General features: G+C 39.5%; 1 protein-coding gene across 1 annotated transcript; it reads right to left on the reverse strand.

The window, feature by feature from the left end:
- Window positions 1-13,402: 13,402 nt before the first annotated feature.
- Window positions 13,403-81,271, reverse strand: TRPA1 (transient receptor potential cation channel subfamily A member 1). Its single transcript, XM_043483603.1, has 29 exons — window positions 81,233-81,271; window positions 78,082-78,184; window positions 68,161-68,321; window positions 62,622-62,781; window positions 59,754-59,929; window positions 50,958-51,065; window positions 47,131-47,239; window positions 46,804-46,949; window positions 46,206-46,342; window positions 43,493-43,541; window positions 40,557-40,656; window positions 39,815-39,915; window positions 38,395-38,564; window positions 38,143-38,307; window positions 35,568-35,682; window positions 34,200-34,366; window positions 31,231-31,324; window positions 29,290-29,349; window positions 28,668-28,766; window positions 26,922-26,992; window positions 26,159-26,321; window positions 24,916-25,005; window positions 20,884-21,053; window positions 20,195-20,324; window positions 19,345-19,527; window positions 17,403-17,471; window positions 16,951-17,064; window positions 15,176-15,276; window positions 13,403-14,340 (listed from the first exon to the last, which is right to left on the reverse strand). The coding sequence occupies exons 2-29, from the start codon at window positions 78,134-78,136 to the stop codon at window positions 14,136-14,138; spliced, it is 3,468 nt and encodes a 1,155-aa protein (XP_043339538.1). The 5' UTR covers window positions 78,137-78,184; window positions 81,233-81,271; the 3' UTR covers window positions 13,403-14,135.
- Between the last annotated feature and the right edge of the window lie 62,908 nt (window positions 81,272-144,179).

A 144,179-nucleotide genomic window follows, 5' to 3' on the forward strand; every position in this document is an offset into this window, starting at 1 on the left:
GGCTGGAGAGTCAGGCTATATACCAGTTTGCATCAAAGGTAGCAGGTAGTCTGGACATCAGAGAGAAGGTATCAAGGAATTTAGCTTTCTGTGTATGGGAAGATGCAAGCCTCTGGGCTCACTGAATCCATTCCTTTCATATGCACCTCCGCTATCTGGGGCCAGTCCTGTTTCCTTGATCGCCTTAAGAGTGGTAGATTTGGCAGCCTCAGGCATCTCCCCGTTCCCCGCCCCCTCACCCCCTCAGTTCCTCAGTAATCACCGTGGGGATTGGTGGCATCTTCTGGATTGTAAATTTGGGAGTCCTCATTCACATTTGGAAGCCAGAAATGTCTGATGGCTGTGACATTTCTTATTTATTGATATGGAGGAGATATTTTCATTTCACAATTTGTTCAAATTCCCCCATTTTATTTCAATCTATCTCCAATTGCTCAGTAAAATTCCTATTACAGTTGTTTTAGTGAAATCATTTAAACAACCAAATTGACAAAATATAAAAATTTGATTACTTAGAAATAGAGTAAAAAGAGAATAATTCACTCACAACATTCAAATTTAAATCATCTGTATTCATAAAACAGTATCTTAAGAATCAGAATTCTATCAACCTTCCTTTTGAGTAATTTCTATAATCCCTATATAGAAATAAAACTGTAGTAGATTCAAAATCACATTTTGTAAGAGATAAAAATGACTGTTGTGTTCCTGAGTCTTCAGAAGTAAGCTTATCTGAAGGTTGAATTAATTTCTGTGCTGAGGATGTAGGGCTAGGAAAAGAAACAGTGTTAGTGGAAACATTTTATTAATATATTGTGAACAGAAGATGTGTTAGAACAGGAAAATCCCTTGTTCTAGTCACTTAGTTCATTCACTCTCTCCTTCCCCCTTTCCTTTTAGTAAAGCAGATTTATTATTTCTGAAGACAGAGATTTTCATCAGAAGCCTCTCTTTATTGTTGTTCAGTCTCTTAAGTCGTGTCTGACTTTTTGCAACCCCATGGACTGCAGCATGCCAGGCTTCCCTGTCCTTCACTATCTCCTGGAGTTTGCTCAGACTCATGTCCATTGAGTCAGTGATGTTAACTAATCATCTCATCCTCTGTCGCCCCCTTCTCCTCCTGCCCTCAGTCTTTCCCAGCATCAGAGTTATTTCCAGTGAATTGGCTCTTCACATCAGGTGGCCAAAGTATTAAAGCTTCAGCTTCAGCCTCTGTCCTTCCAGTGAATATTCAGGGTTGGTTTCCTTTAGGATTGACTGGTTTGATCTTCTTGCTGTTGAAGGGACTCTCAAGATTCTTCTCCAGCACCACAGTTGGAAAGCATCAATTCTTTTGACACTAAGCCTTCTTTGTCCAACTCTCACATCTGTACATGACTACTGGAAAGCCTCTTTTATGGCTCTGTTAAGCTACTCTTCATTTTTCTGACATATTCAAAAGGCTGTTTTGGCTGTAGCCACTTGAGACTAACTGATGTTGATATAGCTTCTCCAATCTGGAGTAACTCTTTCTGTAATGTCCATCCATTAGTTCAAGAGTCAGTCATTTACTGGGCTCAATGTGCTCAGGCACTAGTTGTGATTGGACCTTTCTAAACCAGCTTGAGAGCCCGGGGTCAAATTTTCAGGAAGTTTGCAAATATCTTTCTCTCTCTTTTTTTCCCTTGCTGTTGATTCCTGAGGTTATGAGAGCAGGAAGACAGATTACAAGCTAGTTCTTTTTTGCTTCATCATATTGGTGGCCATGGACCAGCAGGTCCTGAACTTGGGAGATGAGCAGAGAATCGGTGGTCTAAGTCCCCTCACATTAGCTTAGAGGAGAAAAGGAGAGAGAGAACTCTGGGAGTGGATGCACTAGGCTGTATGAAGATCTTAACTCGGAGATAAAGTAGCCTTTATTTGTGTTTTTCATTTTTTGGCCACAAAGCATGTGGGATCTTAGTTCCACAACCAGGGATTGAACCCATCCCCTCTGCACTGGAAGTGTAGAGTCTTAACCACTGGATTACCAGGGAAGTCCCAAGCCTTCTTTATTAACTTTATAAACTTCCAAAGTTCTTTCTAAAGAACGTTCTACTGGTAGGGAAGGACGTGGTGATGGGCTACACCATATCACAGCTGCAGTCAGAAAAATTGCTGCTACCTTTACCATAGAAGAAGCCTAGGTAGGTTTCTCTCCATCATTTAGACAGTCTGACCTAAGTGTGAGTAAGATCCCTTGACTCAATAACTGGCTTACAGTTGAAACGGGAATGGAATGATTGAAAATAAACCATAGTAAATTCTCGAGTAAAAAGAGAAATAAATATGTAGAGTGTCATAAAGCTAAATAAATTTGGTTTCCAGAAAATTGTGCTGCTCACCATGGGCTTTCAGCTATTATCCCATGCCCCATCGATGTCCAAGAAGAAAAAGAAGGCCTTTCCTGGGATATGATATTAACTAGTTTCTAATATACTGTCTCAAGACTGGTTTTCTGTTTAACACCTAATCTCTTGCACAGCGTTGTACCATTTTAAAAACCTGATTAAGCCAAGTTGTCTCTGCCTTTTACTAAGACAGCCTCCCAGTGGCTCAGTGGTAAAGAATCCACCTGTAATGCAGGAGACAAGGATTTGATCTCTGGGTTGTGAAGATCCTCTGGAGAAGGAAATGGCAACCCACTCCAGTATTCTTGCCTGGGGAATCCCATGTACATAGTCCATGGGGTCACAAAAGAGCTAGTGACTAAACAACAATAGCCTCCTGGGGAATGTTTCTAAGTTTCATGTCTTCCCCAGGTGATGTACCTGGCATTAGAAATGGCGCAACACTTTAAGGAGCTGCCTTCTTCAAACAGGTGTTAAAATTTTGTGATTTTTCTCTTCTAATTTGTGGTAGAAATTGCTGATTGACTGCCGACATCCATTAATCCATTCTTTCAAAGAATAGCACACAGCTGCATGGAGTAAGAACTGTATTTCTCAACTTCTCTCAAAGCAAAATGTAGTCATTTTGCTAAATCCAAATATAATAGAATATATGTGGTATAATACATACAGATCTTAGGAATCTTCTTTAAGAGACCATTGCTGCAGTCCTTTATCCTGTTCCTTCCTGCAATCCACAGTCTAGAACCTTGGATGCCAACATTTTGGACCTTGAAGACAAGGGTTGGATGATGTGCAAAGGATTCTATGGAGCAAGGTGGCTATATTAGCCCTGTACTCCTTACCTCTAGCCTTTATGATGACACAGAGAAATCAACCATTGGTTTATATCATTTTAACTTTAAACTTTACATTTATAGGTGTTATTTTGAGTTTTACTCTTATAAGCAGATCTGTTACGAGGTGAATTGTATCCCCTGTGAAATTCGTATGTTGAAGTTCTAACCCCCCGTGCCTCGGAATGTGACCTTATTTGGAAACAGAGTCATTCAGATGTAATTACAGTGAGGTCATAAGGTGGGCTTTAATCCAAAATGACTGATGTTCTTACAAAAAGGAGAAATTTGGACACAGACATGTACAGAGGGAGAATCCCATGTGAAAATGAAGACACAGATCTGGATGATGCTTTTACAAGCCAAAGAAGGCCAGTCATCAGAAACTAGGTGAAAAGCATGGAGAAGATCCTCTCTCATAGCCCTGAGAGAACTAACTCTGCTGATACCTTGATCTTGGACTTCTAGTCTCCAGAATTGTTACAGAATAATTTTCTTTTGTTGAACCACCAGTTTGTGGTACTTTGTTACAGCAGCCCTAGCAAACTAATACACTATCCTAACCAAAGTCTGTATAAAATAACCAGGACAATAGCCTTACCATTCAGATAATAGGAACAACGTGATCTGCATGCCCACTGGAATGTCTATCATAATCTCTTAGCAGTTACCAAAGAACAGTTTTGGCCAAATCTCAGTTTATCTGGCATGCCAAACCAAAGGAATCTGGTGACTGTCCCCTGAAAGTACAAGTACTCTATCACCAGGAATGTGTTAGCCACACCCAAATGTTAGTTTATTTTAGTTCCCACATAGAATACTCTCATTTCAGCGGAGCAGTTATCAGCATTTCAGTCAAAGTGTTATATTTCCCATCATTGACTCCTCCTTGTAGAATGAATGCATGAATGAATGAGATGGAGTTGACTGACACTAACTGAAGGAATTATTATATATCAGAACTTTCCACTAAGCACTGGCTATATTGTTTTAAGGTAGGACTTCTAGAGTTGTATGTCCCTGGATTCAAATCCTAACTCTCGTTTACTTGTCACATGATCTTGGAAAACATTTTGTAATCATTCCATACCTCAATTTCCCCATCTGTAAAATGGGGGAAACATAATAGTCATTTTCTTCCCAAGTGGTTATGATTTATTTTACATGAACTACCTAGAATGGTTCATGCCATGGTGTGCTGTTTGTACTGGCTCACAAGGACTGAGAGGTTACATCTTTTCTGTATCTACAAATCTTCCCATCCCCATATTCGGTGATGTCATATTAGTAGCTTGCAGTAATTGGCCTTGAGGAGAATATTTACACCATGGAAACTGGCAAATATTATACATCAGAGGCTGGCTGGCCAGCATGACTTTGATTAAAAACTACCTATTAGTAAGTTCTATATAAATGCTCACATTATTATTATTACTAGCCAGTAGGTACTCCTATTCCCTGTGGGTTTGAGAAGGCATTCTGCTAAGTAAATAAATAATTTTGAGTTAAACTAACACTTATAGGATTCCTTTAGAAGTTGATTACCTCAGGGGAATCACTACATACATTTGTGGTCTTTAGATCTTAATCCTTAATTCACTGGGAATTGATTTTTGGCTCCATGGAAGTAGGAACTGCCTCTGCTTCTCTCATTGCTGTAGCCCCCACACCTACCAACAGAGAAAGCACTCATAAATATTTTCTAAGTGAATAAATAAATGAATTAAATTTTCAAAGGGCTTTCACATCTATTTCATCTTTTTCTTAGCTGTCAATAAGTCAAGATTTACCCCCAATGCATGTGTAAGGAAACTGAAATCCAAAGAAGTGCCTGATTGTTGTTTTGCTTACTTTCATCACATTATGTCCATTAGCTCAGCATTTCCCAAAATAGGTCCCATAGATTGTGAATTCTGAAGGATATTAATAGCTACCATGTGACAGGGGATCCGTGGGTAGTAAATATCAAACTTGTTATGTTATAAAAACAAAATATATTGGTTTGTTCACTACAGGTTTTATCAGAGCCTTTATTAAGTCAGTATGCATTATGAAACTGGAGTGGGGGTGGTTAAATATGAGCATTTCCTGTATTTGATTGTAGGTTTTTAAAATCATGTATGCAATAATAGTAGTGTGAAACAGTCACTAGAGCAGTGCTTCTCTAGGCCAGAATACTAGAGTGGGTAGCCTTTCCCGTCTCCAAGGGATCTTCCCAACCCAGGGATTGAACCCAGGTCTCCCACATTGCAGGCAGATTCTTTACCAGCTGAACCACAAGAGAAGCCCAAGAATACTGGAGTGGGTAGCGTATCCCTTCTCCAGCAGATCTTCCTGACCCAGGAATCAAACTGGGGTCTCCTGCATTGCAGGCAGCTTCTTTACCAAGCTATCAGAGAAGCCCTGAATCACCAGGGACCTTGTTAAAATGCAGATTCTGACTCAGTGGGTCTAGATTGGGGCCTGAGACTCTGCATTTCTAAGAAGCTCCCGGAGGATGCCCATGCTGTTGGTCCAAAAGGCCATGCTTTTAACAGCAAGGCACTAGAACACTCCAGAATCAAGAGTAATCTAGCGTCTCAGTGAAAGAGTAGATGACACCCCTGGAACATATGCTATTCACCATGAGAACCAACTGTTGAAACAAGTATCCTGTTTGGGATGGGCACATGAGGGAATATGGGGGGTTCCCTGGTGGCTCGATAAATAATCCACCTACAATGCAGGAGATGTGGGTTCGATCCCTGAGTTGGAGAAAGGCATGGCAATCCATTCCAGTGTCCTTGCCTGGAAAATCCCATGGACTGAAGAGCCTGACGGGCTATAGTCCATAGGTTTGCAAGGAGTTGGATATGACTGAAATGACTAAGCATGCATGCACCAGGGAATATGGGACAAACCCATATGAAGAGCAAGATTTGGAGGGAGCAGAGGGCAAGACTAAATTTTAGTAGCATGAATAGGGCAGGTCTCATTCAGCTAAAGTTTATAGATAGTAGATTAACTGGGGAAGGGACACAGGGAGGAATCAGTATCCTCTCAATTGGCATATGGATTAAAATAGCTTCATTTTTGTCAATAAAAATCAGATAAAAGAGGAAGAAAGCCAGACCCAGTAATGGTTCAGATTTAGTTATTATTTTCTCTCTCTACTCACAAACTCAAATTCCAAGGGTTATAAACTCTTTACTATTTTAAACTTTTAAAACTCTGATTTATTAGGCAAAATGGGATTTTAATGTCAGAAATTGGAAGGGGGAAAAAGTGGGCTGGGATCAAAAGAGGTTAACCTTGGGTCAGATGAGGAAGTAATACTAAAAATTATAATCAAGAGCCTAAAGGTTTCTTAAACCCTCCTGTCTCCAAAGACCCATCGTTCTGACCAGGTCCTCTTCTAGTCTGGGAACCTAATTTTGGCACCTGCGTTACCCCAGCAGCTGCTACTCTCTGCCACAACCTAGCAGACTCTTCTCTGCTGGTTCCTCGGCAACTATGTTTTAATAACCTTTGTGGGTCACACAATTCATAAACGTAGAGCTGGGATTAGGCTAATGGAGGTGTGATAAGATTCTCCCGCAGTATTTCTATCAATGATTCATGACTACCAGGTATGGCTTGACACATTTTGATAACTTACTTGAAACAAAAAGGTTAATAACTCATGACTTCCTAATAGATCAAAACTTTTATCAGTGTAAAGCAATGTATTTTTCTAATTTTAAATTTTTCCCTTGAATTCTTTGTGCTAAGTTCATTTTGTCACTCCTGTTGCTTACATTTTCACTTTTACCTTTGCTCATCTTTCTATAATGCTGTTTTAGATTATTCTCTAGTTAATTAAATTTCTTAACCCAAATGGAGAGTATTTTTGCTTTTACTAATGTTTATATCTGTTGTCAGAATTGATAGATTTTATTATTTTTCTATTGTTTATGACTTTGGATTTTTGTGGGTCTCAATGTTTTCCTTTTTTAATGCTTTGATTATATTGTTGGTTTTTGCTTATTTTCTTCTCTATTTTAGTGCATTGATATGTATTCTGTTTAAATTATGTTTGTAGTTACTTAAAAATTTTTCAAAAATAATCTAACCTATATTTCTTTAGTTTCAAATGTCACACTTTAGTCACAAATGGCACACTATCTTTAACTTTGATTTGAGTAGAATCAACTCTTTGCTAAAATAATGTGTGAGGCAGTATTTATCCCCTGATCATCATGCATAGCTGTGAAATGCAAATGATTTGACCTTTTTTACAGTTACCAGAGCTGTCAGTGATCAATACAGAAGATATTGATATAATCTACAGTTATATTGCACTGGCTTGATCTTTGAAACCTATACAATGGACATTTACAAAGAGGTTCGTCACTTTCCCGTAAACATCTATGTCCTGTGTTGTATATATACATGTTATGTACATGTTATGCTGTTCTTGATCTCTTGAAACATTTGTTGATAAGTAAGGTTTCATAAATGTCCCTTTTTCCAAAGTATGGAACATGCTTAGGCATGATCAGTTATTTTGAGTTTTAAAACATCATAAAACAACTATGTGTGCCCAGTAGGACCTCAGAAAGCATTCTTTTCTTTGTGTTTCGACCCTGTGTTTTATTGTTCCTGTCTTATCTAGTGAAATTGTCGTACACGTCAAATGTACTCCTCATTATGGTGAAAAATGAAACAAAAGGTGCTTTTCCTCCATTACCTTATATCCTGAAATAGCCAAAATATATACACACGGCACCAGAAGAACAGAAAGTTTGCCTTTTTCTGACTTGTTTTTAAAGTGCAGTGCAGACAGGCTAATTCCAGCTGGGATTTCTGTGGGTCACAAGTGTCATTAGCTGTGCAGGGTTGAAGCCCCTGTCTGGGGCTGACTCTAGAATATTTACATGGTCAGGTTAAGCTGGAAGTGTATTTTTGTTTGTGTTGCCTTAAATCATCTTCTTTGAAGGGTATGATAGCTGCTAAATGACTAAGTAGTTGTGTTTTTCTTTTTGTCAGTGACACTTTCTTTGTTTAATTCAAAAGCATCTGATTCACATCTCAATAAAAAGTTTCAGGTTACACACACAGAATTCTGTATATGAGCACACGAGCCCCAATGTGTAGTTATAGTTTGCCATGTACTCATTTGATCTGTATCATTTGAAATGTATTGTTTAAATCTGATTTTACATTTCAGAAATTATCTTCAGGAGTAACTCAGTATATTCACTTGTGAATAGTTCATAGAATGTCACTTTTCAAAATACGAAGATATGTATATATATATCCATGTGAGCTTAAATTCTGCAGCCAATTACTTTTTCTGATTCTGTGTATGTATGCATGCTGTCACAATTCAGCTGTGTCTGATTCTTTGAGACCGTATGGACTATAGCCCACCAGGCTCCTCTGTCCATGGGATTCTCCAAGCAAGAATACTGGAGTGGGTTGCCATGCTCTACTCCAGGGGATCTTCTCAACCTAGGGATCAAACCCACATTTCCTGCATTGCAGGTGGATTCTTTACTGCCTGAGCCACCAGGGAAGCCCTACTCTGTGTATGTAATATTTTTCCATGATAATAGTTTCCTTAGATATTTTTAAAAGAAAATATTAAGAATAACCAAAAACATTTAAAACTGTACTTATTTTTGTGAATGCCATTTTTTAAATGAATGATTTAATCAAAACACCCATATTGACTTTCCTCATTCATCCTTTCCCAGCAGGTAAGGAACTGAATCTTAGGAAATATTCTACCCAAGCGGTAGAGCTTCACCCAACCACAGAGGCCTTCCCCGCATTGTTTGCTTTAGTTACTTGCTTTTCAAATTATAAACAACCTTAGAAGCTAAAAAATAATTTTTCAAACAACTTAACACTTTTTTGGCCCTATTTTATTCTGTTTCAAATTGGGTTTCAATTGTTGTGTACTAGTCTTGGGAAAAACCAGAAGCACCAATTCAGCTTTTCACAGATAACTTCTCTTGCTGAATATCCATGTGCAAAGAATAGCAATGAAGCCCTGGGTAGTATATTGATAGCAAGGAACTTGCCACATTTTGATGTTTCTTATCATAAACCTCTCTCTCTCTCTCTCTCTCTCTCTCTCTCTCGTGTGCCTCAGTCCTGTCCGACTCTTTGTGACCCCATGGACTGTAGCCTGCCAGGCTCCTCTGTCCATGGAATTTTCCAGGCAAGACTACTGAAGTGAGTTGCCATTTCCTCCTCCAGGGGATCTTCCCAACCCAGGGATCGAACCCTTGTCACTTTCATTTACTGCTTTGGCAGGCAGATTCTTTACCACTGCACCACCTGGGAAACCCTAGGATTTAAAATGTCAGTAACAAACATACATCAAAATATTTTCACAGAATTTAGCTTTTTCTCTCACTGACTTTTCTTCAGAGTTTAAAAAAAAAATACTGCCTTAAAAACTACTTAAATGGAAACTACTCTAAAAAAGTAGCATTTTAAAAAATTAGACCAGTCACATAGGGTATACTTCATATTATGAAATTAACATAGCCCATGTTTCAAAGTTCTGTGCATTGTCATTCATCAGTTTATGGAAACTTCCCAAATCCCTGATTTTCTCCCATTTTTTGGCAGTGTCACTTATCAGCTTGGGTCAAATCCATTTCAAGGCAGCACAGCAATTGTAGGAAGGTAGAGTGTGCAAACAGGGCTCGTGTGCTGAGTGGTGAGACTACAGTGATTTGAATGAAAACGGGCCCCTTCATTCCTCAAGAACTAAGAAGGAAGGACAGTATTGACCATTAGACTCCAGGCAGCACTGTACCTGCTGCAGAACTGGGGTTCCACTCCTCTGAGTAGAGGGACAATTTGGATTAATGCATTTCTCATCTTATTTAAATTTGGAAGATTACATATATTTTGCAGATTTTTATTTGGTAAGGTTTTCAAAGTGACACTGCATGGTGGGAATTGCAGATGTTTTTACAGGCAGTTCAGTGTTGTAGTTCTGGGGACTTCCCTGGTTTCTGTGACATACTCAGCGTTTGAGGCAAAACCCTCGAGGCCATCAGGCTGTCTGATGATCGACTGTCTCTGCTGGGGTGGAAGAGACTTTGAGTCCCTAGCTGAAGACTGCAGTTGGGCTTACTGGTTTCCTTCCTTCAGAGGACCTGATCTGTATCTCAATGGCTGAGGATACCACCCTGTGTCACAGTAAACTTGCAACTTGCTGGTTTATCTGGTTGTGAACATAAGAGATGTGGTTTCAATCCCTGGGTTGGGAAGATCCCCTGGAGGAGAACATGGCAACCCACTGCAGTATTCTTGCCTGAAGAATCCCATGGACAGAAGAGCCTGGTGGGCTGTGGTCCATAGGGTCGCAAAGGAGTTGGACACGACTGAGGTGACTTAGCACACAGCACAAAAGCTCTTGTGTCTGCCTGAGGTGTTCTGAAAGCAAAGATGTCTGCACTCCTCAACCCCGCTTTGGGTTTGTCTCTACCATGGTTTCCTCAGACAACTTTGGCTTCTTCAGAATCAAAGCTTTGTGTCTGTACAGAAGGTGGTTCTTGAGTGAGTTGGATGGTGTTTGCCTTTACTGAGTCAATTTGTAGCTCCTTGATTTGTCTCCCATATGTTCCTCTTTTTGTCGAAGTCCTTAAGTGGGGATTAAACTGAGGATCCTGCTTTGTCCCTGGGCCGCGCCCACAGAAGGTCCTGATGAAGAATTCGAGTTCTGAGAACAATTGTCTGAGGGGCTATAGCAGAGTTGGTTGTTATTCTCACAGATTCCTGAGCCTCAGTATTGCTTCACAATTAGATTCTTGCAGCTTGTGTAGAAAGTGCTTGTGAGACCCTTCCTTCAGGTTTTGCTAGTACTGACATACTGTCCTTTCTTTCAGGAGCCATAATCATCCCTCTCTTCCTTCCCTTCTCTACCAGTTTTAAAAACAGCTGAACAACAGCTGAAGTTGTAATTTTCTCTTCCTAGAGTTTTCTTCCTCAATGTGTGTGCTTAGTCACTCACGTCTGTCTCTTTGCGGCCCCATGAACTGTAGCTCACCAGGCTCCTCTGTCCATGGGGATTCTTCAGGCCAGAATACTGGAGTGGGTTGCCATGCCTTCCTCCAGGGGATCTTCCCAACCTGGGGATCAAACCCAGGTCTCCCACATTGCAGGTGGATTCTTTACCATCTGAGCCACTAGGGAAGCCCAAGAATACTGGAGTGGGTAGCATATCCCTTCTTAGGGGATCTTCCTGACCCAGGAATTGAACTGGGGTCTCCTGCATTGCAGGCGGATTCTTTACCAGCTGAGCTACCAGAGTATTAATACAAGATTAATGCAGATTAACACAGTGAAAAAAAGGCGGAAAAGTGGTGTTTCAGTGTTTCTTCCACCAGTTAAAGGAAAATGATTCAACTTCTCTAGGACAAGAATCAACAGAATAGGGGCACTACACTGCTTTTCAGAGGCAGGCTGGACCAGTTTTCTTACAGTATCTCTCAGGCTTATAGTGTTTATTATTTTCCCTGATTTTTATTATTTATGTATTTATGTTCATCGAGCATCTGTTATTATCTATTACTCAAGGCCCTGGGCCAGAAACTACATAGGATAAAAAGAAAAATGAAAAAAGAAACAGGATGGAATTCTTTAGATTGCTTGAAGCTATTCATGATAGTCAATCACTGACCTCAAGAGTCTACCCCCTAGCGGTCAGTGCAACAGACAGAAGTGGCAAAGGAGAAATACAGTCCCTAGTTCAAAGGAGGTAGGGAGCACCATCTCGGGGCATTAGGAGACTTCTAAGTGGAGATGCCATTTAAATTGAAGTGGAAAAAAGTTGGAGAGAGGAGACAGAGGCCATTCTGGGTGGAAGAGAGACAGTAATAGGTAGGAGATGGGAAACCATGAAGCGTTGTTTTTTTTTTTTTTTCATTTATTTTTATTTATTTATTTATTTTCCATTTATTTTTATTCGTTGGAGGGTAATTACTTTACAATATTGTAGTGGTTTTTGCCATACATTGTCATTTCTTTTTAAATTGAAGAATAATTGCTTTACAATGTTATGTTGGTTTCTGTCACACAACAATGTGAATCAGTCATAAATATACATATGTCCCCTCCCCCTTGAACCTCCCTCTCACCCCCAACCCCGTCCCACCCCTCTAGGTTGTCACAGAGCACCAGCTTGAGCTCCCTGTATTATACAGCTTCTTCCCATTGTTGTTGTTCAGTCGTGTCTAACTCTTTGCGACCCCATGGACTGCAGCACACCAGGCTTCCCTGTCCTTCACTATCTCCCTGAGTTTGCTCAAACTCATGTCCATTGTGTCGGTGATGCCATCCAACAATCTTATTCTCTGTTGCCCCCTTATCTTCCCTCAATCTTCCCCATCATCAGGGTCTTTTCCAATGAGTTGGCTCATTGCATCAGGTAGACAAAGTATTGAAGCTTCAGTATCAGTCCTTCCAATGAATATTCAGGGTGGATTTCCTTCAGGATTGACTAGTTTGATCTCCTTGCTGTCCAAGGGACTCTCAAGAGTCTTTTCCAGCACCACAGTTTGAAAGAATCAGTTCTCTGATGCTCTTTCCATTAGCTATCTGTTTTACATATGATAATGTATATGTTTCAATTCTACTCTCTCAATTCGTCTCAACCTCTCCTTCCCCTGCTGTGTTCACAAGTCTGTTCTCTATGTTGTTTTTTTTCATAATATATATTGTCACTCAGCACTTGACCTGTTTGTATGACAGTGTCTGGGAATGTGTTTGATGGAGGAAGGGGGAGGACACCACTGTGTCCATCTCTGGAGCAGAAATGAGTCCTCTGTGGGGGTGTACACCATGACAGTGAGCGGCTGTCAGGAGTTCTTACTAACTGGACAGGGGGCAACTCAGTTATGTCCTGCAGACATAATGTCCAATGGAAAGAAGTAAGCAAGAGAACAAGAAGTAAGTAAGAACAAGAAGTAAGAAAGAGAGCATAGCAAATTACCTAGGTAAGTAAAAACACACCCCAAACTTAACACTGTTCAGCAAAACACAAAAATGCATACCCGGTCAAAGACGTTCATTAAAGAGGGTGTTTCCTGGGGGGGAGTACCATGAGACTTAAGGCTAAGAGGAAAATGAAACAAGAGAGGGACTTTGAAAGATCAATGATGAGGTATTGATCACACTTTGTACTGGACATCAAAAGAAAAAGGACATATATGATGGAGGTGTTTTTGCAAATCTCAAAAACAAATGTATTAATAATAGAAAGGCTTACACAATAATCCCTGGGGTGACTATATAGATATTACATTTATTATCATCAGCGGCAAGCAAAATATACAGAAATCACAGATGCTACATATAGTGAAATTCATGTATAACAGAAGGTCTATTAATTGGGGCCTCATCTCAAAGTGACTTCAGGTGTGTTAGGAGCAGCCTGAAGGTAGGGAATTTATTTGGTGGGAATAGAGCATACAGAGTTCCATGCACAGAGTCTTTCAACAGAGAGTTTTAACACCAAGTGGTAGGATCTCATACAATACTTCATTGTCTAATGCATGGCCCTACTGTAAATTATTAAGCAGGGATCCAGTATTGACATTTGTATTCTAGCTTAATAGTTATTACACATATTACTCCTTATCATTACAATGTGTGTTCTAGTAAATGAGCTTTCTACCCACTCAAATAATTCGAGGTAAAGTCCAACCTGAACTTATTAGCAAGGATAATCCCTGTACATAGTGACTGGCAGAAAATATGAAGAGAAACAGAGAGTCTACCTTTTATATAGAATACAGGAACCATGATTTCACATATAGTGAAATCAGAATTACATTTCTGCTTTTTTCTTCACTCTTGCCAAATTGGAATGTAGACCCAGTAAGTCACAAACCCCCCCCACACACCCGACCATCAGGAACCCGGTGCACAGTTGGACAACTGATACTCAAGGGCTGTGTGATTTTGCCTTTACTGCCCTCAATACACAATTCCATTTGCTATTCCTTTGTTCTAACTGCTGTTTCTTAAACCTGTCTTGAAAAGAACTGTGGTAATCTTCATCCTCTGTCTCAGAGATGATTTCCATCTTCTGAATGATGAGTTTAATAAGCTCATGCTGTTTTTCCAGAAGAGAACCGAGATCCTTCAGCCTGAAAGGAAACACATTTTATGGGTTAATTTTCAATTATCCTTTCAGTCCTTGAGTACAGGAAGGCTACATACTGGGTTCTAGATCAGATCAACTGTACCAAGGGCTTCCCTGGTGGCTCAGATGGTTAAGAATCTGCCTGCAATGCAGGAGACCCGGGTTCAATCCCTGGGTTGGGAAGATCCCCTGGAGAAGGAAAATGCACTCCACTCCAGTATTCTTGCCTGGAAAGAATACGGACAGAAATCCCATGGACAGAGAAGCCTAGTAGGCTACAGTCCATAAGGTCTCAAAGAGTCCGACTTGACTGAGTGACTATCACTTTGACTTTCAGTAGTCATGATCCTCTTAATGAATACATATTTTAAAAGTTTAAGTGGTTCTCCCAAGTTAAATTTTCATCCCCATTTTAAAGATTAAAACACAGTTAGTTGCACAGGAATGTTAAACGCCTTGCCTAGGGTCGTGCAGTTAGAAAACAGTTGAGTAGGTCTTTGAAAGCAGGTAAATTAGCCCTGAAGCCCTCAGGCTTCATCACTGTACACTGCATAGTTTCTCCAGGGATCCTCAAAACTTCTAGAGTTTTGATGTAAGAATTGAGACAGCTGATAAAGAATGCAGTTTAGGATACTGTTGGGCAAAATGATTTGTCAGTAGCACCAAATCAGTTGTTGGGTCTAAAAAGAAGCAGTCTCAAAATTCTCAGTATGCTAGCCACATCATCAATTAAAGCATGACAATATAAATAAACACAATTAGACAATAGAGACTTTTACTGTTCATCATTATTTAGAGTGTTAAATTTTTCAAATACAGATAAAAGGAAAAATACATACCGGTACTTTTGCTTCATTATTTCTGTTTCTAAAGATGTATCAACATTTGGTATTTCTTGTCTCGTTTCGTGGGGGCAAAAGATATAATGAAATACACCACGCTATGGGATAAGAGATTAATAGTTATTCAGGTAGAACTCCGTTCAGGAACTAGTTCCTGAACAGGTGCCATGAGTCAGCTACAAGGCGGGCATGCCAGCACAAATATTCAGAGACACAATCATGGCCCTCAAGGAGCTCACAGCCTCTTGATAGAAATAGACAAATATAAACAGCCATAAAATGAAGTCACACATGTAACTGAGGAATGTATAAGATGTATAGTTAATATAGAAGATGGAGTAAACTGGAATAGGGGATTGTTTAGGAAAAGGTGTGACTGAACCATAGTATATTTTCTCATTAAAAACGTCCAACACAAATAGTGGTATTCCACACATGATGGGTTGTTATTTTTTTTAAACTATTCTGCACCATTATCCAACACAACTTAATGTCACATGGGGAAATTTCTGAAATACAGTTTTTTTTTTAATTTAGTGTCTTTTTTCTTATTTATTTATTTGTATTGAAATGTAGTTGATTTACAATGTTAATTCTTGCTGTACAGCTAAGTGATTTGATTATACCTATATATACATTCTTTTTTAATATTCTTTTCCATAATAGTTTATCATAGGAATTTTTGCTTTTCTTAAATATTTTTAAAATTTATTTATTTTTAATTGGAGGATAATTGCTTTACAATATTGTGTTAGCTTTTTAATGTCTTTTAAACCATCAGTGCCCTGCAAAGGGTCAAGGGCAGGTGTGAAATGACCAGGGATGAGGTAATTGTAGCCATCCAGGCAAGAGAGGATGGTCACTCGCACAGGCCACATGGGAAGTCAGGTGAACCAAATGTGGGATCGGTTGGGTGTGAGGGTGAGAAAGGGAAAGGAGATGGACAACAGCTCCACGGGCAAATGAATGGTGCTGACATCCTATGAAACATGAAGGTCTGGAAAAAGATGGGATAGTTTCACCCTCTCCCTATAGGGGATGTTGAGAGGAGGTGAAACAAGAGGAGTAGAGATCATTAGTGTGCTTTGCATGAATTTGTTCTGAACAGCAGTATTTGAGGTACCTTGGAGACACACCAGAGAAGATGTCATATAGACAGTTGGCTACAGAGACCTGGAACTCAGTAAGCTCCAGGCCAGAGAATCAGTTGCTGAGCTTTCTGTGTTTCAGTGGTGATGGCAAACACAGTTATGAGAGAAATCAAACAGAAAAACAATGTACTGCAGAAGAAAGCCTAAGCTCTTACTGAGATTGACCTTATTATTTATAACTACATAATGGAAACTCAACCTATGAAGAACTCAGAAAGAATTAGAATCCAGTACTTCTGACTGTTAGTATAAGTTCCTTTTCCATTATAATGCAATAGCCTTGTTCAGTCTTTGACACTTTGTATATTTTCTGTAATGTACACTCTCCCTATGTGTGTAAGTACCTGTGTATATATACACATGTATTCTATGTATGTACACACATATCTCCACACATATGTAAGTCACACGTGACTAGGAAGAACAAATGAAGTATATCTACACTGGTCCATCCACCCTCTACTCTCACTGGGGGGATGTGATACATATTTAACATGGAGGCTATGGATGAGTCACTCGGAAGACGGGAACTTTGTCCATAAACAGGCACCATTACGGATGACACAATGAATGAATGTCAATATCATGTGATTGATGATGGTATTTGTCACATGTACTTACTAATATCCCTCTGCTGTATCTGGGTCTGTTGGGATACACGATGATGGATTTCTGATCAACTTTGTGTAGGAACCAGAGTGGCAGCTTCTTCTCCAAGCTGGTGTGAAGTTCCACCTAAAGTACGTTTGGGATTTATTGACAAGAATCACTGACATTCTTGGTCCAGCCTCTAACTACCTGGCTGGCCAAATGCTAACACAGAAAGAGGCTCAGGCAATTACCCAATTTCTCTGCTGAGATTGTTGGGGGAAATCTTTTTGATGATTACTGACTCTCAGACCAGAGCAGGAACGCTATACTGACACAAAGAGTGAGCAGGGTGGGGTACCTCTCAGGGCTAAGACAATACCTGTATGAAATAACTGTGTTCTCAGAAATCAGCAGTGTTTATACATGAATAATTGGGGAGTCATTAGTAAGTTCAGTAAGTCATAATGAAATATAACACTTACCTGCATGGCAATTCTCTTCAATAGTGCATGTTTCTGGACCTCAGCAATGTCACCAACTGCCAAACCAATCTGAAGGACAACAGGGCAGTGAATCACTATTGGTTTAATGACTCATCTAAAAGTGCTTGTGTAGTCCCTTTGACTACAGTCAGAATGGGCATGAAATTTAGTAGCAGTGGCCTTAAGACATTGTGCTTACACACCGTACAGAAACCTGAAAAGCCTGTAGACCTTTGTAACAGTGGTGGTCACATCAGTGGGTCCAGTAGTCATAAGTGTTCTTATGAAAAGTGAGGGCACACAGATTAACCTGCATTTCATCTTAACTTAAAATGAAAATATGTTACTTTTGGACAAGACAGGGATGAAGTGAAAGTCATTCAGCCGTGTCTGACTCTTTGTGACCCCATGGACTACATGGGATTCTCCAGGCCAGAATACTGGAGTGAGTAGCCTTTCCCTTCTTCAGGGGATCTTCCCAACCCAGGGATAGAAACCCAGGTCTCCCACATTGCAGGTGGGTTCTTTACCAGTTGAGCCACAAGGAAAGCCTGGGATTGGTATAACCATGTAATATGGTTGCAAACTCTAGGCGTTGAGCACTTGAGGAAACAAGAGTGACCTGACAACATGGAAAAGCTAAAACATTAAACTGAGGGAAGGAATTTATATCTTCCATATATTTTGGGAGGAAAAGGTACACTTTAAAGGTGAGTGAGGCACTGATAAAATCTCCCTCTAGAAATCCACGGCTAGGTAGAATTAAGTGAGGTAAGTTGTCAGCTCAGTGAACCTGAATTAAATCAGCTACATTCACTCACTCTCTCATCACTTGTTAGGAACTTCACACCTGTCTATGCCAGATCAGCCTCCTACAGGTGGTAGCCAGAGAGGAAAAACCAGTCCGTGCTCTCAAGAAGCTCAGAGTCAAGTGAACTCCATGAGAGAAGGACTCTGTCTGCCCAGGACACCACCGTATGCCAGTGCTTAGAATAGTCAGTGGGATTGCAAGAGTCGGACACGACTTAGTGACTCAACAACAGCATGAATCAAAACATTAAGTAGTCTGTATTATTTTTTTCTTTCCATCAACACTGCCTAGCACAGTCTCTGCTGTATAGTCAGATTCAGACAAAATGTACTGAATGTGTGCTTGTCCATTTAATTTATTTATCTATAAATATTTATTTCTATGGACAGTCACACATTCAGTAACAATTTTGCCAGCAAAGGCTCCCCATGGACCCAGAATTGGGATGTATTTCTATCTGCATCAACCAAGATGCCTGTGGCCAGAGCAGACTCTCTGTGGAAGAGAACACTTGCGTCTGCTGAGGGCATCCAGGCTCTGACTGGCTCAGAGGTGGCAGCTGAATGCTGCCGATGCCCTCTGCATGAGCGCCTCTTCCCCACTTGAATCTCCAGAGGGTCAATGAGAAATTCTAGGGCAGAGATGAGGTCTTAATCTGCCACTCCATGAAGGTCTCTGCCTAACCTCTGACCCTTAGCCCAGATGCAAAGCAGCACCCACCATTCATCATTACTTTATTACTCTGTCGATACTTCGTACTTCTTCATGGCATTTATCACCCCTGTGATGTCAGGCTACATATTTATTTGTTTACTACTCATCTTCATGACAAGTTTATAATCATGTCAGGGCTGGGTATTGGTCTGTTTTATTCACCACTGTTGGGCCTATATCAGTGTCTGGCATTTTGGTAGGTTCTTGGTAAATATTTGCCAAATAGATGCATTTTAGCATCCTCCAACCTCACACTGCCTGGCTCGCCCCAGGTACTAATGAATGTTGAATAAATGAATTTTATAGCAGTTCTTTTTTCTACCTTCGTGAAAGGAGACAAAAGAGGGTAAAAAGCATTTTCATTCTTAAATATCCCAAGTGATCTACTGACAGCAAACAGGAGGATAAATTACTTACAAGTAAATTCATGAGGACAATTGGGACGAACATGGTGAATGTGATAAGGTGTACAAAGGACAGAAGTGGATACTTCAATTCATTCCTCAAATATGGCTCTAGGAAGGCATCGTGATAATTGATGTCTCCTAGCATCATGCTGAAGGTCTGCATTATGGAAAGGAACGGAGAGCTGAAAGCATCCTGGGGAAAGATAGTAAGGGGAAAATGAAATTCAAAATGCATATAATGAACAAAATGTTTTCTAGGGAGTGAAACGATAGAAATCACATTTAAAGTACTTTTTAAAAAAAAAAAAAAGTCCTAAGAATATAGCTACTGAAACACACTGATAAGAACTATTAATACTAATAAACTGGTGGTAAAGTCATTCAAAGGGCTTCCTTGGTGGCTCAGTGGTAAAGAATCTGCCTGCCAAACAGGAGACATAGCTTCATTCCCTGGGTCGGAAAGATCCCCTGGAGGAGGAAATGGCAACCCACTCCAGTAATCTTGCCTGAGAAATCCCACGGACAGAGGAGCCTGGTGGGCTACAGTCCACATTGTCACAAAAGAGAGCTGGATGGGACTAAGCAACAACAGCAACAACAAAAGTCATCAGAAAGATCTTTTCTGCACATGTAACAAATCCTCATGCACTAGACATAAACCTTCTGACAATGGACAAAGTCATTGAGTAAGACTATACTTTTCCCTGTAATAAATATCATGTGAATGCTATTATAGCAGATAAAAAATATTCAAATATTGTGAGGTTATTATGAATTTTGTACACCATTAAGATTTAAGTATAAATACATATTCCCAGTATTCACAGCAACAAAATCAATGACTCATGCAAATACCTCACCTGTATATTCAGGAGCACGTAAAAGCAGAGTCCAAAAGCCACAAGAAGGAAGACAAACACAATTGTCGATTTCAACAGAGTTTTCATGATCACCTCCAACATCACGATAAAAATTCCACACTTTTCAAATCTAGGGATATTTTGAAAATTACAACATTTACTCACTTTTCTGCTGAAACTAAATTTCACTTAGTTCAATAGTTATGAGGCACCAGGTACTAAGTTTCATAGATGAGATCACTGAGGCCCTCTACTTTCAAAAAGGGACATGAGAATTTGTGACGAGTCAAGCCTTCAATTTTCAAACTGTCAAACTGCTGTTTCTTTTGTTGTACTTCTTCCTAATGTTTATCTTGAACTGTTTTACCACTTGCCCACTGGAAATTATTTCATAGCTTCCCAGTATCAAAGATAATGCTACCAATTGCTTACAGGCTTCCCAGGTGGCAAAGTGGTAAAGAAGTTGCCTGCTAATGCAGGAGACGCAAGAGATGTGGGGTCTATCCCTGAGTCAGGAAGATGCCCTGGAGAAGGAAATGGCAACCCACTCAGTATTCTTGCTTGGGAATTCCCGTGGATAGAGGAGCCTGGCAGACTACAGTTCATGGGGTTGCAAAGAGTCGGACATGACTTAGTGACTACACCACAACAACAACAAAGGATGTAGAAGTCATTCAAGCTGGTTTTACCTCTGAAGATACAATAAGAAGTTCATCCAATAGAGGAATATAGCAATTGCTCCACACTGCCACTGCACATATGCTGGTATCCTGATGAACAAGGGTGACACAAATATGATGCTGGTTGTGTAGATGATCCATTCAGCTGCATTGTCCTTATCCAAAAAGTAATTCCTTTTCTGGGGTTGAAAAGAATAAAGAATTACCACATGTACAACCTGAGACCTGGCAACTTATGGATGGTTATATATATGTAATCAGTAACAACATTTTTCTGGCATTACAGCTGGTGAGAAGTTTATGACCAAGGGGCCATCAGCTCTTGCCACCCTGGACTTAACTCAGAGTCTTGGGTACAGATCAGTATTAGAGGTGCCCCAGCCTCTCCTGCTGACCTGGCATTTTGGGAGCCTAAGCAATTCTATAAGTTTCAAGGCTTTACTCATAAAGTTCACTCCATCTTAAGGAAACTCCTGGGGGGCTGCAAGTTGTTTTAGTAATTCCTTTCTGTCTGTATAAGGACATGCACGTGGATTTCTCAGTAATGAACTAAAGCTGCTTCTAAGGAAGTTTGGGGCCTGTGCTAAGACTTAATTACCATAATGATTTGGTATCATCTCCTATTCTTAAATATTTCATGTTTTGAACATCAGATTTCCTATAGGGTAGACCATTTACATATCAATAAGGAACTGTGGAGACCAAAATTAGTAGAGAAATCATACAACTTTACAGTTCAATATAAACTGTCATTTGTAATTCTCATCTTTAAAAAATAAAAATAAGAAAGATTAAATAATATGCCCTAAATCATTTAAGGAACAGTGGAAGAACACAGTCTTAACTCTCAGAATTTTGACAATTTAATGGAAATGTGTGTGTATGTGTGTACTTGTGATGTATAGTATCAGACAAATGCAAAACACTGTTATTACTACCAACATTCTTTAATGCAAATATCCTTGTGCTTATAAAATGTAACATAGTAAATTCTTTCAGAAAATGAGGTGTTGTATAAAAGCTATATGACTTATAAAAAACACAAAATTATACCAAAAAATGAATAATGAAAGACTTTAAGCTCCACATTGACAGATAAATGATTGATGCCATTTATCAACTACATCAAAGACCTACATATAATTTATATAAACCTTGTGTCTGATCTGAATGTGTGTTCACCTATTTAAAAAGACATTGTTGTTGTTGTTGTCTAGTTGCTAAGTCATGTCCAACTTTGTGAAGCCACAGACTGTAGCTGGTCAGGCTGCCCTATCCATGGGATTTCTCAGGTAAGGATACTGGAGTGGGTTGCCATTTCTTTCTCCAGGGGATCTTCCCATCTCAGGGATTGAACCTGAGTCTCCTGGAATGACAGGTGGATTCTTTACCACTGAGCCACCTGTAAAAATTATGCAATAAAAAGTTCCCTAATTTCATTGTAATTTGAAATTTTATCCAATAAAATAAAGCATTCCTATTAGGAAAGGAATTCAAAGATCCATTTGAAATGGAGTCTTAAGCCAAATAAACAGTCACACCTAAAATTATCTCTGTAAACAGTGACACTTAAAATTATCAAATTGAAAAAAATCTGTGTGTTAGCAAAATATGAAATATATCTCAGAGAAAACACAGAGAAGTCTTTCAAAACTTCATTGGAGCTGGGTAGACACATCAGTTCAGTTCAGCTCAGTCACTCAGTCTTGTCTAACTCTTTGTGACCCCATGAACCGTAGCACACCAGGCCTCCCTGTCCATCACCAACTCTCAGAGTCCACCCAAACCCATGTCCATTGAGTCGGTGATGCCATCCAGCCATCTCATCCTCTGTCATCACCTTCTCTTCCTGCCCTCAATCTTTCCCAGCATCACGGTCTTTTCCCAATGAGTCAGCTCTTTGCATCAGGTGGCCAAAGTATTGGCGTTTCAGCTTCAACATCAGTCCTTCCAATGAACACCCAGGACTGATCTCCTTTAGGATGGACTGGTTGGATCTCCTTGCAGTCCAAGGGACTCTCAAGAGTCTTCTCCAACACCACAGTTCAAAAGCATCAATTCTTCTGTGGTCAGCTTTCTTTATAGTCCAACTCTCACATCCATACATGACCACTGGAAAAACCATAACCTTGACTAGACGGACCTTTGTTGGCAAAGTAATGTCTCTGCTTTTTAATATGCTGTCTAGGTTGGTCATAACTTTCCTTCCAAGGAGTAAGCGTCTTTTAGTTTCATGGCTGCAATCACCATCTGCAGTGACGTTGGAGCCCAGAAAAATAAAGTCAGTCACTGTTTCCACTGTTTCCCCATCTATTTGCCATGAAGTGATGGGACCGGATGCCATGATCTTAGTTTTCTGAATGTTGAGTTTTAAGCCAACTCTTTCACTCTCCTCTTTCACTTTCATCAGAGGCTCTTTAGATCTTCTTCACTTTCTGCCATAAAGGTGGTGTCATCTGCATATCTGAGGTTATTGATATTTCTCCCGGCAATCTTGATTCCAGCTTGTGCTTCCTCTAGCCCAGCATTTTGCATGATGTACTCTGCATATAAGTTAAATAAGCAGGGTGACAATATACATCCTTGACATACACCTTTTCCTATTTGGAACCAGTCTGTTCCATGTCCAGTTCTAACTGTTGCTTCTTGACCTGCATACAGGTTTCTCAAGAGGCAGGTCAGGTGGTCTGGTATTCCCATCTCTATAAGAATTTTCCACAGTTTATTGTGATCCACACAGTCAAAGGCTTTGGCATAGTCAATAAAGCAGAAATAGATGTTTTTCTGGAACTCTCTTGCTTTTTTCATGATCCAACGGATGTTGGCAATTTGATCTCTGGTTCCTCTGCCTTTTCTGAAACCAGCTTGAACATCTGGAAGTTCACGGTTCCTGTATTGCTGAAGCCTGGCTTGGAGAATTTTAAGCTTTACTTTACTAGTGAGTGAGATGAGTACAATTGTGCGGTAGTTTGAGCATTCTTTGGCATTGCCTTTCTTTGGGATTGGAATGAAAACTGACCTTTTCCAGTCCTGTGGCCACTGCTGAGTTTTCCAAATTTGCTAGCATATTGAGTGCAGCACTTTCACAGCATCATCTTTCAGGATTTGAAATAGCTCAACTGGAATTCCATCGCCTCCACTAGCTTTGTTCATAGTGATGCTTCCTAAGGCCCACTTGACTTCACATTCCAGGATGTCTGGCTCTAGGTGAGTGATCACACCATCGTGATTATCTGGGTCATGAAGATCTTTTTTGTACAGTTCTTCTGTGTATTCTTGCCACCTCTTCTTAACATCTTCTGCTTCTGTTAGGTCTCTACCATTTCTGTCCTTTATTGAGCCCATCTTTGCATAAAATATTCCCTTGGTAACTCTAATTTTCTTGAAGAGATCTCTAGTCTTTCCCATTCTATTGTTTTCCTTTATTTCTTTGCATTGATCGCTGAGGAAGGCTTTCTTATCTCTCCTTGCTATTCTTTGGAACTTTGCATTCAAATGGGTATATCTTTCCTTTTCCCCTTTGCTTTTCACTTCCCTTCTTTTCACAGCTATTTGTAAGGCCTCCTCAGACAGCCATTTTGCTTTTTTGCATTTCTTTTTCTTGGGGATGGTCTTGATTCCTGTCTCCTGTACAATGTCACGAACCTCCATCCATAGTTCATCAGGCACTCTGTCTATCAGATCTAGTCCCTTAAATCTAGTATTTGCAACTGTAAAGATATAAAACATATCATGTATCTGTTGGAAAATTTGGGTCACTTCTTTGTGGTATCCTAAGATACTTGATAGACACATACGTACTAATAAAACTGAAACCTCTTGCTTCAGATAAATCAAATAGGCACCATCCAATGCAGGAGCCTTATCTGAAATCATGTGATTTCTGCATTTTAAAGAGTTTGTACTTGTTATTTCTGATTTATACATTCATCCAGCTATGTGATTTTCTTCTGACATAAGTTATATAATAGTTTAGTAATTAATCTATATTTTGCATATTAAAATATTTGCAACTGTAACGATATAAAACATATCATGTACCTGTTGGAAAATTTGGGCCACTTCTTTGCAGTATCCTAATATACTTGATAGCAAAACTAAAATCATACAGAAATTTATAGCATAGGAATTCTGAAACAAAAAGACAAACAGTTATAAAGGGTACCAAAGAAAACAATACTTTTCTTCATCATTTTCACTATTAAACATTTGTTTTTCTTCACTTTTATTTCTAGGTACTGTCCAGTTTTGCTTTAAACAGAAAATTGCTGTGGTGCCAATATAAAAACAACACAGTCATTTCATAATGTCTTTATTAATAGAGGCTGCCAACTGAATTCAAAAGGAATATGAATCTATAGATCTATATAATTTTTTCACTGTGGTAAAATATACATAACATAAAATTTACATTTCAAAAATGTTACATTTTACATATACAGTTACCTTTTGAAACATACAATTCTGTGGCATGAAGTACATTCACAATGTTATACAACTATTACCTAGTGCCATGACTGTTTCATCACCTCCAAATGGAAATCCAGTCCCCGCCAAGCATCACCTCCCCCTCCCCAGGATCCTTGGCAGCTAGAAATCTGCTTCCTTATATATGCTTAGTCGTTCAGTCATGTCCAACTCTTTGCGACCTTGTGGACTGTACCCTGCCAGGCTTCTCTGTCCATGGGGATTCTCCAGGCCAGAATACTGGAGTGGGTTGCCATGCCCTCCTCCAAGGGATCTTCCCAACCCAGGGATCGAACCCAGGTGTCCCACATTGAAGGTAGATTCTTTACCATCTGATCCTCTAGGGAAGCCCATTAATACTGAGGTGGGTAGCCTATCCCTTCTCCAGGGGATCATCCCGACCCAGAAGTCTAGCCGGGGTCTCCTGCATTGCAGGCAAGTTCTTTACCAGCTGAGCTACCAGGGAAGCCTGCTTCCTTGTATATCCTATTTTAAATTTTATACTTCAGCACCCATCTAAGCTAGGTACATGTCAATGTACCTCATACATGTCAGGTGCATTGGCTCTACATGTCAATTCCTTTTGTTAGTTGATGAGCTCATTTATTGACCTATTTATTTACATTCCCTCTCATTCTACAAAGGATTTCAGAAGTTGCTACATATATGAATTCTACAAGCACTTTGTATTAAACAAAGTCTTGATAGTTCAGATTTATTATGAGGTTAAAGTATTTTCTAAAGAAAAAAATGCCCAGCCCACAGTTCTGAAAATCTTGTTTTAAAAAGTTGGAATATAAAAACCAATTGAAGATACCTTGGTGTCTAAAATTTCTGAATGGTCACTAGTTTCATTGATGATTCCAGTTGAGTTGAAAGCCATACCTGGTCTGATATTGACAACAAGAAAGGTCATGGGAAACAGACCAAGACAGTAAGATCCTAGGTTCATAACATGGGCTCTAAACCCATAAGCCAACCTACAAAACATAAGCAAACCACAACTGAATAGTTTCAACCACAAATATTTAGTTAAGATACCTGCAGAAAGAGGAGTTATATATAGTCTCTTCCGGAAATGTATTTGATAAATTCATTGAACTTGAAAGCCAAAGATTTTGGAATTCACCTTTTTGATTTCCAGAAAAGGAATCACAACTTCCTAGGAAATTACTGACTTACTTAAAATCTCTCACCAATTAATGGAAGGAACTTTAGCTCTGACTCCAAGTTTAATGCTCTTCCCAGGAATACTCTTGTTACTTCATTGTCTGCTAGACTGCAGAGCCCAGGAATGCTTCTTTGTGTTTTATATAATGATCCCCCCAAATATTTCATTTAATGCCAAAAATATATTAATACCAACATTTTTAATACCAAAATTTGCCTTTGACATATTTCTTTTTCAAAGTATAAAACATTAGAAGTAATAAAATATAAAGTATTCCAATACCATTAAACAATTATTTAGAAGATTTTTTACAATCAAATATTACTGGGTAAATTTATTTTTTGTTTTGAAAGATTTTTAATAAATTTAATGAAAGCATCATTCAAAAGAAACACTACTTAATACCCACCATTTCATAAGTAAGTATTCTTTACACACAGGGTGGTTGAGAAGCTCTATGCGGTTATGTTGCACCATTGCCTGAGAAATAAGGAAAGATCAATAAAAATGCAATCACATTAAACTCTAGAGTATAAACTCAGCTTTTTGTTTGCTGGCTTTATAACTTTATTTTGAATTTAATCAAAACAACACTTGCTTATTTCAGAAAACTTGAAAAATCAAAATTATATCAAGAATATATTTTTAAAAAAACACACAAGCTAGAGAGAACCATTTTATACAGATGCTAAAATGATTTGCATAGAACTGATGTGAGAATCAGTTGTCATCGCCAGTCTATGGGTATAAGATCCACATGTCTCTTCTTCCTTCACACTCCAAGTACTCAGTAGGTCTTTTAAAGATTTTTTTTTTTAACACGGACAATTTTTGAAATCTTTATTGAATTTGTTACAATATTGTTTATTTTTTTATGTTTTGCTTTTTTTGGCCATGAGGCATGTGGGATCTTAGCTCCCCGACCAGGGATTGAACCGGTGAGCCGGCACCCCCCTGCCTTGGAAGGGGGAGTCTTAACCACTGGACAGCCAGGAATCCCCATCAGTCAATCTTTTAGATTTCACATTAGGTGATGGCTGGCACCATGGTCTGTATCAAAGGCTTCCACATAGGGAAATGAATTCATTTAAGGCAAATGAAAGTTCTTAATTGAACTAGAACAGTTCTGTCCAATGGAACTTTCTGCAGTGATGAAAATTTCTATATCTGTGCTGTTAAACAAAAGAGCTACAAGACACATAGGGTTCTGAGGGCTTGAAACATGGCTACTGCAAATGAAGAAATGAATTTTTAACTTTATTTTCATTTTCACTAATTTTCATTTAAGCAGTCACATGTGGTTCAGATACTATATTAGAGAGAACAGATCTGGATCCTACACCGCCATTTGCCATCCAGCCTTCAAATATGTTTTCTTTCACATGCACACAAGTTTTTGTGTTGCCAATATTTACACCACAAGTCTGCTGCTCCACGTGGCTAAAATCTGTCGAAACTAGTAGCTGCTGTCCTTTTAGACCAGAAACCCACTTATTTGACACCTGTTTTCCTCTGCAGTTGAGTCTGAAACTCCTGGTTTACCCTGAAGCAGATTATCTGCAAGGCTTTCATGATCTCACTTACTAGAAATGTAAAAGCACTCTTTTGAATAAGAACTGGTTTGGAGCCAGTCTCTTGGGAAATTTGGGTCCAAACTGTGTGATTAGGGCCTGCTTTCAGATTGGGTTCACTCTTCCAGAAGGATATAAGAGCTGCTGAGAGGTTCGCATTTACCCTGGAGGCCAGTGGTTAGCTGAATTTGGAATCGATGATTGTAAACTGTCATCCCCTGCATTTTCCTGTGGTTTTACACTGTTGGAAACTTATATATGTATGTCTACATTGAAGTGGATGGAGGTAGGAGCAGATGCTGATGGTCAGCCTGTGTTGTTCATGGTTTATTGGATTCTGGGTTGGGCAGATCTAGCATAACCATTAGGTGATCAACAGTGTGGAATTTTAAGGGCACCAAATTACAGCAATCATACAAAATGATTGCTTTATTTACTAACAAATAAAGAGTTAGGCTGTACGGCATACACAAAGATCAAAGCATAAATCTGGAATTTTCTCCAGACTCCTTCCTGGAACTATCATACCAAACATTACAGAACTCATGTAGAAACTACCTGAATAAGGAAAACAGTGGACTTACATTGAGAGTTAAAAGAGGCTCATATACAATGTCCTGTACAGGTGCTCCTTTTTTGGTGAATTCCAATGGACACTGAAGATATGTGAAATTATACTCAATCTGTAGAAGATAACAATTTTTAAAAGTTGCAGTCTAGCATAGGCCCCCAAAGTCATTCTTAACACATCAAATATGCAACCCTATCATTCTGCTGAAAATTAAGTGATTCAAATAAAGTTGAGCCCTTTAACTTGAAGAAAAGTAAAGTAAGTTATTCTGTATTCATTTCAAAAAATAAAAGTCCTAACAGGGCGTTTGATTCTTTTCTAACTCTCTAGTTGTGGGAAAAAAATGTCTTCTAGAAAGACCACTTAGATGTTTTAGGATTTCATTCTTCAGGCAATATTACCCAAGAAAATATAAAGATATAAATAATAAGGCTAAACAAAACTATTAGAAACAATTAAAATCATGAGAGAAAACTGTAGATCCAAGGGAAAAAATTATCTCATAAGTAGATAATATAATAATATGAGAAATGAAGACAATTACCATTTTTTGAGATTCTGGAGTTCTAGTAACATTATTTTTACTATTCCTTAAAGAGAATACATTTCAAGTTATTATGATGAAATAAACTTACATGGTAGTCTTGGGAGGACTTGTCTTCTGTGGAGGGTGTCACACAGAAATCTAAAAGTACCTTTGAGAGAGAAAGACTGGCTAAGCTATTGGGCAGGAGACTAGATCCAAGATGCAATTTGGCCCCATTTCTAAAATAATACCCAAGATATTACCTTCCCCTTCCTTTGCTTCTTGTATCTCAAAGACTTGTACACTATGATCGAAGTCATTCAGGAACAAAGTCTAAAACATGAAGTGTTAACAAGTACCACTGCATGCCTCAGCAATACCAAGTGATATAGAAAAATACGCACCTGAGAATGAAATTGCATTTACTAAATTTTAGGTAAGAAATATTCCATTTGCTTTGCCTAAAACTTGATGTTTTTCTGGGTTTCTAGAAAATATGTGGATGATTGAGGATTCCTTTGCTTAGCATCTTCTAGTGATAACTTAATTGTCTTAACCGAGACTTTTCAGCTGAGTCCTGAGTTCTTCCCACAGTCTAGGTTGCTTCTTCTGTATCATCTGATCCTGGAATACTGTGTTTGCTTCTGTACCTGCCTTACTGAGCAGCACTGAAAAATTCACATCCAAAGTGGTATGGACAGGATGTTAGGCCATGGATAGTATAATGACAGTTGGAGGCCCTAGAGATGCTCAGTTAAGGGAGAAATCACTTAAGAGTTAAGCATTAGATCCTCCCCTGGGAAGTGTAGGGACAGATATTTTGTGGGGGATCCTGTCTACTATATAAACAATTTGAGTAACCCCAAATCTGTGTGCTGGGACCTTTCTGGTAGCCCCAAATCATGATCCTGAGAAAGAAATTCTGCCCAGTCTACCTTCTTGAAACCAGATATGGACACAAGGCCCCAGGTGACTCCATCAGTGGGTCCCTTGGAGTTCCTGGGACATCTGGTCGACCCCACCTGCAGGACACAAGGGTAGAGGGCTGGACAGCACCCTGAAGGGGAGACACAGGGACTCAGGCCCCACTGGGAGGGCATGCCTGCCCTGGCTGGTCTCAAGCACCAAGGCAACTTAAAAATTTTGAGGCGGTCTCTGTTGATGACCCAGTAGCAGTACTAGGAGTCATAAAAGACATCATGAAAAAGAAAGACAAGTCCAGTCAATTGTGCTGTGCAAGGAAGAACCAGACACAGGCCTGGCTATTACAGTTTGAAAGCTTTGTAATAACCAGCACAGGCAAAGTGAAGGCTGGGCTATCAGAGGAAGGGGAAGGTCATGGGGGAAGGATTGTGTATGTTACTCAAATGTGTGATGTGAGGCTAAACTAAAAGACTTTTAACTTCCCCTAGTTAAAAAAATATTCATAACACTAAAATAATACCAAGTCATTATCGAAAAAGAACTAGAAAATATATAGTAACATGAAGAAGAAAAGAAAAACCAAATCATAATCACAACTGTAATTCTTATTAGCATGTTGGAGTAATTTCTATGTTTTCTATATGTGAATATTTATAACTTTTTATTATTATTCATCATTGCACATAAATCTGTCTATACATCTGATTATTCATTAGGACAGATCCCAACAACTGGAATTACTGAGTGAGAAAATTTGAAATCATGTTCACAACTAATAAATGCAAATATGAAAGAATAACATGCATGCCCCTAAACCCCCATATCTAGAGACTTTATTCAGCTGGCGACCTCCACTAGTGCTCTCTGCTCTAGACTTGGATTGTTGGGATAAAAAAATATGTTTAACATATTTCCCTACATTGCACATAACCACTAACAGAATTTTTTAATCCAAGTATGTCCTTCTCAAATTTGTTGGCTAGATTCCCTTGTAGCCTATATAAAACTAGATGCTTAACTTTAAAGATGGAAATTACTATGTTTAGGTTGTGATTACAACAATAAATCCTCACATTTGATTACATGCCAAGCATATACCCAAATGATTTTTGTTTTTAGAACTTACCTTCATGCATTCAGGGAGGTATTCTACCAGTTCTATGACTGGACATCTATTGGTAGGAGAACAATGACTAAAAACCTTGAAACACTCTTCCCATCTGTAAAAAAACAATAAACACAATTCTTAAACCTTCTGTTGTGTGCAACAACAGAACTTCCAGTTGAAATTCAAGATTATTATCTTTAGGATAAACTGATTGGTTAGTTGAAATTCAAGATTATTATGTTTAGGAGAAACTGATTGGTTCCAATGGAATCAATATGTGAACTGAAATCAATCTAATAAAGTCCTTGTTCATTCATGGAAATTAGAAATGTGGGCAAATTCAAGGATGGCTGTTATAATCACTGTTCTGACTCTTTATCTAAATGTCTTTTCAAGAAGGTAGGTTTTAACCTTGATTTCCCCCTGAAGTCATGAAGGGGTATTACCTTCAAAGCTTGTCATGCTGTATGGAGATACCCACATTCACGAACACACAACAGCAACACAGCACTGGGCACATGACCCTTTACCTTTAACCCAGGTATACATCATGTATTGAATTAAACTACAGAGTAACATGTATCAGGGCTTCCCAGGTGGCTGGCTTTTGGTAAAGAATCTGCCTGCCAAACAGGAGACAATGGGCTCGATCCCTGGGTCGGGAAGATCCCCTGGAGAAGGGAATGGCAATCCATTCCAGTATTGCTGCCTGGGAAATCACATGGACAGAGGAGCCTGGTGGGCTACAGTTCATGGGGTTGCAAAAGAGCAGGACATGACTGCGCAACTAAACAACAACAACAACATGTATCAAGTACATTAATAACCATGGGCTCTGTGAGAACACTGCAGATTTGCATCTTTCTTTACTGCCATCTGGTTGGACAAGAGAAGGAGATGTTTATGACACCAAGAATGAAAGAAATCTACAACAGGAAGTAAAAAGAGCCCATTTATCTCCAAGATCCTATCTTTGTAATAAGAGGCTAGTTCTAAAAGCTACCCAGACAAATTTTCTGTTAACCGTGTCAGTAAAGTCTGTCTAGGCTATCTGTACCATCAATAGAAAACTCCAGGTTGCGCTGATGAGTGCTTCTAAGGAAGAATGGGCCGGGGGACCTGGAGACTTTCCATGCTCCAAAACACAGGCTTGGTCTGCTATGAATATGAGAGTGCTCATCTCTGAGTCCACTACTGGGTGATGCTGGGCCTTGGTGCGAATCTATCTGTGACAACTAATATATAGAATAGATTATGTTTGAGACACGGGACAAACTACCCTCCAACTTCATCACTAAAACTCCTTAGAGTACGGTTTAAAAAAACCCACAGCCACACAAGATCATGGGCTAAAGGAAATTCCATTTCCTGGCACTGGTCACAACAGGGATTTACCTTGGAGAATATTTTCACCAACATCCAGTTTGGGGGTTTCCACTGGGCAGGAGAGCTTCAGGCAAGGTCAGGTGAGTCAGGGCAGAGTCAGCCTGACCACGACCATGGTGCCACAGGCTACAGACACCTGAACCCTGGGAGCCTCACAAGAGTGCTGTGAACTGGGTCTGCGCTCCCGTCACTTAGAAATGGAAGCTGAAGACCAGAGAGGTTAAGCAACTCTTTGGGTGTCTGTGGTCACTCAAAGGGCTCATTAAAAATTTTAGGGAAAACAACTGACATTTCAAAATGTTGACTTTTTGCATCTGTCTCTAAAGCAAGGGAAATAAAAGCAAAAATAAACAAATGGGACCTAATGAAACTCAAAAGTGTTTGCATAGCAAAGGACATCATCGATAAAAAGACAATCTACTGAGTGGAAGAAAATATTTTCAAATGATATGACGCAGCTCATACAATTCAACATCAAAAAACAACCTGATTTTAAAAAATGGACAGAAGACCTCTACAGACATTTTCCGAAAGAAGACAATAGATAGCCAATGGGCACATGGAAAGATGCTGCTAATCATCAGAGAAGTGCAAATTCAAACCACAATGAGATATCACCTCACACCTGTCAGAATGGCTATTGTCAACAAGAACACATATAACAAATGGTGGCGAGGATGTGGAGAAGAGGGAACCCTCATACACTGTTGGTAGGAATGTTAATTGGTTCAGTCACTATGGGGGTTCCTCAGAAAGCTAAAAATAGAACTACCATATGATGAAGTAAGTCCACTCCTGAGTATATAGGTATACAGGATATATAATCCTGGGGAAAAATAAAAACACTAACTCAAAAAGATACATGTACCACAGTGTTCAAAGCAGCATTATTTACAGTTGCCAAGATATGGAAGCAACCTGTGTCCATCAACAGATGAATGGATAAAGAAGATGTGGTGTATATGTGTGTGTGTGTGTGTATATATATATATAGATAGATAGATAGATAGATACAATGGAATATTACTCAGCTGTAAGAAAGAATGAAATTTTGCCATTTGTAACAACACGTATGGACTTGGGAGGGTATTATGGTAAGAGAAATAAGTCAGACAGAAAGACAAATGCTTTATGGTATCGCTTATATGTGGACTAAAAATAAAAAAAAAATAGTGAATATTTAAAAAAAGAAAGAGACTCATGGATATAGAGAATAAACTAGTGGTTACCAGCAGGGAGAAGGAAGAGGGGAAGGGCAAAATAAGAGTAGGGAATTGGAGGTATAAACTACTATGTATCAAACAAATAAGCTACAAGGATATAATGTACAACACAGAATATAGGCAATATTTTAGAAAACTATAAATGGAATATAACCTTTAAAAATTGTGAAGCACTATGTTATATGCCTGGAACTTACACATCAGTTGATATTGCACATCAACTAAAACTCAATTAAAAAAAAGGAAAAATAAATAAAAATGTTGATCGACAGCTGAAACTTTTGTTCTTTTTCTCTTCCTGCTTCCTCTCAGATTATCCCTGACGCCAGAGGACACGCCTGACGCCACGAGACAATTGTGGGCAGGATGGCAGCGCACCTTTTGTTCCTGATGGTCGTGAGGACCACCTCCTTTCTCTTATTGTGAATCGCAACGTGCAGGAAGGAGGCCTGCTGCTTGTTCAGAACCACGTCGGCATCGTAGCTCAGCAGCAGGCAGACGGCTTTGGCGTGGCCCTCCCTCGCCGCAAAGTGAAGCGCGGTGTTCTTTCAGAGAAAACAACACAAACAATCCAGTGACAAAGGCTACTCATCCTTTGGCTATTTTACAGCTTTGTTTCCCTGTTGAATTGCTTAAGATATTATTAACAAAACTATTTAATAGCAAAGAATTAAAATTTGGGGGTCCCCCAGTGGCTCAGCGGTAAAGAATCCGCCTGCCAATGCAGGAGACCTGGGTTTGATGCCTGAGAGGGGAAGATCCCACGTGCCGTGGAGCAACTAAGCTCCCGCATCATAACTACTGAGCCTGTGCTCTAGAGCCTGGGAGCCACCACTGCGGAAACCACGCACCCTGGAGCCTGTGCTCCACGAGAGAAACCACCGCAATGAGAAGAAACCTCTGCACCACAACTGCAGACTAGCCCCCGCTTGCCACAGCTAGAGGAGAAAATCCATGCTCTTTCAAAGATCCAGCACAGCCAAAAATAAAAAAAAATTCAGAAGTTGATAAAAGGTTGCCAGTCTCTAGTTTTGCCACAAAAAAACATTTTAAAAGGCAATGATAGTCCTCTAGCTCTGTCATTGCGTGAAAGAATGTACATTTCAATACTCATTCTCCAAAAAAGAACCAAGGACATCATAGTGGACTGAAGGACAGTCTTTCAAATCAAATACGCTTAGTTTTAGGGAAAACTTACCCCTGCCCTCCTCATTTCCCTTGGTCCACCAGGGAATGGTGAAAATTTTATCATCAATTCACGTGGGCCTGTAACAGGCCTCTGTGAGACTCACCAGCTGTCCTCAACATACACCCACCTCTTGGGGCTGTCTCCTTATTCTGCTCCCCTTTGACTCTTTCCTCACTAGCAGTCTGCATAGTTAGGGAGTCTGGGGATGGTCAGGGAGTCTGGGATGGACATGTACACACTGCTATATTTAAAATGGGTAACTACCAAGGACCTATGGTAGAGCACAGGGAAGTCTGCTCAGTGTGTGTGACAGCCTGGATGGCAGGGGAGTTTGGGAGAGAATGAATACATGTATATGCATGGCTGAGTCCCTTTGCTCTCCACCTGAAACTGTCACAACATTGCTAATCAGCTGTACTCCAATATAAAAAGTTTAAAAAAAAGGAGAACCCAATATATGGTAAGAAGGGAAGAGAGTAGCTAAGAAGGTTTCTTGCAATGCTGGAAGGTTCCTCTATGCCAAGATTTGGGGTAGGTATGAGAAACACAGTACGTACCCCTTCTTCATCTAGCCGATCTGTGCATTTCAAGTTAGTGTCAAGAATGACCTTCATGGTCTGAGTGTACCCGCCCAAGGAAGCGTGATGCAAAGCAGTCCAGCCGTTGTGGTCACTGTTAAAGAAGTAAGAGAAAATGTGTGCATTTACCTTACAGAAGAAAAGGGGAAGGACACCTCCCAATTCAAAGTGGGTCTGATGATCGGAGAAACAAACCATATCTGAGATATTTGAGTGCTAGCAAGTAATTATGTATTGTTGTTGTTGTTGTGTTGCTCAGTTGTGTCAGACTCTTTGCAACCCCATGGACTGTAGCCCACCAGGCTCTTCTGTCCACAGGATTTTTCACGCAAGAATACTGGAGTGGATTGCCATTTCCTTCTCCAGGGGATCTTCCGGGCTCAAGGATCAAACCCATATCTCCTGCATTGGCAGGTGGATTCTTTAGCATCTGAGCCACCTGGGAAGCCCAAATATGTGTTACATGGTTAATTAAACATGAGCTAATTTCAAGCTTAATTGGATGAGGGCTTCCCTGGTGGCTCAGAGAATAAAGAATATGCCTGCAATTCAGGAGACCCAGGTTCAATTCCTGGGTCAGAAAGATAGTTTGGAGAAGGTAATGGTTACACATTTCAGTATTCTTGCCTGGAGACTTCCATGGACAGTGGAGCCTGGTGGGCTACAGTCCACAGATTAAAGGTGCAAACTCTCAGTTATAAGATAAATACTAGGGATGTGGTATATAACATGAATAAATATAATTAAAACTGCTGTATGTTATAAATGAACATCATTAACAGAGTAAATCCTAAGAGTTCTGATCACAAGGAAACATTTTTTTCTTTTTCCTTTTTTTGGTATCTGTATGAAATTAAGGGTGTTCACTGAACTTACTGTGGTAACCCTTTCATGACACATGTGTTATAGCCCTTAAGCTTACACAGTGTCAATTATAATCTCAATAAAATTGTAAAAGAAAATAAATAAAGTCTATAAACACACTATTAAATACTTTGGGTGAGTGAAACTAGAGTTAGCATGTTTGTGTCATACATATTTTCTTCAAGTATAAGCAATGTATAATGTGTATAAGTAGTGTACTTATACACACTATTTTTAATATTGCTTTATTCTTTCATTGAGTATTGTATCAAAAATTTTTCCATGATGGTGTTATTAGTCCTTGTAGCTACCAGTCATGGCTAATAATAATAATGAAGATAATTATAATAATAATATCATTGTACAAAACATGGATAGAAGATGCTTAGCTTAGTGCCACTTATTTTTTTCTGAGTTCAGGTCTAAAGAGATTGTTCCTCTCATGCTCTCAAAGATTCTTACTTGATCCTTTTGGGAAATGTCTGTCTCTTCTGTCAGAAATTGAAGATATGAATACAGTGAACACTTGCCCTTTTTCCAAATTAGACATAGAAAAAAAAAGAGATCCTGACACAATTTAATTTCAGGGCCAGTGAGTAACCATAATAGGTGCAAGAGACACCTCGCTATTTCAGTTATGACATAATTAAGCAAGAGCTCTTGTCTTCTGGGTTCACCTGGGGTCTCCTTTGCAAGTCTGTTGCCTGGTGTTCATTTGGAGGCAGGAAGGAAATAAGCAGAACATTCATTTCACGGCTGCATCATTGCTACTTGGTACCAATCAGATTGGTACTCTGATAAAGAGATATGTTTTTTAACATTAGCCTAATGAACTCTTTGCTACCACATTGGTGCAATTAGAAATTAGCCTATCATACATCTACAAAAAGCTTCTGGGTTTTCCTTTTATTTTTACAAAGGTGTCATTTAATGATGCCACTTTGTATTGTACTTAATTATTTTAACTTGGGCTTCCCTGGTGGCTCCGACGGTAAAGAGTCCACCTGCAATGCAGGAGACCTGGGTTCAATCCCTGGGTTGGGAAGATCCCCTGGAGGGGGGCATGGCAACCCACTCCAGTATTCTGGCCTGGAGAATCCCCATGGACAGAGGAGCCTGGCGGGTTACAGTCCATGGGGTCACAAGGAGTCAGACACGACTGAGCGACTAAGCACAGCACATTTTATTGGTTTTGTTTCATGTGTTAGATTTCCTTTGTAGTGAAATTCAGGAAATTTTTATGTCTCCTGTTGCAGCTTAAAGGGAGCTCTTCATGTCCATCAGTCGTCATATTGAATAAGATGCAGAGTCTTTGATTTGTAGAGCATGTGTGTGTGTGTCTGTAAAAACACACTGCCTTATATCTGCCAAAACAGCTGACAGCAAGATGAAGGAATATATAAGAAGCGATATCTCAAAGATTCTGAAAACTACTCAAAGCCACTTACTCTGTGACTTTGAACAAGGCCTTCAGCTCTATGAACCTCAGTGTTTTCAATCGGAAATAATACTGACTTTCCTTTCAGTATTTGAGAAATCATGTTATGTTTTGAGGATTAAGTAAGATGGGTAAAAGTACTTAGTGAGATTGAAAGTGAGATATCATAATCAAAAATAAAATAGAAAAACAGCCTGACAACGTCTAGCCAGTTACAAAGAAGATGTAAATATTGCAATCTTATATCCTCACCTGAGAAATAATGCGCCCTTCTTCAGAAGCAGCTGAACAACTTTATCGTGCCCGTTCTTTGCAGCCAGGTGGAGAGGAGTCATTCCATGTAGGTCACCTTCATTCAAAAGCCTCGTGTCACTTATGTCTTGCAGGAGCCTCTGACAGGTATTGATACGTCCATAACTTGAAAAAAAAAAAAGTTTGATATTTTCAAAGCAAACATTTAACAGAGAGAGGACATACTCGTATGTCGCTTAAAGTGACCCTTACCTGGCTGCAAAATGCAGGGGTGATTTCTTATCTTTGCTTTTGGAATGAATGGACACATTAAAGTTGAGTAGGTTGTTTACGGAGACAGGGACCCCCTGTCGACATGCATAATGCAGAGGGGTGCACCCATCATTGTCCTCGTCCATCACCAGCTCTTTTATATGTTGCATCTATGGGAAAGATGGATATTCTAAATATAATTCTGTGATGATGCTAACAGAGTGTTTTTCAACCTATTTTGTAGAATAGTATTTTCTAACAAGGACCAATATATACACCTTGAGTGGAAAGTATAAATAACCTTAAGGGTTATATACTAGGGACTTCCCACGTGATGCTAGAGGGAAAGAACCTGCCTGCCAATGCAGGAGATGCAAGATGGGCGAGTTCAATCCCTTGGTCGGGAAGATCCCCTGGAGAAGGAAACGGCAACCCACTCCAGTATTCTTGCCTGGGAAATCCCATGGACAGAGGAGTCTGACAGGCTACAGTCCATGGGGTCGCAGAGAGTCTGACACAACTGAACAACTAAAAACACACACAAGGATGCTAGAGTAAAATAAATGCAGATGAAGATGTGTGCTCTGTCTCCCTATAATGTACATTACCGTATTAAAGGCACTGAGAAATCCTAATAGGAAGTGTATTTAATATTTTTAAACCCAGCATTTTCCAAATGTATTTGACCACAAACCAACCTCTCATCTCTCCCTTCATTCCACGCCTGGCCCAGTAATACTAACAGCTTAATGTTAATGTGCTCTGTTAGTCAAAATTAGCAAAATTGTTAAGTTAGTATCACTTTAAAAAAATGAATTAAATAAAATGAAATTAACATCACTTTATCTTTTAAATAAAAATCAAATGGCAAATAAGCAGCTTAAATCAATCCATAAACATTTTATATTTTAGACATTCAAATATACTTGACTCTTTAAAACACAGACTATATTAAAATCTATTTATTAAAAAAGTATGATGCACTTCAAATGTACCTAATAGTCACTCAGTCAGTATTAGCTGGTGAATATAAATATAGAGATAATGTTTTCAATTTGTCAACAAGCATGTTGAGTAGTTTTTCTTCATTGATTAGGAAGTGCTGCTAATTCACTCATGTACTTGACTTCTCAATTGATACACAATTCTTAATGGTCCAAGAGTGAAGGAAAGGCATTCTATTACAGATAAGGGTATATGGAAACTCTCCATAATTTAGAAAATGATCCTGATGCAATTTATTATTATTATCATAATCATAACTACTATATTATAAATATTCAAATATGACATCTTTACTTAAAAATAAAATTTAAATTCCAGACTCAGCCTTCAAAGGAATAAAAATTATAATAAATGAAATCACTTTACTCTCTATTGAACCCAACTCACTTTATGGAAATCCACACATATATATTACCTGCAAAAACTCAGGATGCAAATTTTTTAATCCATAAGGCTGTTGAACAGTCAAATGCAAAAAATTACGTCCAAGATTATCTTTTATGTCCACACGGGCACCTAAAAAGCACAATAGAAATATAACTCTACTCATTTATTTAAAGCATAGCCTATGGTGGGTTTTCAATGTAAGAAAATAAAAGATTGACTTAAAACTTGGCCAGTGTTTAAGTTAGGGAACTTTATTTAGGTGAGAAAACTAAACATGGTTTAAAATGTGTTTATCTTACAGTGTGCATGTGTGTGTACAACGGGGTAGAGAATGTGTGATTTATGACATTATTTAATATATGAGGTCTCATCTTTTAAAACATAAAAATAGAATTATAGAGAGATTAGAGATCAAGAGAGAAGAGGTGAAGGTATCTCTTTTCTTCATTATCAGACTGGGTTAGTATCTAAAATGGGAACAGTTATAGTACCTACATCAGGTAGGATTGGTTCACTGAGAGAATGAATATAAAGTGTTTAGTAAAATGCCTGGGATGTAATCATTTCCTTATAAAGGTTATCAATTATTGTTCTGAAGTTATCTTTCCAAGTATTACGCCCTACTGGACTGAAAATTATTCTAGATGTGGGAAGTATCCCATTTGTGTTCATAGCAGCTGGCCCATAGCCTGGCACACAGTAAATGGACCCTGAATGTTTAACCAAACCGAGCAGCAGTTCTAAAGGCGTGGCTCAGTCCCTCTTAGTACCTTTAGAGAGGAGCAAATTTACAGTATTCCAGGATGCAGAAGCAGTTGCTAATAGAAGTGGAGACCGTCCTTCAGAATCAGTGATATCAATATCTGCTCCCTAAAATAAAACAAGTCATTCAACAAAGAGCCTATGAACAGACAAAACAGCTCACACTACAATCTGTAACGTAATGTTCATTCATTGGGACAGAATGTCCAAAATATAGCTAGCACTCACACACACGACTGCTTGACATTTCCCTGTAATTCACGTTGTATGAATCATAGAGAAAACCAAGGCATTCTTCTATAACTTCAACAACTGAAGTCCTTCTCACATGTTAATCTTTTGACTGACATCTGGCAGTAGATCTATCTTCCTGCCGAAATCATAAAATGTTGACCTATATCACTAGTTTAGTTCCCACTGTAAGAAAAGATTGTTAAATATCTGTGATAAAAAAAATTCTAAGTTTATTGCATTTGTGATTCTTAAACCATTCGCAAGAAATCATTCACTTCTATCACCAAGAGAGTGGATCCTGGGAGCTCTCATCATAAGGAAAAAATTTTTTGTAACTTTCATGGTGACATGTGATAGCTGGACTTGCTGTGGTGGTCACTTTTCATTGTATACAAATATTGAATCATTATGCTCTACACCTGAAATTCACATAATAGTATGTGTTAATTATAACTCATGAAAAAAAGAACTGTTCTCTTTTTAAAAACTCTACTTCATCTGAAACAGATGAACTGAAATAACTGAATTGAAATCATTCAAATCCTAAAGTAAAATTTTAGTCAAATGTTAAAAAATTTTTGCATTTAAGAAATCACATCTCATATGTATATATTTTAAAGGAATAAGTTGGTATTTACCATTACATATTATGGTTATAATATTTGATATGACAAGGAACAAAACTTAAAAGTTCATGGAAAGAATTCTATCTTTTGCACAGGGTAATAAAAATAGCTTAAACTCTGACTGGAGATAGGATCCTATTCTTTTGGGACCCACTAAATACAGATAACTGGGGCAGCAGTTACCCATGATAGCCTGATAGTGATCAGTGAGGTTGTGCCTCAATGATTTTGCAGGAAACTGCGCATAACAAAACTCTGGGCTATAATGAGTCTTCCAGGGATTCTTCTATGTAAATACCACAATTTCAATAGTTGCTATTGACAACAAGCACATGTTAAATACTCCAGGCCAGACTACATTCATTACTGATATGATAGGGCTTAAATAAATACATCATAGCCACATCTGTAGAGAGGGCTTACTAAATTTGGGTAAAAGGGCTTACCCAAAAGCTGATTGATGGCATTTCTTAGAGTGAAAAAGGTCTTGTGCTTTCACTTGTAACAAACCTTGGACAGTATTTTTAGTTCTTCACATTTTCATTGTCTGAAAGCTGGCACAGAGGCAGCAGGGGCAGAAGATTATAATGGAAGGTGAAGGGCGCACATGCTTTCTGTCCTGCCTCCACCTGCAAGCCACTTGTACTGAAGGGGGGTTGATGAGTCAACAAGCCTGACACCTTCCCAGGGCTGGGTCACAAGAGAGCATTCCTTGCCATGAACCTATCAACTCCCCACAAAAAATGCATTGATATAGGAATCAAAAGTATACTCTGGTACTTCTAGCTTCCTGGCAATGAGGTTTGGCCATTATGCATTCATATACAATATACCCTACTTGTGAATGTATCCATTCATATACAATATACCCTACTTGTGAATGTATCAAGTATCTTTTTTTTTTCTTCTAGTTTTATTGAGATATAATTGACATGTTGTTGTTTAGTTGCTAAGTCATGTCCAACTCTTGGTGACCCCATGGACTGCAGCATGTCAGGCTAGTCTGTTCTCCAATATCTCCTGGAGTTTGCTTAAATTTATGTCCATTGAATCAATGATGCTATCTAACCATTTCATCCTCCCCCACCCCCTTCTCCTTTTGCCTTCAATCTTTCCCAGCATCAAGGTTTTTTTCCCAATAGTTGGCTCTTCAGATCAGGTGGCCAAACTATTGGAGCTTCAGCTTTAGCATCAGTTCTTCCAAGGTGACTCAGACAGTAAAGAATTTGCCTGCAATGCAGGAGGCCCAGGTTTGATCCCTGGGCCTTCCAGGGAAGATCCCCTGGAAAAGAGAATGGCAACCCACTCCAGTATTCTTGCCTGGAAAATTCCATGGACAGAGGAGACTGGTGGGCTCATGGGGTCACAAAGAGTCAGACATGACTGAGCGACTAACACTTTCACTTTCATAACTGACATACAGCACTGTGTAAGTTTAAGGTATGCGGCATAATAATTGGACTTACAGATATCATGTAGTGATTATCACAGTAAGCTTAGTGTACATCCCTCATCTCAGAGATACGAAAGTAAAGACATAGAAAAAATTTTCAAAATGTTTTGCAAATGTATCAATCATCTTTTTGTAAATTTTTTTGCTGATAGGCAAGAAATCAAAGCAAAAAACAACTATTATATATTAATGCATATGTGTGGAATCTAGAGCAATGGTACAGATGAACCTATTTGCAGGGCAGGAATGAAGATGTAGAGAACAGACGTGTGGACACGGGGGTAGGAAAGGGGTGGATGAACTGGGAGAATGGGATGGATATATACACTACCATGTGTAAACCAGACAGCTAGTGGAAGTTGTTGTATAGCATAGGAAGCTCGGCTTGGCGCTCTGTGGTGACCTAGATGGATGGGATGGGGGAGTGGGAGGGAGATCCAAAAGGAGGGGGATGTCTGTATACTCACAGCTGATTCTCTTAACTGTACAGCAGAAACGAACACAAGATTGTGAAGCAAGTATACCCCAATTTGAAAAATTTGGTTGAATTTTGAAGATTCATGGTATGTAATTATATGATTTTTCAACCATAAATAGTAATAAAAAATAAATCTGTCAAAGGAATAGTTACCACTGAAATTAAGTAGTCAGCTAGTTCATGGTGATCAAATAATGAGGCTCTGCAAAAAGAGAATTATAAGCATATTAAGGAACTATTGATATAAATATACAAAATAAAATGACTATTTAATATATTCAGAAAGTGAATTTAAAGGATCATTGAATAACATGATAAAAGGCTTGGGAGTTAATAACCTTTCAAAATCTACAATTGGATTCTGATTAGGGTAACTTTTCAAGTAGGAGTAATAGAGAAAGATCAAATACATCACAAGATTTTCTTCCTCATCTTTCTGCAAACCTATTTTCTCCTTGTAAAAAACCATCATGAACATGTTCTGAAGTGAACAGTAAAATATGTCCTAAGAGTTTTAAAATAAAAGGCCAAAGAACTGGCTATTACCACTGTGACCATGAGAAATAGCAACAATTGCATACAAGGTTCAGCTAAAATTTACCTGCAGGGTTCACAATGCCCCTTTGTTGGCAAAAGTTAACAAGGCAGTGTTAGCTTTCCTAAAGTTTTATGAAGCCAAAAAAAACCGATGGATATAGTTGGAGTCACTTGGTATCATCTCACAAACAGCCATAAGGGTAATGTTAATTAATACAGCAAATACATATTTTTAATCTATATTAAAACATCACCATAACAAATGTTAATACCAATGATTTAAAAGTGTTTCCTAATGCAAATCTTAATTCTTTGTTCCTACTCAAGACTATCTCCTCTATTCTTAACGTTCTGTGTATAAGTCTTAGTATCAGCTTGTCAATTTTCATTCAAAATTCACAAGAGGTTGCATTCTAAATGTTATTAGATGTATTGAGTAATTTTAAGAGTCAAATTTGATTTAAGAGTCCCATTCGATTTGTTCTGTATCTTCTCAGTCTAGAGCTCTGGTATTCCAAGTGTGGCCTGCACACCAATGAGATCTTTGCACTACAGCAGCAAAAGAAACTGTAGACCAAGGAACAAACTTTCCTTTGAGGTTCAAGATAAACTCTAACGTCACTGGCTATTAAAAGGACATTCCAGGATCATAGATTAGCATTAGGTTCATCAGAACTGAACTGAACTAGTCCAAAAAATCTTCAGCCAACTCAAGTTGAAAGTGTCCAGCTAGTCACCAGGCTAAGTATATTTTTTGGTCAGGTAGATGGGTCTGTTATCCTAAAATAACTCCTTCTTGTGCATATTTGTATATTAAAGCTCTAGTGTAAATGTACACATTTTAACTACACTCAGATCACTAGGTTTCTGAATTGGCTAAACATTGGCATCACAAAGAGTTTTTAAAAATTCCTGAGAGTTATCAGCAATTCTAAGTATGAATTAATGTTGGGATTTTATAAATTCCTCACAGGATTTTAACATGTAGTAGTTTTGAAAAATCTCTGGTCTAGAGGTTAATCTGTCTACTGAGTTTTTGTTTTATTTCAATATTTGTTTTGTTTTCCCTTGTCTAGGGTTTCCAACTGCATCTTTTTCATATCACCAATCTTTGATTCACAAATGCCAATTTGTTTTCCATAATGCCTTCTCTTAATACATTTACTTTACATAACTGACCATTCCTTCTTTTAAATTTTTGGAAGTTTTAAATACCTTCATTATGAAATTATTTATAAATTGCCCTGTTATTTCTATTCCTTTGGAAGTAAATTAGCCTTTTGTTGATTTCATTGTCATAATCTTATAAATTTTCCTTTATGCTCTGATATTTTAGTTTGCAAACTCTTCCTGCATGGAAGTTCCTTGGAGTTCCTTCTGTTCATGCATAGCCTATTATGGCTAGCGGTTTTGCTAATGTATACACTAATGCCTCTATCTCCCCAGTTCAGAACCAGATCTTATATTGGTAGCTAGAGTTTCTTTTTCACTGTGGGATAGTGTAGATTTCTTGGTCCAGTTACTTATTGAGGCTTTCTCAGCTCTTCTGCCATTCCAAGCTTCTAGTTCTGCCTGCATGCGTATTGGGTGTGTGTGAGAGAGACAGACAGACAGACAGACAGACAGAGACAGAGAGAGATGGTGAGAGATAGAGACAGAGAGACAGCAAAGCCCCTTCTCAGCCATTTCTTTCACTCATATAGGGAACAGCCAGTTTTTGTCTTCCCAAGGAATTGAACACTCAGTGTACACTGCCTGTTTTCTGTCTTAGCAGCTAATAAGTCTATAATTTCAGATGCTTTTATCTGATATGTATTTCTGTTAAACTCAACAGAAATATTTATCTTCTTTGGAGCTTGGCTATCATTCCTTAAAACTAAGTATATATATGTTTGTGGGACTAAGTGGAAAGGGAAATCAGGTGGGAAAAGTGGACCACTCATATGTATCTGTTCCATTACCCCCACTGAGAATGAAGATAACACACATGTGAGGACCTGAAACAGGTTAGAAAGGTTTTGAAAAGCCATGTATGTTGACCTCCTGAGCATATAGGAAACGAATCTTGAGCCTATATAGCCACTGGACTAAGAACTCATCCAGAATATTCCAGTGGAGAGTTTATCCCATGAAAATCTGTTCAACTTTCTACTTTTGATTCCAGAGGAACACAGAGATTGCAGTCGAACCATAGGATCTCTGTTATCTCTGCTCTTTTCTTTTGAACTATGGAGTCTTTGCTACCATAAGCGGTAACGTTGTCTTGTCTTCTTAATTAAACACATGAAGACAAAAAATCTGTGCTCAGAATGATAGGAGGGAAACTTGCCTGTGAAGCAGTGTCTCGTGGTTTCCATCCACCTCATTAACAATATCGCTGCTGCCAGAATAGGAAGATACCATCAGCTTAACAATCTCAGTGGCTCCCTGGGTGGCAGCAAAATGAAGGGCTGTGCACTTCCCTTTCTGTAAAGAGTTTTGATATCAGCATCAATCAATATTCCATCCCAATTTAAGGATCAAACCTAAATTCAGTTGTGTTTTTTTTCCTTCCCAGTCCAACAAAATCAAGGAGTATGGAAGTTCAGATGGCAATGAGTAATTGGTTTCACCTATTGAGAAGCCTCAATATAAAAGTCATAGCTAGCAACTTTATTTCCTTGCAAGGTGACAGTTCTTGACAGCTCTGACTGTACTTAGCTTCTGTCATCAGTGTCTTTATCTCCACTGTATCTGTATTTGTGTTTGCAATTGTCTTTGGTAGCTCTCAAAATTCTTTAGATAGATTAAAATTTGGGAGAATCTCTTGTTCTGCTTCTGCATGAATAGCAGGAAGTAACATCTATCTAAATTAACTGTGAAAGAACTGTAGGGCACTTTGGCAAACAGAACATGAACAATTCTACAGGAGGAATCTGAATAGTTACCTCTAGCAGGTCCAGCTGTGCACCATTGTCCAGGCACATTTTAATCATGTCCAAGTCCCCACTTTGAACTGCCATGTGGAGAGGGCTGGCTTTCCCACTGTTCACAAAATTAATGTGAGACAGTCTGCTATACCCATGTTCCTCACCTTTAGGAGAAAATAAAATTCAAGAGAATAAATACTATAAATAAATAAAAGGTAAAAAAAAGAAGAAAGGACTTTTAGACTTACATAAAAGCCCAGGTATAAATTATATTAAATATTTCTCAATAGCATCCACCAAAATAGGCTTCTTTATAGTACATAATGGAGGAAAGCTTCTACTCACCAAACTTTAATATTATTTCCATGCATTTTTTGGCACCCGAAAATGCTGCCTGGTGAATAGGGAAGCACCCCCATTTATTTGATTTACATGGTTTAGCTCCTTTATTTAACTGGAACAAAAGAAAGAACAAAAGAAGTCAAATGACAAAAGACAAACCCCAGTCACAAGAATGGACAAGAATTTATATGCCTCTTCCATAACTTTTCACTACTCTGTGCCTACGTAAAATTATTTACATAGAAAAGCTGGACAAAAAGGTAATTTTGGAACTAGGCTAGGATTCTGAACTAGAGACACTTTAGATTTTCTAATGACAAAGTAACAACACGGACACCAAAATTTCAACTTGATCTTCCACCAAAGTCAACACATTTTTTCGTGAAACTAAAGTGATTTTTAAAAACATTATCATGATTGCTCCTATACCCATTCTCATTTCCTTATACAAATAAAGTGATAATATTTCCCAGATAATTTTCCTGTCATTTGTGCAATTAACAAATGATTAGACCAGCACTTGTATTAAATCATGAAAATCAGACATTTTCACTAATGAATGCTCTCTATTAAAAAGTTGTTAAAATGAACAGAATGGTATATATATTACCTTCACCTCTGAAGTGGGGACTCTGAGTCAACCATTCTCAATCATCATTTTCTATAGAACAGTGGATTTCAGTTTTAAGTACCTCTTATCACAAAATAAGAGATTTTGAAAAAGCAAAAAAGTGTGAAGAAGCAAATACATGTATCGTCTTGCTTTCTAGGGATAGCATTGTTTTACATTTTAGAAGACAATATTTTCTGTCTTTGCACAGTAATATTTATGTGTATACTCTGTGATCACACCATTTTAAAAGTATTTTACTTAATATTCTTAAATTATATGATTTTATTAAATACATATTCCATTTGGGGGTACACAAAACTTCATACAATGAATCCCTATTACTGAATTTCAACTTTTTCTCAGTTTTCTCTGCTATATATATTACTGGTGTTAATATCAGTGATATCTTTATCTCCTTGAGATGTATTCCAAGAATTGGGATTGGTGAGTCAAAATACATTTGTGCCAACAGTGAATGAAATTCCCCAACTCATTACATTTTCTAACACTCATTACATTTTCAATCAATAAGGAATTTTTGTCCTTTCAGTTTAAGAGATTGAAAAAACTAATTGTTTTAATATCTTCTTCTTTGATTACTAGAGAAATTAAATAAACTTTATGTGCCTCTTACCAATGTCTTTTTCTTATAAATCTGTGAAAATACAGATAATTTTATATCTATTTAAAGATAAATAGATCGATATAATCATAAGCTTTGTTGGCTCAGGTCAATCAATGGATTATAATCTAATCTAATACTGAACTCTCCATACAGTCCCTGGATAAGGCCAATGTGGTATTACATGTTACTTTTCATTATTTTGATGAATTAATTGCTAGTATTTTTAAGACTGCATCTATGTGAAATTGATCTACATTTTTCTTTGGGGTGAGCTCTCAAGTTTTGGAACTATTATTATGTCTACTTTATAAAACTAATCTGCACAAAGTCACTCTTTTTTTGCGCTACAGGAAGATTACCTGAAATAGAAACTTCTTTGCAAGTTTGAAAGAAACTATAAAATCTATAAAAGCATATAATATTAGCTCGTTCCAGAGCTTTAATGAAGTATTAGCAATGCTTTTTTCCCTAAATATTTTTAATAGTTCCTTACAGATATTCAATTTTGTAGTCAATTTTAACACTTTAATTACTTTCAGTTATTTATCCATTGGGCTTCCCTGGTGGCTCAGATGGTAAAGAAACTGCCTGCAATGCAGGAAACCTAGGTTCAATCCCTGAGTTGGGAAGATCCCCTGGAGTAGAAAGTGGTACTCTTGCCTGGAGAGTCCCATGGACTGGGAAGCCTAGCTGGCTATATATAGTCCATGGGGTCGCAAAGAGTCGGACACAACTGAGTGACTAAGCACAGCTCCTTTATCCATTAAAAATCATTTTCAAATTTTTAGGATAGGATTGCATACTGATCCTTTGCCATTTAAAAATTCTCCTTCATATTCAATTAAATCCTTTTGCCATTTCTAATTTTGTTAATTTTTGCTTGAGGTCCTTCCATTGTGGTTGGCTGGTTGTTGGTTTAGTTGCTAAGTTGTGTCTGACTCTTGTGACCCCATGGACTAGCCTACCAGGTGCCTCTGTCCATGGGATTTCCCAGTATAAGCTGTCATGATTGGATCAAAAAAAGTCAAATCTTTTAAAATTCTTTTTTTGGTCCAATCATGGCAGCTTATAAGAATATATATTTTCATCCAAGTATATTTAGTAAATATGTTAGAAGGTATTTGTAATTTGAAATATCCCACAGATAGTCTGAAATTCTTTTATTTCATTTACTCCCTGGAGGTGGTGGAGAGGGAAAATCAAGTGCTAAAAATAGAAAATCTGGCCTGAATAATGTACAAGTGATTGAGGAATATTTAACAGAAAGCTCTTTGATGAAATTCTAATACCACACTCAGAAGGGGCACTCTGTGGAGCAGGACTTAGCCATGGTGATAGACACCTGAAGAGTCGGACTGGATCATCCTGAGAAATCTCACTGGAGAGAAGGCTGGCTCTTCTTGTCGGGTTATGGCTGAGGAGCTCAGTCATTAAATCATGCAAGGGTCCCTTCCGGAGAACCCATGGCAGCTGTTTCTTCTCATCTTGGAAACAGATGGCTGTGATTCTCCTGGCTTTTATTTCAGGGCCCAACAATATTTTTGTAAATAACAATCTTCATCTTTCCTTTGACTATTCAGAAGCTCAGATTCCCAAGTACAATTCACTTTTATGCACATACAGGCCATTATGCTTTGTCTTTTGTATTCTGGGCTTCCCTGATAGCTCAGCTGGTAGAGAATCTGCCTGCAATGCAGGAGACCCCGGTTCGATTCCTGGGTCAGGAAGTACTCCTGGACAAGGGATAGGCTACTCACTCCAGTATTCTTGGATTTCCCTGGTGACTCAGCTGGTAAAAATCCACCCGAAATGCAGGAGACCTGGGTTCGATCCCTGGGTTGGGAAGATCCCCTGGAGAAGGGAAAGGCTACCCACTCCAGCAGTCCATGGAATCACAAAGAGTTGGACACGACTGAGTGATTTTCACATTCACTTTCATTCTAGGTCTGATCACCAGTTTCACATTAATTTTTCTTGTTGATATTTTCTTTTCACTTCAGTCATCTCACGTTTTCTGTAATGCTTTCCTATTTGTCTTCCGGAAGCAATTTCAGACTCATTTAAGATTTAAGGGGTATGGTCAGTTGCTTCAGTTGTGTCCAACTCTTTGTGACCCCATGGACTGCAGCCCACTAGGCTCCTCTGTCCATGGGATTCTCCAGGCAAGAACACCAGAGTGGGTTGCGTTGCCCTCCTCTAGGGTATCTTCCTGACCCAGGGATTGAACCCGAGTGTCCTGCATTGCAGCCAGATTCTTTACCTGCTGATCCATCAGGGAAGCCCTAAGGGATGTGAACATGTACTCAAACTCATAGAACTATTTTTTTTCTGACACACTTTATACATTTTATATTTTGCTAAAAGAGAAACTGAAAATAGTTTTATTATTTTTTTTATTTTTTGGCCACACCACATGGCACATGGGACCTTAGTTCCCTGGCCAGGGATCAAACCTGTGCCCCCTGCATTGGAAACACAGGGTCTTAACCACTGAACTACCAGGGAAATCCCTGAAAACTGTTTTAAAGAACAAAAATTCATGTTGTACTGAAGGATAAAGAAAACAGGAAAAAATATAAATAAAATACAAACCAAAAGCTGCATGGCTTCACTGTTATCTGTGAAACATGTGATTATCAGAGCTGTGTTTCCATTTTCTCCTTCCAGATTAACATCAGTACTGCTGTGCTCAATCAAGACCTACATAAAAGAGCGAATAGTCAGTCAAAAGTTTACCTGCAGGCTTTCAAATAGGGTACTTTTCTTCTACTGGATGTTAAGCTCTCAGTACCAGGAACCATGCCCTTATTCATCTTTTCCATCACTCTCCCATGGAATCTGGCATGAAACCTTGTACTTAGTGGGTACTACAAAAATTTCTCATGTAGATGAAATAATGGCAATTTCTATAGCTCATTAATTCAGCCAACATGGAGTTGTAGAATTGAAAATAAACTAAAAATCGTAAATACTAGTTAACATTGCTCACTAAATATATATATGCTCACATACATATATATATGCTCACATACATATATATATAATTTTTACTGGAGTATAGTAGCTTTATAACATTGTGTTAGTGTCTGTGGTACAGCAAAGTCAATCAGCTATATACATATATCCCCTCTCCCTTGGCTTTTCTTCCCGTTTAGGTCACCACAGAGCAGTAAGTAGAGTTTCCTGTGCTATACAGCAGGTTCTCATTAGTTATCTATTTTATACATAATAACATACATATCGGAGAAGGCAATGGCGCCCCACTCCAGTACTCTTGCCTAGAAAATCACATGGATGGGAGGAGTCTAGTAGGCTGCAGTCCATGGGGTCACTACGAGTCGGACACAACTGAGCGACTTCACTTTCACTTTTCACTTTCACGCATTGGAGAAGGAAATGGCAACCCACTTCAGTGTTCTTCCCTGGAGAATCCCAGGGACAGGGGAGCCTGCTGGGCTCCCGTCTATGGGGTCTCACAGAGTTAGAGTCGGACACAACTGAAGTGACTTAGAAGAAGAAGAAGTGTATATATGTCAATCCCAATTTCCCAATTTATCTTCCCCTCTTCCCCTCCTTGGACTTACCTGGTGGCTCAGATGGTAAAGAGTCTGCCTACAATGTGGGAGAAGATCGGGAAGATCTCCTAGAGAAGGAAATGGCAACCCACTCCAGTACTCTTGCCTGAAAAATGCCATGGACTGAGGAGCCTGGTAGCCTACAGTCCATGGGGTCGCAAAGAGTCAGACACAACTGACTTTTCACTTTTCACTTTCCCCCTCGGTATCCATACCTTTGTTCTCTCCATCTACATCTCTATTTCTGCTTTGCAAATAGTATCATCTGTACCATTTTTCCAGATTTCAGATATGTGATTTTAATATATGAGATTAACTAATATCTACCAAAAATAAATTGATGGAGCCAAAAAATAAATTTGGAATGTGTGGGTGGTGATAAGGGAGGAATGTAAGAAAGGAGAAAGAGAGAGAGAAGAGAGGGAGGGAGGGAGAAGCAAACGGGAGGGAACTGTTTCCTTTTCCCATCTGGACATTTTTCTTTGACCCAGATTGCAAGTATTCTGGGAAATGTCCATTAAAACTCCATTCCTTCCAGGAAAGAAGAGAGTCTCATGTAACAGAGATATAGCTTAACTCAATCGGTTCAAACTTAGTCTGGAACCAGAAACTTTTTCTCCGATGTAAGAAATGAGAATTCCTGCTAAAATGGTTAAGCAATTTGTCTAATGGAATTTAAGTGAAGACCTGTTACCCCTTCATCTGGCTGACTTACAGCTGATTATTGGCTAAGAATCTATTGATCTTGAACTAGTTTTCTTCTAGCAAAATTTTTCTTACATAAACGTCTCCTTCAAAAGAGAAATCTCTGAATTAGACTTCTAAAGGCCTTTTCTTTTGCAGCAAGACTCTGATAAAATTATATCATGTGCTCACAACTAAGTTAAGAAAGAATTTCTTAAAACAAGCTGTTTCCTAAAAACTCTGACTTACAAAAGAAGGCACGCAGAGCTTCTAGTTAATAGAATGTGTCCTAATGTGTCAGCAAATGAATCGGGCTTACTAATCAGCTCTTCTCATAAAGGAAAATTACACTGGAATTTTAGGCCATAAGAACACACAGGAAGATTATGTATGAAGGAAAATGAGAACACACAGTTTAATCAATGGACTTGAGGCATCGCCTTCTGTTCTTAACAAAGTCTGGACTGATTTGCATGTGAAGTAATCTACACAAGTCTACAAGGAGAGGTTTTTTTAAATCTCTGCCCTCTTAGAATCACAGCTCATAGATTCGGAGCATCTCTTAGGGTGTTTCTGCTCACTGCCACTAGCACAGTCTTTCCTAAAGCTGTGTTAAATTGTAGGTGGCAGGGGGCCCAGGGAGAGCAACTAAACTGTGTGTCTAGTTCAAGCTCAGCCATGACCAGACAAGTCTGGAGGTGGGCGGGTGAGACCTCCAGAGATCCCTGTGATGAGAATCCGGGAAGCCTCATGGGAGGTCCAACTGTACCCTTTGGGGTTAAGCCAAGAACTAAGACCTGCAGGCTACCGAGAAGCGAGGCCGGCCCCCAACCCCGATCCAGTGTGCCCCAGGAAACACTATGCACGCCAGTGGTATCTGTGTAAGAACTTGAGGTCACACAAGGTCACACATGGGTAACAGTTTTTTACTTTACAACCACAAGGCAGCTGTGGAAGGTTTGGGGGGAAGGCTGGATAATGGAGATTGAAACTGGCAAGAGCTGGTGTTATAAATAGGGCTTCCCTGTGGCTCACAAGGTAACAAATCCACCTGCAATGCAGGAGACCCGGGTTCAATCCCTGGGTCAGGAAGATCCCCTAGAGAAGGAAATGGCAACCTACTCCAGTGTTCTTGTCTGGAGAATTCCATGGACAGAGGGAACCTGGGGGACTGTAGGCGGTATAAATGGGAGAGGCAGGCCCTGAGGATGCAAGCACACAGAGAGACCCTCCTAAATTCCTTCTCCTCCTTCTCTGGTGAAGCAGAAGGGCTTGAAAACATCTTTTGATAAAGTGATGGTTAGTAAGACTAAGCAAAGGAGAGACAACTAATTTCAGTTCCCTTACAACCCTATTTTTTTTTTTTTTTTTTTGCCTTGTTCTGGTGTCACAAAGGAAAATCTGTTATATCCACCATCTAGTTTGTAAATCAGTTATGGGTTTATTTCTAGACTTTCTTCTATTTCAGTGTGATACCTATCCTGTATTTGTTAGCCTGAAGATTTGATTTCTAGTTAACAGTAACCTTTCAACTGTTACCTGCCTTTGAGTTCCCAAATCACACTTTCAGAGGTGAGATTAATTAAGTCAATAGGCATTTGTTCCTGATAAGAGCCTTCAGAGGAAGCACAAGAGTTCACTGGGGAAACGTGCCATCTCTCGGGGGAGGGGTCCGCAGCCACTGGTGGCCCAGCACAGACGATATGGAAGTAGCATCAGGCTCATGAATAATGCAGACATCGACAGAAACTGACAGCCTATTGCCAAAGGCCTCTCCAATAACCTCTGCAAGGGGCTGTCCTGACTTGTCTTCTTAGGCACAGATACCTAAACTCTCCCTTTCCCCTTCAGCCAGAACGCCTAGTTACTAATTTATTCATTCAAGAGCCATCATTTAGCAGCAATGCTGAGGACTGGAGATGTTTCCATTAGTCACACACAGTCCCTCCTTCCAGTATAAGCAGCCAGAGTGGGGGATGAGTGCGTGAACATTTGATTGCCGTACCCTGTGCTAAGGATTATGGCAAAGCTACAGACAAGGCACAAGGGGAGACAGGGGAGGGGGATCATCTCACACCCTCTCTGCCTGGCTTACAGGAGCCAAGGACTCAGGGGCCTGAGAGGAAAGGTCTGAACTAAGGAAGCATGGAGTTCATGGACACTCCTGAGGTATTGTTGGTGTTTCATAGGCTGAGTAGGTTTGGGTGTGGTGTGATAAACTGAATGTTTTCGTCCCTCAAAATTCACATATTGAAATCCTAATCCCCATTGTGGTATTAAGAGGAGGAGCATTTGGGAAGTGCTTAAGTCTACAAGATAGAGTAGAAGGATGTGCACTTATCTTTTCCTGTGAGAACTCCAAAATTACAACCCACTGCTGAACAACTATCGACAGGAGACTGTTGGATCCCACCAAAGAAAGATACCCCATGTCCAAGGGTAAAGGAGAAGCCCCAGCAAGACGGTAGGAGGGGTGAAATTCCGTTTAGAATCAAACCCCATCCCTACCAGAGACGCTTGGATGGCTCAAACAAAACCTTGTGTACACCAGGAGACCCCACAGAGACTGAGCCATACTTGCCTCTGAGTGTCCAGGAGACTCTGGCAGAGGTGTGGGTCGGTGGTGGCCTGCTGCAGGGATGGGGGCACTGAGTGCGGCAGTGCATGCACGGGACCTTTTGAAGGAGGTCACCATTGTCTTTATTACCTCCACCATGGTTTGCTCTCAGGTCAAACAACAGGGAGGGAACACAGCCCCGCCCATCAACAGAAAATTGGATTAAAGATTTACTGAGCATGGCCCCGCCCATCAGAACAAGACCAGTTTCCCCCACAGTCAGTCTCTCCCATCAGGAAGCTTCCATAAGCCTCTTATCCTTATCCCTCAGAGGGCAGACAGAATGAAAACCACAACCACAGAAAATGAATCCAACTGATCACATGGACCACAGCCTTGTCTAATTCATTGAAAACTATGAGCTATGCCATAGGGCAACCCAAGACAGATGTGGTCCACTGGAGAAGGGAATGGCAAAGCACTTCAGTATTCTTGCCTTGAGAACTCCATGAACAGTACGAAAAGGCAGAAAAATATGACACTGAAAGATGAACTCCCCAGGTCGATAGGTGCCCAATATGCTACTGGAGAAGAGTGGAGAAATAACTCCAGAAAGAATGAAGAGACTGAGTCAAAGCAAAAACAACACCCAGTTGTGGATGTGACTGGTGATGGAAATAAAGTCCAATGCTATAAAGAGCAATATCGCATAGGAACCTGGAATGTTAGGTCCATGAATCAAGGTAAATTGGAAGTGGTCAAAGAGGAGATGGCAAGAATGAACATCGACATTTTAGGAATCAGTGAACTAAAAGGGACTGGAATGGGTGAATTTAATTCAGATGACCATTATATCTAGTACCGTTGGCAAGAATCCCTTAGAAGAAATGGAGTAGCCTCATAAGTCAAGAAAAGAGTCCAAAATGCAGTTTTTGGGTGCAATCTCAAAAATGACAGAATGATCTCTGTTCCTTTCCAAGGCAAACCATTCAATATCACAGTAATCCAAGTCTATGCCCCAACCAGTAATGCTGAAAAAGCTGAAGTTGAATGGTTCTATGAAAACCTTATAAGACCTTCTAGAACTAGCACCAAAAATGATGCCCTTTTCATTATACGGGACTGGAATGCAAAAGTAGGAAGTCAGGAGATACCTGGACTAACAGGCAAGTTTGGCCTTGGAGCACAAAATGAAGCAGGGCAAAAGCTAACAGAGTTTTGCCAAGAAAACGTACTGGTCATAGCAAACACCCTCTTGTAAAAACACGAGAGAAGACTCTACATATGGACATCACCAGATAGTCAATACCAAAATCAGATTTATTATATTCTTTGCAGCCAAAGAAGGGGAAGCTCTATACAGTCAGCAAAAACAAGACCAGAAGCCAACTGTTGTTCAGATCATGAACTCCTTATTGCAAAATTCAGACTTAAATTGAAGAAAGTAGGGAAACCACTAGACCATTCAGGTATAACCTAACTCAAATCCCTTACAATTATATAGTAGAAGTGACAAATAGATTCAAGGGATTAGATCTGATAGACAAGAGTGCCTGAAGAACTATGGACGGAGATTTGTGACATTGTACAGGAGACAGGGATCAAGACCATCCCCAAGAAAAAGAAATGCAAATGGAAAAATGGTTGTCTGAGGAGGCCTTACAAATAGCTGAGAAAAGAAGAGAAGTGAAAGGCAAAGGAGAAAAGGAAAGCTATACCCATCTGAATGCAGAGTTCCAAAGAATAGCAAGGAGAGATAAGAAAGCCTTCCTCAGTGGCCAATGCAAAGAAATAGAGGAAAACAATAGAATGGGAAAGACTAGAGATCTCTTCAAGAAAATTAGAGATACCAAGGGAACATTTCATGCAAAGATGGGCATAATAAAGGACAGAAATGGTAGGGACCTAACAGAAGCAGAAGATCTTAAGAAGAGGTGGCAAGAATACACAGAAAAACCATGCAAAAAAGATTTTCATGACCCAGATAATCACAATGGTGTGTTCACTCACCTAGAGCCAGACATCCTGAAATGTGAAGTCAAGTGGGCCTTAGGAAGCATCACTATGAACAAAGCTAGTGGAGGTGATGGAATTCCAGTTGAGCTATTTCAAATTCTAAAAGATGATTTTGTGAAAATTCTGCACTCAGTATGCCAGCAAATTTGGAAAACTCAGCAGTGGCCACAGGGCTGGAAAAGGTCAGTTTTCATTCCAATCCCAAAGAAAGGCAATGCCAAAGTATGTCCAAACTACTGCACAATTTTGCTCATCTCACACACTAGCAAAGTAATGCTCAAAATTCTCCAAGCTAGGCTTCAACAGTATGTGAACCATGAACTTCCAGATGTTCAAGTTGGATTTAGAAAAGGCAGAGGAACCAGAGATCAAATTGCCAACATCCACATTGGATCATTGAAAAAGGAAGAGAGTTCCAGAAAAACATCTATTTCTGCTTTACTGACGATGCCAAAGCCTTTGACTGTGTGGATCACAACAAACTGTGAAAAATTCTTGAAGAGATGGGACTACCAGACCACCTGACCTGCCTCCTGAGAAATCTGTATGCAGGTCAGGAAGCAACAGTTATAACTGGACATGGAACAACAGACTGCCTCCAAATAGGAAAAGGAGTACATCAAGGCTGTATATTGTCTCCCTTATTGAACTTATATGCAGAGTACATCATGCAAAATGCTGGGCTAGATGAAACACAAGTTGGAATCAAGATTGCTGGGAGAAATATCAATAACCTCAGATATGCAGATATACCACCTTTATGGCAGAAAGTGAAGAAGAACTAAAGGGCCTCTTGATGAAAATGAAAGAGGAGAGTGAAAAAGTTGGCTTAAAACTCAACATTCAGAAAACTAAGATCATGGCATCCGGTCCCATCACTTCATGGCAAATATATGGGGAAATAGTGAGAGACTTTATTTTGGAAGGCTCCAAAATCACTGCAGATGGTGACTGCAGCCATGAAATTAAAAGATGCTTGCTCCTTGGAAGAAAAGCTATGACCAACCTAGACAGCATATTAAAAAGCAGAGACATTACTTTGCCAACAAATCTGTTTAGTCAAAGCTATGGTTTTTCCAGTAGTCATGTATGGATGTGAGAGTTGGACTATAAAGAAAGCTGAGTGCCGAAGAATTGATGCTTTTGAACTGTGGTGTTGGAGAAGATTCTTGAGAGTCCTTTGGACTGCAAGGAGATCCAACCAGTCCATCCTAAAGGAAATTGGTCCTGAATATTCATTGAAAGGACTGATGTTGAAGCTGAAACTCCAATACTTTGGCCATCTAATGGGAAGAACTGACTCATTTGAAAAGACCCTGATGCTGGGAAAGATTGAAGGCAGGAAGAGAAGGGGACGACAGAGGAAGAGATGGTTGGATTGCATCTCCAACTCAATGGACATGAGTTTGAGCAAGTTCCAGGAGTTGGTGAAGGACAGGGAAGCCTGGCGTGCCACAGTCCATTGTGCTGCAGACTCGGACAGGACTAAGCAACTGAACTGAACTAGGTCATGAAGGCAGAACCCTCATGAGTGGGATTAGCACTCTTATAAATGAAAGCCCAGAAAACTCTCATTCCTTCCTCAACATGAAGACACAGAGAGACAAAGGCCACATATGAATCAGGAATCAGGCCCTCACCAGACACCAAATCTGCCACTGCCTCAATCTCGGACAACCCACACTCCACAGCTGTGAGAGACAGTTGTTTTTTAAGCCACTGGGTCTGTGGTGTTCTGTGATCGCAGCTGAAACTCTGACACAACAGCCATGTCGTCCTTCGCAACATTTCTCCTACAGGAAAATTCACTGCAAGGTCCAAATTACCTACCTCAGAAATGAATTTCTAGAATATAATTCATTTGTAAACTGCATTTCTCAAGGCTTCCTCTATTTTACCCAATTCACTCTCTTAAAAAAATATTAAGAAATTTCCCCATAGTATTATTATGTCTTCTGCTAAGACATGCCATCCACTAAGGCCTGTGGATCCACTGACTCTCACAAAAACAATAAATCCCAATTATATTTCCTCTCTTCACCGAGGCATTGGTCACCTCCTTTCTTTGAAGCATTAGATCAGCCAGGTAAAAGCAGTAAAACCCTGACTTGAGAAACACAAAAATGAAGACAAATTTCCTAACTTTCGCTTTCTCCTCCTAACTTTAGGCACTAACCAAACAAGTTATTTAATTCTCTCTCTACCTCAGTTTCCTCAGCTATGAAATGGGGATAATTATGGTCTTCTTTATAGATTTTTTAAAATGAGGATTTACAAACCGAAAACACAGAAGGCTCCTAAACACAGAAAAAGGCTGGTAGCTGATACATAAGAACTAATCAAGAAAATGAGACAGTGGTTATTATTCTTCACACCATCATCATCACGATCACTATGGAGATGGTTTTGGTCAGAAGAAAAGCCAACTTTAAAATCATCACATGTTGTTGGCCCTGTCAGCTGAGGTTGGCCTTTTGGACGAGGCAGACATAGCTGGACATGAGGCCCGGCCTATGCTATGATGCTCAGTACCTTGGAAGCCGCCAGCAAGCTCACCTTCATCACGTCGTTGTACGCGCCCTGCACAGCCACATGCAGCGGGGCCATCATGCTGCAGTTTCGGAGGTTTGGGTTGGCTCCTTTGCTAAGAAGAAACTTAACGCTTTCCACCTGGTTTTTTCCTGCGGCCCAGTGCAGCGGGGTATTTCCATAATCATCCATCACATTCAGTACTAGAAAAAGACACCAAAATACAGGTGAGACGTTGCTTGGATTGTACTCGGCACCTACTGCATGCCTATTTACTGCAAAGCTCGGTGCCAAGTGCCATGGTAGAGGCTTCACCTTCTTTAGGAGAAATAAAAAGATAGCTTCAGTTCTCAAAAACATCTAACAGACACCTTTGGGGATGCATGTCAGTGATGGCACTGACTTTGTCAAATGAGTTAGCTGTCAATCTGTAGGATCCATAGGAAATAGGTCTTTCTATTGCTACATGCTTTTATCTGTGCCATGAATTTGGGGATTTGTTGCAAAGCATTGTAACAACTCTACACCAGGCAACTCTAAGTTCCACGCAACCATTATTTCATCCAGCCCCCCAATAGCTCACAAGGGCCCATGACCATTTTTCAGAAAGATGAGGACTAGAGAGGTTCAAAATCCTGCCAACATTATGCAGCCAGTAAGGAGCTCTTTTTTTTTTTTTTTTTTTTTTTTAGTAAGGAGCTCTGTAAGCTGACTTAGCTCTTTGAATCTCAGTTTTCTCATATTCAAATTTGGTGGAAGGAAGGAAAGGGGAGGGGGAGGAAGAAAAGGAGGGAGCGAAACAGGTACACCTTGCAATATTCTTAGGAGAAGGATATCAAATCATGTCCTTAAAGATCTTAGTGGAGTGTTTGGCGTTTAGCAATGGTTCAAAAAAATGTTAATGAGAAAAAAGATGCACCACTAACAAACACAAGACTGGAATTAGAGCTTGTGCACCTTGATGCCATACATGGTTTCCACATATTTCTATAATATATCGTCGTATTATTTACCCTGTGATCAGCATGCCCTTTGACACCGCGGGATTTACTTTATATCTGCTCTAAAATAAACACAACTGTCTGCTTTATTAACCATTTTAATTGGTGGTAGTATATTTTCATATCTGAAGAGAAGGAAAAAGAGCTCATTCATAAATATGACTTAAGGACCACCTACAATGCCTGGAATCAGGCTGCAGCCATATTTCTCATTTCTCTCCTTTTTAACATTTATCTCCCCACTATCTTCTCTCAGTCACTCCAGTGGCTCATTCTCAACAACCCCCCCCCCCCGCGCCCCACCCCCCCACATACTCTCTCTCTCTCTCTCACATACTCACACACATCCCTTGACCATTCTGTCTGAACAAGACAAAGCACCACACTCAGCATTTTATTTAGCACCAAACCTCATGAAACCGCGGCCAAAACTTACAAACTCCCATTCATCAATTAAATAACTTGAATTTGGCTTTTACCTCCATTGCTTTTCAGAAATCACTTTTACAGAGGTCGGGAGGCCTTCTAATGTCAAGGTTATTGTGTCTTCTTTCTGTGTGATCTCTTTGTGATACCTGATCCTTCTAACTACTCTCTCCCTTGGCTCATGTGCCATCAATCTCTTGTGCATCACTGTCTTCACCATCGTTTTTCTGGCTTTTCCTCTGCCCTCTGACCCTGAACGTTGGTGTTTTACCCTTAGCCACTTTCACTGGCAATTCCATGGTCTTCTAAAGGATTTTCACACATTTACACAATTTGAGCTACTTCCTATGCAATACTGGCCCTGTGGTGTGACCCTTTCCTTCTATATTTTTGGTCTACTAGATACAAGCTATTAGGCTACAAGTCTACTAGAAATTTTCAAGTGGATGTCCCCTGGGCCTTTTAACCTCAGTATGACCATATTTAAATTATCTCCTCACACTCACTTTTCTTCTCCTTTCTTATAAGCCTTCTGTTCCAGATGGCTAGACTATTAACCTAAGTCTTAAATTAAGAATGTCAACATCAGTCCACCTTTTCATAACTTACTCCTTACATTCAATCTTTATCAAGCACTTCCCACTCTACATGTGAAACAGCCCCTGAATCCCTCCCTTTCTCCTTATTCCAATCTCAAAACCCTAGTGGATGCTCAATTTCTCTTTACTACTAAAATAGCTTTTTAACTGACCTTCATCTTACCTTCAATAATAATGGTCTCATTACACCACCTCACTGCTTAAATCTCTGTGGCATCCCTCTTCCTTATCAACTACAGCTGAGTTTCTCAGAGAAGGATGGGGGCACGAGGCTGGGGAGGATGTGACATCTTGGGGTGTCAATTTTATCCCACGATACGGGTGGCACTAGTGGTAAAGAACCCACCTGCCAATGCAGGAGACATAAGAGATGCACGTTCAATCCCTGGGTTGGGAAAATCCCCTGGAGAAGGAAATGGCTAACCATTCCAGTATTCTTGCCTGAAGAATCCCATGGACAGAGGAGCCTGGTGGTCTATAGTCCATAGGGTCCCAAAGAGACAGACACAACTGAAGTGACTTAGCATGTGCACACAGCAAGCAAGCAATTTAAGTATGTGATGACCTCAGTGGAAACAGTATATAAGAATATATGAAATATAAGTGAATTTTTATGATCTATCATGCAATTGCAAAGAAAATCTGCACTGGCAGTGGGCTGTCCCAGATCCCTGCACCGTCCTCTGCAGTATTTCAGTGGAAAAGATTGAAGGGCACTGGCTGGAGGGAAGACCACATTCCTGAGTGAGACATTCAGGCCCTTTATAATCTGGAACTAATCGACGCTCCAGAATCGCTTCAGTCCACTCTTTCCAAATGAGTTTAATGGGATGATGGAATACATAGCACTAGCTGTAAAGTTCTGTTACCTTCACAGGAGGATTCATTGACAATCATCTCCATCAGCTCCACTTGACCTTCTTCTGCAGCATGGTGCAAAGGGGAGGCATTCACATCATCATATTTTTTTAATCTCTTTTGTTTCTTCACAAAGTTTTGTAAACCGCATTTGTTTCCCTCGAACACCACCTAGAAGTATATAGAAAATTGTTACCTTAAATAAGCATATGTAAAACTTATTAGTACAAGTTCATCATTAAAAAAAGTTATCATCCAAACTAGTTCCTGTGCTTATGATAAAGTAAATATTTTTTTTCTGAAGAACATAAAATGCTTAGACATATAGAGCATGACCCAGAGCATGCATATCAGTTGTGTTTGACTCATTGCGACCCTATGGACTGTAGCCCGCATGGCTCCTCTGTCCATGGGTTTTTCCAGGCAAGAATACTGGAGTGGGTAGCCATTTCCTACTCCAGGAGATCTTCTGAACCTAGGAACTGAACCTGTGTCTCCTTAAGTGGCTAGCCGATTCTTAGACATATAGAAAGAAAGTGAAAGTGTTAGTCACTCAGTCACGTGTGACTCTTTGAGACTCCCTGGACTGTAGTCCACCGACCTCCTCTATCCATGGAATTCTCCAGGCATGAACACTGGAGTGGGTAACCATTCCCTTCTCCAGGAGATCTTCCTGAGCCAAGGATCGAACCCAGGTCTACAAATGCTTTCACACTGATAAGCACATTAAATAAATAATTTGATTTTCTGATCCCAAACCTGTATATGCTAAAGAAATAAAGGCCTTGAGAAGAGTTTGGAAGTAAATGTAATAGATGCGAGTTGAGAAGAAAATAAGTAGAGTGAAAACATAGAGGCATTGTCTCTGCCAGGTGAAAAATGTACTGAAACCACAGCATAAGGGATTCTCATTTGATGAGAAAAGATTTTTGTGAATGCAAGGAGTAAGAGTAGAAGCTAAATTACTGTCCTTTCTTTGGCCTTCCTGCTAATAGTCAATTCCTGTCCAACGTGTTCCTAGGTAATGGAGCTAGAATCATATTGAAGGATGGTCATGTAAGTCTCTTGGTCAGTTATCTAGAACAGCTGCCCACTCTCCTCTGGGAATGAACAATCCCCCCCTCCTCTTTTGACCACTGGGATTCTGCGCCAGGCCAAGTCAGGTCAGGTGCAGTGCCTCCTGGTTCTCTGCAGGCAGGAAGGGCTAGCATTTAGTTCAGTTCAGTTCAGTTCAGTTGCTCAATCGTGTCCAACTCTGCGACCCCATGGACAGCAGCATGCCAGGCTTCCCTGTCCATCACCAACTCCCAGAGCTTGCTCAAACTCATGTCCATCAAGTTGGTGATGCCATCCAACCATCTCATCCTCTGTCGTCCCCTTCTCCTCCTGCCTTCAATCTTTCCCAGCATCAGGGTCTTTTCCAATGAGTCAGTTCTTCACATCAGGTGGCCAAAGAACTTGAGCTTCAGCCTCAGCATCAGTCCTTCCAATGAATATTCAGGACTGATTTCCTTTAGGATAGACTGGTTTGATCTTGCAGTCCAAGGGACTCTCAGGAATCTTCTCCAACACCACAGTTCGAAAGCATCAATTCTTTGGCAGTCAGCTTTCTTTATAGTCCAACTCTCACATCCATACATGACTACTGGAAAAACCATAGCTTTGACTAGATGGACCTTTGTTGGCAAAGTAATATCTCTGATTTTTAATATCCTATCAAGGTTGGTCATGGCTTTTCTTCCAAGGAACAAGTGTCTTTTAATTTCATGGCTGCAGTCACCATCTGCAGGGATTGTGGAGCCCAAAAAAATAAAGTCTCTCACTGTTTCCACTGCCTATGTACTTACTTAAAACCTGAGATCAAGACACTGAGAGGTTACATTGTTTGCCCAAAGGCACACAGTAAGGAACAAAGTTAGTATTTGAACGGAAGGTATATGGAATACAGATTTTGTCTGACTTATGAATGCCAAAAATCCAACATACAGTGGAGACTGAAGTTGTGATAGAGAAAATGTGTGATAGAGTAAGTTTCCAGATCATAAGAATAAACTTTGCAGGACAAGTTCCATAAGTTTTGGGCATAGTTGGCAGTTGTCACTGGCCTGGAAAAGTATGATTCCAAACAGACATTAATGTCCACTGATGTCAGGGGAGAAGTAAGAACTTTCTAGAATATCTAACTTTTCTCTAAGATTTGTTTTCTTCATGCTCTTTATATTCTTTATTGTAACTGCACTAAAGATGACTTATCATGGATGACAGTATATCTCTTTCTTGTGAAATTTCGAGGTGTTGATATTCTGCTTTTGATTCATTCTCACAAGGTATGAAATTTTCAAAATTTATACATATTCAGTAATAAATTTAAAATGAGCTCTTCACAGAAGTAGGCTCTTTTTCAACTGTCTCACCCCATCAAAGGAAGTGTTTACCTGACTCCATTAGGAAGTATTATAGCACTTGAAATTGATATGTTCTTCCAGTAATAATAAAGGAATTCTATCATCTACCCCACTGTATCAAAAAGAGCAATTTACAGGTCTACTCAGTGATGTGCTGTCAACACAAATCCAATTACATACTCTTTGACAGCCAGGACTGGGTTCAGAGGCTCATGAGGTACTGCTTGAGTTCACAATGATAAAAAAAGCATCTAAATATTTTATACAAACTCATCAGATGTGCTGTCTGAATTTAGTTCACAGCATGTTACCTAGGCTTCAAAGAGATTTCTTCAAAGAAAGTACTGAAAGTCAAGGATGTCATCTAGACAAGTTATTACATATTCAGTCAATATAGTTTTCTACTGTCACAGGGTCACTTCAGATTCTTTCAGATTCTGAACTCTGTGACTAGATACAGAATGTAACAGACTAGATCACGTTTGTTGTTATTGTTCAGTCGCTAAGTTGTGTCTGAATCTTTGCAACCCACATGAACTGCAGCATGACAGGCTTCCCTGTCCTTCACGGTCTCTCAGAGTTTGCTCAAATTCATGTCCATTGAGTAGGTGACAGTCTCTTAACCATCTTATCCTCTGCCTCCCCCTTCTCCTCCTGCCCTCAGTCTTTCCCAGCATCAGGATCTTTTCCAGTGAGTTGGCTCTTCGCATTAGGTGGCCAGAGTATTGGAGCTTCAGCTTCAGCACCAATGATTATTCAATATTCCAATGAATATTCAGAGTTGATTTCCTTTAGGACTGATTGGTTAGTTCTCCTATCATGTTTAAAGAAGCTAATTCTGAGTCCTTTAAACTGGAGGTATCAAATACACCTGTTTTAGGTTGTTTTAATGAAATACATATAAGCAATATAGGACAAAAAGGAAGGAAATTATTACAATGAGAGATTTTAACAAATGGGAGATTATAAATATGAGAAGTAAGTAAGGTAAGTGTTAGTCACTCAGTCATGCCCAACTCTAAGCAACCCCCCATGAACTGTAGCCTGCCAGGCTCCTCTGTCCATGGAATTCTCCAGGCAAGAATACTGAGTGGTTAGCCATTCCCTCCTCCAGAGGATCTTCCTGACTCAAGGACTGAACCCAGGTCTCCTGCATTGCAGGTGGATTCATTACCATCTAAGCCACCAGGGAAGCCCATGACAATGAGAAATTAAGACCAAATGCTAAAGTATTAACTCCCTTGAAAGAAAGTCATTGGAAAAGATCAAAAGCATCAGTCAGATGATTCATATTCCACATTTCTGATCTTGTAAGTTTTCTGCCATCCTTTGATTTTTTTCAGGATTCCTGAGGTATTGTGTGCGCATGCTGGAGAAAATGTTGTACACCATGTCTTCTTAATAAGGAAATCCTTAGAGTTCAGAACTCTCCAGAGTGCTACATGTATTGATTTGTAATTAGTCTCACTGCTGAGATTTCTACAGGATGATTTAAAGTCAGGTAACAAAATAAAATATATAAATCCCTCAATCTACAAGCTTGACTGTGGTTTTCAAAAGCCTTAGATAACATAAATGCTTCTGCTGGACTTAGGCAAGAAAACTAAACAAAGACAAATAAAAACATAAAGAAAGTTAGACACTGTCTTGCAGAATTCCTTCACCAATTATCTCCAGAAAACAAAGACCACACTGATAAGTAAAGAAAGTACATTTGGTGTGATTTTAAAAATTTAAAAATTTCTTCCAGTCCCTTAATGTTAACTCCAAAGACACTATCCTAGTGTTTGACATTCACTTATAATTCCAGTTCTTTTTATTAAGCTAAAAGACCATAGTTATTATACTAATATTAAGGAGTATTTAAAGTATTTAATATGGATGCGCAGATAAACTCACCTTGGGAGGCCTGGTTTGTGGTTTTAATTAATTTTCTTGCATGCCTGACTCACATGCAGAATTAAAAACACTGTCTATTCACCTAACCTATTTAGAGAGCAACTTGGCGATTTCTACCAAAATTAAGCCCATAGGTGACTTTTGATCCTACTAGGCCTTTAACATACTCATTAAGGTACTGTAGACAGAGGAAGCCATATCTACACCCACAGACACTCAATCACGTGTATAATAGCAAAACAAAACAAACACACACGTGCTGGTCTGGTAAAGCATGACACATTCATACAAGGAGATATTATAAAGATGCTAAGAAAAATGAGATACATCTCCAGCGGCTGATTTGGAAGTATTCTAAAATATATTCCATGAGCAAATCAAAGTGTAAATGATTTCACCATGCAAAGAGATTTGTGGTAGCGTTGGAGAGAGCTTTTAATTCTTTTAACGTTTAAAAAGAGATGTTTCCTCCTACTGACAACGTGAGGCATCCAGCTTGAGTGTTCTGAGCATCCGACAGCCTCCGCCCTCAGCGCCATCAGCCAGCAACCTGAACTGGTGCAGCCTTTTGGTCAGAGCGACTTTGGGAACAGCAGAAGAAACAGAAGCCCCGTCCTAGCCCTTGGGACCTCCGGAAGACCACCTACTCCGCTTCGAAGTGTCTCCTCCCCCAAAGTCCCTTCTGACTGACTGCCCCAGCCCCTGGAGGAGTCCGCCCACCCGTCCTCCCAATCCCTGCAACACCTCACTGTTAGGTTCTGCTTGCATTTCCCTCCGCGAGACAAGCGTGCTTCTGAACCCCAAACACTTCTTGAGTAGCTAGCTCTCCGACCGCCAGATTCAGCCAGCTAGCTCTTTGGTTCTAAATAAAATCTATGAAAAGGAGAACAGCACGAGCTCCAAAACTCGTTCCGATTTTGGAACCAGGCAGTTGCGGCCAAATGCCAGCGGTACTTTGGGGCTAGGTCTCCCCACGCGGCAGCTGCCCACCACAAGCCAGAGAAGGGTGAACAAGCGAGCGAACAGAAGGGTCAAAGCCGGCAGCAGCCGGCGGGCGCCTTTTAAGAACGCGGCTCCCGGAGCTTCCCACTTCCCGAGAAGGTCACGCACACCCCGAAGGAGACAGCTGTCACCTGGCCGGGTCCTCCCATCCCGGGGCTGCCCGCTAGGAGACTTCGAGTCGAGGAGGGTAAAGTTAGGAAGAGCCGACCCGCGCCCAGACTTCCGAGCGCGCCCGCCCGGGTACCTTGAAGTCATTGCTGTTGTCCTTGTGGTCCTCCACGCCCAGGCAGACGAAGTCCCGGGGCTCCTTCTTCTCTCCGGGGCGCAGCATCTTCCTCAGGCTTCGCCTCATTGACCACACCCCGGACGCCACCTGCGGCGGCGGCTCCCCACGGGTGCGGGCACCTAGGGCGAGACAGGCGGGGTGAGCCGGCGCCGGGCGCTGCCGGGCGCGGCTGGCGCTGAGGGCGCGCGCGCCGCTGGGGTCCGCGCCGGAGCTCCGAGCTTTTCCGCACCCGGCAGTCCCCGGGAGGAAAGAGATTTGCTCTGCGTGAGGCCGGGAGGACTTCTGGCCGGAGTTGCCCGGCTCAGGCTACTTGTAAGGCAGGAAGCAGGAGGCACGCATGGAGGGGTGGGGACACGCCATCGTGTCCACGCGCGGCCAGGGGGAGGCCGCGCCACGTGTTTCCCCGGGCGGTAAGCGCTACTGGCCCGTCCCGGCTGCAGCAGCGCACCCCTGAGTCTAGGTGTCAGGTCAGAGTGTCTCCACCGAATCTAGACTCATAATAAAAACCCTGAGAGCTCCCGTCCCTTCCTGCAATCAGAGAGAAAGGAAGGGGTGAGCAGGGGGACGCACAGGGGAGAGAATGACAAGAGAGTGAGTGACTGGTTACACTGGGAAGATGTTTATTTTTTTATTATTTAAATATTTTTATTTATATATTTATTTAAAAAAAGAAGAAAATCACAATACTCAGACCATTCTTAAATGGAACAATCAACTCATGTAAAATGGGTGTAAATCAAAAGAATACCCTAGAATTTGAGGGATTGTGTTCTAAGGCTTCCGATTTTGAGATCAGTCCTGGCTTCAGCAGAAAGTTGTTACATTTTTTAATGAAAGGCTTTTAGTTTTTTAGAGTTTTATTTTAGTAGAGTTTTATTTCTATGCAATGCAGAATTGACAGACCTCTGTATTCTCTCTCTTCCTGGCACGTAGTATTACATACAGTTTTGAAGTGATGATGTTTACGGCAGGTTTTGGGGGGAATGTTTCATTGACCTCTTAAATTGTAAACACTACAAAATGTCAAGATTGTGAGATCTGACACAACTTTGCCTTCAAGAGTACTAGACTGTGGAACGTCATATTATGTTTAAGGAAGACTTGGAGTGTTCATTGATGTTTAAGATTTTAATATTTCTGAAGGCCATTACAGTGACCTGGATATGTGCTGAAAGCCAAACTTAACATTTTTTTGTTTTGTTCTTTTTAAAAAAAAACAATTTCAAATAAATCCTATTTCAACACAGTGAAAAAATTTTATTGCGAGACTTCCCTGGAAGTCCAGTGGTTAAGACTCTGTGCTTCCAATGCTAGCGCCCTGTGTTTGATCGTGGGTAGGGGTACTAAGATATCATACACCATATGGCACAACCAAATTTTAAAAATAAATGAATAGGTTTATTTGTTTTCCCAGCTAAGAGCCACCAGGTTTCAGCTTCCTGTGTCTGCGTCATTGTAGAAGTCTCTCTGAGCTGGAGAGGTTTTTAGAAAAACTTATCTTTCTAAAAGAAAAGAAAGTAAAAGTTGGTCACACAGTCCTGTCCAGTTCTTTGTGATCTAATGGACTAGCCTGACAGGCTCCCCTGTCCATGGAATTCTCCAGGCAAGAGTACTGGAGTGGGTGACCATTTCCTTCTCCAGGGGATGTTTTCAACACAGGGATCGAACCCTGTCTCTTGGATTGCAGGCAGATTCTTTACCAGCTGAGCTACTAGGGAAGAAAGGGGAAGTGATTAAATTCTAGCAGTGGCTTGAGGGATTAGAAGTCACTTTGAACCTCTGACCCCATTTCCTGTGCATAACAATACTAATCCCCTCAGGGACTGGTGTTTCAGCAGGGCTAATAAAATGACTGTTAGATTATAGGAGAAATCATGATGACTAGTGTCCACTTGTTTACCCTCAGCACTGTTTGAAAGGCTTATCTTCATGGGCCAGTGCTGAGTTTATTAATAAACAGAGCTGGTGTAATTGTGGAGTGGAAGGCGTCTACTCTCTGTGAGAGAGGTTAGTTTTACATCTACCTACAAATAATATAGCCACTGAAACTACGTTTGCCACATGTTGCCACTATGTTTCTGCCACAAGTTTAGAAAGAAAAAACTTCCTTCCAAAGCAAATTACTCTGCACAGTCTTGAATTTAACTGACACTCTTTTGGCAGTTGGGGAGCTTCTCAGGTGGCACAGTGGTAAAGAATCTGCCTGCCAATACAGGAGACACAAGAGAGAGGAGTTTGATCCCTGGGTTCAGAAGATCCCCTGGAATAGGGAATGGCAACCTGCTCCAGTATTCTTGCCTGGAAAATTCCATGGACAGAGGAGCCTGGCAGGCACAGGTTCCCAAAAAGTCAGACATGACTGAGCACGCGTGCTCTTTTAAACACTCTGGATTATCATAGTCACCTGTAATCTTCAGAAACTAATCTAAGAACCCTGTGGACCCAAGACCTGACAGAGAGCAGGTACTAAATAAAGGTTTGTGGACTGCTTGCCATGCAGGCTACATTGGGGAGCATTTAAGGGTAGGTAAGGCAATGCCAAAGAATGCTCAAGCTACCGCACAATTGCACTCATCTCACACGCTAGTAAAGTAATGCTCAAAATTCTCCAAGCCAGGCTTCAACAGTACATGAACCGTGAACTTCCAGATGTTCAAGCTGGATTTAGAAAAGGCAAAGGAACCAGAGATCAAATTGCCAACATCCGTTGGATCATCAAAAAAGCAAGAGTTTCAGAAAAACATCTACTTCTGTTTTATTGACTATGCCAAAGCCTTTGACTATGTGGATCACAACAAACTGTGGAAAATTCTTCAAGAGATGGGAATACCAGACCACCTGACCTGCCTCCTGAGAAATCTGTATGCAGGTCATGAAGGAACAATTAGAATTGGACATGGAACAACAGACTGCTTCCAAATTGGGAAAGGAGTACTTCAAGGCCGTATGTTGTCACCCAGCTTAATGAAGTTATATGCAGAGTACATCATGCGAAATGCTGGGCTGGATGAAGCACAAGCTGGAGTCAAGATTGCTGGGAGAAAAATCAATAATCTCAGATGTGCAGATGACACCACCGTTATGGCAAAAAGCAAAGAACTAAAGAGTCTCTTGATGAAAGTGAAAGAAGAGAGTGAAAAAGTTGGCTTGAAACTCAACATTCAAAAAACCAAGATCATGGCATCTGGTCCCATCAACTTCATGGCAAATAGATGGGGAAACAATGGAAACAGTGACAGACTTTATTTTGGGGGGCTCCAAAATCACTGCAGATGGTGACTGCAGCCATGAAATTAAAAGATGCTTGCTCCTTGGAAGAAAAGCTATGACCAACCTAGACAGCATATTAAAAAGCAGAGACATTACTTTGCCAACAAAGGTCCATCTAGTCAAAGCTATGGTTTTTCCATTAATCATGTATGGATGTGAGAGTTGGACTATAAAGAAAGCTGAGTGCCGAAGAATTGATGCTTTTGAACTGTGGTGTTGGAGAAGACTCTTGGGAGTCCCTTGGACTGCAAGGAGATCCAATTAGTCAATCCTAAAGGAAATCAGTCCTGAATATTCATTGGAAGGACTGATGCTGAGGCTGAAGCTCAAGTTTTTTGGCCACCTGATGTGAAGAACTGACTCATTGGAAAAGACCCTGATGCTGGGAAGTATTGAAGGCAGGAGGAGAAGGGGCCGACAGAGGATGAGATGGTTGGATGGCATCACCGACTCAATGGACATGAGTTTGAGTAAGCTCCAGTAGTTGGTGAAGGACAGGAAGGCCTGGTGTGCTGCAGTCCATGAGGTCGCAAAGAGTCGGAAATGGCTGAGTAACTGAACTGAACTGAAGGTAGCATGATGATACTGTGGAACTATGGAAAGGTTCTACGGAAAGATTCCCCCAAAATCTTCCAGTCGTGATGGCAGGTTGCCATCAAGTCCACCCTTTGAATGGAATTCCTTGGAAGGATATTATTGAAGTAGTTATCACTGGTCATTGACCCACAGATGTGGACTTTTGAAAGACAGTTTCCCAGCAGCATCAGTGTCCAGGGAGTGCAGAACCGGGGGTCAGCTGCATACCTTATTATCATTTAGCTGAAGCAGGGAATGTATTTGGGATACCAGTAAAGGAAAGAATTAGAGGAACAGGGGAAAAAGAGAATAATCTTGAGTCATTGCAGTCTGCCTGGCATTTTAAAAGCAGATGCCTCATAGGAATATTAAAACTTTTTATTTGTGATTATCAATTACATTGATCAGTTGCTTTTCTACTAATTCTTAGCTGAAAGGGGTCACTAAGGCAAAAAGAGAACTAAGAGGAAGGTGTTTCAGGGGTTTTCAGGGGTCATTTTGGAAGCCTGGCAGAGAGCATGTCGTGGTGGTAAGCATCAGTTGGTTGTGTTGGCCTCAGAGAGGAATCTGGACCCAGGGAACTCCAGCATCACTGGGGGTGCTGGCAGGAGGGTCATAGGAGGCCAACATTGCCCCTTTGTAATAGTCACTGGCTTTAGCTGCCAGCTCAGCATCTGTCTTGAAGGATACCTTTTGCATTCTTGTCCCTATGCCCCATTTTTATCCCCCAAAGCAAAGAATTAAATATTCTTTTAATTTGTCCTCTAGTTTTTTAACACTGAAAATTGAAGATGGCTAGTGTTAACAGATTTGACGTTCTCCCCCCCCCCCCGCTTTCTGCTTATGAAAACAAAGAGATTGAAATATTATTTAATTTTTCCTTTTATCTTTGGCTGGACTTAGCATTTCAGGCACTTTTCAAGCAGTGTTCTTTCAAGACCTCTCATTCCCATCAGTGTTCCTTATTAATGGTTAAATGCCAACATGTATTGGATCATAGAAAAAGCAAGAGAGTTCCAGAAAAACATCTACTTCTCCTTTATTGACTATGCCAAAGCCCTTGACTGTGTGAATCACAAAAAACTATAGAAAATTCTTCAAGAGATGGGAATCCAGACCACCTTATCTGCCTCCTGAGAAATCTGTATGCATGTCAAAAAGCAACAATTAGAACTGGACATGGAACAACAGACTGGCTACAAATTTGGAAAGGAGTACATCAAGGCTGTATATTGTCACCCTGCTTATTTAACTTATATGCAGAGTACATCATGTGAAATGCTGGGCTGGATGAAGCACAAGCTGGAATCAAGATTGCTGGGAGAAATATCAGTAACCTCAGATATGCAGATGACACCACCCTTATGGCAGAAAGCAAAGAAGAACTAAAGAGCCTCTTGATGAAAGTGAAAGAGGAGAGTGAAAATGTTGGCTTAAAACTCAACATTCAGAAAACTAAGATCATGGCATCTGGTCCCATCAGTTCAATTCAGTTCAGTCACGCAGTTGTGTCTGACTCTTTAGGACCCCATGGACTGCAGCACACCAGGCCTCTCTGTCCATCACCAACTCCTGGAGTTCACTCAAACTCATGTCCATTGAGTCGGTGATGCCATCCAACCATCTCATCCTCTGTCGGTCCCTTCTCCTCCTGCCTTCAATCTTGCCCAGCATCAGGGTCTTTTCAGATGAATCAGTTCTTTGCATCAGGTGATCAAAGTTTTGGGGTTTCAGCTTCAGCATTAGTCTTTCCAATGAATATTTGGGACTGATTTCCTTTAGAATAGACTGGTTGGATCTCCTTGCAGTCCAAGGGACTCTCAAGGGTCTTCTCCATGTATACCTATGGCTGATTCATGTTGAGGTTTGACAGAAAACAGCAAAATTATGTAAAGCAATTATCCTTCAATAAAAAATTAATTATTTTTTAAAAAAGAGTCTTCTCTAATACCACAGTTCAAAAGCATCAATTCTTCAGCACTCAGCTTTCTTTATAGTCCAACTCTCACATCCATACATGACGACTGGAAAAACCACAGCTTTGACTAGACAGACCTTTGTTGGCAAAGTAATGTCTCTGCTTTTTAATATGCTGTCTAGGTTGGTCATAACTTTTCTTCCAAGGAGCAAGCGTTTTAATTTCATGACTGCAATCACCATCTGCAGTGATTTTGGAGCCCAGAAAAATAAAGTCTGTCACTGTTTCCATTGTTTCCCCATCTATTTGCCATGAAGTTGATGGGACCGGATGCCATGATCTTAGTTTTCTGAATGTTGAGTTTCAAGCCAACTTTTTCACTCTCTTCTTTCACTTTCATCAAGAGGCTCTTTAGTTCTTCTTCACTTTCTGCCATAACGGTGGTGTCATCTGCATATCTGAGGTTATTGATTTTTCTCCCAGCAATCTTGATTCCAGCTTGTGCTTCACCAGCCCAGCATTTCGCATGATGTACTCTGCATATAAGTTAAATAAGCAGGGTGACAATATACAGCCTTGACGTACTCCTTTCCCTATTTGGAACCAGTCTGTTGTTCCGTGTCCAGTTCTAAATGGCCCATCACTTCATGGCAAATAGATGGGGAAACAATGGAAACAGTGACAGACTTTATTTTGGGGGTTTCAAAATCACTGTGGATGGTAACTGCAGCCATGAAATTAAAAGATACTTGCTCCTTGGAAGAAAAGGTATTACCAAGCTAGACAGCATATTAAAAAGCAGAGACATTACTTTGCTGACGAAGGTCCGTCTAGTCAAAGCTATGGTTTTTCAAGTAGTCATGTATGGATGTGAGAGTTGGACTATGAAGAAAGCTGAGCACCGAAGAATTGATGCTTCTGAACTGTGGTGTTGGAGAAGACTCTTGAGAGTCCCTTGGACAGCAAGGAGATCAAACCAGTCAATCCTAAAGGAAATCAGTCCTGAATATTCATTGGCAGGACTGATCCTGTTGCTGAAGCTGAAGCTCCAGTACTTTGGCCACCTGATGGAAAGACCTGACTCACTGGAAAAACCCTGATGCTGGAAAAAATTGAAGGCAGGAGGAGAAGGGGACAAGAGAGGATAAGGTGGTTGAATGGCAACACTGACTCTATGGACATGAGTTTGAGTAAGCTCTGGGATTTAGTGATGGACAGGGAAGCCTGGCATGCTGCAATTTATAGGGTCACAAAGCGTCAGATGTGACAGAACAACTGAACTGAACTGAAGTTCTTTATTCTAAGAACGGCTTCTTACTTAATAGAAGTCTTTATATCCAAGAAGCCTTTATATCTAAGACTTCTATTAAGCAAGTGATTTGCAAATATTCTCTTAGACCTTGTGGCTTCTTTTTATTTTCATAATGCTGTCTGTTAAAAAGCAAAACTTTTACATTTTGATAAAAATTTGATTTGTTCATTTTATGGATTGTGCACTGTGTGTCATATGTATAAATTTTTGTCTGCTAAAATCATAAGGTTCTCTTCAATGTTTTCTTCCAGCAGGTTTATGATTTTAGCTTTTACAAAGATTCACTTTGAGTTAATTTTTGTGTGTGCTGCAAGAGTCCAATGTTTCTTTTTATTTCATGTGGATATTCAGTTGTTACCATTTGCTAAAAAAAATCTGTATTTTCTTCATCAGTTTAACCTTGGACTACTGTCAAAAATCAATTGACCATAAGTATAGGGACTTGTTTCTGGACTTCCTGTTCTTTTCCATTGATAGATATATTTGTGTTTAAGTCAATACCGTACAGTTTTGATTTCATAGCTTCATGGTAAACTTGAACTCAAATGTTGTAAGTCCCCCAAATTTTATTTTCTTTTTCTCTAAATTGTTTTGGCTATTCTAAGTCCTTGGCACTATAAATTTAGGATCAGCTCATCAATTTCATGGAAAAGCTTGCTGAGATTTTGATAGGAATTGCATTGAGTCTATAGATCAGTTTGGTGAGATGTGTCACCTTAACATTGTCTTCTAATCCATAAATGTGGTATTTTTATCCATTTATTTAGGTCTTTCTTGATTTCTGTCAGCAGTATTTTATAGTTTTCCATGTACAGATCATGCACGATTATTGTTAAATGTATCCTTAAGAATTTTATTGCTGTGCTGTGCGTAGTTGCTCAGTTGTATGTATCTGATTCTTTGCGACGCCATGGACTGTAGCCCACGAGGGCTTTTAATTTTCTTTCTGGGAATATATTTAATGACCAATTCACTTTTATTTTATAGATTTTTTAAATTTTATATTTTTGCTTGAGTAAACTTTGGTGATTTGTTTCTCTTCAGAAATTTGTCTATCTAACTTGCCTATTTCTTGCTGTAAAGTTGTTCGTAAAATTCCCTTACAATCCTTTTAATTCTTGTAGTGTCCCCTCTTTCCTTCCTGATTTTGGTAATTAGTGTCATCTGTCTCTTCTCAGAAATAGTTTATCAATATTTTTTTATCTTTTCAAAGAAGAAACTTATTAATTGTATTGATTTTTCTCTATAGTTTTGCTACCTTTGGTTTCACTGTTTTCAATGATTTTTCTCTTCAATTTGTTTTTCTTTCTGGTAGCTTTGGATTTGACTTGATCTTTCTTTACTTCCTCAATATGTAACCCAGAGGCGGTTGATTTTAGATCTTTCTAATATAAGCATTTAAAGCTACAAGATACTTTCTAAGCATTGTTTTAGTTGCATCCCATAAATTCCATGATTTGTTGTGTTTACATTTGTGGCTTCTTCTTTAATTCACAAGTTATTTTTTGAAAATGTGTGTTTAATTTCCAAGTATTTGGGGTTTTCCCAGATTTCTTTCTGTTGTTTCTGACAATCCGGTTGTGGTCAGAGAAATACTTTGTATGATTTCAGTGCATCTAAATTCAAATGTGAAGTCACTGAGACTTGTTTTATGGATGTCATGTGGTCTCTCCTAGAAACTGTTTCATGTATACTTCAAAAGAATGTGTATTCTCTTTCTTTTGGTAACGTTTTTGCATGTTTTAAAGTCCGTTTGGTTTATAGCATTGTTCATGTCTTCCATATTCTTAGTGAATTTTTTGTCTATTCTTCTATCAGTTGCTGAGAAAAGAGTATTAAAATCTCCAGTTATAACTGTGTGTATGCCTGAGTGCTCAGTGATGTCCAACTCTGCAACCCTATGGGCTGTATGTAGCCCACCAGTCTCCTCTGTCCATGGAATTTTCCAGGCAAGAATACTGAAGTGGGTTCCCATTTTCTCCACCAGGGGACCTTCCCAACCCAGGGATTGAACCCATATCTCCTGCATTGGCAGGCAGATCCTTTACCACTGGACCACCTAGGAAGCCCCCAGTTATAACTGTTAATTGTTGATTTATTCTTTCCATTTTGTTCAGGATTTACTTCTTTTTGGGTAGCTGTGTGTTCTTAAATGTATGCATATTTGTAATTATTGCTATTCTGTTACATTTCCCCTTTTATTATTATGAAATTTCTTTCTTTGTCTTTAGTAATATTTTTTGTGTTAAAGTCTATTTTGTCTGAGATAGCTATTCCAGGTCACCTGTATTTATTGTTTACATGGTAGACCTTTTTTGTATCCTTTATGTATCTTTAAAGTATTTCTAATACATTGTGTCAAGTTAAATCTTGCTCTTTCATCTAACTCCAGAATCTGTTTTTTAATTACAATGTTTAACCCTTGAAATTAACTGTAATTGTTTCTATGGTACTGCTGTTTTGATATGTGTTTTCTATGTCTCATATCTTTCTCTTCTACTCTATTCCTCTTTTACTGACTTCTTTTGTGTTCAACAATTCTTTTAGCAAACTATTTTTATTCTTTGGTAGATTTTTTAGTAAGTTATTTTCTTTGTGTAGTGATAACAATGTTCAAAACTTATCACTGTCTACTTCAGATTAGTACTTATTTAATTCCAGTAAGCTATATCAACTTTTTTCCAATACACCTCCATTTCCTCTCCCATCTTTATACTATTATTATTATTTGTAATACATTTATGGGTACATACTATATCTATGTATATTATATACTTCAAAATAAAAGTGTTAAAATATTTACCGTATTCAGTGTTCTTCATTTCTTCCAGTAGATTTGCATAATAGTCTGGTATCATTTCCTTTCTATCTGAAGAACTTCCTTTAGAATTTCTTGTAAGGCTGTTCTGCTTGAAAAAAATTATTAATGGATAATTTTGCTAGATGTATAACTTTTATTCAACAGATTTTTTTAAGCACTTTAAATGTTATTACATTGACCTCCATTGTCTCTGATGGGAAATAATCAAAATATTTTATTGTTGTTCCTCACTTAAGATTTTTGTCAATCTCAAAAGTTAATGCTTGTCTATATCTTCCCATTTACAATACAACAGCTTACATTTCTTTCTTGTTGACTATCCCTGTAACCCATATTAATATATCCAGGGTTTTAGTTTCAGATTTTAAAAAATTAAGCTTTATAAAAGTATTTAGATAACTGTAAATTTTATCATTATTTTTTATATTACTGTTTCTCACAATCCTTATAATTCCTTTTCTCAGAGTCATATGAATTTTTCCTGGATTCCATATATAAGGGATTCTTCTAGAGAAGAAGAATTTGTTGAAGAGAAATTGGTGATACAAAATTCTAGGCCTTACATGTCTAAAACTTTCCTTATTTTGGCTTCCTCTTGGATGATGGTTTTAATAGATATAAAACTATTTCAAAGTCATTTTCTCTGAGAAATTTGAAGACTTTATTTTTCTTTTTCATCATTCATTTTTACAGATAAAGTATCTTATATCAATCTGTTTATCATTCATTTCTTGTTAATTTGTTTTATTTTTCTATCTGGAATGTTTTAGGATTTTCACCTTATTCTGTTACAAAACATCACCAATATGTAACTCACTGAGCATTTCTATTTTGCCTTGTTCTGAACTCTGTGGTGCTTCTAATCTAATGATTTTCTTTGCTCTGGGAAATCGTCTTCCATGTTATTCATTATCTTCTTTTGTATCTACAATGTTAGGTATCTTTTCATGGCAGATAACAGAAAAACACAACCAAAACTAGCTTAACCAATAGTGGAATTGATTGGTTCATAGAACTAAAAAGCCTGTGTTAATGTAGTGTACTAATGTAAGACAGACTGATCTGGGACTGAATGTCATCAAAGCTCTTTCTGTCTCCTCCTCTATCACTTTTTTCATAAAGAAAGAGAAATTTCTCTACTGTTTGAAAGCTCCCACTCTTCCAAGTTTATGACCGTTGGTGTGATCACTGAGTTTTCTCTCAGCTCTATAAAATTTCATGATGTAGTTTTGACCTCCCATCTTTCCAGAATCCTATTTCTAAACCTTTGGTTGCATGCATTGTTTTGTTTTGTTTTTCCTGCTTTCATTTGGATTTATCTTTATTAAAAAAATATTTTATTATTTCACATTTTCAGATGGGAAAGAAAGTAGATGTGTCTCAGACAACTATCTTAATTCAATCACTTTCTCTTATTTTCTCTGTAATTTAAGAAATTTTATCCTGTGTCTGCCAACTTGTGTGGAAATGTTCTTTTTTTTTTGTATAGTGCATCTTGAAATAATTAAGTTACATTAGAAAAGGACTGGGTTTGGGAGGAAGGGGAGAAACTAATATTTAATAAATCCTACTTCTCACTAGGCCATGTCATTAGTTTGGTGATAGCAAAGTCCCAAACAGAAAATTCTGCTTAACACAGATATATAGATGTTATACACATATGTGTGTATGTTAGTCGCTCAGTTATGTCTCACTCTTTGCAACCCCGTGGACTATAGCTCGCCAGGCTCATCTGTCCGTAGAATTCTCCAGGCAAGAATACTGGAGTAGGTTGCCATTCCCTTCTCCAGGGGATCTTCCCTCCCCAGGGATCAAACCCAGGCCTCCGGCACTGTGGGCAGATTGTTTACTGTCTGAGCCACACATACATGCCCAAGCACACAGACACACAGACATGCACACACCATACGCATATTACTGTGGACGCCTGTGAGATACTCTTTTCTATCAGGAATCAGAGACTGCCCATGAGCTTTGATTGAGAGAAGCCTGAAGCAGATTCTTCCCTCTCTACCTCCCAGAAGACCAACTGATAGACACAGATCATCCAAACCAGCCCCATTCCAGGGCCCTTGACAACTGTGGTCTAGAGAGATTATTAGTGCAATTAATAAAAGTGCGAATCTGATAAGGTTATTTCAAAGGTGAGTATTTAAAAAACCTAATTAAGTTGGCCCCCAGACCAGAAGAAAACCTTGCTAAGAATCAATTGTGACATGGCAAATAGTAATTCAAATTTTAGAATAAAGTAAGTTATATAAATTTATTTTACTTGTATTCTATTCCTGTAAACTGTATTCTATAAAGCTTAATCAGATGGTGGGTTAATCTTCATGTTCTGAATTTTTATTTCTAACTATTTAACCTGAAGCAACAGTCAAAATTTAAAATACGTTTCCATGATATCGGCCCATGAAGGAGATTATGGTAGATTTCTCATATTAGCAGTATTACTCTATAGGATTTGAAAGTACAGTTGAAACTCCCTGCTGATTATGAAAAGCCTCTGTGGTACAACTTTACCTGCTATACACTTAATTCATTTATACCAAGGTCATTGTTGACTGGGGCAGTAAAAATGCAATAGAAAGCACCTCTGCTATTTACCTTAATAACTTTATTATATATGGAAGCTTTTAAGCACAAGGATATTTTAAACCAATATATGAAAATATCTTATTGAATTTATTTTAAGCAGTTAATGCAAATAATATCTGTAGTTCAATGTATTTTCAGTATATAGAAATATTATTGTTTTATTGTTTTAAGAATACATTCAATTTCCCAGTCTGTAAAGAGAAAATCTTTTTAGATTTCCAAGTCTTAATTAAGCTTCTCAGTAATTCTGGACAATCATAGCTCAAACAATTTGAATAAAATCATATGTAAAAATAAAGTTTTTTTCATCCAATTCATGATGGGAACTAGGCCAGATTGAAACTAAATAACATCAAATATAAAATGAGAACTTACATTCCTTAGAGTTGAAACACAAACTAGCCTTTGAAGTATATAATAAGTATTATCATTATGTTAATTTCTTATATCAGAAAACTTGACTCACCTAACATCTGAAATGTTAGGACATTTAAAATCTTAAAGTTACAAGATAGTGAATAAAAATCATGCTTACCTTTATTCATGGAAATTGACGTCTTGTACCTGATGTTACCCAGGTAAAGAGTTGTTCCTTTTCTCACACAGTCCATAGGTTGCACCCACTTTTATAGTCGTATATAATTACACAAAGGGTGGTTCATTCTAGGAGTCAATATTGTGTCTTTTTATTAGACTACCTTATATAAATGATGAGTGAACACAAAGTTTTCATACTTTGAGCTTTGAAATTTGATTGCTGGCTACTGAAAAGGAGTCACCTGATTTATTATTGCTTGAAGTTTATCTCATTTACTCTTATAATATAATATCACAAATCAAACTAGTTAAAAGTGGTACCCTCAGGAGAGTTATTTAGCTTCTGTGGTAAACTAATCACCATCCTTCTACTGAATAAAAGACGGATCACCAAGAAAAGTATATAAAAGTTTGCATCATTGTCATTCAGGTATAAAATGTGCTATATACCAGTAAAATGGGGACAAAACTGAGTTATTCAAGAGAAAATTATCCAAAATAGAATATGACAAATGCCTCATGTCGTAAGCATATATTTGAGTCTGCCATTATCTTAAGAAAAATAAATTTCTTAAGAAAGTAATTAACAAGATACTTTGTGAAAGCTGTAATATCTTTTAAGTTACACTAGCTTTGTACATCAAATATGACAACTTGATTGGAGATGGTTCATCTGATATGTCCTCTGTTTTCTGGTTCTAATGCATTTTCATTGTCAGTCAATTATTAACTCAGAAACATTTTTTGAGCAGAAATTGTATACTAGGTAGTATATTAAGATGTCCTAAGGAGCTGAGATCTCCTCAAGAAAATTGGAGATATCAAGGGAACATTTCATGCAAGGATGGGCACAATAGAGAACAGAAACAGTAAGGACCTAACAGAGATTAAGAAGAGATGACAAGAATACACAGAAGAAATATTTTTTAAAAAAAGGTCTTAATGACCAGGATAATCACAATGGTGTGGTCACTCACCTAGAGCCAGACTCCTGAAGTGTCAAGTCAAGTGGGCCTTTGAAAGCATTACTATGAACAAAGCTAATAGAAGTGATGGAATTCCAACCGAGCTACTTAAAATTGTAAGATGATGCTGTTAAAGTGCTGCATTTAATATGTCAGCAAATCTGGAAAACTCAGCAGTAATCTCAGGACTGGAAAAGGTCAGTTTTCATTCCAATCCCAAACAAGGACAATGCCAAAGAATGTTCAAACTACTACACAATTGCACTTGTTTCACAGGTTAGCAAGGTTATGCTCAAAATCCTTCAAACTTGGCTTCAGCAGCACATGAACTGAGAACTTCCAGATGTTCAGGCTGGATTTAGAAAAGGCAGAGGAACCAGAGATCAAATTGCCACATCTGTTGGATCATAGAGAAGCAAGGGAATTCCAGAAATACATCTACTTCTGCTTCACTGACTATGCTAAAGCTTTTGACTGTGTGGATCATAACAAACTATAGAACATTCTTAAAGAGATGGGACTACCAGACCACCTTACCTGTCTCCTAGGAAACCTGTATACAGGTTAAGAAACAACAGGTAGAACCAGACATGGAACAACAGTGGTTCCAGTTTGAGAAAGAAGTAAGACAAGGCTGTATGTATATTGTCACCCTGTTTCTTTAACTTATGTGCAGAATACATTATGTGAAATCCTGGCCCGGATGAATCACAAGCTGGAATCAAAATTGCCTGGAGAAACATCAACAACCTCAGATATACAGATGATACCACTTTGATAGCAAAAAGCAAAGAGAAACTAAAGAGCCTTTTGATGAGGGTGAAAAAAGTTGGCTTAAAACCCAACATTCAGAAAACTAAGATTGTTGCTTCTGGTCCCATCATTTCATGGCAAATAGAAGGAGGAAAAGTGGCAGTGACAAATTTTATTTTCTTGACCTCCAAAAGCACTACAGGTGATGACTGCAGCTATGAAATTAAGTCGCTTGCTCCTTGGAAGAAAAGGTATGACAAACCTTGAGAGCATGTTAAAAATCACAGACATCACTTTGCTGACAAAGGTCTGTGTAGTTAAAGCTATGGTTTTTCCAGTAGTCATGTATGGATGTGACAGTTGGACCACAAAGAAGTTTGAGCAATGAAAAATTGATGCTTTCAAATTGCAGTGCTGGAGAAGACTCTTGAGAGTCGCTTGGACTGCAAGGAGATCAAGCCAGTCAGTCCTGAATGGTCACTGAAAAGCTGAAGCTTAAACTCCAATACTTTGGCCACCTGATGCAAGGCATCCACTCATTAGAAAAGACCCTGATGCTGGGAAAGATTGAAGGCAAAAGGAGAAGAGGATGACAGAGAATGAGATGGTTAGATGGCACCACTGACTCGATGGACATGAATTTGAGCAAACTGCGGGAGATAGTTAAGGACAGCGAAGCTTGGCATGCTGCAGTCAATGGGGTTGCAAAGTCAGACATGACTTAGAAACTGAACAACAATTACAGAGGGGGAATAAAAGAAGTAACTGTTTTTTCACATTTAGTTGTTTTGGTGTTGTTTTTCTGTGAACTTTCCAGGGATGAAATGAATACAGTAATTTCATTTTAAAAATTAAAACAGTGCTGTGATGAACATCGGGATGCACGTGTCTCTTTCAGATCTGGTTTCCTCAGTGTGTATGCCCAGAAGTGGGATTGCTGGGTCATATGGCAGTTCTATTTCCAGTTTTTTAAGAAATCTCCACACTGTTTTCCATAGTGGCTGTACTAGTTTGCATTCCCACCAACAGTGTAAGAGGGTTCCCTTTTCTCCACACCCTCTCCAGCATTTATTGCTTGTAGACTTTTGGATAGCAGCCATCCTGACTGGCATGTAATGGTACCTCATTGTGGTTTTGATTTGCATTTCTCTGATAACGAGTGATGTTGAGCATCTTTTCATGTGTTTGTTAGCCATCTGTTTATAATAGCCAGGTCATGGAAGCAACCTAGATGCCCATCAGCAGATGAATGGATAAGGAAGCTGTGGTACATATACACCATGGGATATTACTCCGACATTAAAAAGAATTCATTTGAATCAGTTCTAATGAGATGGATGAAACTGGAGCCCATTATACAGAATGAAGTAAGCCAGAAAGATAAAGAACATTACAGCATACTAACACATATATATGGAATTTAGAAAGATGGTAACGATAACCCTATATGCAAAACAGAAAAAGAGACACAGAAGTACAGAACAGACTTTTGAACTCTGTGGGAGAAGGTGAGGGTGGGATGTTTCGAAAGAACAGCATGTATAATATCTATGGTGCAACAGATCACCAGCCCAGGTGGGATGCATGAGACAAGTGATTAGGCCTGGTGCACTGGGAAGACCCAGAGGAATCGGGTGGAGAGGGAGGTGGGAGGGGGGATCGGAATGGGGAATACGTGTAAATCTGTGGCTGATTCATATCAATGTATGACAAAACCCACTGGAAAAAATAAATAAATAAATAAAAGAGAAATTGAAAAAAAAAAAATTAAAACAACTATAGACCAATATAGTTGTTGTTGTTCAGTCACTAAGTCATGTCTGACTCTTTGAGATGATATACAGAACACTACAAATGTTGGTCTATGGCCCCAGTAAGAAATAAGCAACCCCATGGCCAAGATGCCATCCACCCATAGAAGATCCCCCACATGCTCTGTTAATCCAGCCTTTTCCAGGCCAGGAGATCAAAGGTCATGCAATGACATGGAAGTTGAAGTAAGAAAACCAAAGTCTGAGTCCCAGCATGCCATCTGGCAATTCCGTAATCCTCGGTTGGTCATTAATTTCTCTGATTTCTTATGCACAAAAGTAAAGCCAGCCCCACTAGAATTCTGTTGAAAGCAAATTAGACAATGTATGAGAAAATGCTCTCAAACTACACAATTTTGTGCAACCTAAACTGTGTTTTATTACAGCATTACAAAAATGCTTATTTCTTATGCTGATGATCCTTTTAGTAATAGGAGAAAGCATTAGGAATTCAGTACAAGACAGACCATTATGAACATTTCAGATGGAGAAACATTTAATCTTGGACTCCTCTGGACTCTTCTGAAGTCAAAGGTGCTTTATTGTGGTTCTTGGGAATAAGATAAACCATTGAGGAAATGACTATAATTTTTTTAATTGAATCACTCTAACAAAAGGGAAGCAATATCTTATGCTTTTTATTCCAGAGTCGCATGATATTTACCACAATTACTGGATGGTATACACTAGATGGATGGCCAACATTTATTAATGATCACAATGAGCCAGATTTCATACTCATTATCTCATTTCAGTACTTTAGATTTATTATATCATTGAATTCTCATGACTGCTTATGAAAATAGGTCCTTAATTTTGTCCCATTTTACAAATGAGAAAGCTTAGGCATAGAATGGTAGACCAACTTTCCCAAAGTCCATAAGATGTTATAGAAAAAAACAAACTTTCTGGCCAATTCAATATATGACTTTTAAGGACTGTTAGGGATAGAGATGGGCTTCCCAGTTGGCACTAGTGGTAAAGAACCTGCCTCTCAAAGGAGGAGATGTAAGGGACACAGGTTCTATCCCTGGGTAGGGAAGATCCCCTGGAGGAGGGCATGGCAACCCACTCCAGTATTCTTGTCCGGAGAAGCCCATGGACAGAGGAGCCTGGCGGGAGAGGAGTCCATATGGTAGCAAAGAATCAGACACAGCTGAAGCAACTTAGCATGCATGCACGCAGGGATAGATATTCCCTGATATCCTTGACTGCCAACTCCAACATCTAATAATCTCCACGCATCAACAAGTTGCCTCACCCACTCCTTTCATCCCTCTAATCATGCAATTGTTATTTTCAGCTGTAAACATTGAAATTTCATGGTCTGATTCATCTTGACTCAGCTCAATAAAAACTTCTCAGACAAATTGCTTGCCCAAGAGCCAGTCCTTCTAGATATAAATTTCCTGTGTTGTGGTTTAAGAAAATGAAACAAAGTAAAATTACGTTCTTGCTCGGGAAGGCACAGAGTGAATCCAAGTTAGGGTTAATATTGGACACATTGTATACCGTCCTCCTTGGAAGAGTCCAAGCACAGACCCAAGGGAGATAACCAGTTAATCTCTCATAAAGGTCAAAATGAGAGTCAAGGTGAACATCATTACCCTCTTTCCTTATAAATCACTTCAAAGATGAACAACAAGGTCCTACTGTATATAGCAGAGGGCTTCCTTGGTGGCTCAGGCAGTAAAGAATCTACCTGCAATGAGGTAAACCACCTGCAGTGCAGGCGACTTCGGTTCGATCCCTGGGTCTAAGGATCCCTTGAAGAAGGAAATGGCAATCCAATCCAGTATTCTTGCCGGGAGAATCCCAAGGACAAAAGAACCTGGTGGGCTGCAGTCCATAGATTTTCAGAAAGTCAGACACGACTGAAGTTACTGAGTATGCATGCACACAACAGACAGGGGATGATAAGAGTCTGACTGGGGGCAGTAGAACTGCAAATGGCAGCCCTTGTTCATCTCTTCTTATCCCCCAATTGCTTCCCAGTACTATCTTCCTTTCACTTTCTCTCCTGCACCCTGCATTTCTAGCTTTGTGTGTGTGTGTGTGTGTGTGTGTGTGTGTGTGTGTTTTCCTCTTGAGAGAGCATTGTTTAATGAGGATTGCAGTCACATTCATGGGAATAATCTGATCCAGTTCCATCCATCCGTTCCAACAGCAAAACTCTGCTCCCCATAGACTACAGTCCCACAAAATGCTGGCCAATCTGGCACCAAGGATGCACCGCACACCTCAGACTCTGATGCTCCCTGTTTGAACTACTAATTTTCTTTCTGTGCAGATGTTAATCTTCCATTAGGATTAATAGAGCAAGTGTTTATATTACCAAATGTTCCCTGCTTATCTGTAAAGTTGCCTCATCACTATTTCACAGGGTTGCTGCCTAACCACAAGGGTGTCTAGACACATGAAAAAAATTTAAACACCGGAAAAGCTATCTTAGCAAATGAAATACATATCTGGGGAGAAGATAAGCTCAGATGTGTTTGTTCCGGAATAGTAACCAAGATAAAATCTCCAACTCCACTTGTTGATTTTTCCTTCTTTCAGTGGATTTTCAGGCTATCTTTTGAGTTCTTTGATACATTTTTACAGTGTTGTTTTGATTTCCAGAAACTTCTTGGTGACTTGGTATCTAAAGATGAAATATCATCAGAGGTAAATATTTTAATTATTTTTATGGTAGTGATGAAATTGCATTCATCTGTTAGTACTCCTTTCTATTGATTCTTTGTAGTGTTGTAGGATTGAAATGGAGAAGGAAATGGCAACCCACTCCAGTATTCTTGCCTGGAGAATCCCAGGGACAGAGGAGCCTGGTGGGCTGCCTTCTATGGGGTTGCACAGAGTCAGACATGACTGAAGCGACTTAGCAGCAGCAGCAGCAGGATTGAAAATGTCTGCTCAAATATTATCTACCTCTCAACTCATGCTTGATCTAGAACAAGTTTACTAAAGTGACATGGCTCATAAACCTTCCGTAAAATAGATAGACAAATAAAGTATACTGTTGTGTCTGTGCATGAAAAGTTTTAATATATAAGTTGTTTTTGGTTTTCTTTCTTTTCATGTTGATTTCTGTTGTTCTACATCTGGTGTATAACATATGTTGACACATGCAAGATTGGAAACCTTGTGTGAGTACTTTGTACAAAATGGTGTGTGGCAGAAAACCATGATGCAACCCAGGACATTCCATTCCATCTTTTTCTTTGTGATAATACTGAGTTTTGTTTGATAAGCCCCAGGGACTGAACCATAATAGTTCTAATTATGACTATTCATTGGAAAAACTAATGCTAAAGCTGAAACTCTAATACTCTGGCCACCTGATATGAAGAACTGACTCATTAGAAAAGCCCCTGATGCTGGGAAAGATTGAAGGCAGGAGGAGAAGGGGACAACAGAGGATGAGATGGTCGAATGGCATCACCGACTTGATGGACATGAGTTTGAACAAGCTCCGGGAGTTGGTGATGGACAGGGAAGCTTGACGTGCTGCAGTCCATGGGGTCACAAAGAGTCAGACATGACAGTGACTGAACTGAACTGAACTGAACAGATAATCCTGTTCTACTTTGCCAGTGATTGGTTTGGGCATGAACAACTAGAATTTGAGACATGAGAAGGTTGGCTGGGGGTGGTGGGCTTCTGAGAATAACTTTACTCCTTGTTTGAAGAAGGATCATATGAAAGGCCCTTTTCTTTCTGCCTACCTCCCTTGTTAGCTTGGGATATGAATGGTACCAAAGGCTGAACAGAATCTGTGTCTATGACACGATCACTGAGCTACTGAAGCAACTTTGAAACTGGTCTACTCTGTACTTTTTGTTAGTATAACAATAAAGACCTTTTTCCTTGCAGTTAAAAACAGTACTTCTCTTTAGATTCTTGGATGCAGTATCAATGTTTGGCAGAAGAGGTTTCTGCACACTAACAGACAGTTCTCCAGACACCACCAGGGTGCCCTACAAGCCAATCCTGACACCATCAACTGGAGGTAGCATCAGACTCCACAAGCTAGGCACTCAATCCCACAGGACTCCTCCACCCGCATTTCAGATGCCAGGAGCAAGCCCAGGTCGTCACTTGTGCTTCTGACCCACCGGCTACAGATTGGAGGTCCCAATGACCCTCTTGTTGGACTTCTGATGACAGTTACAAGTCCAGGTTGTTACCTGTCCTTCCATCTGGCTATAAATCAGAGGTTCCTAATACCTCCTCCTTGGGTTCAATTAATTTGTTAGAGTGGCTCACAGAACTCAGAGAAAAAAATTTACTTACTAGACGACCAGTTTATTATCAGAGGATATAAGTCAAGAACATCTGGATGAAGACAGGCAAAGCCAAGGTTATGGGGAAAGGGTGTGAAGCTTTTATGCCCTCTCTAGATTCTCCACAGATCTTCACATATACACCAGTATGGAAGTACTCCAAACCCTCTCCTTTGGGGTTTTAATGGAAACTCCATCACATAAGTATGATTAATGAAATCACTGGCTACTGGTGATTGAACTTGACCTCCCCTCCTCTCCCTGAGAGTCAAAGGGAGTGGAATGGAAAGTTTTAACCCTCTAATAATGTGGTTGCCTCCACTGAAGACCATCCCCCATCCTTAAGTTACCTACCCGCTTCCCCAAAATCACATTAACAATACAAAAGATATCTCTGTGGGTCTCAACATGTAGGGAATTCCAATGGTTTTAGGAGCTCTGTGCCAGAAAAGGGGACAAAGACCAAATATACGTATATAATATACATATATATGATAAATCATAATATCACATCTCCTAACACATAGCCTCTCCCAATTTCTCACTAAAGACACAGGAAGAACACTAGTAACTCATTCTAAAAACAAAACAACAACATCAAAAAGCCCTTATCATTACCATCTCCCCTGTATTAAAAATGACGCAAATTTAGAAGATGCCTCTTGGGTGCTGGAAGAAGAAACCAATTAAAATTTTAAAATAGATTAGCTCCCAAATTCTGGCTTCATTTTTTATTCAGGACAGAGAACTCACCCATATTGTCAAGAATAAAATCAACTGGCTGGAGTTTCTTCCATGCCCTACTTATTTTTTGCGGGGGCCAATTACAATGAGGGAAGAGTGAGTATTGACAACTCTGCCAAAGCACTCTTCTGCTTTTGTCACCACAAAAGTTTACTCATGGAAACATTATCTAGGAAGGCATCACTATATTTCCAGGGCTTAGACCAGCTTGCTTAATGATGACTCAGAGCTCCCAATATCAAGACCTGTGGAGTAAATACAGGTCATGGTAATATAAATACCTTTTGTCATCATAAAGGAGAGTATATTTGGTGTAAACATCCTGTACTCAAGAACTACCATAATTCCTTTATACAAATGTCCAAACCACAGCAATAAACATGCCCTATGTATTATTATATGTCACTTGAATCCACAAAGCTAACTTGCAGGCAGATTCTTTACCATCTGAGCCACCAGGAAGGCCCTATAATTTTCTACAGAAAGCAAAATTTTCATTTTCTGCCTTGATTATCTCTGAACCCTCTTCTAATTGTAAGTTCAAATATCGATTTTTAAAAAGCAATTTCTTCTAATTTATTTGATCACATGCATCATTCTGAAAAACAGAATACTGTAAAAGATAGTTAACAAAACTAGAAAATTCTATCATAGAGACCCATAGGAAAGGGCGATATTTTTAACATAGAGCTTGAATATGTGTATTTATGTGTGTGTGTGTTTGTGTATCTAGTGTTCAGGACACGTTGTCATTTATTCATCAAGCAAACCATTAGTAACTAACTAAGCTTGCTTTTAAATATATAGATGATGGTGCATGCATGCTAAGTCACTTCAGTCGTGTCTGACTCTTTGTGACCCTATGGACTGTAACCCACCAGGCTCCTCTGTCCATGGGACTCTCCAGGCAAGAATATTGGAATGGATTACATGCTCTTCTCCAGGGAATCTTCCTAGCCCAGGGATCAAACCCGTGTCTTTTATGCCTCCTGCATTGGCAGACGAGTTCTTTACCACTAGCACCACCTAGGAAGCCCGATAGATGACGGTAGGGTTGAACTAATAGATGAGAAAAAAAAAAACCAGGAAAACAATGTGAGAATCAGATCCCGTTTGAAATGGACTTCATTCAAGAAGAGTGAATTTCAAGTAGGATGAACTTCTCTAGCTATAAAACAAATATGCCCTGTATGAAAACTTGAATGCTGATTATTTTTTTATAATATCAAGGAATTATTGCCAATTTTTTCAGTATGATAATGTTACCATAGCTCTGTTTTTAAAAGAGTCATTGTGATTTAGAGATACTAACTAAAATATTTACAAATGAAATGAATGATATAATGTCTGGAATTAGCTTCAAAGCAATATGGGAAGTGGGAAGTAGGAGTATCTTTGAAACAAAATGAATCATAAACTGATCATTGTAGCTGAGTATGATTACATGGATACATGATGGTTCATTATACTATTTGGTCTACTCTTAAAAACACTTGGTAAGGGAAATCTCATTTTTCTTGACTTGAACACACTTGAGAAACTGGCATCCAAAGGGAAAAACACAATATTACCAGAATCTCAGGAGACCCAACTTGGGTCCCCTTTTACTGTTGGAATACCTCTCACCATGCCCACTCTCCCAAGGGTGAACACCATCCTGGCTTCTCGCATCATACCTTTGCTAATTTATGTAATTTATGTAAATGGAACACTACTATGTACCTTGGTTTTTAATTCATTAGGAGGATTTTTCAATATTTGGGAATTATTTTGGAATTTCTTTGGTAGTTGTAAATTACTCATCCTCATGGCTGTACAAATATATTCCAATGTGTGAATATACCAACATTTACTGATCCATTCTACTATTGAGTGACATTTGAAATTTTCAGGTTTTTTACTGTTACAAATTAGTGCCACTATGATAATTCTATGCCATATCCTCTGAGGAATGTATATTCATATTTTTGTTGTTGATTATAGTTGTTGTTGTTGAGAAGAATTGGGCTATAGGATGTGTATTATTCATTTATAACAGATAGCACTAGATGGCCTACCAAAGGCATTATACCAATTGATTTTCACACCTGCATTGTCTAAGTATTCCACTTTATCCACATATTTGCCAACCCTTGATATTTTCTGTCTTTCTTCACTTTTCATTTCTGATAGGAATACTGTGATACATTGTGGTTGAATTTGCAATTCCTTAAAAACAATACAGTTGAGGGTCTTATTATATGTTTATTGCTTATTTGGATATCCTCTTTTTGTGATGTATATGTTAAAATATTTTATAAATACTTTTTATATGTCTATGTTTTTCTTATTGATTGGTAAGAGCTCTTTGTATGTTCTGGTATAAAGTTTTTTTCTAGGTATATATCTTCCCCCACTCTGTGGGTTGTTTTTGCACTCTTTTAGAGGTGTTGTTTGGGATTCCCAGATGGCTCAGTGGTAAAGAATCCACCTGCCAATGCAGGAGATGCCGGAGACACAGGTTCAACCCCTGGGTTGGGAAGATCCCCTGGAGGAAAGCATGGCAGCCCACTCCAGTATTCTTGCTGGGAAAGTCCCATGGGCAGAGGAGTCTGGCAGGCTACAGCCTATGGGGTCACAAAGAGGTTGGACACAACTTAGCTACTAAACAACAACAGGATTAGAAGGCACTCTAGGAGCCAAAAGATGCTCTCTTGGGATGGGTTTAAAAAAGCGGGAAGCTGGAGGCCAGGTCTGCACCTGTGACCCTATCATCGCATCCAGAGACTCTCAGTGCTCTGGCTTGTTCGAACTACAAAGGTCATTTGCATAAGGATGTCTTCATCTTACATGATTACAGAATCCTTCTGGGAATGCTTCTTATGAGAGTTAATATTCTTTCTCCTAAAGCACTGGAACAGGATTGAATATATCAAGACGGGACTTCTGCTTCTAGTGTCTTAAAAGTTTCGATTTGCCTCAATACAATGTCCCAATGGTGGCTCACAATGACCACCATTAGTTGGGATTTGTCGAATGACTTCTGAGGACCTTGGGCAATCTCCTTCTTCTTTATCATCAATGTTGAACTCTGTTAGGAGAACCCTTTACATTTTGCTGCTGCTGTTGTTTAGTTGCTGAATTGTGTTCAACTCTTTTGTGATCCCGTGGACTGTACCCGCCAGGCTCCTCTGCCCATGGGATTTTCCAGGCAAGAATACTGGAGTGGGTTGACATTTCCTTCACTGCTGCATCAGTTTCCAATTACTGAGGCTCTTCGCCTACTGCTTCCCACCACCCTCAAGTATCTACATTATTACAGTTCACCAGGTCAACAGGGTTGAGGTTTTCCTCAGCACTTCTCTGAACAAGAAACTTCAATTCACCATAAGAAGGTTAATAATATTAAAACTGTGCTCTCAGAGAGCACTATTCATCTTCCAGAGGCTTAATGCTGCCCATCAGGGCTCTCACTAGATGGAGATGAGGCTTTTAAAACTCATTAGCTTTCCAAGAGCATCCCCTGCTTTCTTGGGTTCAGATCATTTGCACACTTTTCCTCTGGGAGTGGCACCCATAACAAGGGAATCAGCTGTCAGCTGAGTTCCTGAAATGAAGCCCATTAGTAAAAATGTTCTCTCAGCCCACCTTGATCTCAGGTCCAACTCTTTACAGAAATCTCCATTTAAGCTTTTCTCAGATAAAATTTCTATCAATTTTTAGTTAGGAAGGCACCTCATCTAGATGTTCAGTCACATGAATTAGGTTATATTGAAAAGCAATGAGGATAAAAGGGTTTGGGGGGTAGAAGTTAATAACATATTTTTAGGACCCAGAATTTATGACTGTCTTAATGCAGGAGATAAGTTTATATTTGAGATTTCTCTGGGGGCTCAGATGATAAAGAATAAAAGATATGCCTGCAATGCCGGAGACCTAGGTTTGATCCCTGGGTTGGAAAGATCCTCTGAGAAGGAAACGGCAACTCACTCCAGTAGTCTTGCCTGGAGAAGCCCATAGACAGAGGGGCCTGATGGGCTACAATCCATGGGGTCGCATAGAGATGGACACGACTGAGCAACTAACGTATGAATTTATATTTTAAACAGTATAATTAAGGATCTTTATAAAATCTGAATTAAATATTTTGTTTTGATTTTCAGTTATCATTCATCTTCATATATCATGCCATCTCTTGAATAGAGAGGCCATTTCATCATGCCGAATAACTGAGGAATAACATATATCAAGGGCTTCCCCCATGGCTTGATCCAGACACATTCATAAAAGGGGCTCTCATTACTTTGAAAACATTCTATGGAAACCCATTTATATAACAAACCCACTATATAACAAAACAGTGGATTCTAATAAACAGATTCAGATTGAATAATCTTTCCAACAAAGTCTTATTAATTTTTGCTCTCTGCTTCTATGATTGCAATCAACATCTCTTTGCATCAATAAAGCAAATTATTTCCTGCCGTAGTTTCATTAGCATTTAAGTCCTGAAGCCCCTTCTAATTGTAGTTAAAAGATGCTGTTGAAATAGGGCTGTTTTGGAGCATAAAAAGAAGCCCTTTTATCTGGCAAGATCAAATATCACATACGGGAAGTTTCTATCACTCGGGTGCCTCTTGAACCCAGAGAGTAGATATGACATCTAAAGTGTTTCATAAAACATCTTTCAGAAAGTCACTGAAAAAAATATAGGAAAACAAGTAGGAAAATGACTATTTCATAATAAAATTATCCCTAAATAAATGAATGAATATTCTTCCACAATATATATGGAGGTAAGTTCCCAGGTGGCCCAGTGGTTAAAGAATCTACTTGCCAATGCAGGAGACACAGGAGATGCAGGTTTGATACCTGGGTTGGGAAGATATCCTGGCCGTTCATCGATGGAAGAGGTATACATAAATGAGTTGTTTTAATTGCACAATAATAAATTGACTTTATTATCATTATGTTTTCAGGGGACAAGGCTTCACTGGGCAGGAAGTAGGGACCCCAGAGAATGGACCTCTTTATGGGGAGGAGGAGGACAGAAGTGCTATAGTGGGTCTGCCAAAACCTGGAGGCATAAAACCCATCATAAATTCAAAGGAGGCAACCCATGACTTGGCCCTATGATTCAGGATCTTTTTTTCCATTCAGCATATTATTAAAAGCTTCAAATATGATATATGTGTCCCCGATACTGTTCAGCTTAGTAGTTAATTATTAATATGTGTATTGTCCCCAAATGCCTCATAGTGAGCCCTGAGATAGTTGCTCAAGAGACAGTTGCTCAAGAGACAGTTGTTTAATTTCCTGGATCTGATTCGTGGCACCCCCAGCGGGAATGTAGTTAAAGTGTCTCTCCATGAGACACATTTAATTGACCAACCCCCTGGCCAACAGAATCTTGAATACGAATATCTCTAATAGTGCTTAGAACATAGTACAGCAATAGAAAGAAGCAGTTGAGAGTGACTGGCCCCACTGCATGGAATAAGACTGATGAACAGTTTCCTATGCAGTTACCTACATTATGGAAGGAGATTAGGTAGACGGGTAGGCATACGTGTGTAGAAATAAAACAATTAAAATTAATGAAAGCCTAATTACCTACTCTTTTTCCTTCTCTCCATCTATCTTGTTCTAGGAATACAATTGTTATAAATTTAATAGAGCAGTGTTCTAGTGTTAGTCACTCAGTTGTGTCCAACTCTTTGTGACCCAAAGGACTAGAGCCCACCAGCTCCTCTGTCCACAGGATTCTCCAGGCAAGAATACTGGAATAGGTTGCTATTCCCTTTTCCAGGGGATCTTCCTGACCCAGTGATTGAACCCAGATCTCCCACATTGCAGGCAGATTCTTTACAGTCTGAACCACCAGGGAAGCATGGTAATGAGTTTTAATTCTTCCTAAGGAACTGGCTGAATGGTTCCAGGAGTTTGCTAGGGCTACCATAACAAAGTGCCACAAACCATGTGATTTAAACAGCAGAAATGTATTTCCTCACAGTTCTGGAGATTTGAAGTCCAAGATGAAGTGTTCATCAGGGTTGGTTCCCTCTGGAGGCTGTGACGGAGCATCTGCCTCCGGTCTCTGCCATGGATCCTGGTGGTTTGCCTGCAGTCTTTGTGCTCCTTGGCTGATAGAAGCCTTGTCCCAATCTCTGCTTCCCTTGTCACTTGGAGTTCTACCGGCATGCATCTGTCTCCGGGTCCAAACCTCCCCTTTTGCTAAGGACACCAGTCATTGAATTAGGGACCCATCCTACTCATCAATTTTTTTTTTTTTTTTTGCTGGGGTAGCACCTCTTTTTCAGACTGACTTTATTTTTTTTTCCATTTATTTTTATTAGTTGGAGGCTAATTACTTTACAATATTGTAGTGGTTTTTGTCATACATTGACATGAATCAGCCATGGATTTACATGTATTCCCCATCCCAATCCCCCCTCCCACCTCCCTCCCCATCCCATCCCTCTGGGTCTTCCCAGTGCACCAGGCCTGAGCACTTGTCTCATGCATCCAAGCTGGGCTGGTGATCTGTTTCACCCTAGATAACATACATGTTTCGATGCTGTTCTCTCGAAACATCCCCACCCTTGCCTTCTCCCACAGAGTCCAAAAGTCTGTTCTGTACATCTGTGTCTGTTTTTCAGTTTTGCAAATAGGGTTATCGTTACCATCTTTCTAAATTCCATATATATGCGTTAGTATACTATATTGGTCTTTATCTTTCTGGCTTACTTCACTCTGTATAATGGGCTCCAGTTTCATCCATCTCATTAGAACTGATTCAAATGAATTCTTTTTAATGACTGAGTAATATTCCATGGTGTATATGTACCACAGCTTCCTTATCCATTCATCTGCTGATGGGCATCTAGGTTGCTTCCATGTCCTGGCTATTATAAACAGTGCTGCGATGAACATTGGGGTGCACGTGTCTCTTTCAGATCTGGTTTCCTCGGTGTGTATGCCCAGAAGTGGGATTGCTGGGTCCTATGGCAGTTCTATTTCCAGTTTTTTAAGGAATCTCCACACTGTTCTCCATAGCGGCTGTACCATCCTACTCGTCTTAACTACGTAATTATTGGGCTGGCCAAAACATTCATTTGGGTTTTTCTGTAAGATGTTATGATATCTCTTATATGCAGAATTGACAAAGAAATGATATAAATCAACTTATTTACAAAACAGAAACAGACAAACAGACTTAGAGAATTAACTTAGGGTTACCAGAAGGGAAGGGTGGGGGAAAGGGATAGTTAGGGACTTTGGAATGAACATATGCACACTGCTGTATTTAAAATGGATAACCAACAAGGACCTGCTCTATAGCTTATGAACTCTGCTCAATGTATGTGGCAGCCTAGATGGAAGAGGAGTTTGGGGGAGAATGGATACATATATATGTGTGGCTGAGTTGCTCTGCTGTGTACTTGAAACTGTCACAACATTGTTGATCAGCTATACTCCAATAAAAAAAGTTTAAAGAGGTTATTTATCAATAAGTAACCTTTGGATATAATTTTTACCTGATTAAAGTCTGTATTTTGCAACTTACTTTAAAAGCTATTAGTCTTTAACTTCTGTTGAAAATACGTTCATCAGTATGAAAAAAAACTCTTGTTCTGATTTTGTTATTGCCATTACCATAGACTCTGTAAAAAAATATGATGGTTTGTCCCTACACTACAAAGTCACTAAAATCACACCAAATTGTTCTTTTGGAATCTCACATGAGTCTGATTTTTTAAACAATCTTTATTGGAATATAGTTGATTTGCAATGTTGTGTTAGTTTCAGGTGGACAGCTAAGTGAATCAGTTACCCATAAACATATTTGTTGTTGTTGTTTAGTCACTTAGTCTTATCTGACTCTTTGTAGCCCTATGGACTATAGCCCACCAGGCTCCCCTGTCCATGAAATGCTCTAGGCAAGAATACTGGATTGGGTTGCCTTTTCCCTCTCCAGGGATCTTCCTGACACAGGAATCCAACCAGTGTCTCCTGCATTGGCAGGTGGATTGGATTGTTTACCACAAAACTACCTGGGAAGCCAATGTATACATATATATATACATACATAGCCACTCTTTTTTTCCCCTACCCTAGGCCACTACAGAGTATTGAGTAGAGTTCCCTGGGCTATACAGCAGGTTCTTATTGGTTATATATTTTATATCTAGTAGAGTGTATATGTCAACCCCAGTCTCCCAATTTACCCCTCCCCCTTGGTTATTCCCTGGTAACCATAACTTATTTTCCACATCTGTGACTCTACCTCTGTTTTATAAATAAATTTATTTGTACCCTTTTTTTTTTAAGATTCTACATATAAGTAATACCATATAATATTCATCTTTCTGATTTACTTCATTCAGTATGACAATCTCTAGTTGCATCCATGTTGCTGCAAATAGCATTAATTTGTTCTTTTTAGTGGCTGAGTAATATTCCGTTGTATATATGTACCACATCTTTTTTATCCGCTCCTCTGTTGATGAACATCTAAGTTTCTTTCATAACCTAAATATAAGGCCAGACACTATAAAATGCTTAGAGGAAAACATAGGCAGAACACCATTTAACATAAATCACAGAAGGATCCTTTTTGAGCCACCTCCTGGAGTAATGAAAATAAAACAAACAAACAAACAAAAAACAACAAAAAACCCAAAAAACAAAAACAAAAACCCAACACAAATGGGACCTAATTAAACTTAAAAACTTTTGCACAGCAAAGGAAACTATAAGCCAAACAAAAAGACAACCCTCAGAATGGGAGAAAATATTTACAAATGAATCAACTGACAAGGGATTAATCTCCAAAATACACAAACAGCTCATGCTGCTCAAGATCAAAAAGCAAATCATCCAATTAAAAAATGGGCAGAAGATCTAACAGATATTTATCCAAAGACACACAGATAGCTAAAAAGCACATGAAAAGATGCTCAATGTCACTAATTCTTTGGAGAAAGTCAAATCAAAACTATAATGAGGTATCACCTCACACCAGTCAGAATGGCCATCATAAAAAAAAAAAAATCTACAAACAGTAAATGCTGGAGAGAGTGTGGAAAAAAGGGAACCCTCCTACACTGTTGGTGTGAATGTAAATTGGTACAGCCACTATGGAGGACAGTATGGAGGTTCCTTACAAAGCTAAAAATAGAACTACCATATGACCCAGCAATCCCACTCCTGGGCATATACCCAGAGAAACCCATAATTCCAAAAGATGCACATACCCTAGTGTTCATTGCAGCACTATTTACAATAGCCAGGACATGGAAGAATCTGATGTTTTTCTGCCTTTTCCCTAGATATTGTACCTTTACATATATCCTTATTAACCTATTCTTGTTTTGTACCTACTTTAACTATTTTGCTGCTTCTACTGTAGAAACCAGGCACTTACACTCCTTCAATTCCTCTGCAAATAAGCAGAAATGGGATTAAACACCACAGGTGAAATATTCAAGAGTACTGACATTTGGATGCTGTGACACTTATTTGGGTTTCTTAGAGTCTCTCAGTATTTTTTCTCAGCTTGTTTTCTGTTAGTTATATTTCCAGAAATTTGAGGTTTCCAAACATCTGAGTTGTTGATAGGCAAGGCACCATCCTACAAATCAACAATAACAAGTGCACTTTCACTTACATGATCACTTTTTCTCTGAACCCAGCTCTTATATCAGGCTATCATAAGAACACTGTCTCTACTTCCAAACAGTTCACAGTCTTGTTGAACTACATAAGGCACCCTAATGAAAAAGACTGAGAACATTTAAAAAGAAGTAGACATTTCAAGATTGTAACAGAATGTTTACAGGGTATTAAATAGAGTAGCACATGGGTGAAATTAACTAGGAAAGAAGTATCTGTCCCCAGGGGACTGAAGAGAAGGCATGATGAGAGCCTCTCCAGGGAGCAGGGAATCAGATGAAATTATGTAAATGAAAAGCGCTCTTGGTAGTGGGCCAGGAGGAATGAAAGCAGAGAGCCTAAGACTGAGTCCTAAGAAAGGCACCTTGGTAAGGGTTGGGGAGGATATTAGGGGAAGAACCACAGGGCCGGAAGTATAATACTGTATCATTAATTGCCTCTCAATAAAGAATCTATGGGAACTTCCCAGGCAGTCCAGTGGTTAAGACTTCGCTTTCCAATGCAGGGTGGGCAGGTTCGATCCCTAGTCAGGGAGGTAAGATCCCAAGTGCCTCCTGCCAAAAAACCAGAACACAAACATCAGAAGCAATATTGTAACAAATTCAGGGAAGAGTTTTAAAATGGTCCACATTAAAAATTTTTTTAATTAAAAAAAATGTGTATTTTGTAACAGATATGTATACCATTATATAATTGATAAACAACAAGGACCTACTGGGTAGCACAGAGAACTATATTCACTATCTTGTAATAACCTATAATGGAAAAGAATCTGAAAAATAGATATATAGATACAAATATATAACAATCACCTTGCCATATACCTGAAGTTAATACCTTATATAAATCAACTAGAGTTCAATTAAAAAAAAAACTCTCTGTTTATATTCATTCTCCTAGTAGAGGGTTCAAGTGTGTTTATTCCCAAACATAGTAGAGTTTCAGTTACACTTTCATCCCCTCCCCATCATGCTTGGCAGGGCCTACAGTTAATTCTGGTGCAAGTGGATGCAAATCAGGCAGTGCCCTAAGCTGCCCTGTGTACTCGCTCTCGGCTTCATCTCTCTTCTTACCCCTCCATTCCCACTATCATGGCCTTTAGTTTCCTGGAGGTTCCCCTGTGGTCAGGGTTCTGCTCCCCTAACCTAGAAGTCCACCCTAACAGTTCTCAGTGTTGTTACTAAGGATATTTCATCACCAAGAATGATGATATTTCTGCATCCTTGGGGTCCATGTACCACATTTGGGTAGAACTAGCACTTGATACCCACAAGCAAGAAGCAGAACTATCTGGCCCATCCATATCAAAGTGCCAATATTCAATCAACTTAGACCTATAATATCTCTCATAAAGTTCACTTTCATATTTTTATCCCTACTCCCTGTAAAAGAAACTACTGTATACCTCTCTGTTGGCCCTCTGGTTTGTGGTTCTGTAGACATACTCATCCAAGAAAGAGTTCATGGGGTGATGCTGTTACACAATTCAATTTCTTTCTAACCTTACTCCAAGTTTATCAAATTTTATTTACCCTTGGAAAAAATGCCTGTTCTTTCTCAACAGATGTATTTTCCTTTTTGCCTCTAACAACTGTGTCTAGTGCTGTAGCAGTGACAGCATTAAGATTTATAAAATAAGAAAGCCATTGGCTACATGATCACATTCCATCAGCTATGTGCTTAAGAGATCTTTTGCCAAAATTTCCTTTGAGGACACAACATTTCAACTTGAATTGTGAAAAATCCTTTCCTACTTTGGAAATCAACAAGTTAAAGCTCTTACTGAATGGAGATTTACAAATAGGATTAATGAAATCCATGTTGCACCTACATCTGTTTCCCTTCAAGCAGATCGCCTCTTTTAAATGTGAGAATGTTGAAACACATTTCTCTTAGACATCATCCAAGGAACAAATTTCAAAAAGCTCAAGTCAGAATTTTTGAATTGAAAATGAGATCAGAAGCTATCTATTCCAACTTTCAGATTTTTTTAGAAAATGAAACAGACAAGTAAATTAAGAAACTTGCATAAAGTACATCACTAGTTGGTAGAAGAACAGGGATTGTTATCCAAATTTCTTAATCCCAGTCATATTTATTGCTGGGTTTACTGAGCAAAAGACTGAGTCATGGAAAAACAAGAGTGATCAGCTCTTAGAGTGCTTAGGGATCACTAAGGCCACTGACCTGCACACCAGTCAGATACCACATGGAGAAATGAAAGCTTCCTGTGTTCTCTTTCCTTTTCCAGAATTCATGGGAGTTGATACTTACTGGAAAGTCTGAGTTCATCTGCTGCCAATGGAAGCTGTTATTTAATTAGTTACCTGGAATGGCAAGTAACCAAAGGTGGCTCATAGTGGTAGGTGGCAGATACAACTAGATTGTAGTCAAGGATATTGAAATTTGGTGTCCCAGGTGGGATTCCTGTGGGAGCAAGAATGTTGTGTTTGCAGATGAATAAAATAAATGGCACCCTCTTGTCAGGAATGACATTGTTCAGCCACCCAAGCAGAGAATTGCAGCGGGCAACATCTGGAAAAAGTGTTCCTTGCTTGCCTCTTTAGAGACTCAAAGATTCCTGGAGTTCACTGGATTTTGAATGCACACCAGCTTAGTCCCAGGCTGTCTGCTGAGCTTGAGTGTGTCCAATCTAAATAAGAATATGAAGCTCTAAGTCACTATGGAGATTGGAAGAACTTGGGGATTTCAGCATATTAACCTCTAGGATACTTCTCTTTCAATCCATAGGGTAGTTAGTTAGAACTGGTTTCCTAGGATTGGGTAGAACCTGAATTTAACCCTATAGGAGCCTGGACTGGCTCAGGTTCAAGGGTTTGATCTTGACCTGGAATATACAGTTGAAACACATAGTGGTCCTAAAAAGGGACACTTGTTTCTAAGTATAAAGAAAGAAGCTGCCATACTTATGTGGGTCTGATTGCTTTTCCATTACTGAAGCATAAACTGTTGTTTCACTTTCTCTTCCTCTTGGACTTGAGAAACTGGCACAAATATCATGTGAATAAAATGATTGTGTGTGTGCGCTCAGTCACTCAGTCACGTCCGACGCTTTGCAACCCCATGGACTGCAGCCCGCCAGGCTCCTCTTTCATGGAATTTTGGTTTTACAAAGAGCTTGATTGACAACTTGAAACTGTCAGGTAACTATATGCTATTGAAATAAGGGAAGAGTAAAAACTTAATTTAAAAATGTTTGAGGGGCTTCCCCTCTGGTCCAGTGGTTAAGAATCCACCTGTCAATGCAGGGGACATGAGTTCGACCCTTGGTCTAGAAAGATCCCACATGCCTATGGAGCCACTAAGCCCCTGTATCACAACTACCAAGCCTATGTGCCCTAGAGCCTGTGCTTTGCAACAAGAGAAGTCACTCCAATGAGAAGTCCACACACTGCAACAAAGAGTAGCTCCCACTTGCCACAACTAGAGAAAGCCTGTGCAAGGCAATCAAGATCTAGAACAGCCAAATATAAGCAGATAAATAAATAAATTAGATAATTTGATTAAAAATTTTTTGGTGGAGGAAATTAACTGCCATTATTTTTTCACATAAAGAAAGCTGAGAACTGAAGAATTGATGTTTTTTACAGTGGTATTGGAGAAGACTCTTGAGAGTCCCTTGGACAGCAAGGAGATCCAGCTAGTCCATCCTAAAGGAAATCAGTCCTGAATATTCATTGGAAGGACTGATGCTGAAGCTGAAACTCCAATACTTTGGCCACCTGATGCAAAGAACTGACTCACTTGAAAAGACTCTGATGCTGGGAATGATTGAAGGCTGGAGGAGAAGGGGACGACAGAGGATGAGATGGTTGGATGGCATCACCGACTCAATGGACATGAGTTTGAGTAAGCTCTGGGAGTTGGTGATGGACAAGGAAACCTGGTGTGCTGCAGTCCATGGGGTCGCATAGAGTCAGACACGACTGAGCGACTGAACTGAACTAATTCTTTTCCATGTTGCTTGATCAACATGACAGATTCTGCTGGTTGCTTCCCAAACACATCCACCCCTTTGTGCTTTGTAATAAGGCCCCAGTATTAACTGGGCACAGATAAATAACTTTCCTGCCTCCCTAGCAACAGGGACAGTCATGTTACTGTTCTGGCAAAGATATCAAATACAGAAGCGTCATGTGATCATGTGTCATTTTGAGAAAATTTCCTGAATAAGACAGAACATACTCTTCTTCACATCTCTTCTTTCTTTCTTCCTTCCATATTCAATGTGGGTTTTATACAATGGCCAGAGCTCTAGAATCCTTCTTGTGCCATGAAGAAGAGGATTGGCAGAGCAAATAGCAGAAAGAAGGCTGGACCTTGGATGATTATGTAGCTGCTAAAGTAATTGTGCTACTGGTGTCTGATGTCTTTTTAATAAAAGGAACATTGGCTGCCTTCTTGCTTAAGCCATAGTTGTTTAACCTTATGAATTAAATGTAATCTTAAAACATGAAATAATTTAAAGACCAATGGTGTCTTCTCCAAGAACTTACTGAACATATACTTGGTAGAAGCAACTGTTTTCTACAAAATTGGGAACTTGCACCCTTCCTCTAGTGTTTCTCACTTGGAAAGAGAATAGCTGATCTCATTGGTGCGCTTAGAGAAAAAAGACAGCAGGCACAGGTCTCTTTTTCAGGCGAGGCGGTTCCAGCTCTTCCTGAGGTCAGTTTATCATGGTTGGCTCTGCCCACAGCAGGAGAGCAATACAGCCACGGAGGGAAAGTAAGTCTCAGCAAGGAAATTATTTGGCAGCCTCCCCTGGTCTCGCATCTCCCATCTCGCTTTATCAATATGTAAACTGATGTTTTTCACCTCCACTAGTTTGTTTTATTTCCTACTCAGCTTTAACTTGGGGCAACGGGGCTGACTCACTTCTAGGAATGCTTATTTACCACCCTCAAACCCTAAGAACAAAGGTCAATAAGAGGCTGAGGGGTGGTCCATCACATTTTGTTAAGATATTTTAGCAGTTCATTTTTATTCACAGCATCATGCTGCAAAGATAACATAACTACATAACTACTATTGGATTACTCCTGACAAAGAGAAAATTCATATTTCTAATTCTTTAAATCATTTGTAAACAAACTGTTCCATTAGTATTTCATATAATTTCTTTTTATGGTATGGAAAATATTCACCAAATTTTATAAGGACACTTTATAGACAAATTGCTTAGTTCCAAAATTATATAGACATAGCTTCCAGGGCAAGAATCACAAAGTTTGAAATCATCTAGACCTATTGTGGAAGAACCGCAACCTGGCATAATAATTGTCTGCATAAATATCCTGTGAGCTGTAATGCGGGGTCGTTCACCAAATAATTTTAAACAACTTGGATTTCAAAACATTTTACCACATTCTCTTTTCAAGATACAAAGTTGAAACCATTGGGTCTTTCATTAAAATTGAAAAAATGATAAATTTATCAAAGTCCACACTTGAAGCTCTTTATTATAAGGACCATTATTCTATTAAAAGAAAATTTCTTACAAATGGTCATCTAATTTAATTAAATATCATTATGATAAAGTTAAAAATTTTGTATAATTTTTTCTTCAAGTTTGAGATACTGAATACTAATGACTTTCCAGATAATGAATCTTCCCAGTTTTGTTTGAGGGCTAAGGATTGGGTTTTGGTATAAGTATTATGTTTGCTTTGTTAGGCTGAATTGTGAATTTTACCACTTCATATGTTCTGAAACAATTTAATGGTCCATAAATTTTCTAGGAAATATTTAAATAATTCACTTGTAAAAATTGAGAGTATTTTATGTAGGCAATTTGATAAATGTTTAAATTTGATCTTTATTAGTCCATTAATATTAAATACTTCATACTGAAGCAATTAGGTACTTTTCCAGAAAATATTTACTTTATTGTATTTCCAAATTTTTTAGCATACCAGTGGGCATGATATTTTGTAATAGCAGTAACCATAGTAGTGACCTTATTTACATATTTGTCATGTTCTCTTTGTTTTTTTCCATCTTTTCACCATTAGATTTTCCAAAGTTTGTCTGCTTTTTCTCCCCCAAAACCATATTCTATTACTTTCTAAATAATTGGCTCCTAGATTAAGTAATTCCATGATTCTTCCATTACAGTAATTTTTTGGAAATAACCATAAATGTCTGTATTTACATAGGTAGCAGATGTTTTTAAAAAGTTATGTATACAAGGCAAAGTATTTTACTGTAATATTGTTTTTGTTTGGAGTCTTCAGTGAATCATTGAACTCCCAAACCTCCTCTTTAAAACAATTCTCAGTCTGAAAGGGAAGACAGACATACAAACAAAACACTATAATACAGACACAGATAAGTAACATATTCACTAATAAATATATTCCCAAAGAGATACAGAAGGGATTATAAGAAATTTGGATCTAAGTTCAGTTATTCATGTAGGACTGGGGGAATTAGGGAAATTCCTCCAATTAGGGAAATTTCCTCCAAGAATTTGAGCTTGGTGTTAATAATGTGTAGGAAAATTCAGACAAATCTGGGAAAGGAGAATGTTAAGGCATTCCAGGGAGAGAAGAGAGAAGGAACAAAAGCACAGAAATGAGTAAAGGCATGGTGTGTGCTGTGAACTGAGGCAGTTGGGGACTGCTAGTGAGAGAGAAGGTCAGGGAGGGAAGCAACCCTAATTCTCTGCTTAGGAGTTGGACTCTATCCTAAGTGAGGTTTAACCACAGGGATATTTGAAGTTGGGCAAATTTCCCTTTGGGCTCCATGGAGGATTATTTGGAAGACACAATGATGGGAAACAGGTTAAAGGGAACTGAAGAGTGAAAGAGAGATGAGAAAGTGTTGATCATGGTTTCAAGAAGTTTGGGGATTTTAAAGAGAGGAGTAAATTGGATGGTGGCTGTTGGGAGCAAAGGTCAAGAAAGGTTGGGTGGATTTTGTATTTTAGAATGGAAATGTATTTCTCTTCAGACAGGCTCAGAAGATGGAACTGACAGTAAAGGGGAGTTTGAAAAGAAAAGAGTTGTTCTTCCCAGATGGCTTCTCCTAGAGTGGAAAGTGGTCCATCCTCTTATCTCCTGTTTGGACTGTGCTTATTCTAGCCTTGCCCCCCACATTCGCTCAAGACTTTGAAGCACGTGCTCTATGTAAGCTTTCTGTAAGTTATGTTTAAAATCAGTCATTCCCAGGATGAAAGTAGATTTATCCTGAAGATATCGATATTTAGATTGTGCTTCTTGCTTCGTGTCAGAAAGAGAAATGGTTAATGAAGTTTGATCATAAACCAATCTCTTTCAATTGGGGTCATGGAAAGCATGCTTGTAGCTGCGGCACTGATGCCACCTGCTGGACGCCTTCAGAACAAAGCTTTTCCTTTTCCTCTTGTTTTCCTTCTGTCCTTCCTGAGCAGTAAGATACAATATTTAATGTCAAACGCACACACTCACAAAGACACAATTAGACTTCTAGAGTCCCCTGTTTGTTAATCAGGCAGTAACTGTTTACCACACAGCCTCATGATTTGGTCATCCAGACTGGCCAGCATCTTCTACTTGGCCAGCATCTCCTGGGTAATGGTTTGATTATTAAAAATAGTATCAGTTTAATAGCAAATAAGCTATTTAGTGAACTCTTACCTTTATCTTCTAATTCATTACCATAATAAATATTAATTTCCTTATAATACTTTAGTTGTTACTAATGTTTGCTTCTCAGTAGAAGCTAGCATTACTGTTCTCCAATAAGAGGGATAATTTATAAAAAAGCACAAATTTAAGAACATATTTAAAATTTTTGAACTACTTCCCCCCCCGCCCCGCCCCAGTGGAACAGTATTTGGGAGCTCTCTTGACCTCTCATTTTATATTTTGAACAATTTAAACAGTTTAGATCATTGTTTGACTTAGAGATTGTGAAAGATATTTTTTTTTTCTAAAAGCAAAGGAGCCTTGATACACAATAGGCATCTACTGTTTCATTTGGCAATTTTTGAGAAAGTAAATGCAAAATTTCAAGTGCTTAGACTTAGTTCATTTTTCTTAATCCCCTAGATAATGGCAGCATATCCAGATTTTATTGTATTAGAACACATGAGGGAAAAGAATTCACCTCCACTTACTCAGTATGGCTAAATACTGTATTTAGTTCCATGTAATTCTGATCTTCAAAGGTTTCTAATCCTAATACTATATTGCTTTGTATATTGAACAAAGGACTACACCATCACTGTAACCACATCTACAGTTTTTCTACTAGTGAATGGCATTTTGATTAGCACCTGGATCCTTCCTTGGGCAGTAACAGACCAAGGAGTCATTTCTAGGTAAGTATCATCCAGTGGAGCTTTCTACCATGGTGGTAATATTATACCTGGCATGCTCAGTCCCTAAGTCATGTCTGATTCTTTGCAACCCCATGGATTGTAGCCCACCAGGCTCTTGTCAATGGGATTCTCCAGGCAAGAATACTGGAGTGGGTTGCCATTTCCTCCTATAGGGGATCTTTCTGACCCAGATCTTGAACCCACGTCTCCTGTGTCTCCTTCATTGGCAGGCTGATTCTTTACAACTGAGCCACCTGGGAACCTACTCTGTCCAAAACGTGGCCATTGAGCACTTTAAATGCGTTGATACTGTTAGTACTACTAGTAGGTAGCACTCTTGACAAGTGTGTGGTGCTGCTGAGGGACTCAATTTTTAATTTGATTTACTATGAATTAATTTTTGTGGAAAAGGCAGAGGAACCAGAGATCAAATTGCCAACATTCACTGGATCATCGAAAAAGCAAGAGAGTTCCAGAAAAACGTATATTTCTGCTTTATTGACTATGCCAAAGCCTTTGACTGTGTGGATCACAATAAACTGTGGAAAATTTTTGAAGAGATGGGCATACCAGACCATCTGACCTGCCTCTTGAGAAACCTATATGCAGGTCAGGAAGCAACAGTTAGAACTGGACATGGAACAACAGACTGGTTCCAAATTGGAAAAGGAGTACATCAAGGATGTATATTGTCACCCTGTTTATTTAACTTATATGCAGAGTACATCATGAGAAACGCTGGGCTAGATGAAGCACAAGCTGGAATCAAGATTGCTGGGAGAAATATCAATAACCTCAGATATGCAGATGACACCACCGTTATGGCAGAAAGTGAAGAGGAACTAAAAAGCCTCTTGATGAGAGTGAAAGAGGAGAGTGAAAAAATTGGCTTAAAGCTCAACATTCAGAAAACTAAGATCATGGCATCTGGTCCCATCACTTCATGGCAAATAGATGGGGAAACAGTGTCAGACTTTATTCTTGGGGGCTCCAAAATCACTGCAGATGGTGACAGCAGCCATGAAATTAAAAGACGCTTACTCCTTGGAAGGAACATTATGACCAACCTAGATAGCATATTAAAAAGCAGAGACAGTACTTTGCCAACAAAAGTCCGACTATTCAAAGCTATGGTTTTTCCAGTGGTCATATATGGATGTGAGAGTTGGACTGTGAAGAAAGCTGAGTGCCGAAGAATTGATGCTTTTGAACTGTGGTGTTGGAGAAGACTCTTGAGAGCTCCTTGGACTGCAAGGAGATCCAACTAGTCCATCCTAAAGGAGATCAGTACTGGGTGCTCAATGGAAGGACTGTTGTTGAAACTGAAACTCCAATACTGTGGCCACCTCATGCGAAGAGTTAACTCATTGGAAAAGACCCTGATGCTGGAAGGGCTTGGGGGCAGGAGGAGAAGGGAAGGACAGAGGATGAGATGGCTGAATGGCATCACCGACTCGATGGACATGTGTTTGAGTATACTCCAGGAGTTTATGATGGAGAGGAAGGCCTGGCGTGCTGTGATTCATGGGGTCGCAAAGAGTCGGACACGACTGAGCGACTGAACTGAACTGAATTTTTGTGGTAGTAGCTACCCTTCTAGAGAATACAGTTCTAGATGGCACAAGTGAGTTGGTCAAAGGATCAAAACTTTTCTCCTGACATCAAACTGACCAATGTTACTTTGTGGTTTAAAGCTTGCTCATGGCAGTCCACTCCAGTATTCTTGCCCAGAGAATCCCATGAACAGAAGAGGCTGGCAGGCTACAGTCCATGGGGTTGCAAAAAGTTGGACACAACTGAAGCAACTTAGCAGCAGTAACAACTATCTTAAGTTCAATTAGTCAGAAAAGACTTCCTCAGAATTAAGCTTTTTTGCAATATTTTTTTTAATTGAAGTATAGTTGATTTACAATGTTGTGTTAGTTTCAGGTATATAGCACACTGATTCAGTTATATATAGATATATATTCTTTTTCAAATTCTTTTCCTTTGTAGGTTATTATAAAATTTTTGAGTATAGTTCCCTGTGCTATACTGTAGGCCCCTATTGGTTATCTAGTCAGTATATAGTAATGTGTATATGTTAAGCCCAAATTCCTAATTTATTCTCCCCATTCTTCTTTGGTAACCTTAATTTTTTTCAGATGTCTGTGAATCTATTTCTGTTTTGTAAATAATTCATTTGTGTCATTTCTTTTAGGTTCCACGTACAAGTGATATCATTTTGTATTTGTCTTTCTCCTGACTGACTTAGTGTGACACTCTTTAGGTCCATCTATGTTGCTGCATATAGCATTATTTTATTCTTTTTTATGGTTGAGTAATATTGCATTGTATAAATATACCACATCTTCTTTATCCATTCATCTGGGCTTCCCAGATGGCACTACTGCTAAAGAACCCTCCCTGCCAATTCACGGGACATAAGAGCCTCTGGTTCGATCCCTGGGTCGGGAAGATCCTCTGGAGGAGGGCATGGCAACTCACTCCAGTATTCTTGCCTGGAGAATCCCATGGACAGAGGAGCCTGTGGCAGGTTCCAGTCCATGGGATTGCAAAGAGTCAAATACAACTGAAGTGACTGGGCATGCCTGCATATGAATATTTAGGTTACTTCCATATCCTGGCTGTTGTAAATAGTGTTGCAGTGAATACCAGGGTGCATGTATCTTTTCAAATCAGAGTTTTCTCTAGATATATTCCCGAGATTCCCTCTGGTTCTTTCTAAAGCTTACCACCATCAACCCCCAATCCCTGCCTTCCTACTTGTCTATACTTATGAATTTTCTCTGTTGTTGTTATTGCTCTTTGGTCATTCCATCCATTTGCTGCTTCTGACCATTGACCTCTGTGTTCTACACATTCTCCCTGGGCTTTAATTCCCATTTCTCTGCTGTTGATTTCTTAATCTGTAGCAGCATCCTTGACCTGGCTATGACACTCAGCACAAATCTGATTGCCTAATGCAGTAGTCTCCAGCCTTTTTGGCACCAGGGGCTGGTTTCATGGAAGACAGTTTTTCCACAGACCAGTGGTGAGAGGGAGTATGGTTTCAGAATGATTCAAGCGCGTTAGGGAGTGGCTGTAAATACAGATGAAGTTCCCCTCTCTGGCCTGCTGCTCACCTCCTGTTCTAGGACTTGGTTCCTAACAGGTCATGAACCAGGATCGGTCCATGGCCCGGTGCTTAGGGACCCCTGGCTAGTGGATATCTCCACTTGGGGAGCTCTGATAAAATACTCAAAGCTAAATTTGTATTCCACTAAGGGGGCTCTTCAAATAGACTGTATTACAGCCAACGAGTTACCACAGCAAGTACTGGGCTCCTTCACTTTGTTCCATGATGTAATCAATCCCCATGTTCTACTAATTTTAGCTCCCAATAATTTTCAAACCCAACTCCCTTCTCTCCATCTTTGTAATTACCGCCCTGTTCAATCTTTCATTATCTCTCTCCCACAGCAGCAACCTTCTCAATGGTTTCCTTATTTTGTTCACTTGCAACCCTTCCTCCACATAACCATGTCTTTTAAAAGACAGCTTCTCCATTATATACCCTCCAATGTCTCCCGGTTGCCTAAGGATCAACGCTAAGCCTCTTGCATTGTGTCTTGCAATGCTTCCATGACCCACTCCACTAACCATCCAGCCCCGACTCCTCTCCTTCTGGCCTCATGCTTTGTCCCACCATGATTGCAATGCTTGTTCCTCCCTGAACACCTTACTGCATTTCCTTTCTTTCCTTTCAAACCTCTGAGGATTTATTCATAATGCTCCCACTCTTGGGACGTTGGTCTGCCACCCTTACCCCCAGACACACAACCCACTTCCTGACTATTTCCTTCTTATTCAGGCACAACTCAGGCACCCTTTCCTCTAAAACACTTCTTTTTTTAATTCCCAGGTTAGAACACATCACCGAACTCAGGCTCTTTGTATATATCTTTGTCTTTGCAATTACAATTGTTGGTTTGCTCACTCAGCTGCTTAAAAGCAAGGAATTTATCTTATTCAACGACTGTACCCAGTAGATGCTCAAAAGTTTTATCAAATTAAAAAAATATATATTTATTTACTTATTCGGCTGCACCGGTTCCTAGTCAAGGCACTCTGGATCCTTGATTTTTGCTGCATCATGGGGAATCTTTAGTTGTGGCACATGACCCCTTAGTTGCGACATGTGGGATCCAGTTCCCAGACGGGGGATTGAACCCAGTCAGTCAGTTCAGTCACTCAGTCGTGTCTGACTTCTTGTGACCCCATGGACTGCAGCACGCCAGGTTTCCCTGTCTATCACCAACTCTTGGAGTTTGCTCATACTCATGTCTATTGAGTCAGTGATGCCATCCAACCATCTCATCCTCTGTCGGCCCCTTCTCCTCCTGCCTTCAATCTTTCCTAGCATCAGGTTCTTTTCCAATGAGTCAGTTCTATGCATCAGGTGGCCAAAGTATTGGAATTTCAGCTTCAGCATCAGTCCTTCCAATGAATATTCAGGGCTGATTTCCTTCAGGATTGACTGGTTGGATCTCCTTGCAGTCCAAGGGACTCTCAGGAATCTTCTCTAACACCACAGTTCAAAAACTTCAATTCTTCGGTGCTCAGATTGAACCTAGGCCCCTGTATTGCAAGTGTGAAGTCCCAGCCACTGGACCACAAGGGAAGTCCTTTTAGAAAACTTTTGAATGAAACTCATGATCAAATTGTAAGAACTGGTTCTCTCATCATAGTGTATAGAAAATAGAGGGTAAGCTTATATGGAAGAAAATTATATGGCAGCTCTGGATAGGACTTTCCTGTATTCAGATTGTTCCAACCTCTCTGCCCAACTGCCCAGTCATGACAGATTTCTTTACAAAATCATCCCAAGTGACCTGTAGCTCATCTCAAATGTCTGCTATGACAATCAACATGTAAAATCAGTTCTGCCAGATAGTGATGGTGAGGGAGCATCACAGACACTCCCTAGGAGAGAGGAATTGCCAGTGAATGAGACCTAAGAGACCTGGGCTCAATCCCTGGGTCAGGAAATCCCCTGGAGGAGGGCATGGCAACCCACTCCAGCGTTTTTGCCTGGAGAATCCCATGGACAGAGGAGCCTCTCGGGCTACTGCCCATGGGGTCACAGAGAGTCAGACACGACTGAGCAAATGAGCTCACACTTACAGCTGTATCTGTAGAGACAGTTCAGTGGTACTCCTGCTATAGATGCCCCCTTTAAGTGATTTGTACAGTGTGGCAAGACAAGGGTTGACATAGCACAATAAGGGTTTATCATGTACAACAAGAAATAAATAAAAGTGTGAGTCCCAGGCCAATCCTTCTCACATGCAAGAATAATGAAAGAAAGAGGAAAAAAAAAAGTCTTGTTTAAATGAGGGCTTCTTTCTAAATCACAGCAGATGGTAAACCCAGGGGAAGATGTGACTCATCGTATCTATTTAGAGAAAACCAGTGAACAGACTGTTACCCATCTACTTATGACTTTGTTTGCCTGTGAACTAGCCTCAGATATTTACCAAATGTATCAAACTGTCCTATTGTAAAAATGGCTTAGTAAAGAAAAAGGGCAGGAAATGACTGTTGACCAGTCATTATATTACAGAAAAACATGACCCCCCCCTTGCCCCTGCAAACCAAGACCCATAAAAGAACATATCCACAGATGGGTTCTTTTGCATATTACAAGATGCCCAAGTGCACTTACGGACCTCAGTTGTCTACAGTGCCCTCATCCACAAAGCCTTATGATTTCCACACCATGTCAATCATGGAACTATGCCTCTTCATTAGTTTCTACCACCACTCCAAGTACACTAAGCATTTTATAAGATTTATGAATCACACTCAAGAGCCTGTTGCCCTAAAATTCCTCTTGGACCACTCCCTTTCCAATCCCCTACTTCTTACACTCGTGATACATCCTGCATCTCAGCTCACCTCCCTATCCGGTGACTGCCAGCTGACCTTGCATTGTGTTTCCCTCCTCATGATTCTCAGGCAGCTATAATGCAGAACAATTCATCTGTCCCAAGCTCTGCTTCAAACTTATGTTCCATCACCTGCCAAAGCTTTTAGCATTCTAGTTAGAATATCCACCCTTTTGGGGAATGATTCAAATATTAAACATATTTTTGTGTGTCACTGACATACATTGACGTATACAGAGGATTTCTTCATTATGTTTAGTGAGAAACACTGTTAAAATCCACATCTTTAAAATCTGTTTCAAAAAGGTCAGTTTACATTTTTAACCCTACCTGGGCTTCCCAAGTGGCTCAGCTGGTAAAGAACCCACCTGCCATTGCAGGAGATACAAGAGATGTGGGTTCGATCATCTGGTCAGGAAGATCCCCCGGAGAAGGAAATGGCAACCCACTCCAGTATTCTTGCCTGGAGAATCCCATGGACAGAGGAGCCTGGCAGGCTATAGTACTTCAGGGAGTTGCAAAGAGTCGGACATGACTGAGTACGCAGGCTCACACACACACATAGGTAGAAACTAAGATTTCACATATATACTATTAATCAAAATATCTTCAAATCTAAAATTGTGTTCTTTTTATACATCACAGTGGGAAGGATATGTATGTGGAAGATGAAGATAAGATAAAATTGGAAGAAAACTATATCCTTTTAGGTAACAGAACCTAGAGATGAATGAAAAATAAGGCAGGCAAATAGTCTGGAGATTAATCTGATTAAAACAAATATAATTTGGTTTACATAAAGCTCTGTACATAAGGCAGATCTGCTTTGTATATAAGACAGAGTATAACAAGCCTTGCACCCAGATAGCTCCCTGAGATATCAACCCTCTATTATGTTTTCTGCTCATTTGAAAACAATACAGAAGTTGCTGAATTCTTTAGCGCCTCAATACCTGCAAACAAAGCTACACATAAAAAGCTCACACATTGTATACAGTCACTGTGTCTCTTTAGGTGATATTCTTTGATCTGCAATGGTTCCAGTCTTTCTTTGACTTGACAATTTTGTAGAGTACCTCCTCTATATGAGCTTTAGCTGATGTTTCCTCATCATCTGATTCAGATATACATATTTGCCAGGAAAGTTCAGAAGAGAGCTGTACTGTTTTCAGTGCATTTTAACAAGAGGCTCATGATGTGTGACATTACAGGGAAGGTTAACTTTGATTTCTCAGTTAGGGTGGCATCCGCACTTTTGACATGTGCCCATCATTTGATCCCTGGGTTGGGAAGATCCCCTGGAGGAGGGCATAGCAACCCACTCCAGTATTCTTGCCTGGAGAATCCCCATGGACAAAGGAGCCTCACGGGCTACAGTTCATGGGGTCACAAAGAGTCAGACGTGACTGAAGCGACTTGGCATGCATACACATCATTCTTTGAGCTCTTCCTTAATTTCAGGTCGAGTGAGAAATACCAAGCTCCTCTTGTTCCTTCTCTGCTTCAGTCCCTTAATCAACAACTTTTCTAATAATGTTTTATAGTGACAAATGGTTTTAAGTTGCCAAGATCTGGGCTTTATGTGCACTCATTGCTACTGGAACCACTTAACCTCTCAATCTCTCTTGAATCATTGCTTCAAGAAATTCTCACAAGAAAGAGTTAGAAATAAATTATTCATATAAACATACATTTCTATGTCTCTATCCATAACCACCAGATTATACTGATACCTCTAAATTCCAAGCCAATTCCACAAAGTTCCTTCTAGTCGCCTCCCTTTCTGTATTTTTTAAAATTTTATTTATTTTTTATTGAAGGATAATTGCTTTACAGAATTTTGTTTTCTGTCAAACCTCAATGTGAATCAGCCATAGGTATACATATATCCCCTCTCCTCTGAACCTCCCTCCCATCTCCCTCCCCATCCCACCCCTCTAGGTTGATACAGAGCCCCTGTTTGAGTTTCCTGAGCCACACAGCAAATTCCCGTTGGCTATCTATCTTACATATGGTAAGGTAAGTTTCCATGTTACTCTTTCCATACGTCTCACCCTCTCCTCCCCTCTCTCCATCTCCATAAGTCTGTTTCTCCTTTGTTGCTCTGTAAATATATTCTTCAATATAATTTTGCTAGATTCCAAATATATGCATTAGAATACGGTATTTATCTTTCACTTTCTGACTCACTTCACTCTGTATAATAGGTTCTAGGTCATCCACCTCATTAGAACTGACTCCAGTGCCTTCCTTTTTATGGCTGAGCAGTATTCCATTGTGTATATATACCACAACTTCTTTATCCATTTATCTGTAGATGGACATCTAGGTTGCTTCCATGTTCTAGCTATTGTAAATAGTGCTGCAATGAACAATGGGATACATGTTTCTCTTTCAGTTGTGGTTTCCTCAGGGTAAATATATGTAGGAGTGGGATTGCTGGGTCATATGGTGGTTTTATTCTTAGTTTTTCAAGGAATCGCCATACAGTCTTCCATAGTGGCTATATCAATTTACATTCCTCACCAACAGTGCAAGAGTGTTCCCTTTTCTCCACATCCTCTCTAGCATTTATTGTTTGTAGACATTTTGATGAGGGCCATTCTGACCAGTATGAGGTGATATCGCATTGTAGTTTTGATTTGCATTTCTCTAATAATGAGTGATGTTGAGCATCTTTTCATGTGTTTGTTAGCCATCTGTATGTCTTCTTTGGCAAAATGTCTGTTTAGGTCTTTTTCCCATATTTGATTGGGTTGTTTGTTTTTCTGGTATTGAGTTGTATGAGCTGCTTGGATATTTTGGAAATTAATCCTTTGTCAGTTGTTTCATTTGCTATTATTTTCTCCCATTGAGGGTTGTCTTTTCATCTTTCTTATAGTTTCCTTTACAGGGCAAAAGCTTTTAAGTTTATTCAGGTCCTACTAGTTTATTTTTGTTTTTATTTCCATTACTCTAGGAGGTGGGTCATAGACGATCTTGCTTTGATTTATGTCATCGAGTGTTCTGCCTATGTTTTCCTCTAAGAGTTTTATAGTTTCTGGTCTTACATTTAGGTCTACCCATTTTGAGTTTGTCTATGGTGTTGGAAGTGTTCTAATTTCATAATTTCTTTTATATGTAGCTGTCCAGTTTTCCCAGCACCATTTATTGAAGAGTCTGTCTTTGCCCCATTGTATATTCTTGCCTCCTTTGTCAAAAATAAGGTACTCATAGGTACATGGGTTTATTTCTAGGCTTTCTATCTTGTTCCATTGGCCTGTATTTCTGTTCTTGTGCCAGTACCATACTGTCATGATGACTGTAGCTTTGTAGTATAATCTGAAGTCAGGAAGGTTGATTCCTCCAACTCCATTCTTCTTTCTCAAGACTGCTTTGGCTATTCAGGAATTGTGAAATTTTTTGTTCTAGTTCTGTGAAAAATGCCATTGGTAATTTGATGGGATTGCATTAAATCTGTAGATTGCATTTGGTAGTATAGTCATTTTCACAATATTGATTCTTTCTACCCAGGAACATGGAATATCTCTTCATCTGTTTATGTCATCTTTGGTTTCTTTCATCAGTGTCTTATAATTTTCTGTGCATAGATCTTTTGTCTCCTTCATTTCAGTTCAGTTCAGTCGCTCAGTCATGTCTGACTTTTTGCGACTCCATGAATCGCAGCATGCCAGGCCTCCCTGTTCATCACCAACTCCTGGAGTCCACCCAAACCCATGTCCATCGAGTCGGTGATGCCATCCAGCCATCTCATCCTCTGTTGTCCCCTTCTCCTCCTGCCCTCAATCTTTCCCAGCATCAGGGTCTTTTCCAATGAGTTAGCTTTTTGCATCAGGTGGCCAAAGTATTGGAGTTTCAGCTTCACCATCAGTCCTTCCAATGAACACCCAGGACTGATCTCCTTTAGGATGGACTGGTTGGATCTCCTTGCAGTCCAAGGGATTCTCAAGAGTCTTCTCCAGCACCACAGTTCAAAAGCATCAATTCTTCTGCACTCAGCTTTCTTCACAGTCCAACTCTAACATTCATATATGACCACTGGAAAAACCATAGCCTTGACTAGATGGATCTTTGTTGGCAAAGTAATGTCTCTGCTTTTTAATATGCTGTCTAGGTTGGTCATAACTTTCCTTCCAAGGAGTAGGCATCTTTTAATTTCATGGCTGCAATCACCATCCGCAGTGATTTTGGAGTCCAGAAAAATTAACTCTGACACTGTTTCCCCATCTATTTCCCATGAAGTGATAGGACCAGATGCCATGATCTTAGTTTTCTGAATGTTGAACTTTAAGCCAACTGTTTCACTCTCCTCTTTCACTTTCATCAAGAGGCTCTTTAGTTCTTCTTCACCTTCTGCCATAAGGGTAGTGTCATCTGCTTATCTGAGGTTATTGATATTTCTCCCGGCAATCTTGATTCCAGCTTGTGCTTCCTCCAGCCCAGTGTTTCTCATGATGTACTCTGCATATAAGTTAAACAAGCAGGGTGACAATATACATCCTTGATGTACTCCCTTTCCTATTTGGAACCAGTCTGTCGTTCCATGTCCATTTCTAACTGTTGCTTCTTGACCTGCATACAGGTTTCTCAAGAGGCAGGTCAGGTGGTCTGGTAGTCCCATCTCTTCAAGAATTTGCCACAGTTTATTGTGATCCACACAGTCAAAGGCTTTGGCATAGTCAATAAGGTAGAAATAGATGTTTTTCTAGAACTCTCTTGCTATTTCAATGATCCAGAGGATGTTGGCAATTTGACCTCTGATTCCTCTGCTTTTTCTGAAACCAGCTTGAACATCTGGTAGTTCACAGTTCGCATATTGCTGAAGCCTGGCTTGGAGAATTTTAAGCAGTACTTTACTAGCATGTGAGATGAGTGCAATTGTGTGGTAGTTTGAGCATTCTTTGGCATTGCCTTTCTTTGGGATTGGAATGAAAACTGATATTTTCCAGTCCTGTGGCCACTGCTGAGTTTTCCAAATTTGCTAGCATATTGAGTGCAGCACTTTAACAGCATCATCTTTTAGGATTTGAAATAGCTCAACTGGAATTCCACCACCTCCACTAGCTTTGTTCATAGTGATGCTTCCTAAGGCCCACTTGACTTCACATTCCAGGATGTCTGGCTCTAGGTGAGTGATCACACCACCGTGATTATCTGGGTTGTGAGGATCTTTTTTGTACAGTTCTTCTGTGTATTCTTGCCACCTCTTCTTAATATCTTCTGCTTCTCTTAGGTCTCTACCATTTCTGTCCTTTATTGAGCCCATCTTTGCATGAAATATTCCCTTGGTATCTCTAATTTTCTTGAAGAGATCTCTAGTCTTTTCCATTCTATTGTTTTCCTCTATTTCTTTGCAATTGATCACTGAGGAAGACTTTCTTATCTCTCCTTGCTATTCTTTGGAACTGTGTATTCAAATGGGTATATCTTTCCATTTCCCCTTTGCTTTTCACTTCCCTTCTTTTCACAGTTATTTGTAAGGCCTCCTCAGACGACCATTTTGCTTTTTTGCATTTCTTTTTCTTGGGGATGGTCTTGATTCCTGTCTCCTGTACAATGTCATGAACCTCCGTCCATAGTTCATCAGGCACTCTGTCTATCAGATCCAGCCCCTTAAACCTGTTTCTCACTTCCACTGTATAGTCATAAGGGATTTGATTTAGGTCATACCTGAATGGTCTAGTGGTTTTCTCCACTTTCTTCAATTTAAGTCTGAATTTGTCTCCTTAGGTAAGTTTATTCCTAGATATTTAATTCTTTTTGTTGCAATGGTGAATGGGATTGATTCCTTAATTTCTCTTTCTGATTTTTCATTGTTAGTATATAGAAAAGCAAGTGATTTCTGTGCATTGATTTTGTATCCTGCAACTTTGCTAAATTCACTGATTAGCTCTAGTAATTTTCTGATACTATCTTTAGGGTTTTCTTTTGTTATTTTTAGTCTGAAAAACATTAATATGGCTTCAAAAGTTAAACTACACAAAAAGTCATTACTTCTCCATCAAGTCCATCCCATGAACACCTCCCCTGTAGGTAACAAATCTCATTATTTTTTATTCTTCCTGTTTTCTTTTGCTAACATAAATACACACAAGTATTTCTTCTTTCCTTTCACAAAAGATAGCATTTACATGATCCTAGCATTAGATACCTCCTTGAATTTTGTGTGCTAGATGTCTCACTTGACTTATCACAGTTCCCATCTTGCCTACTAAGGAAGAAAATAAAAACAACTCATGCCTGGTTTATAGATGAATGTGTGTAGCATCCAGTTGCGGCCAGAAGTGGATACCACAGCCTTGTAACACCACTCAGATGAAGGCCTGAAAAATACAAGTTTTGACTTAAACAGTTCATATTAGTTACTGGGCTTCCCAAGTGGTACAGTGGTAAAGAATCTGCCTACAATGCAGCAGATGCAAGAGAGACTGGTTCGATCCCTGAGTCAGGAAGATCCCCTGGAGGAGGAAATGGCAACCCACTCCAGTATTCTTGCCTGAAAAATCCCATGGACAGAGGAGCCTGGTGGACTACAGTCCATAGGGTCACAGAGTCGGACACGACTGAGTGACTGAGTAGTACGGGTCAAAGACAGAGGAAATACAGAAGCTGGACAACAGGGGTCCTCCGCTCTAAAGCTGATCTAAATGCATCATTGACTGCCCAGCTTGCTAGTAGCAGAAACAAACACCACGGTCACCGAAGACTGATTACTATGGACCCCTCCTACCTTCCAGGGAACAATTACATGCCCTCACTAGATGCTTATTCTGGATAGAGGTTTGTGGTTTTGCCCACTACACTTGTCCTAACATCTTCATCTGTGGTACCATGTTTACCTTCTTGTTTTTCCATACAGCGTTGCTTCAGAACAAAGAAACTCATTTTATGGAAAGAGAAGAAAAGCAATGATGCCACAGTCAAATTCTTTATTGCTCTTACCATTCTAGACGAAAGTGAAAGTGAAAGTTGCTCAGTTGTGTCTGACTCTGTGACCCCATAGATTATATAGTCCATGAAATTCTCCAGGCCAGAATACTGGAGTAGGTAGCCTTTCCCTTCTTTAGGGGATCTTCCCAGGCCAGGAATCGAACATAGGTCTTCCACATTGCAGGTGGATTCTTTACCAGCTGAGCCACAAGGGAATTCCAAGAATACTGGAGTGGGTAGCCTATCCCTTCTCACAGATCTTCCTGACCCAGGAATTGAACCAGGATCTCCTGCATTGTAGGCAGATTCTTTACCAACTGAGCTCTCAGAGATGGAATTGGCCTACTGAAACCTCAGCTATAGAGCTAATTTTCTGCAAAGTTTCTCCACAGTGTCCAATAGGATGTGGTGTGTACATAAAATCAGCAACAACCATTTGATTCTGTTTCCTCCCACAGTCAGAATATGTGAGTCTAAGACCAAGCATGAAAACAGGAAGGGTTTATCTAGTATACCTAATAACTTAGTCACAAAATTTTTCCTTCCCACCTTCATAGCTTTGAACTCTGGTACATCCCCTGAGGATGTATCAATTATTTCCCAGTTGGAAACTGGGACGGCCTCTTAGTCATTTGTGTGTTATCATTCTGTAGAACAAACAGACAAAGAAAGGGGAACTTTCCCGGTGGTCCAGTGTCTAAGACTCTGTGTTTCCAATGCAGCAGGCCAAGGTTCAACCCTGGTCAGGAAACTAATCTCACATGCCACAACTGAGAGTCTGCATGCCACAACGAAGATCAAAGACCCTGCATGCTTTAACTAAGATCCCACACTGCCAGAGAGGTTAAAAAAAAAAAAAATTTAATAAAAACAAACAAAAAACACCACACATAGACTTAGAAAAGAGATCACTGTGGTAGCTAATGTTATAGATCCCAAATAGCATGATACAATTTGTTTGTTGCTGTATAAAGACAGAAAGGGAGGGGTGTGTCTGAAGTCTAGAGGATTCTGTGGGATATCCTCTGATAAATCTATGACAATTAAAGAAGACAGTGGCAACTCAATTAAGGTAAAATTACTGAGAACTTAGATCCTTTCCTAGTGTCTCAGATGGTAAAGAATCTGCCTGCAATGCAGGAGACCTGGGTTCCATCCCTGGGTCAGGAAGATCCCCTGGAGAAGGAAATGGCAACCCCCTCCAGCATTTTTGCCTGGAGAATCCCATGAACATAGAAACCTGGCGGGCTACAGTCCACGGGGTCGAAAAAAGTCGGACACAACTGAGTAACTAACACTTTCACTTTCACTTAGATCCTTTAGGAATGCAAGTTTGGGGTATTTAGGTAATCCTAACCAGCTGAAGTGTTAACTTCAGCAAATATAACCCAATGAGTAGTAAGGAAAAGGAAGTTATAAACGTAAATCTGAAGTTATAGGTGTGATTTTTTAGACTTTGCTCATCCACCCTGTCTTAGGGTACCTATCCAGGGGCTTCCCTGGGGGTTCAGATGGTGAAGGAGGATTCCCTGGAGAAGGGAATAGCTACCCACTCCAGTATTCTTGCCTGGAGAACTCCATGGACAGAGGAGTGGTGAGCTACAGCCCATGAGGCCACAGAGTTGGACACAACTGAGAGATTAACATGTTATCCTTCAGTCACTGGTAAGCTTTACTTTTCCTCCCAGCCCTTAGCTCTCCCTGAAATCATATCTATATACTCTTATTTTTTACTGTCTTTCTGTTCCTGGGTATAAACTCCATGAGGCCAAGAGATCTGTCTTTGTTCACTGCTTTCTATCTTACACCAAGAATAGTGAGTGCTTGGCACTTGGTGAGTCTCAGGAAACATTTATTAAATCAATGTGTTGGTTCGTATCTTTTCTTTATCATGTCTTCCATATTTTTATCTTCAATTTTTAGGTTTAACACAGAACAAAAAGGCTGACTCTCTCCCAGACAACAGGAGTACTTCCTGCCAGATTGCTGATTGTCTTTCAGCTAAGACACCTTGTTTTTTTTTCCCCTGCATTCGAACTTAAACTTAAACATCAGATCTTTGTTGGTCTCGAGCCTACTGGCCTTTGACTGGAACTTCACTTTTGACTCACCTGGGACACCAACATGCTGACTTCAGTTCCGGGATCATCATGTGAGGCTATTGTTATAACATATATATATATATATAATATATATATATATATTTATATATACATATATATACAAAATGAAAAAAGTATAATATATATATGAAAACAAAGACATCTTATTGATCTTAAACATATCTTAAACACATCTTAAAACCACTAGACCATTCAGGTATGACCTACATCAAATCCCTTATGATTATACAGTGGGGGTAACAAACAGATTCAAGGGGTTAGATCTGATAGACAGAGTCCCTGAAGAACTGTGAATGGAGGTTCATAACATACAGGAGGCAGTGACCAAAACCACCCGAAGGAAAAAGAAACGCAAGAAGGCAAATGGTTGTCTGAGAAGGTCTTACAAATAGCTGAGAAAAGAAAACTCATACACAGAGGCTGACAATTCTTTTCTGTAAATGACACAGAGATAAACACTATGCATGTCAATAGACTATCTCGTGAGTGGTTGGTCAATTTCCGCAGAGGATGATTACAGATGTTTTTATTCTAGTTACTCCTGCTGTTAAGACATGTACCTCAAGGATCCTATGAATCTTGGCTCACTACATTCATTCACATGTGTAAAAAAGGTCAATCCACTCAAGTTAAACTGAATAGTGTTTCAGTAGTACTTTGCAAACCAAGTACCTTCTGTCATGCATCCCCATTTGATAGACTGTCTCAATGTAAACGCTGTCAGCCCCAAGGATACCTTTCTACACACATTGCCATTGCAATTACAGTGTGTATCATTCCATCTTTGAATTGTATTTTCTAAAAATGAATTGATTTTGCTTTGATGAGTTAGTTTCAATAAAGAATAAATTTCTCTCTCATGTTTGAATTACTTATTTTCCCCACTAAAAATTTCTAGATAGTGTGCATGTTTAAAATTTCAAAACATTTTTGATGATGTTTAAAGGAGTTACAGTTGTAGAATATTGAGAAATTGACACAAGAATCAATTTTGTGGGATTTTTTTTCTTATACCTAAGAGGATTCTAAAATATTAATACATATTCTTTTCTCTGTACTAACTAGATGTTTATTGGAATATGAGAGAATAAATTATAACTCAGTTTCTTCCCGCTGCCTTGTATTTTATTTGTACCGTTTTATTGATTGTAAGTCCAAATTTCAAAGAGAGAGAAAAGCCCAACAAAGTTGAATGTCAATTAAAAGTCCTTTCTGTTCTGCCTTTGCCACCCTCCTTTGGCATCACTCTTTATATCTATTTTTTTTCTGATAATAGAGACGAATCTCAGGCTTTTTCACATCTCAGTGTTTGCTGGCACAAAGTGAGCACTCAATAATTATTTTTGATGATCACAATTACGTTTTACCTAAGTAACATAAAAACTGCACGTGTCAATGTCTTATAAAAAGGTAATCAATCAATCCTCAATATAGATTTTACTTGCCTGCCAAAATTGATACTATTCTGAGTAATTCTCCTTGTTCTGTGCCTAGAGACTTTTGGTGACTTTTGTTTGTGTGTTTGCTGAAAAGGTAGTGTCCTCGCTCTCCTGGTTAGATACCTGTATTTTTCCATTAGTACTTTTTATCTCATTCAGAGGGATTGACAGTTTACTTGCCAGTGTGTGAATTCATCCACATGACTCTCCTGCAGAAAAAGATACAGTAGATTCACTGTTTTCTAAAAATCTTTGAGAGAAACTAATCTTTGCATGCATGCTAAATCAGTTCAGTAATGTCTGACTCTTTGCGACCCTATGGACGGTAGCCCACCAGACTTCTCTGTCCATGGGATTCTCCAGGCAAGAATACTGGAGGGGGTTGCCAGGGAATCTTTCTGAGTCAGGGATTGAACCCGTGTCTCCTGCAGCTTCTGCATTGTAGGCAGATTCTTTACCACTGAGCCCTCAGTAACTTATCTTTATCTCCTCTTTAAAAAATGTCTTAAACACTCCCATTGCCATTGAATCGGTATTCTATATAACATATAACTTCCAAGATCTGCATGCAGCCCTGTCACGTGTCCTGGTCTCCCTCTAAGCTTCAACACCTGAGTGTGGGGATCAACGGTGACCTGTGCTCCCCTCAAGAGTTGATTCATTGGAACCATCAGCTCAAGCAGGTGGGTGTCTTCTGCTTTTACAGTTCAGAGAGGAAACATCATAAAAGAATTTGAAAGATTTGTTAGGTTGAATAATCAAGTGTGAAAGATAACTTTTATTGCTGTAAAATATCTGATTAATGTCAAGGAAGAGTGAAATTAATCATATAGAATTACAATTTAATCATCTAACTGTAGTAAATGCCAAAGAATAGAAAAGAAATATTTTGTATAACCATGAGCACAACAATGCAAGGATAAAACATGCCAAACAATTATAATATATGTATATATCAATAAAGATTTGTTAGAATGGTCAATGTTTTAAAGGACTTAATTTTATTGTAATTCAGTATTATAAAGGATTTAAATTTTGGTGGTTCATGGTAACAAAAATTTGATTATGATCATAATACTAATTTTTTGGAGGCATGGTCTTCCTTCCAAAACACCAAATTCTCCCACTAGATGGCAGCAATGGTTCAATAACCAGAGGACTTTTGAGACGAGCAACTTGCACTGTTGAAAGTTCCGTTTAACCAACGGATAAGCAAAAAGTCAAACATGTGAACAGATAACTACTAAACTGCAATACTCTACTTAAATTAGTCATGACACAAAGTATATAATTTCACCAAACTATATAGTGCAGAGAAATAAACGGCTTTTTAAAAATTGCATTGCCTTTTGTCTGATATTTTATTGATAATACTGATAATGGTTTCTTATATTAGAATAAGAAAACCCTTTCAAATGGCATCATATGCAGAAATGGATTAACTGCCATCAGACACACACAATCAGCTCCAAAGACATGTCAAGCCACTTCTTTTATCCAGAAAAAAATGTTAAATTAATAATTTGTTTTGAACTATTCTCAAGAAGGAGTAATATCATAATCATCTGTGTGTCCCCTTTACCTAAAACATTGGCTGGTACCTGTAGATATTCAGTAAAAATTTATTGAACAAAAACAAACTCAATGGTTATTCAATTTTATATGGATATGCAAATTATGTAGAATTCCCTTCCAATCATTCCTGGCTTTCCATCCTTGCAAGTGTTGTAAAGGAATGCCAGAATTTATTTATTCACTCCAAGTAAGTATTGAAGACTTGCCATATATCAGTCATTTGTTAGGTGCTGAGAGTTTAAGCATGAATAATACCAAGTTCTTGCCCTCAGGGAACTAACACTCTAATGGTGTAGAGACTTGTAAACAAATAATTTTAGAAGCCTCTAGAAATATAGATATACACATATACAAACTGCTGTGGGAGAAGAAAGAAAGGAGCAATATATTCTAATAACAGATGGGTCTTTTAAGTCTTTAAAAAGAACCATTGAGATGTTTTGCAAGCTCTTCACCTCACCTAAAACTCTCATGGGTCAGCATAAAATATCAGAACCATGGCACCCTCCAACTATCCCAGAGAAAATAATGGATTGGAATTCTTCTAGCTCCTGTTAAAATTGAGGCTAATAAAATTGAGATTCAAAGCAGAGATTCTCTGGATAAAGAAGATACACACACACACACACACACACACACACACACACACACAATGAAATGCTATTCAGCCATAAAAAAGAATGAAATGATGTCATTTGCAGCAACATGGATGCAACTAGAGATTATCATATTAAAAGTCAGAAATAGAAAGACAAATAACATATGATACTACTTATATGTGAAACCTAAAATATGACACAAATGAACGCATCTGTGAAACAGAAACAGACTCACAGACATAGAGAACAGACTGGTGGTTGCCAAAGGAGAAGGGCTGGGGGAGAGATGGGTTAGAACTTCAGGGTTAGCAGATGCAAATTAGTATATAGAATGGGTGAACAACAAGGTCCTACTGTATAGCACAGGGAACTATATTCAATATCTTATGATAAACCATAATGGAAAAGAATACTATAAAAGAATATATATATATAAAACTGAATCACCTGCTGTACAACAGAAATTAGCACAACATTGTAAATCAACTATACTTCAGTTAAAAAAAACAGAAAAGCAAAGCAGAGATTTTCAAGTACATGAAAGACATTATCTAGCAACTTATTTAGATAACAGGAAGGTTTGGGCCAGATGCAGAATGTGTTTTTGCCTCCCTATGTCGCTCTAACTCTTGGTCAAAAGCTGCATGAGTAGGGTGCCCTTCATCCTCAAAGGGTCATTAGGAAGAGCACTTGTGGAAGGTGCTCCTTCTTGGGGACCCTCTGTTTTTCACCCTTCCTCGGTTCCCCTCTGGCATCAAGGCTTCTTTCACCTAGTATGATAATCTTTAGTTGCATCCATGTTGCTGCAAATGTCATTATTTTATGTTTTATGGCTGAGTAGTATTCCACGGTATACACATACTACATCTTTTTTTTTTTAATTTTTTCCACTTATTTTTATTAGTTGGAGGCTAATTATTTTACAATATTGTAATGGCTTTTGTCATACATTGACATGAATCAGTCATGGATTTACATGTATTCCCCATCCCGATCCCCCCTCCCACCTCCTTCTCCACCCCATTCCTCTGGGTCTTCCCAGTGCACCAGGCCTGAGCACTTGTCTCATGCATCCAGCCTGGGCTGGTGATCTGTTTCACCCTAGATAATATACATGTTTCGATGCTGTTCTCTTGAAACATCCCACCCTCACTTTCTCCCACAGAGTCCAAAAGTCTGTTCTGTACATCAGTGTCCCTTTTTCTGTTTTGCATATAGGGTTATCGTTACCATCTTTCTAAATTCCATATATATGCGTTAGTGTACTGTATTGGTCTTTATCTTTCTGGCCTACTTCACTCTGTATAATGGGCTCCAGTTTTATCCATCTCATTAGAACTGATCAAATGAATTCTTTTTAATGGCTGAGTAATATTCCATGGTGTATATGTACCACAGCTTCCTTATCCATTCATCTGCTGATGGGCATCTAGGTTGCTTCCATGTCCTGGCTATTATAAACAGTGCTGCGATGAACATTGGGATGCACGTGTCTCTTTCAGATCTGGTTTCCTCAGTGTGATTGCTGGATCATATGGCAGTTCTATTTCCAGTTTTTTAAGGAATCTCCACACTGTTCTCCATAGCGGCTGTACTAGTTTGCATTCCCACCAACAGTGTAAGAGGGTTCCCTTTTCTCCACACCCTCTCCAGCATTTACTGCTTGTAGACTTTTGGATAGCAGCCATCCTGACTGGCGTGTAATGGTACCTCATTGTGGTTTTGATTTGCATTTCTCTGATAATGAGCAATGTTGAGCATCTTTTCATGTGTTTGTTAGCCATCTGTATGTCTTCTTTGGAGAAATGTCTGTTTAGTTCTTTGGCCCATTTTTTGATTGGGTCATTTATTTTTCTGGAATTGAGCTGCAGGAATTGCTTGTATATTTTTGAGATTAGTCCTTTGTCTGTTGCTTCGTTTGCTATTATTTTCTCCCAATCTGAGGGCTGTCTTTTCACCTTGCTTATAGTTTCCTTTGTTGTGCAAAAGCTTTTAAGTTCCATTAGGTCCCATTTGTTTATTTTTGCTTTTATTTCCAATATTCTGGGAGGTGGATCATAGAGGATCTTGCTGTGATTTATGTCGGAGAGTGTTTTGCCTATGTTCTCCTCTAGGAATTTTATGGTTTCTGGTCTTACATTTAGATCTTTAATCCATTTTGAGTTTATTTTTGTGTATGGTGTTAGAAAGTGTTCTAGTTTCATTCTTTTACAAGTGGTTGACCAGTTTTCCCAGCACCACTTGTTAAAGAGGTTGTCTTTTTTCCATTGTATATCCTTGCCTCCTTTGTCGAAGATAAGGTGTCCATAAGTTCGTGGATTTATCTCTGGGCTTTCTATTCTGTTCCATTGATCTATATTTCTGTCTTTGTGCCAGTACCATACTGTCTTGATGACTGTGGCTTTGTAGTAGAGTCTGAAGTCAGGCAGGTTGATTCCTCCAGTTCCATTCTTCTTTCTCAAGATTACTTTGGCTATTCAAGGTTTTTTGTATTTCCATACAAATTGTGAAATTATTTGTTCTAGTTCTGTGAAAAATACCGTTGGTAGCTTGATAGGGATTGCATTGAATCTGTAGATTGCTTTGGGTAGTACAGCCATTTTGACAATATTGATTCTTCCAATCCATGAACACGGTATATTTCTCCATCTGTTTGTGTCCTCTTTGATTTCTTTCATCAGTGTTTTATAGCTTTCTATGTATAGGTCTTTTGTTTCTTTAGCACTAAGTCATGTCTGACTCTATGTGACCCCATGGACTGCAGCATCCCAGGCTTCCCTGTCCTTCACTGTCTCCCAGAGTTTGCTCAAATACATATCCATTGAGTTGGTGATGCTATCTAACAATCTCATCCTCTGTCCCCACCTTCTCCTTTTGCCCTCAATCTTTCCCAGCATCAGGTCATTTCCAATGAGTTGGCTTTTTGCATCGGGTTGCCAAAGTATTGGAGCTTTAGCTTCAGCAACAGTCCTTCCAATGAGTATTCAGGGTTGATTTCCTTTAGGATTAGACTGGTTTGATCTCCTTGCAGTCCAAGAGACTCTTACGGTTTATGGACATGGTTTACGTGGAACTGAATGATCAGTAGAGTTCAATGGTCTTCTTCCCTAATTCATTTCCATTTCCTCACACAGCCGACTTCAGTGGTTTGACTTCTGTGAATACAATTTCCTGTAAGACACTTTTTTGTTTATTTAGTCCTATTTGGTAAATACTGAAAACACTTGCACAGTCATCCCCCAGAGCTAGAACTGTCAGCTACTATGAGCTAAAAATAAGGGGGACTCACAGACATTTCCACAAATACTAACATTCAAACAGAATCCCTCTTCCTTTGTTCCAAGAATTCAAAACTAGGGTCCAGGCAATTATTTTCCACATATTTAACACATTTCAGTAAAAATAATGCTATGTTTTAATATCTATAAGTTAGAATTCTCATCCAAGCAAAATTGTTCTGACTTCTTCAGTTCAGTTCAGTAGCTCAGTCATGTCTGACTCTGCAACCCCATGGACTGCAGCATGCCAGGCTTCCCTGTCCATCACCAACTCCTGGAGTTTACTCAAACTCATGTCCATCGCGTCAGAGATGCCATCCAACCATCTCATCCTCTGTTGTCCCCTTCTCCTCCCACCTTCAATCTTTCCCAGCATCAGGGTCTTTTCCAATGAGTTGGTTCTTCATATCAGGTGGCCAAAGTATTGGAGTTTCAGCTTCAGCATCAGTCTTTCCAATGAATATTCAGGACTGATTTCCTTTAGGACTTCTTAGGGCCCCATTATGATAAATATCCCTTAGGGAGATTGGTCCATAGATATATCAAGACTTGACTTTAAATGTGTGTTAAGTGTTAGTTACTTCGTTGTGTCTGACTCTGTTTGACCCTATGGACTGTAACCCACCAGGCTCCTCTGTCTATGGGATTCTCCAGGCAAGAATACTGGAATGGGTACCATTCCTTCTCCAGGGGATCATCCTGATCCAGGGATCAAACCTGAGTGTCCTCCATTGTAGGCAGATTCTTTACCATCTGAGCCACCAGGGAAACCCCTTAAATGTGAATCCCCCTTAATGAAAAACATATTTTCATTGGCCAATAATATTCTCTCAACCCCTAAGTGATTTTCCCCTCTCCATATAAGTCCTTATTAGAACAAGTGGGAAGGAAAACTGACCTAGTTTAGTCTCTGTTAGGTTATGATTGTCTGAGAAGCAACTTGTACACATTCCCTTTTCCAGGCCGTATAAACCATCCTCTTATGGAGACATTATTATCTCATTTCCCTGTGGAGAAAACAGATTTGAGGGATTAAATAACATTTCAAAGATCACTTAGCTAGAAAAGTGTTGATGCTGGGATATGAGCCATGGTTGATCTGATTTTAAATGGATACTTCCAGATTTGTAAGATTTAGTTTATTCTCGACACATATATGGAATAGTAGACTCTTTTCCTCTAGCTCTGGTTTTGAAAGACAAAATTAGAGTAAGGAGATAATTTTCTGTAATGTGTAAGACTTGACGCTTTTGAACTGTGGTGCTGGAGAAGACTGTTGAGAGTCCCTCAGACAGCAAGGAGATCAAACCAGTAAAATCTAAAGGAAATCAACCCTGAATATTCATTGGAAGTACTGATGCTAAAGTTGAAGCTCCAATACTTTGGCCACCTGATGCGAAGAGCTGACTGATTGGAAAAGATCCTGATGCTGTGAAAAATTGAGGGCAAGAGGAGAAGGAGGCGAAGGAGCATGAGATGGTTGGATGGCATCACTGACCCAATGGACACAAGTCTGAGAAAACTCAGGGAGATAGTGAAGGACAGAGAAGCCTGCTGTGCTGCAGTTCATGGGGTCACAAAGAGTCAGACATGACTTAGCAACTGAACAATAACATATGTACAAGATCATGTACATCTAGCATCACATCAAATAATTAAATGTGGTTTATTTGTACATGAAGTTATGTTTTGGTGCAGGTGAGACTCACAATTCAAGAGCAACAATGAGAATGAATTAGTATTTAGATGACAAAATCTGGCCTATATATCATATCTTCTTTGAATGTGCATGCTAAGTCACTTCAGTCATGTCTGACTCTGCAACCGTATGGACTGTAGCCTGCCTGGCTCCTCTGTCCTTGGGATTCTCTAGGCAAGAATACTGGAGTGGGTTGCCATGTCCTTCTCCAGGGGATCTTCCCAACCCAGGGATCAAACCTATGTCTCCTGTGGCTCCTGCATTGCAGGCAGATTCTTTACCACTGAGCCACCATGTCTTCTTTACTCTCATTGAATATATTGAGATAAAACCACTGCAGTGTAAATGACTTAATGGTGAAATATTGGAATATCCTCTGGTTCTTGGTGTGTGTTTAGGTCTTCCTGGTGTTCCAACTATATTCTAGGTCAGGCGATGGGAGCCCCTTCCCAAGACTATACAGACAGATTTGATTATTACCTTCTCTTAAGTGACCTGCCAATCAAGATCAACAGTGGCCTTTGTTTTTCATATAGGAGGGCAGAAGATTCCAGGCCTTTCCACATTCAACAACTTCTCTGTGTTGGCCTTAAGGCTTTAGTATCTCTGTCTCACTTGGTAAGGACTTTGTTGTGACTTGAGGTCACTCCTTGAGATGCAAGAAAGTAACTCTCACCTCCAAATTCTGACTCCATTTGTAATCTCTTTGTTTTCATCCTGGCTGGTCTGACATGTTAATTTTGGTACCAGATCAGTCCTTCCCTAAGACCCCATCTAAAAGCAGGCTTTGTTCTTCATCTTAAATTTACTATTATATGTGCCTTAAACACATCTGATTTGGAAGAAACTGTTTCCAAGTACATGTGGTCATTGGCAGAGTTTAGTTCCCCAGTGACTATTGGGTGGAAGGGCTCAGTTTGTAACTGTTGACCAGAGGTTACCATTGACTTCCACTCGACAGAGAAAAATTCACTTCCAAGATTATTCAGGTTGTTCGAAGAATCCAGTTCTTTGCGGCTGTAGGACTGAGGTCTGTGCTCCCTTGTGGGCCATCACTTGGAGACTGGTCTTTGCTCCTAGAAGCTGTCTGGATTACTCATCACATAGTCCCCTCCATCTACAAAGTCAGCAATGAAGTGGTTAACCCTTCTCATGCTTCAGGTTTCTCTTACTGCCCCTTTTGCCATCAGCTAGAGGAAGATCATTTTTTTTAAAGACTGATGTGATTAGATTAGGATGAGAGAATGAGACAGAGGATGAGATGGTTGGATGGCATCACTGACTCAATGGACATGAGTTTGAGCAAGCTCCAAGAGTTGGTGATGCACAGGGAAGCCTGGAGTGCTGCAGTCCATGGGGTCACAAGGAGTTGGACATGACTGAGTGACTGAGCTAAACCAATTAGATTAGACCCACCCAGATAGCTTATGGTCAAGTGTGCCATGTAACATGACATAATCATGAGAGTGATATCTGATTATATTCATAGGTTCTGGGGATTAGAACTCAACATCTTTTTGGGGCCAGTTTAGAAATTCTGCCACCAGAAGCAATTTGATTCATTAAAGTGTGGTAGCCAAGTAAGCAACATAGCCTGCTCGCAAGATGCAAGTCATAGTGGTGTGTGAACAGCAGGAGGTGGTGATCATTGGGGCCCATTATACCATGGTCTGTCTGCCACACCATCTAATATTCCTATCTTCTCTGCAAAGTAGGATGCTGAGAGTGAGCAGGAATTGCTATGAGCAGAAGTTTAGGATGAGAGGGGAAATTTTCAAATAGTCACAGGGGAGAATAATGAAACACGCAGACCAGGGAAACTCAGAAGGATTGCTGGGCAGTATCAGAAGATGCCTTAATGGTTGATGGTTAGGAATTTCTCTTATGCTTCTAATTTTAAAAAATCTCAGCCCTAATTTATGTCACATAGATACCAGATAGCATATTTAGATTTATGAATGATCCGAGAGACTAATCCAGTTATAGCAACCAGGCCTTCTTTGCAAGGCCATCTGATAGGGAGCGATGGCCCCAAGGAGATATTCCATTCAAAGTCCACAGATTTACACTCTCATACATGTTTATTTTAGGGGGAAGTAACCCCAAATTTAGTCAATATGATAGTATAATTAAAATTTGAAATTACTATCAAGAAATGCAAGGCATAATTGGATACATGTTTAGTGTTAAAACAATTGGGCTAACAACATTGAGTTGGCAACTGTATTATTGTATTTTAAGGTTTTCATTAGGTACCAGTCCTGCACAGTTTGAACAACTGTGCATAGAACAAGGATGTTGAATGAAAATAGCATTCAATAAGCAGACAAAAAGTATGTAACTTCATTTGTTGTTGTTCAGTCACCAAGTTGTGTTCAACTCTTTGCAACCCCATGGACTGCAGCATGCCAGGCTTCCCTGTCCTTCACTACCTCCCAGGGTTTGCTCAAACTATGTAACTTCATGACTTTTATGTTTATTGCTTGCCAGCAAAATTATGTTCTGACCTTAGACAAATTAACGTCTCTGAGCTTTAGTTTCTTGATCTGAAAAATTGGAAAAGTAATATACATCTCACAGATTAAATATAAGTATTGAATGAGACAGCATACATAATCACTATAGAGTGAACAATATATACATGTTTATTATAAATGCATTTTATTGCTCAATTTAATAAAAAAAAGAATTATTAATCCAAATGTTGTCATGCTAACCTAACCATGGTTTTACATGTCGATGTAAAACCAAATCAGTCCCCAAGGTCTTTTTAAGACTCGAAAGGAACTGAAAGCAAAGTCTTGGAATTTTTTTCTTGCTGAGAGGGGAGTCAAAACAAACTCAACTCCCTTTTCCATAATAGACACTTTATCTTCATTTTCTCCTTGTTCAAAATGCTGATTTACAATCACTTATTACATTCTGATGTTGGCAAAAAACCCAATTATTTCTCTAATGGAGTTGACCTATAAAAGTTCATATTTCAAAAAGCTTAGTAAATAAATATTAATCAGAGACTCTCACAAGAACTATGAATGAAAAATGCACATATGAATTCAACCAAGAGAGAAATGAATATAACCAGACTGCTACTCGATTTTGAAATTGGAGAAGAAAGTAAATGGCTAATTCTATGACAAATGGGAATTTACTCATTGCCAAAATACAATGGATGATTTGTTGTAGGCTCAAAAAAATATGTAAGATATTAATTGAATTTTAATTATATTGGCCTTTCCAGTGGCCTTTTTGTTCACATAAAACTTGAACTTTGCAATTCAATTTAACTGAAATTTGGGAGGGAGTGAAGTGTATTTCAATTTACTATCTGCTCTTTTTAAATTAAACCATCACTGATAATCAAGAATATTGCAAGCCACATTTATTGCCTCATTCAAACTACTTTAATGGTATATATGTAAAATTAAATGCTGGAGGGATCATTTAAAACTTCCAATCACTTTTGACAGCATGATTCTACTCTGCTCAGGAAGCAACATTGTCTGTAATATAATTCTCACAATTAATTTACTTGGATGAATTAGAGCCATGTTCCATGTTTATATCAGATGTAACATGGATACAAAGGCCAACACCAAACTCAAGATCACACACACATATGCACACACCTTAACTATGATACATACATATTTAGTGACTATATAATCAAGTATCAAGGGTTAGTCACTCAGTTGTGTCTGATTCTTTTTGAACCCATGGATTGTAGCCCACAAGGCTCCTCTGTTCATGGACTTCTCCAAGCAAGAATACTGGAGTGGATTACCATTCCATTCTCCAGAGGATCTTCCCAACCAAGGGATCAAACCTGGGTCTCCTGCATTGCAGATTCTTTACTGCCTGAACCACCAGGGATTCATTAATTCAACAAGCAAACAAAACTGAGCTCCACAACTTGGTGTGAGGTAGAAACCTAAGTTTTATAGATATAATATTAAAGAAGAAGTAGTATAGTTGCTGTCCTCAAAAAACTCACAGATCAGTCAGACAATGAAATAGGAAATAGCTATATTCTGTCTTAAGCGTTCCAAATAGTAGAAGGTATATAGTCTCACAGAGAAAAGCCAGTTCCTATGCTCCTAACCTAACCAGCAGACCACTTCCAGGAAGAGATAAAAAAGATGGCTGACTCCATCCATTGGCATAGATGGCCCCATAATACCTAGTTGATCCTGTGTCCTACTAACTATGGGATTCTAGTCTTCACTATATTTGAATTACAACATATTTTTTTAGACATCTAGCTTCACCCATCCTCTTCCCGTGTAGCTAGAATGAACAGAAAATGTAATTTCTGATGTTTAAATACATAATGAGAAAACTTAAGATAGGGTAAAAGGGTTAAAAATCATGGGACGATAAACTCTAGTGACAAAGGAGGAGAGTTAGTTTAGAGAAGACTTCTCTACACAGAGGTGATGACAATGATGATGATGCAGATGGTAATGACATGATGATAATAAAGAGGAAGACAAATGAGGTGGCTGAAGGTTAAGCCCAAAGCTGCTAGACACTGAGAGCGGCTTTGTAATATCTCCACGACATAGTGCTGATTCCTGAGAACAAGTTGTCTCCTGTATCTAATTTGTTAGATGCTTGAATGAGAGATTCTGTTAGAATGTGAGAACAGCACCATTAGTACCATTCTTGGTTCTGTTACATCTTGTTCTTTTCCCAAATTGCTTGTTTACTCTTTTGAAAATAGTATTTATACTTTCTAGGATGGATCACAATGTATCTTAAGATCATCACCATCACTATTTCTTATTGGATAGAAAATTTCACAATTCTCAAGGCAAATAAATTGCAAATTCTCATTTTAATGAAGACTTTGACCTGAAGCAAATTAAGCATGTCTAATATTTTTTCAGCAATTGAGTAAGTTCCCAGCAAGAGATCAGCCAAAGAAATTCCAAGTAATGATTTTCCTTGACATTAATGTTATTATTTCTTTATCTGGGTCCTATTCCTATTCTCACTTCTATCACCAAACCCCACTCCAGCCCTGAAAAAAAAAAAAAAAAAAAACTTTTAATGATGTGAGTCCTTTTCAGTATAACCCTGACACTTCCAAGCAAGGAGCAGAGTATATATATGAAGTAAGCAATTCTCTACTTACTTGAAGAATAATACAATTTTCACTTCCATTATAAGTCATGTTATATCGCTACATCAAGATTAAAGGAAAAAACCACCATTGCAAATCTATTCAGTTCTTCCTAAGTCCTTTCTGCATCCAATAATCACAACCATCTTTCTTCCCTTTATACCAAAAATAGACCCAATGATAAGGATTTTTTTTCCAACTAATAATCATTTTCATAAGACTCAAAAATCCATGTTCATTTAAAAGGTAGACTTTTTAGAGGTAAATTAACTATTTACTGATCTAGACTAATGTTTTTCATGCTTCTCAGGTGGCTCAGTGGTAAAGAACCTGCCTACAATGCAGGAGACACAGGTTCAATCCCTGGGTTGGGAAGATCTCCTGGAGAAGGGAATGGCAACCCACTCCAGGATTCTTGCCTGGGAAATCCCATGGAGGAGCCTGGGAGGCTATAGTCCATGGGGTCGCAAAGAGTCAGACATGACCCAGCGACTGAGCATGCACACACAGGAAACTAACAGAGCCTTAAAAACCACTTCCCCTGCATTCCATTTCCCCTCTTCTGCAAGTGTCCGGAGTCTCAGATGACAGCAGCACACCTTTCTGACCATGTTGCAGTCCACTCTTTTGCTGTTTAAGCTTCCCTGGAAAATGTCAGATCATCACTGAAGGAGAAAGATGCCTCTGTGCGCCCTTGTCTCTGATTCCATTGCATTTGTCCTAGGCCATAACACGGTACTCTCTGGTCACTTCCCTTCTGTGAAGAAATAATTGCTTCCATGTGAAGTCACATCAATCTTTCATTACTTTATTCTTTTAGAAGGCAAGGATACCTTCAAAATGTCATTATCAACTTTCAAAACTCTTGATAGTCTATTACAAAACATAAAGTCTATTATAAAACTCAAAGTCCAGAGAGAGAATGGTCCATTAGATGAAATTGTTCTCTTTTAAGTCTGCCTCTCAGCATTGGTTTTCTATGCAAGAACTTGGGGCAAATCATTTAATGTTTCTGTATCTCAGTTTAATAATGTTGACTTATCTTATAGGGATTTCCTGAAAATTAAGCAAGGTTGAATTAATAAACAGTTCAGAATAAGAAGGATAAATATAAACGTTAAAAAAAAAAAAAAAAAACGACCCTTTTAGGGCACTCTCCACCCCCATTCTGACGTCAGTGTTAGAAGCTTTCTCTGTCCCTTTTTCATACTTCAATAAAAATCTGTTACACAAAAGCTCTTGAGTGATCAACCCTGGTCCCTGGTCCCTGGTCCCTAAGTTAAATCTTCTTTTTTGGAGATCATGAATCCGACGCTGTTCACCATAAGCTATCATTTTGGGAGCTCATCTGGGATCTTCAGGACAAGGTGAGAACATTCAAGAGCTCTAGCCTCTCTGCCTTCTCAATATACACATTTTCTGCTTTAATTTACTAACTCTACAGTGTGCTTGTTTAAATGAATGACACGCCCTGCGCGAAGCAAGTGATGAGTCCTGCTGTGTGATTTTGGGGTGCCTTGTAATGACTGAAGGCAGGCCCCAAAATGGAGCCTTGTTGGGGGTTTATATCGACCTGCCAATGCCAAGAGACACCCAACATCCCTGCGAGGGGAGCGGCCAGAGATGGGGAAAGCATGTGGACCAAACTTTCCTTTCTCGGTCACCTTTTCCTGGTCTCTTTGACCATTTTGTAATTGCATGAGGAATTAAAACTACTAACCTAATCTGTTGGGTCATAGGCTTTCAAGGGACTTGTGATTCATGCCATCACTGTGTGCTTTTACTTAGACTCTGTGTATGGAAGCACCTAGCCTTGCTAGGGGCTGAAAGTTAAAAGAGCTTGTTTGGGAGTGAGGTGGAGCTCTAACTCCAGGAACGTCTCTCAGGCTAGAGGTCACTTTTGTGGCTGACTGCCTCAGGGGCCAGTGACCTGAAAGTGAGTCTTTGTCATGTCTGTACCTCTGATCTATGTGGATAGAAGCACTGCTGGTGACCTTGAGGTTTTTGAGGACACAGATTGGGAACTGCAGGATCTGGTCAGATTGGAAGTGCAATGGGCTTCTTCTTCTGGTAGTGCTAGCTCTTAGCAGACCAGAGAAGGCTCTCTGATAGCTTTTGTCTCAACTCCCTAGATATTCCTTTTGTGGAATCTGTGGAAATGAACTAGAAGGATTGGTCCTAGTAGCTTGAGGGCAAAACTCACTTTATCCTCACTGACCGACCATCCACCACCTCTTTTGCTATCACATGTACTGGTGTGGTGACACTTAGGAGGGACATCTTGGTTGCTGTTCATCCCTTTATGACTCACTATTTCTACGATGGGCTTCCCTGGTGGCTTAGAGGGTAAGGCGTCTGCCTGCAATGAGGGAGATCTGGGTTCAACCCCAGAGTTGGGAAGATCCCCTGGAGAAGGAAATGGCAACCCACTCCAGTACTCTTGCCTGGAAAACCCCATGGACGGAGGAGCCTGGGAGGCTGCAGTTCATGGTGCACAGGCACATGTAAGACAGATGCTTCCCCTAGTAGTCCTAGCTTAGGAAACATTCCAGGAAAGCTACTCTGTTCCACCCCGAGAGGCGTCAGAGGACAAGGGGAAATCAAACAAAGGTCTTGGTGGTATGGAATTAGAAATAAATCCGGGATGCCATCAGGTCTACCCCTAGTGCATCTCCACCCCACCTCAGTGGTAGAACCGGAAGGGACAAGTACTGCACCTGCATCGGTAAGGGACAGACTAAGTCTGACCAGGGAAGGAAAGCTTCAGTGGAAAGTCTGTCTATACCCCCATCTAGAGCAGAGAAGGACACTTCCAATGGAAAGAAGCCATGGCTGTGGATGCTGCATTTTTCTCTTACAGATGGGAGCTAGCAGTTCCAGAACTACTCCTTTAAAATGTATTTTAAAAACTGGGACAAGTTTTATCCCCTGAGTTTAAAAAAAAATGCTTGATCTTCTTCTGTGATACTGAATGGCCACAGTATCCTTTGGAAGATGGGGAACACTGGCTGATTGAAGGGTCTCAATTATAATACTGTTTTATAATGAGATCGGTTCTGTAGAAAACAAGAGAAATGGGTAGAAGTACCATTTATGTTGCTCTTTATCTCTTTGTGAGACATGCCAGACTTATGTCGTAAGGGTGCAGATTTGGGTGTGAAATCTTCAGCTCCCTCCTGTCCTCTTACTTTCCCCCCAGTATTCAGGGCTCGCAACTGAACAGGCTGAGAATAGGGAACCCTTCCAGGAGGGGTTGCCTCAGTCTTGGTAGAAATTCTACGTCTCAGTTGTGGTCAAGACTAGAGAATTGAAAAAGTACATAGAAGCCTTTACGGGACCAACTTTACTTTATGACCTTACTTGGAGAGATGTGATGCATGTCTTGGGACAGAAACTGACTCCTGACTCAAAAACGTGAGTTTTGGGGGAAACTACTACTTTCAGAGATGAATGGCTTGAGCGTGAGACAAGGGAAAGAGGAAACACAAAATAGCCCTCCTCCCTACTGGGAGCCAAGCAGTTCACACAACAGAGCCAGACTGGGACTATAACACGGCTAAAAGAAGGTGGGATCAGAACCACTTTGCCAGATGTATTCTTGAAGGACGCAAGCAAACGCATGCTAAGACTTTATACTATGCTAAGTTGGCTGACATAGAACAGAGAGGAGGAAACTCCTGGTAAATTCCTAGATCGATTATGGGAGGCTCTCCGCAAGTTTACTGATGTTGATTCTGAAAGTCCAGAAGGAGGAATGACCTTAAAGGGCAGATTTCTCACTCAGCTGGCTCCAGGTATCTGCCATTAAGTTGTGAAAACAGGCATTTGGACCAAATCAGTCTTTAGAAAACTGTTGCAGCTGGCTCAGATGGTATATTATGGTAGAGAATACGAGGAGAAAAAGAAGAGACAAAAAATACCAGGGAAAGACTGAAGTCCCAACAATGACTATTAGATCTGTTCTGAAACAGCCTGAGGAAAAATGCTCAGAGGGACACAGATGAAAATGGATGGACTTGTTATTACTGTGGAAAGGAGGGGCATCTCAACCGGAATTGCCCTCAGGCATCTAAACCAGCCATCCTATGGTCTGCAAAGGACCATACTGGAGAAGAGACTGCCCTCCAAGGTGTAGACCCCAGAGTCAGACACTCAAGACAATTGGTACTGAAGGTGCCTGGGGTCCATACACAATTTCCCATCCTAATTACACGTGAGGAAACCTGGGCTCCTCAGACTCTACACACGGACATCACCAGATGATCAACACTGAAATCAGATTGATTACATTCTTTTCAGCCAAAGATAAAGAAGCTCTATACAGTCAGCAAAAATAAGACTGGGAGCTGACTGTGGCTTAGATCACGAACTCCTTATTGCCAAATTCAGAATTAAATTGAAGAAAGTAGGGAAAACCACTAGACCATTCAGGTATGACCTAACTCAAATCCCTTATGATTATGCAGTAGAAGTCAGAAATAGATTTAAGGAACTAGATTTGATAGACAGAGTGCCTGATGAACTATGGACAGAGATTTGTGACATTGTACAGGAGACAGGGATCAAGACCATCCCCAAGAAAAAGAAATGCAAAAAAAGCAAAATGGCTGTCTGAGGAGGCCTTACAAATAGCTGAGAAAAGAAGAGAAGCAAAAAGTAAAGGAGAAAAGGAAAGATATACCTATTTGAATGTAGAGTTCCAAAGAATATCAGGAGAGATAAGGAAGCCTTCCTCAGTTATCATTGCAAAGAAATAGAGGAAAACAGTAGAATGGGAAACACTAGAGATCTCTTCAAGAAAATTAGAGATACCAAGGGAACACTTTATGCAAAGATGGGCTTGATAAAGGACAGAAATATTATGAACCTGACAGAAGCAGAAGATATTAGAAGAGGTGGCAAGAATACACAGAAGAACTGTACAAAAAATATCCTCACAACCCAGATCATCATGATGGTGTGATCACTCACCTAGAGCCAGACATCCTGGAATGCGAAGTCAAGTGGGCCTTAGGAAGCATCACTACGAACAAAGCTAGTGGAGGTGGTGGAATTCCAGTTGAGCTATTTCAAATCCTGAAAGATGATGCTGTGATAGTGCCTCACTCAATATGCCAGCAAATTTGGAAAACTCAGCAGTGGCCACAGGACTGGAAAAGGTCAGTTTTCATTCCAATCCCAAAGAAAGGCAATGCCAAAGGATGCTTAAACTACCACACAATTGCACTCATCTCACATGCTAGCAAAGTAATGCTCAAAATTCTCCAAGCCAGGCTTCAACAGTATGTGAACTGTGAACTTCCAGATGTTCAAGCTGGATTTAGAAAAGGCAGAGGAATCAGAGATCAAATTGCCGACATCCTTTGGATCATCGAAGAAGCAAGAGAGTTCCAGAACAACATCTATTTCTGCTTTATTGACTATGCCAAAGTCTTTGACTGTGTGGATCACAACAACTGTGGAAAATTCTTAAAGAGATGGGAATACCAGACCACCTGGCCTGCCTCTTGAGAAACCTATATGCAGGTCAGGAAGCAACAGTTAGAACTGGACATGGAACAACAGACTGGTTCCATTTCGGGAAAGGGGTATGTCAAGACTGTATATTGTTACCCTGCTTATTTAACTTTATATGCAGAGTACATCATGAGAAATGCTGGGCTGGAGGAAGCACAAGCTGGAATCAAGATTGCCGGGAGAAATATCAATAACCTCAGATATGCAGATGACACCACCCTTATGGCAGAAAGTGAAGAAGAACTAAAGAGCCTCTTGATGAAAGTGAAGGAAGAGAGTGAAAAAGTTGGCTTAAAGCTCAACATTCAGAAAACTAAGATCATGGCATCCAGTCCCATCACTTCATGGCAAATAGATAGGGAAACAATGGAAGCAGTGGCAGACGTTATTTTCTGGGGCTCCAAAGTCACTGATGATGGTGACTGTAGCCATGAAATTGGAAGATGCTTGCTCCTTGGAAGGAAAGCTATGACCAACCTAGATAGCATATTAAAAAGCAGAGACATTACTTTGTCAACAAAGTCCGTCTTGTCAAAGCTACAGTTTTTTTCAGTAGTCATGTGTGGATGTGGACTATAAGGAAAGCTGAGCACCACGTTGGACTATAAGGAAACCTGAGCGCCAAAGAATTGATGCTTTTGAACTGTGGTGTTGGAGAAGACTCTTGAGAGTCCCTTGGACTGTAAGGAAATCCAACCAGTCTATCCTGAGGGAAATCAATCCTGAATATCTGTTAGAAGGACTGATGCTGAAGCTGAAATTCCAATACTTTGGCCACCTTATGTGAAGGACTAACTCATTACAGAGGATGAGGTAGTAGGATGGCATCACTGACTCGATGGACATTTGTTTGAGTAAGCTCTGGGAGTTGGTGATGGACAGGGAAGCCTGGTGTGCTGCAGTCCTTGGGTTCCAAAGAGTTGGACACGACTGAGCAACTGAACTGAACTGACTCCCCAGCCATAGTCCATATTCAAGGGAATTTTCTTGCAAAAAAGAAAAAACAGACTGTTTATTATATTTGGAGCAATAGTAAGTCACCTTGCAAGGCAGGATTGATATATCTTTTCCAGATTTCAAGTTATTCACATTTCAGCCACTGTACTAACAGTGTGTGCATTCTAAGTCACTTCAGTTGTGTCCAAGTGTTGTCCAACTCTTTAAGACCCTATGGACTGTAGCCCACCAGCCTCCTCTGGCCATGGGATTTCCCAGACAAGAATACTAGAGTGAGTTGCATGTCCTCTTCCAGGGGATCTTTCCAATCCAGGGAATGAACCTGCGTCTCATGTCTCCTGCATTGGTAGGTGAATTCCTTATTACTAGCATCACTTGGGAAGCCCATATTAACAGTAATAGGAGGATAAAAAAAATCTCTGCTTTCACGTATTGCATACTCACGTTACTTATTTCTGCAGTATTTCTTAGAGAAGGAACTTCCAGAATTTATCATAATCTTAAGTCATAAAATATTATAGCTCCTAACATCATAGACAGACTCTGTATTTATAGTAGCTGAGATATCTCCTACGTTTGAATTTTGTGGACATTAAATTATTTGGAGAGGAGGATGTGTCATTACAATTCATTTCACATTCTAATTTAAATGGCTTTAAATTATTTACCTTCAAGAGTGTGCAGATCAGGCCATCAAGATCCTGCCAGATAATGGAAGCACTAAGCCAGGTTCTTTTGTTATTTCATTTCATGAGTGGTTTGTTCTCTGATGCTCCATTGTGTGCCCTGGTTGAACACAGTCACTTTATTGTATTGAAACACTAAGATTAATTTTTATGTGCTAACTTATTTTATTGGCTAATTTATATAATTGTAATATTGTCAGATTTCTCCTTCAAGCACCTGGGGCTCAGGACACTGAGCAATGGTAAATCTAGCTGGTGTTCCATTCTCCCTGTCATCATGCAGAGATGGCTGTAATACTCACTCTTTGTAGGGTTAAGGAAGAGTAGTGCAGAGCCTTATTCATTGATGGGCCTGGAATGAACTTGTGGAACTTAGATGCCTGGTCACTCCTTTGAGCTTCTGTGCTTCCTATTGGCTTAAAGGCTTCCTCTAGATTCCTGTGCCCTTTTATGATTGCCCCATAGAGACTGTTGTTTGCTAATTTCTAGACGAGATGTGTAACTTGACCCTGACCTGTAGTTGACGAGCAAGAGTGGTCACCTCTTCTGGA

This window comes from Cervus canadensis, chromosome 12, assembly GCF_019320065.1.
Source record: "Cervus canadensis isolate Bull #8, Minnesota chromosome 12, ASM1932006v1, whole genome shotgun sequence".
Taxonomy (NCBI): domain Eukaryota; kingdom Metazoa; phylum Chordata; class Mammalia; order Artiodactyla; family Cervidae; genus Cervus; species Cervus canadensis.

Coding starts and splice junctions, on each gene's coding strand:
- TRPA1 (XM_043483603.1), bottom strand. CDS start 78,136: ATGATACCAGACTATTATGCAAATCTACTGGAAGAAATGAAGAACACT. Junction 25,006..26,158: donor CAGAAATTTTAGACACCAAG/GTATCTTCAATT, acceptor TTTTTGTTTCAG/AATTCCTATGCTATAAATTT. Junction 14,341..15,175: donor ATAATGAAGCAAAAGTACCG/GTATGTATTTTT, acceptor GTTTCCTTTCAG/GCTGAAGGATCTCGGTTCTC.